At 41.7% G+C, this 144,179-nt stretch overlaps 1 protein-coding gene across 1 annotated transcript; it reads right to left on the bottom strand.

The window, feature by feature from the left end:
* Positions 1-37,420: 37,420 nt before the first annotated feature.
* On the bottom strand, positions 37,421-124,963 carry LOC124612810. The gene is made up of 6 exons (XM_047141231.1): positions 124,769-124,963; positions 93,163-93,234; positions 93,014-93,083; positions 84,842-84,930; positions 58,969-59,146; positions 37,421-38,077 (listed from the first exon to the last, which is right to left on the bottom strand). Exons 2-6 carry the CDS (start codon positions 93,229-93,231, stop codon positions 37,968-37,970), a joined length of 516 nt encoding a protein of 171 aa, XP_046997187.1. The 5' UTR covers positions 93,232-93,234; positions 124,769-124,963; the 3' UTR covers positions 37,421-37,967.
* Between the last annotated feature and the right edge of the window lie 19,216 nt (positions 124,964-144,179).

Genomic DNA, 144,179 nt, shown 5'->3' with positions numbered 1-144,179 from the left:
AATGAAGCATTAGCCCTGAAGGAAAGGGAACGTGAAGAGAAGTTAGTCTTTAAAGAAAGAACTTGAAGGAAAGTTATCCCTTAAAGAAAGGGACGTGAAGAAAAATTAGCCATTAAAGAAAGGGAACGGGAAGAGAGGTTAGCTCTTAAAGAAAAAGAACGCGATGAGAGGTTAGAGGCTAGATAGACGCTGCGAGATGAAGACATCAATGGTCAATTAAATGAGGTTTTAGTAAAGCTTGATGAAGCATTATTACAAAAACTAGATGAACAGCTAAGTACCGTACGAACTGAGGACATTGCAACTCTGGACAGAACTTCAGAAGATTCAGGTCGTAACTCTGCACATAGTCGGTGAAGCGCCATTATGGGCTACAGGGACAAGCATATAGCTATTAAACCTTAGAACAAATTGAGAAGGTGTTCTTATCTAAATACTGTATCACGTACAGCCAATACAGAAGATGTGCAATCCCCCAATGTAAACTCAAAACTTGCTAGGTTGTGTAAATAGGTTGAAAACTACATAAAAAATGGCTGCTCGTAGGTATACATTATCGGCGTTCACAAATTGTTAAATTCAGGTAAATACGAGAGTGCGAAATTAATAGTATCCGCTGAATAACGGTTATACTTACCAAGATATTTATACAAATTCAGCCGCAGTCAATAACAATGATAACATTCATAACTTATCTGAAGATGGAAGAACTATTTTTGTGGAATTTTGTTGTTTTGTGTATAATTAAGTACAGTTTATGGCAATAACGAAATAGTGTATAAGCCATCATACTCTCCGTTTCGCACTTTTGTATAAGCGGGAGTTTTCGTGCCTTTTTATTTTTTCGGATAATTGTATAAGATCCCTAATTCATGTATTAGTTAACGAATTAACTTCTGGGCTGAAACTCAGGCATTCTTACATTGCACTCACCAACTACTTAAACGCTTATTATACGTTTCTTTGTTATATGTTCGCTTGTAGTCACCCTTATTTGATTTCGTCCCTTTCTCTGACAACGGCTCTGGTCTGGGAGGACCTACCTCCTTTGCGGCTAATTTTTCCTGGTAATTTTCTTTCCTGTTAGCGCTCAATACGGGTTCAAGAGAGTTCATGTCACCACTGCAGAGGAAACGCGATTCCTGCACAGTAAACAAACAGGAATTGCCGTTTTCGGAAATAATAAAATTCTAGTAGTACTATCCACAGTCCGCAGCTCGTGGTCGTGCGGCAGCGTTCTCCCTTCCCGTGCCCGGGTTTCCGGATTCGATTCCCGGCGGGGTCAGGGATTTTCTCTGCCTCCTGATGACTGGGTGTTGTGTGGTGTCCTTAGGATAGTTAGGTTTAAGTGGTTCTAAGTTCTAGGGGACTGATGACCATAGATAAGTCCCATAGTGCTCAGAGCCATTTGAACCATTTAGTACTATCCACAAGGTCATTTGACTAGAATACAAAATGAGCTGCTGAGAGCCATAAGGGCCAAAAGCACACCGTCTTCGACCCCCCATATACAGGGTGTTACAAAAAGGTACGCCCAAACTTTCAGAAAACATTCCTCACACACAAAGAAAGAAAATATGTTATGTGGACATGTGTCCGGAAACGCTTACTTTCCATGTTAGAGCTCATTTTATTACTTCTCTTCAAATCACAATAATCAAGGAATGGAAACACACAGTAACGGAACGTACCAGCGTGACTTCAAACACTTTGTTACAGGAAATGTTCAAAATGTCCTCCGTTAGCGAGGATACATGCATCCACCCTCAGTCGCATGGAATCCCTGATGCGCTGATGCAGCCCTGGAGAATGGCGTATTGTATCACATCCGTCCACAATACGAGCACGAAGAGTCTCTACATTTGGTATCGGGGTTGCGTAGACATGAGCTTTCAAATGCCCCCATAAATGAAAGTCAAGAGGGTTGAGGTCAGGAGAGCGTGGAGGCCATGGAATTGGTCCGCCTCTACCAATCCATCGGTCACCAAATCTGTTGTTGAGAAGCGTACGAACACTTCGACTGAAATGTGCAGGAGCTCCATCGTGCATAAACCACATGTTGTGTCGTACTTGTAAAGGCACATGTTCTAGCAGCACAGGTAGAGTATCCCGCACGAAATCATGATAACGTGCTCCATTGAGCGTAGGTGGAAGAACATGGGGCCCAATCAAGACATCACCTACAACGCCTGCCCAAACGTTCACAGAAAATCTGTATTGATGACGTGATTGCACAACTGCGTGCGGATTCTCGTCAGCCAACACATGTTTATTGTGAAAAATTACAATTTGATCACGTTGGAATGAAGCCTCATCCGTAAAGAGAACATTTGCACTGAAATGAGGATTGACACATTGTTGGATGAACCATTCGCAGACGTGTACCCGTGGAGGCCAATCAGCTGCTGATAGTGCCTGCACACCCTGTACATGGTACGGAAACAACTGGTTCTCCCGTAGCACCCTCCATACAGTGACGTGGTCAACGTTACCTTGTACAGCAGCAACTTCTCTGATGCTGACATTAGGGTTATCTTCAACTGCACGAAGAACTGCCTCGTCCATTGCAGGTGTCCTCGTCGTTCTAGGTCTTCCCCGGTCGCGAGTCATAGGCTGGAATGTTCCATGCTCCCTAAGACGCCGATCAGTTGCTTCGAACGTCTTCCTGTCGGGACACCTTCGTTCTGGAAATCTGTCTCGATACAAACGTACCGCGCCACGGCTATTGCCCCGTGCTAATCCATACATCAAATGGGCATCTGCCAACTCCGCATTTGTAAACATTGCACTGACTGCAAAACCACGTTCGTGATGAACACTAACCTGTTGATGCTACGTACTGATGTGCTTGATGCTAGTACTGTAGAGCAATGAGTCGCATGTCAACACAAGCATCAAAGTCAACATTACCTTCCTTCAATTGGTCCAACTGGCGGTGAATCGAGGAAGTACAGTACATACTGACGAAACTAAAATGAGCTCTAACAAGGAAATTAAGCGTTTCCGGACACATGTCCATATAACATCTTTTCTTTATTTGTGTGTGAGGAATGTTTCCTGAAAGTTTGGCCGTACCTTTTTGTAACACCCTGTATAAGTGAATGTCAGAGAAACCAGTGAGACCGGTTTTCGTGAATGTTCAGATATACGTACAATAAGGACCAACAGTACAGAGAAATTTGACACATCAAAGATCAACAGATGTCAGATGCATGAATAAATGCTACAGACTCACAATCCACGATGATGTACTTTATGGTTCTCAGGGCCTCAAATGGATTGCTGTGTAATAAAATACAAAACTTAATGTAGTATATCTCGTTCAGAATCCCACAATTAGGTTTTTCTACAGCTATAACATATACTAATGTCCGATCTATTTTTACTATATAGTGAGTGAATTGGCATATCTGTGGAGTGTTAGCGCCTAGCTGTATTTATGGTAAGCGACCGTGCATAAAAGTCTGCTGCACTGTGCTACCACCAGGTGGCATTGACATAAACTTGCAGTTGAGAGGTAAGGGTTAGCAGTGCACGTTTTTCATAACATGTGCAGAACCTCCTTATAACCTGCACAAATGAAGGTGTTCTAGCCATAATTTTGCCTAGTTTCACCGAGTCTAGAGAAGCAATGTAGCACAGTGTGCTAAATTTAGCGACGCGTATTTCAGATTACCGCATCTACATTACGTTTAACAGCATTCAAAGAAAAATAGCCAATAAATCCGCAAGAGGTCAGAAGTTAGGCTGTTCACGTGCTCTTACACAAAAGCTGCCACTGTACATCAGTAAAACGCGTTATTGGCATGAAGCCATGACCACGAGAGAAGTATTACTAATCTTTAAACCGAAACTATCTACCCAGGTGAGGTAACAGTTCGATCTCATACAGGAAGATCGAATGAAGAATAACACAAATAACGATAGTTATTCTCCGCCATAGGGGGAGGAAGGAGGGGGAATAATAAAATTAATTGTAATGCTGGCAGGGATCAAAAGAGGAACGATTACCATAACAACAATATTAACAATGGCAATAGTGATCAGATACAACGACCATAAAATGTTGTGTATCGGAATTCAAATGTGAATGGATACGACGATGATCAACAAGGCGGTAACAGGAAGAAGGCCGGGGACGTCATAGGGAACAATAATCCCAACTTCCAGCAGTCAAAAACAAGTAGATACAATTGCGATAGCTGGCCAAAGCAACAGGAAGGACAACCTAATCCGAATTGGGGACCACTTGCTGGATTCGATTAATACTGGAACAGTACTGAGCAAGGACGTAGCCAGGATTTTGTTAAAAGAGGGGCGGGGGTGTTGATTTGTTAAAGTGGATCTTCAAAAGGCTTATACAAATAATATTTAGTCTATAAAATCAGGCAAGAAAAGCTTTTCTTAAAAAAATATAACATATTTTCTCAACATTATATGAATGTAAGAAATAGCCAAAAGTGCAATTAAATATTTCTTTGTTTGACAACACCATAATTTTTCTCTACTGCCAAACGAATTAAAATTCGATTCTAGTTTACTGCCTATTTACTAACAAAACAGCTCCGTCTTCTAATGCTTTGTAGTTCACTATCACAGTTCAGAAGAATCTTAACGCTGGGTTGAGTAACTTACGTATACAAGTAAACGGATCAGTTCTCTTCTGACAGTTACTACTTTTCTCCTACTACAATCTTGTGATTAAATTTACAACTAATCTAAAACCAATTGAAATTCTCTTCGGCATGTCAAAGTATCCCACGGTACTCAGTTCCAAAGCTGTTATTTCAGTAGTCAACTCGGCACTATAGCAAACAAATTTATTTATAAAACAACACGGAATACACATAAACTACGAGCTACAATTCTCGAATCTTAACAGTCATACATTAACTTAACTAGACTTCTAACGGATGGACCTCATAAACAAGTTTTTAATTATCCATGATAACATAGTTATACAGTCTCTGACGCCGATAAACTCCTCTACGATGTACAACACACGTTGTCGGTTACATGACCTTTATTGACAAATAAGTTAGAGCTGTGACTGTTAGACTCACTGCTCTTCGCATTAGAACATCATTCTTGTAGAAAGACTTGAAGACAGGATTTAATGCCATTTCACAAGTGAGCCACCTTTATGCTCAGATACAGAACACAAAATGACGATCGCTAGCTGCTTTCCAGTGTCTCTGCGGACATGTTCGGCTACATTTCGGTACAGCTCTTCTCATTTAAGCTGAGAGGCTGCATCTTTAAGGAAATCCGAATCCATCAGGAAAGAAAGGATTTTAGAAGGAATTCGCTGTGACCTACAGTAAAGTATCAAACCCAGCATTTGCTTAACCTGAAAATGAGATGCCACAGAAAAACATTTTCAAGGTTGCCTGCAGATGGATTCGTACCACATCGTTTGCCGAATCCAGTTGTTGCTAGCTCAGCATTTCAAGCCATACACCTACCACAGCCGTTGGAAATCTGGAAGGACTGGTTGTTGTGCATTGTATTCAATCAAAATGAAATGCATCACAATAAAAGATGCAACTCTGATGATGCATGTTTCTCCCTTATTTATGCTTATTTCGCCGTTTAATAGTGCAAGAATACATGCATATTTTAAGATTTAATTGTGCAGGGGATTCGTGCCTTCAGTCTTTTGTAGTATGACATGAGCGTAGTTAGATTTTGGACGAAAGGTGGGTGGGGAATGCAATGCGCAGTTGGCTCAGACGAACTGAGCTGCCTGCCGAAAAAATCTTTTGGGAACGAACGAACTGTAGACTGTGCTGTCATCACACCCCGCTCTCCACAAACCCTCCCCCATCGTTCCGTAGACAAACAGGTTTTCATACCTGAGTAACACATGGCTGACCTGACCGTGCGATATATTATCATTTAGACTAATAATGATAAAATTTTGAGCAAATTTTTAAGGAAATGCAGCTATCGCCCTCTTGGGCGATTTTTTGTTGATCAACGCAATAATTGGGCTATACAGGCAAATTCATGAGTATTTTTAGGATTCTGTGCCTCGATCTGTGCAAACAAAACCTTTTTAAGTTGGAACATCAGGTTCAAATGTACGTCACATACGAAGCTCTATGGTTCCTTGTTGGTGTAAAAATTTTAAGCTTCTAAGTCAATGCAATCAAAAGATATGACTATTTATGTCACATACTTTGAAACTCGCAAACCCAACCATCAAAATCTATAGGGTACTTCCCGTCGACCTACAATCATGAAATTGGGCAAGAAGTAAAAATTTTAAGATTGTTAACTTATAATTACATAGCACGAAAAAAATTTTTGGTCATTTTTCATCCGTGTGTCTGTTTGTTTGCGTGTCCATAAGGACCCCATTTTCTCTTGAACAGAAACATGTATCAAGTTCAAATTTATGTCAGATACTATGTCTATGGTCCCTTGATGGTGTAAAACATTTAACCTTCAACGTAAATTCAATCAAAAAAATCGGTTATTTATGTTACATGTTTTGAAACTCGCAAACCGACTTATCAAATCCTATAGGGCACTTCCCGTTGACCTGGAATCATCAAACTCGGCATGAAGCGAGCTTTTACAGTATAGGTAAAGGAAAACTCCCGAAAATCGTTAATTTTTAATTATCTATCATGAACAAATATTTTTTGTCATTTTTCCATCTGTTTTTCTATCCACCTGATAGGACCCCCTTCCCTTGTAAACTGGTTGGCGTATTACACTCAGATTTATGTCACTTACTAAGGTCTATGGTCCCTTGGCTGTGTAAAAAAGTTAAGATTCAAGTCAATGCAATAAAAGATGCAGCCATTTATGTTACATATTTTGATACTAGCAAACTTACTCATCAAAACCTATGGGATACTTCTCGATAATGGAGAATCGTGAAATTTGGTGAGAAGCAAGGTTGCACAGTACAAGAAAAGTAAAGTACTCTGAAACTTGTTCAGTTATAATTATATCACACAAAAATATCTTTTTACCACTGGAACATACATTGCATTCATCATCCGTCGAAAGTATAATAGACGAACATTACGGAATGCAAACATAAAACGTAAGTTTTAATCATGTTTTAGTAAATAAGGAAATAATAATTTATTATATCTTCTATATCTAGATATATAAAATTAAATCCCCTGCTCGCTTATTTTCGAACCCTCAGATCGTGAGAGCTACTAGCACTAGACCGAGTTTTTATGCATTGATTTTAATTTTAAGTCATTTGTAATTACGTTTACGACTCCGCAGCCTTGTGAAATACTGAAATATTCCAACCCCAGTGCTCTACCAGTCTCCAAATAATGACTCCAGTGCTAGAATTAGTCTGCTGCAGATAGGCAATTAGGCTGTTATAGCAGCCCATAGAGTACATATGGTTAATTTACCACGACACCAGTGGACGAATCAAATCGGTTTTCCTCTTCACTCTTGTTGCAAACTTATCCATAACTGGCAACTATCACAACAGCAACCAGCACAAAAACAATAAACGGAAGCACTTACGTTAAATTCAACTGCATGTAAGAGCTGAACTGATTAACAAAACAACAGCTGAACTCAAGTAAGGCAAACGATTTACAACGTTTGTGAGCTGGTGCATTTCTGGCGCCAGTTTCCATATATCGTCATTTTGATCTTTGAGTCGACTTCGATGCTTACTTGTCTTCTGCTCATCTTTGGCGGCGCGGATTTAACGGCAGCGCGCGCGGTCTGCTGAGGTTGTCTGTCGGCATTGGCGGTAAGCGAGAGTCACATGGAACTGTGTACTTACGGAGGACGGCAAGAGTACGAGTTGGACAAAGAAGGAGCAGGGCCAGCGGCTACGGCGTGTTGAGTCGTGAGGGCAGATCCACTGCCCATGGTGATTTGGTTGTCCTAGAGGTCGGACGGACAAGCTCCTTCGAGTCTGTTATAAGCTACGCCGGCCGATTGAATTGGAGTCGCCGAGTTGCTTCGGTGGGTTGCGTGCGGCTTAACTGAATATGCCAGTGTACTTAAAATCCTTTGGAATTGTTTTAGTTGTTGATCCCTTACCTCGGTGTTGTGACTAACTATCTTGATGGCAGTTGAGGAAGTGTGGCTACGGCCAACTACCCGACATGAAGCGTGGTTAAAGACGTAGCTAGAAGTTCAACGAGTAGTGAGTAAGTCCGGCTTTGCGTTTCAAGATACGCCGAGATACGTCCTCTATTCTACCTTGTAGTTCATTTGGTAGTTTGTCGTGTAAATGTGCGCCGAGATTTTTGGAGAATTTATTAACCAAAATTTAAGGGCTGGCACCAGCTAAGAAACTCACAGAGGCTAATTTGTTTCTATTCAGTTGTATTGATCTCCTGTTCTTTGGATAAGATTCTGTAGTTCATGCCTCAGAATATTGTCTGCCGTTGATGTGCGTTGAGTTACAGATAACTGGAAGCGGTCGACGCGAGCATACTGGGAGCAGAGCATCACAGGGGCAGAGAGATATTTAAGACCCTGTCCTCTCCTTTACGTCTTGGGTTATGTTGTCAGTCTTACGTGATTCCATCTTTCCAGTGGAGAATTATAGCATCTGAAGTTCAGTTGCAGTGTAAAGTTGAGTACATTTCTACGTCATTTCCTGTCTCCTGAATCTCTCGTATTGATCTGAATCCTTCGTCTGCTCGCGTCTATCACTAATTCATACGCAATGTTGAAGCAACCTCATTTGAGGGATATTGTCATATGAGCATGTTCTAGTTGTAATCATTCTAAGAATATTGTTAATTCATAAACTGATTAAGTAAACTTGAAGCCCCTCCTTAATTTTTTTTTGTCATTTGTGTATAGTTTTGATTAGGAAAGTTGGCTAGCCAAGCCTTAAAAGTGTAAGTAGGCTGTTTATGTTTTCTTATTGGCAATGTTACGTAGCGCTCTGTATGAAACCACTGGCTGTGCTGTGTGCGGTCTGTGGCTAGTTTGCATTGTTGTCTGCCATTGTAGTGTTGGGCAGCGGCAGCTGGATGTGAACAGCGCGTAGCGTTGCGCAGTTGGAGGTGAGCCGCCAGCAGTGGTGGATGTGGAGAGAGAAATAGCGGAGTTTTGATATTTGTAAGAATGGATGTTATGAACTCCTATGTATATTATGACTTTTTATGATATTAAGGTAAATACATTGTTTGTTCTCTATTAATATCTTTCATTTGCTAACTATCCCTATCAGTAGTTAGTGCCTTCCGTAGCTTGAATCTTTTATTTAGCTGGCAGTAGTGGTGCTTGCTGTATTGCAGTAGTTCGAGTAACCAAGATTTTTGTGAGGTAAGCGAGTTGTGAAACGCATAGGTTAATGTTAGTCAGGGCCATTCTTTCGTAAACTTCGACACAAAGACATAATTGATTTCGCTATTATAAATATAAAATCTGCAGCAGACAAAAGGAGAAAACTACACGGTAAAGAAAATGCAAAGAAATTATATATTGGTCAGAAAGTTCTCATTAAAGCTCATTCATTTTCACATAAGAAAAAACACTTGAGTCACAAATTCTTTCTAGTTTACAATTTACCTTACAGAATCCGACGTATACCACATGATAATTGCGTTGAAGTTGAAACTCTGCGTACTAGGAAGAGAAAAGGTTTACACCACATTTCTCATGTAAAACCGTTTATTGAAAGATAATCTGCTTTTTAACTTAGTCTTTGCCATAAAATTTTTCGCTTCACATTACTAAAATGCTTTGTCAGACTTAGAATCTGTTAACATACAACAATGTTTGAAGTTAAATATCCAATCAAGAACCAAGAGAACTTATTTAAACAGAAATGACGAATGCATTGTTATAGTGAACAGACGTCACAGTGTTATTGTGTGTGTACATTCCTGCTTGTTAGTTGCACGATTATGGAACGACTATAAGGCTTACATACTTAGAACATTTACCAGTACTGCTAATGAGATTTTAATGCAACATTTTGGTTTACTTGAAAATATATTCTGGATTTAAAGTACTTTCAGTGAGATACCAGATGACACAGTGGTTAGTTTATGTGACAGCTACACGATTTTATCACGACGCTTCTAATGAGTGACAATTTACAATGTTGCTTTTGCAGTGTTTCTGTTTTATATCTGCACAGTTTTCTGTTTTATTCTGGAAAGTAAAACATGTTTTAGTAGTAACTTTTGTGGTATAGCTACAATGAGACTGCCTTTTCCGTAGCACAACAATACGTTGCAGCACAGTACTTTCTTCATCATGGCAATAAGCGTAATAACTAAGATATCTATACGCAAAGCATTTCACTTTTGTTTATCATGAGGTAAGTACATTGGCTTCTGCAGAACTTAGCTTTCGGAGGACAATAACTACAACACTTCCACAGAGATTATCTTACAGCAAGACGCACATTTAACGCTACAGGACACGTATTTGAGTGATTAATTTTGCACTTAAATCATTTATTTTTAAAGATATTTGAAGTACAATGATACAAAGGTTTTCCGTGACACATTTCATTCCATTGCTGTAATCTGTAACACCTGAGGGTATTATTCATTAATCCTCAGGGGGGTACACGCTTACTTTGTGTATCATGTGTTTGGCAAGCACAAGGAGCCCTAGCTAATATGGTATTTGCTTACACAACTTTACACATCGGTACCATATTTCTCTAACACAGAATTACACAGCTATCTGATCATTTAACTGAGAGACAAACACTTTTTTTTACTACATCAGTGACACATGTTTACGCAATTACACAGTTGGATAATTTCACACTTATGAAATTGTATTTTGTCTGTACTTTGTCAACTGTTCATATTTTTTTTGGAACCATTGTGATACTATAAGAGCTTTGAATGATATATTTGGTATGGGATCATGATTTTTAAAGTACGTTTGAGGTAGATGACACTATTGAAATGAGCAGAGAATTTTCTTTAGGTTTTGACATTATTGCAGAAAGCTACGACGTTTTTGAGATTTGACTGAGGTGTTATCATGTTATTTTTAAGACGACGATGTGTATTATGCTGTTGAGGTATGTTTATGATCAATAAGATGATGCTACCGTAAATGAGGAATTTGATTATGCTACGTATTTATTTTGATGAAATATTGAAGAAGTGTCGACGAATATTTATATGTGTAACGAGGTAAGGAATAATGAGTAGTGTTTAGGGACTCTGGTTGTGAAAAAGGATGTTGGAAACCGAGAATCGTACTTTAAGAGCTATGAAATGTGTGTATACGCGTGACTGTATCACAATGCCGGCGAAAATTTTTTGGACGCTGTTATATTTACAGTATTTTGTTTCTACACATTTGTAACGCAAATTTTCGACCTGTGAAATTTTTATATGAGACTGTCACTGTAGCGGAAACTGCTGTCGTAAATATTTCGGTAAGAAAGTTAAGTGACCTTCACGTAATGCGTCGTGAGCACCTAGCTGTGCCACCTGCCTGAAGAAAAAGCCATTAGGTGGAGAAATAAAAAAAGAGACCATTAACCTCGCTATTGACATTCCTTTCTAGAAAGCATCGCAAAAACGACCCGCTCGAACTTGAAAACATATGATTACACTGTGGAGCTCTTAATTTATGATATTTACTAAAATGCCTAATGACACGATGAGAAACATTTTACATCTATTGTCTTTCTAGTTGAGAGATTTTTTTCTACCTTTGGAGACGACATTTGCCTAGTGAATGACGTTTCATATGTTGCTTTATATATATATTTGCTCATTTCGTTTGATATCTAGTTTCTAGCTGCACTGCAGCATTGGTTAAAATAAAATTTAATAGATGTACTAACATAAATATTTTATGCCTACAGATCCAGTAAATAATTTTATGATCTATTCAAAAAAACGAAGGAGCATAAAAAGACGTTTCCCTTCACAGGAATTGCATAAGGAATTTTCTTTTCATGTACTTGGTAATTTTTTGTAGAATTAGTGTTTGTAGTGCACCACTTTAATGACATAGATATTAAGATGTGAATAGACATTTCCCTTATCTGCATTGTTGTCTTTACTGTAATATTTTTCTGCTTGAGCTCTGTCATGTTTAGATATAATTTATTGCATTTGCTTCTGCTGCTTGCAAGGCATAGTGCTACTGAATTTTAATTTGTGTTACTCTGCTAAGCCAGATTTATTTTTCTTGTTTGCTGCACAGTGCCTTATATTAGTTGTAATTTATGCTGCTTGCTTTGCCTTTTGTATTTTTTATCATTGCTGTTTGTGTTAATTGTTTTGTGCTGCTGCATTGCCTCGTCCCTTAGTTTAGCATCTGAGCTCGGTAGATTTAAGTTAGCTTAAGTGGGGGTAGACAATATAAGAGAAAGAGTTGCGATGAATTGGAAGAAACGCATTGAGAAGATATAAGAAGCAGATTTGGCAAAAATGAGTATTGTGCACTGAGAAATAATTATTTTGAAAGAAATATGAATAGAATACAGAAAGCAGGTATAGATAGGACTTTTTGGGAATAATGATGAATGAAGGGAGATCTCCAAGAAGTAAAGAAAGTTTTGTTTGCAAAATACTGCAGTAAAACAAACCCTGTCCTTTCCTTTTGTATTATTATGCTATGTGTTTGTGTACCCTTGTGTATTTATGTTCTTCCTGTCTTTATATGTTTATCTGATAAGACTTATGTTGTAGAATTTTTCTAATATTCAGCTACATGAACTATGATGAGGAATACTGTTAGCATTTATAATATGTTATTTTCTTTGTAAACATGCTTAGACATTATTTATTCTGTTTTGTTTTAATGCTCATGTGTAAAGTTGATGTTTCAAAAGTTATTCTGATCTTTTATGTATTTTCTTATGTCATAATTCCTGTAACACTGATGTATATGTTAGTTCAATTCTTTTGTAAAGCCCGTATTACCACAAATGTTATCTGTATTGTTATGTTCTTTAATGATATATTTTGTACCTTAGTAATTGTATTCTTACATTATAAAATTGTAATTGATACCAGTTCATCATATTATTAACTTGTAAGTTACATTTCACTGCACACGTTTCTGTTGGTCATAGTATATGGACAATATGTGAGAAGTAGGGACTGATAGTGTTTGCACGTGTGTTAATGATTCAGCAAGGGACTGGATAACAGCATTGCTGATTCTAAGGACAATTCCAGAAACTTTGTGAGTGTACAAGTGGTGGTTTATGGACTTGCTATATTGTCCGCAAGACTCTTCGATGGTGATTGTGCACCTGCACATTTGCAACAGATGGCTGCTGGCCGTCTCTACAAGGGCTACAGTGGGTCTGCGTCTTTGCTGACTCACCAGTACCATTATTTCTACAAGGACTGCAGTGGGTCTGCACCTCTGGTGGCCCACCAATACCGTAATCGCTACCAGGACTACAGTGGGTCTGCTCTGTGATGACCTACCTACCAATATTCTTCAAAACTTCGACTGACTCTGCGGTGGGTTTGCTCTGTTGTGGCCCATTACCTGTCTGCATGTCGAGAGTCAGCACTGTCTTTCCGTTGGAAGGACAACACTACTTCTTCAAGACTGCATCGAAATCCACTACTTCCGTGTGCATTTTCTTTTACTGCTCATCCTTTGAGAAAAACAGTGCAATTTTACTGTGATAAATGATCAGGACTGTCTTTATGGACTGTGAGAAAATTTTAGCTTTTGACCAACATTGTATCAGTAAGTGTGTGCATTTGACATCTTTGTTATTGCAATTATGAAAAATTTTATCAAATCATTATTGGCCACTGCCCAAAACAATTTGTAAAATTTTTTGTGGGGAGCATGGGGGCTATGTAAGTAGGCTGTTTATGTTTTCTTATTGGCAATGTTACGTAGCACTCTGTATGAAAATCACTGGCTGTACTGTGTGCAGTCTGTGGCTAGTTTGCATTGTTGTCTGCCATTGTAGTGTTGGGCAGCGGCAGCTGGATGTGAACAGCGCGTAGCGTTGCGCAGTTGGAGGTGAGCCGCCAGCAGTGGTGGATGTGGAGAGAGAAATGGCGGAGTTTTGATATTTGTAAGAATGGATGTTATGAACTCCTATGTATATTATGACTTTTTATGATATTAAGGTAAATACATTGTTTGTTCTCTATTAATATCTTTCATTTGCTAACTATCCCTATCAGTAGTTAGTGCCTTCCGTAGTTTGAATCTTTTATTTAGCTGGCAGTAGTGGTGCTTGCTGTATTGCAGTCGTTCGAGTAACCAAGATTTTTGTGAGGTAAGCGATTTGTGAAACGCATAGGTTAATGTTAGTCAGGGCCATTCTTTCGTAGGGATTTTTTTGAAAGTCAGATTGCGTTGCGCTAAAAATATTGTGTGGCAGTTTAAGCACAGTCATGTATAATTGTTCTAAGGGGACGTTTCAAAAGATCTGTGTGCTTACCGTTAATCTGTTCCTCAGCTGATTGGAAGTAATGAGAGTTCTGATGGGAATTGTACGGACATTTCTACTATTTAAGTAAAGCTTTACCTGAGTATATTTACCTAGTCATATTCAAATTTCAAGTTTTATCGGTCTTGTTCTGGTTAAAGAAATTTATTTGTTGTTTGTCCAAGTGATCTGACCTTGTAAGGCGGTCTCGTGTATCATTGTGATTGTGATTTTATAATGATTTTGATTGTAATAAAATATGTAGCAACTACAATGGATTACTATTGTGATTTTGGTGCGTCACCACCATTACCACATTCAAATTTGTTCTTGGCTAAAGCAAGGATAGGTGACAGGTGATAGCACTATCGATATAGCGATAATTGAAACCTATCTGTCGCTTTGCTATCCATAGCGCGTATCCCTTTTCCGTCTGTAATGGTACTTGAATTACGTAACCACAACGGCACCTCACCTCAACCTCTCGATACCAGTAATATTCCACTGTTTTTCTGTAAAATAGTTAACATATTTCTGTGACAACATTCTGATTTGATTTCATTAATGTAGAGGAACTTCGATACATCGATATGTATATATTGCAATGATATTATTCTTGTGTGTATTCTTTCTTTTGTCACTATGACCTTTGATGTGCTTATAACTCTGATTTTGGGTGCGTAAGTGGTTATTAGAGAGTCAAGCTTTGGTCGTCATGTTAAGAAGACGCATATTGTAGTCAGTTTATGAAATGTGAACTTTAACAGTGAGGAAGATATTTTCAAGTATGTTTTATATTGTGAAGTGATGCTTCGGAACGAGTTACGTGATATTGCAACAAAAGTAATAAAAAAGAAGTGTAACTTAAATTCGGAGTGCTGATTACTTTTTTACACCACCCTTGTCCTAACTTGCAAAAGTTTAATCTTCAAGAATGGTTTATGAAACACACCTATAAAACTTTTGAATATCGCAGAATAACACCTAGGCCTCTTTGCAACCGAGCTTGGAATCATCACTACCTAGATTTTCGACGATTGAGCCATGAGTTCACAACGAGACCAACGTGGGAAACTCGAAAAGATGAGTGCCTAGTTTATCCATTATTTCAAGAAATGACTATTAACTGTGCTCTAATGACACCTTCCACATAATATGACTTTGTTGTTGCCCGAAATTGCAAAATTCAGCAGCGCGAGCAACACTGCAATTTTGATTAATTTTTGACCTTTGTTGTGGTAGGGTCGTTAGACATCATATGACTGAAAATCGAAATAAAAGGCTCTACTGTCAAGAATCAGTATGGCACTCCGGCAAAATCGCCGGGGGCACTCAGGCAATCAACCCATCGACTCATCATGTTGAAGATACCCATTCAGTAAAACACCGTGTTCTGCTACTTGAAGAAGTCCGTAACTGTCTGCTGCCTACCCTCGTCCGACAGGACTCATCAACCCTTGAAGACCATTATAAGGGACCCAAGATGTGACAATCACATGGGGAGAGATCAGGAATATTGGCGCTTTTCGATGGACATGCTGTCCTTTACACATTCTTCTTTCTCTGGTGGATGACTACCAGTGTTTCTCCTACAGCAGCCAAGAAAAGAATAACAGCACGTTGGTCCTCTTTAGACGCATTTGGTAACAACGTCGCCACAGTTCACGTTCCCTCATTTACTGCACGCTCGTCGGAAACACACGAATGCTACACTACTCCATTGCCCATATGTCGGTGCTTATATAAGCGCATCGGAGACGCACTACTTTGCATATATGCTGCAGCAACGCCCTCAAACTGAAACTTTTTAATCGCTGTACACATCTTTCAATATCACTACATGGCACCTAGGATGGGTGTAATTTCATTTAAGTGATGGGACGTCTGGAGTCTGGATCCCCTGCACCCCCCCCCCCCCCCACCCCACTTTGTCTACGTCCTTGTCCTAAGTAGAGTAATGTGTAGGGACAAGATGATCACATTATGCAACAGTATAAAGACCAAAGAGTAAGAATCGTGAAAGTGGTGGATGACCACCAACCGGGTCACAGGAGCAACGACAAGTATGACTGAGCTCCTCTGTACAAACAGTTATGTCAGGTATATAAGATACCGGATTTTCCAGTACTAGATTGTAGGGTAGTCAAAACACAGGTGTAGGTCGAAATCTTAGTGGGAAATGGAGCCTTTAAGTGCACGTTCATGGCGATAAAAAATTGATCACTGGCCTGTATACTGCGTTTAGATTTTATCGGAGAGAGGAGCGCAACAATCGACCTCTCGTCTGGTACCTACACCGTGGATAATTTAGGAAAAATAATACTACTGGAATTGATCGCTACAGAAGAGATACAAGGCAGGTATTGCCTGAGTTTCTACACGCGACCTCAATTGTTATATATAAACAGTGATGATGTAGGGATGACGTAGCTTACGTCTAAAGAAGTGATTCAACAAAAGGTTGCCAAGTGAGAGTGCTTAGATATGCAGCAGCAGACACATTCAATGGATTTTCTAAGCAGTTATACAGAAGTCTTTTCTGAGAAGGCAGTAACCATGTGAGGTTACGTTTATAACATGTAAGTGTATCCACATGAAACATATTGCTACACAACTTATACTGTCCCTTGGAAGAAAAAGGAAGCAGATGTTAGAATGGAATATTATAGAAGTCTACTATTGGCTATAGCAAAGGTGGATAGAAGTGTAAGGCTTGTGTTTGATGCAAGAGATGCTAACAGGATAATTGTACCAGCCCGGAAAATCTGGAGCATAGATATGAACACCTCGTATTGCCGGATAGCAGTGTCAGGTGCAGCAAGGAAGTAAACTGCTTTCCTGTTCGCTGGTGGGTGTTACCAGTTCAAGATATTACCCTTCAGCCTTAATATTAGTGCAGGAGTATTTATCAATGTATGGATACTGTGCTAGGCCCCGACACCTTAGACAATGTTACGCTATATGTAGATGAACTTGTAATCACTACGAGAACCTGGGACGAACATTTCAAAGTGGTGTGAGAAGTATTAATCAAATTTTCAGAGGCAGGTGTCACTGCAAATTTAACCAAATCCCAATTCAGCAGAACACATATTACATTCTTAACGCATATTGTGTCAATCGAAGGAATAGTTACTGTTACTAAAAAGTTAGATGTGATATGGAATTTCCAATGCCTACAACAAAGAAACAGTTGAAGGCGTTTGTTGGGCTGGCTTCATTTTTTCGCCATTTCATGCCTGAGCAGTTATTGACCAACAAAATCTTGCTGAATACGTCATGCATGTTAATGACTGAATGTCAGATGCATACTATAAGATTAAGAAGACTCTGATCCATTCAGAAGTACATATTAAATCACCCCGACATGAAAAGGACATTTGTTAAACAACAGGTGTATCATTTTGTGCGTTTGACTCTTGCCTATTCCAAGTAGAGGAAATATAGGGAAGAAAGATAGTAAAGGTGATAGGATTTGTCTGTCGCATACTCTCACAGTGCGAGAAGGCATATTCGGCAATGGAAATCGAAGCATTGGTTTTGATTTGGGCATTAGAAAAGTTTCACTACTATGTGCATAGAAAAATAATAAAGTTTTTGTTACCATTAATCGCTAAACCTTTTTCTCACATGTAAACTGTTGCATTTGTGTTTAGCTCATTATGCTCTATTCCTATGAGAATATGATTTTGAAATAAATCATACAAAAGGCTCTCACAGAGTGGTAGCTGACAAACTACAGTATCTGCCACAGGAGCTTGCAAACTCGTAGAAGAAGCTTCCGAGTACAAAGTGCTACTAACCAATACTCCGTCAAGTGTACGGCAGTATAGATGTGTATGTGGGAATATGGACCGTATACAAAATGAAGATGAGAAATGGAAATCCGTCATTCAGGAAATAAGAAATAAGCCGAACACTGAACTGACTACACAGTTTCGAATTGAAAATGACATCCTCTTTTATTATAAAGAGAACGATGAGGATAAGTGGCGTATCTGCATTCCTTCAAATTCAATAGAGGATTTAACCTGGTCGACTCATAGAGTATTGGGTCATTTCGGAATAGACAAATCACCAGATAATTGCCGATTATTATTACTTCCGAAATCTAAAACGGATAGTATACTGGCTCATATGGACTTGTACAGTTTGTCAAAAAGAAAAACAAGTGAGTATTTCTACTACGATTGAACTGGATCGCATAATACCCACAAAATCCTTCGAGCTCACGTCAACTAATGTAAGTGGTCCCCACCCGACATCTCGTGGTGCATTTAAGTATTTAGTGGCACTCTATGAATTTTTCTTGAAGCTTTTAAAGTTGTTGCCCACAAGAACCACTACAGCAGCTCTTATTACAGGAAAAGTACTAAATGATTGTTTGCCAAACGTAGGAAAACCCAAACCTATGTCGTCTCACAATGTGTCCTACTTCCTCGATGCTAAATGGGAAGGGTTTTTGGAAGAACAAGATATTAAACAGTTATAAATATCAAGATTTCATCCAGAAAGTTGCACAGTTGAATGCATGTTTGAAGTGTTTAAGAGATTTATATGAACCTACAGCCCTAGACAACATATGCTATGGTAGACTATGTGGTCCACTTTCACGAGATATACAATAATCTGACACATTCTTCCACTGGGTATACCTCAGCGAAGATCATGTTAGCTGCTAAGGAAGAGAATAAGTGGGCAACCCCAATACCTAAGCTAGTTAGATCAGAAGTAACTTGGGAAGCAAAATGAAATGAGAATAACCTATAATTGAATTAAATCAAGAAGCAGAATACGCAAAAGGAAGTATGATAAGATTGTAATAGAGTAAGAGACTATGATACTGGAGAATTCGTGTTCCTACAACAAGGCTTTGAGCCTTAAAAGACAGAACAAAATATGGCAACTTTTGTACACTGATCTCTGCAAGGTTGCAGACATTACCCGTGAGGGCAGTCACAGGTTGGCACAACCTGACAGTATGACTACCAAAGACATGTACCCACATAAAGACTTGAAAAAAATTATAGAATAACTTGCAAAAGGAGGTGTGAGATTTCTCTAGATAATATTTGTTTTTTTGTATACGTGTTGTAGTTTGTCATGTAAATATTTGTTATATATTTTTTTGTTATTTAACATTTTCAGTGTGATTTTTAACAAAGAGCCTAGGGGTAACAAAAGCAAGAATCAGTCTAGACAAATAACATTTACTGCATTTAAGAGTTGATTTGAAACCGTTTTTAAAACATTTTTAATTATATCTCTTGTATAATATTCTGAACAGGGATAGAACATTATTAAATGCTATTTACTTGAAATGAGAACTGTTGATGGTTGATCCATCTTTTTACTCAGATTCTTTTCCTTAAAAGTCTCGATAAGAATGTTAGGATAAGTTTCATTTCGCACACTGTGGCGTGTGTGTGTGTGTGTGTGTGTGTGTGTGTGTGTGTGTATGTGTGTGTGTGTGCTGGCTCGATGGGGATGGTTTTTCAAGTCTGGTTGACACAGGTCGGAATCCGTGGATCGTAACAACTCCGATCTGTAATTGATACAACAAACTCCTCGCTTTATTTGATTAGTTTCATGGTTCAAATGGCTCTGAGCACTATGGGACTCAACTGCTGTGGTTATCAGTCCCCTAGAACTTAGAACTACTTAAACCTAACTAACCTAAGGACATCACACACATCCATGCCCGAGGCAGGATTCGTACCTGCGACCGTAGCAGTCACACGGTTCCGGATTAGTTTCATGTACTATCTCCGTTTAACAGATATCCTCGTATCGATGGAGCAGCACGCCGAAATGTATAAGAGGCCCTCTCTTATAATTGAAGAAATGGTGTTCGCAGGACATCTGTCTTCTTTACTGCTACACACAGCGATTGCACCACTCGGTACCGCAACAACTCCCTTTATCTGAAACAATAAACCAAATATCCTTCGCGTGTTCGCGACGGTCTTATAAGCTTACGCGGAACATGATAACAGAAATTTTTATGCCCGGTTTGCAAATGAATGTTCAAACGTAGATAATGTGACATCTCGAATTAGAAGTTCCACCACTGAAGCCGATTCCACTTTATAGTATTGCGAGGATGTTCATTACGAAGTATTATAGCGTCGTTAATGCGTCGCTACGGCGCTAAGTCAACAACTATATCGTAAATGCAGAGATAATGTATTCTCTAAATAACGTACAGAAAGCGTAGTAATAAAATGTACAGTTTCTGTTCACTGTTAATAATGTCACTCAATGACCTTCAGTTTCGGCCTTCTATCATGAAAATGATTATTTCACAGTTAGATAATAAAGTGCCATTAAATGATGTAGACGAGACGAAGTATTAAAGATATAAATGAGTTTATTGAACTTCTGAATTGTCTAATCACTGCACTAGAAAGCTCACCGAACTGTCATTCAAGGAACTGAAGCTACGATTTACATCAGCAATTTTGACATTGACTACAGCTTCCGGCAACACGGTATACCTGTGGATTCTTCGTGATTGTGTGTATATGTTTCCTATTCAGGTCTATTTGCAGAGTTTATGTCGGCGTTTGGTATATTGCTGTGTCCATCAATGTTCGTGACAATCAAAGATCACGACGACTAAGTCCCAGAATTGATTAAGAATCACACGAATTACTTTTCCCTTGCGTATAGCACCTGTTCCGTTGTCTGGCTAAACGGTAAATGTTCTATCACTTTTCTTCAGAACTTTGACTACTACGTCAAGACGATAACTGAAAATTTTAAAATTCCAGATCGGTCTGAAACAATTTAGTATTGGCCAATAAGAGTGCTTCTATCGTGACGTCTACAAGAGAGCGAATTAACATCTCCATTGAAGTTTTTTAATTGTAGTCGCAGAAAACTTACAGCTCGATGCGGCGACAACTCTCTTCTTGGATTAATGTTATCCATGATCACTTTATCTCGTCTGGGTTTTAACCTTCGTAAAGCATATATTTTGAATTCTTTACTTAGATTTTCATGCTTCGTAGATTAAGTGATCATCTGATAGTCTTTCTTTTAGTTCTTTCGGTGTAATGGATGTTGTTAGTCCCCTATTATTCCAAACTTTCAATAGTGTTAGTACTTTGTTGCTAGTAGTTCCCGTCAAGGTCTGGATAACTAATTTTTGTATCTTTTGATGTCAAAAGGATCTCATTAGGGGCCCTATATTTGGGGTGTTATAACACACAATTAAACAGTGACTGATTAATTATTTACTTATATATCCTTGTGTGCCTTGACAAACATTACAAGATGCGCCATGGATTATCAGAGTTTGAATTGCTTTGTGATGAAGTTTTTCTTTCTGTATCTAATGGCAGTTTTGCCAATTAGTTTTCGCGTTTCTGACATTGTCCTGGCGACAACATTATTCGCAACATTATTCGCAACTAGGCAACAGCAGCTTGCTTCTCTGAGTTAACAGGAACATGCACAGCTGTCTGAGCCGTGCTCACTCCCAACTATGCGTTTTCGTGAACTCGCTGTCTATCTGTGTTTGGTTTCCCACCCTTGTCGCAATTGCGTAGTTGTTCTTCTTCCTTCTACGAGTGGCAGCAGTGATGGGTATCGATATTTGCGCCGTGTACCATGCTTGGTTCAGTGCATATAGTTTCCGGCAAGGGGGTCTGGAGTGAGTCGGTCGGTTGTTGCGGAAGAGGGAAATTATCTCCGCGCGGTGCAGTCGACTGGGGCCATTGGCAGCCCCTGCACAGTGTCGGAGTGTGTGTAGAGCTGTCCGATCGCTATGAGATTCGTGGTTCACCGACCCAGGACGTCAAAGCTGAGTAGTGGTTTCAGCTACCCAAGGCACATCTATTCATGTTGTGGTGGTTCGCTTCGGTGGTTTGCTGCTGGGGAGGTTTTCCGGTGAGCAACACCGAGTGGTTCTACTGCTGAGATTTAGCCGCCATGCGATGCAATTAACTATACGATTTGAATGCACCAGTGGAATATTCTGCCTTGTGACCGTTAGTATTCTGGTTACCTGCCTTGGGCACTGACGTAAATTCGGGCAGCGTCCTTTCCTCACCTGTAGGCGTTGTCCAACGTGGTGTGTAATTCTGACTGCTAATACATACTCCATTGTGGATTATCATGTCTGTAACATTGCCGGTTTGAGTTCCCATGTACTGGTTGATGGGAAGCAAGTCATTGTGTCGATCGGTCCGTGGCTGTCCGCTGGTTGGCTTCCTAAGGATCAAGTATAGTTGGGCATCCCACCTGTCTCACCTAAGTAAACGAGAGCAGACTGACCTCCCTGGAGGCCTTCTGAGTGCCACTGGTGTTTAATTATCTGTTGTCAGCAATTTTAAATTTTAGGCTTATGGCTATTTGTTTTGTTTCTTAAAATTCTGCAAAATTAATTTTTAAATTTATCTTTCAAGTTCAAACACTATGGCCTTCTGCCTTTAAAGATTATCGTAATATATTTTAAAATTTTGAAGTTTAATTGTGGCCCTAGGCCATTGGTATTGCACCTTGCATATGTTGCTTCTTTAAATTATTTTATTGCTATCTTCATTGGATTTTTATGTTGTTGATTTTTAAGATTTCTTGTTGTTAAACATGCTAGCCTTCCGCCTTTAAAGGTCTATGGTAATATATTCTGATGTTTTGAAATTTAATTGTGGTTCTCAGCCATTTGTATTGAACTTTACGTATGTTTTTTTAAATTATTTTATTGCTAACTTAATTGGATTAACATCGAGTATAGATTTAAGTGTCAGAAAGTCGTTTCTGAAAGTATTTGTATGGAGTGTAGCCATGTATGGAAGTGAAACTTGGACGATAAATAGTTTAGACAAGAAGAGAATAGAAGCTTTCGAAATGCGGTGCTACAGGAGAATGCTGTAGATTAGATGGGTAGATCACGTAACTAATGAGGAGGTATTGAATAGAATTGGAGAGAAGAGAAATTTGTGGTACAACTAGACTAGAAGAAGGGATCGGTTGGTAGGGCGTATTCTGAGGCATCAAGAGACCACCAATTTAGTATTGGAGGGCAGCGTGGAGGGTAAAAATCGTAGAGGGAGACCAAGAGATGAATACAGTAAACAGATTCAGAAGGTTGTAGGTTGCAGTAGGCACTGGGAGATGAAGAACCTTGCACAGTATAGAGTAGCATGGAGAGCTGCATCAAACCAGTCTCTGGACTGAAGATCACAACAACAACAACTACTACAATTGGATTCTTATCGTGTTAAGATTTCTTGTTGAAGGCCTTCAGCCGTGAAAGCGTTGCCTTGGGTAAAGATTCGGCTATGTGCCGCTTTGATTGTAAAGGTTATCAAATTACAATAAATGACAATTACAAGCAGCAACTGACCTCAACCGCTGACCCTTTCCACAATCCTGTTACCTGTAATGCCCAGCGAGCTTAGCGTGCTTCTCAGTGTCCTCTACATATGTAACTGTATTCTTGTACATGAAAAATTATACTCTGTCTATTACTTTGTAAAAATCAAGCCAGAGCCTTAAGTGGCACAATCCAGATAGTCAACTGATCATAAAACATGAATTGGAGAGATACATATGTAACCTTGCGTAAGCACATTGTATTTCTGAGAAAAGTTACATACATATCTTCTAATATTCTGCGTGGTTTCCGCTACTGTTTGTTATATATCGTGTCTCCCTACCACTTTCGCGCAACGACGCTCTCAGCGTGTTTTTTAGGGAATTGACTAGTTTGAACCTGGGACCTGTTGCTGGTAAGGAGACGCCAGACCACACATGACATGTAGAGTTCAGAAGAGTTCAGTGAGACTAGCGATGATATAACTAAATACTTAATGATTTCAGCGTCAGCTCCACTGCACTCCCTGTAAAAGAATCTTAATACTAACTAAATTTAGTGGAAGGGGTTCAAGGCTTTCCTATTTTTAGTTAGCTGGTAAAATAACATCGAAAAAGCAGTTAAGTTTACCATTGGAAATTTTATTCTACTCACAAAACATTGTTTATAAATTGCACTATTGATAAAAGGAAATGTTTTAATACAGGATGGTAAAAACCAACTGCGTTCAACAAAAATGTGAAAGAATATTCCCTGAATGGGTTTCCAAGTTCTACAATGGATCGAAGGATGACCTATGCCATATCACATCTATAATCTGGGTTTAAATTAAGTTTCACAAAAGAGAAAACTATCAAAATGGTCTACAGTGACTCTCAATTATCTTTAATTACTTATCAAACTTGTCGTAAATTACAGGGGCTGATGTGGCTTCTCAATAACTATATAACAGAAAAATCATCGCGTTTCAGATTTTTACTTCAAGTGGCAAATGTGAACACCATGATTTTAATTGACGATCGACACTAGTATTACGCAAAAGGGGGTGTAACAGATGAGACTTCTGCAGTTCTGAGTGAAGCTTTATGCGCTGTTATGCGGCATCGCGTGCGTTCATTACCTTGTCGGTGTTCGTCAGGGGGCAGCGGACAGCACAGCTCCGCTCACCTCGCCGTCTCGGAAGCAACTCTCTCCTAACTTCTCCTTACTACAATTTACCGAAGTTGGTTTAAAAAAACTATCTGGCTGTGTTTTCATCTGACCAATCAGGGTCTCAATGTTAACCTTAAGCTCCGCCTACAAAAATTCTGTCTATCCAATGAGAAACGTTATACTTTTCGTGGTGGGGCAATGTTTTTAAAGTTTGCAACGTAACAGAGACGCGAAAAAGTCTCACGCTAAAACTTGCAGCTGGTGTGGTCCTTTTAGTGTTATCGTAATATCTATACTGTTCTTCTGGAGGGCTCTAGCTTTTAACATGGGCTGGGGGGTGGTCCTAGCGGTTAGTTGGCGACGTGGGTGTCCGTCCCTTATCGTAGGGCTTTCCAGCTTAACACGGTTCTGCTCTCGGCTTCCGTTCTCGTTTATCCCCTCGGAACTGCGTCTGTCTCACGGTGGGAAGGTATGACATGCATTTAGGCATTCTTGTGTTAGTCTTGTGTATTCCTTTTGCTCACTCGTTACTCGTATTACTTTGGTTAATTTAATGTCGCGGTTTATTCGGAGCTCTGTGACATACTACTGGATTTGCTTATCATGTCAGGGTTTTCATGGAAGGTGTTGGATTTGCCTGACACCTTACAATCTGTATGATTATAATATGTGATAATAATGTACAGGTGAATAATATGCGGTCGTTGTGTAATCATAAAGTGTATGTAAAAGGATCTCATAAGTGATGTACGAAGACCTATATGTTCATTTATAAAGAAGCAATAATACTAATGTCAGTGATCTGCGAACAATCCCAGAAGTGACTGTGAAATTTCCCACGAGTGTGATGCGTTAAAAACTGTAGCACAGCCAATGTGTCGAGGCTTGAGGGCCAGACTGTTACAGTGACATTTCAAAGGCACTTTGTATACCTCTGGGTAACATCGTCTGACGTTGCTAAAAATAAATTATGAAAACTTTTGAGTGGAAAATAAACATATCTGTGGCCGGTATAACAATGCAGATATTTTCAGCCGACATCACTTAGTGATAATGTTAATAATTTTCATAGAGACAGCGAAAACTGTGAAATTCATGTTTAGTGCAGTCAGAGCAAAAGCTAATGTTAAATATGCGAGCGAATGCTATGAACCTGATTCAGTTGGTGCGATATTTCTACAAAGACCTTCACAGACAACATAAAAACTTCACAAACAGATGCGATCAACTTTTCTGTGTGACGCTAACAGTGTACTAATCTGTGTGAGATCTTCCCAGTGGACGTTGTGTCATAAAGAAATTTTGATCCAGCTTTGGAAATGTTCACGTTCGCGGTTCCAGATAAGCTTCTGCTAAGATCAACAGGCAGCAGTGATTAGCTTCTGCACGTGATTCAGATGCTGTGTTCCTGATTTCACAGTCCTCAACAGATGCCCACTGCGCGTTTGCTGTCCAGGCAAACTATGGACTCAAATCACCGGCGAGGGCAGACGACTACTTCCAAATCATCGACGCCGCATGCCGACGACACACGCCGCCGTCGAGATTTTAAAACTTGTTATTAATGTATAAATCTTGTACATCACGAACATAGAACAACGAGTTATATTGTGTAACGACCGGAACATTACTGCTACGTCAAAAACATAACAACGACAAAACTCTTAAAATGAACTACATTGTGCAAGCGAGCACTGAACAGTTTAACAAATTTACGACTCGTTAATCAAACCTTAATTGCACCTTACTATGCAAATGAGCTATATACATTACCATTGTCCAAAGAACTATTTAAAAATTTATGATTGATTAATCAAACTATAATTTTTCATTATTGTGCACGTGAATTACATACTCTGCCGGTGGGCATTGAACAAGATCATCATTTTAATGAATCCCTCATGAAAATACAATTGTACATTCCTGTATCTCTGGAAATTAATTTATTCTCATGTGTATGACTGATTTTGACTACAATGTTGCGGAAGTCAGATACAATTAGTCTGTAGGCTTCCACCCATGTTTCATACTAGAGTTTTCCTTGGGCCTCGTCAAATAGGGAAGTAAAATATTCTAATCCCTGGCAGTTGTTAACTTATTTCCGGACTAACTGCACTGGTCACTGTATAGTAAGTGACAAGATAACTGTATTGGCCACAGTACAGTAAATGACAAGAACAATAGGCCCGTAACTAACTATATGCCAATTAAATATTGAAGGCATCAGTAGAGCCAAGAGTGATAACCTCGCTAAGATCTTAGAGGAACACGAAGTGGACGTTATAGTACTGGAAGAAATACGCACTGAAAGCGACGAACAGCTGTTAGCTCAAGGTAGAATTCCTGGGTATCAAATATTGGCAACACGTCACGGAATTGCCACGTATATTAAAAACGACATACGTCAGTAGAACGTAATCCCGACCTCCGAATACCACTCTTTCTTTGCCTCATCTGTACAAATAGAGAATACGGTGATTACAAATGTCTACAAACTTCCTTCCTCACCCTGGTCTGATCCTATAGCTATTGTCTCCACGAGTGAAAATATTGTAATAGGGGTTTTTAACAATCATCATACATTCTGGGGCTACTACCAGAATGACAACAACGGCATTAAGTTGGTAGAATGGGCCGAAGTAAACAATGTGACTCAAGTCTACGACCCTAAAGACAGGGGTATTTTTCACTCAGCCCGCTGGAAGCAAGATTACACACCAGATCTATGTTTCGTCACCCCTGGCTTAATAACACCAGTCCCTCGAGTCCGGAGACAAGTGCTTCAAGATTTCCCCCACAGTCAACACAGGCCAGTAATACACAAAATCGCATTCCAATTACCAGCTATGCGTTCCGCGCCCAGATCTCGATGGAATTTCCGAAAGGCAGATTGTAAAATCTATACCAACTACACTGAATCTAACATCTGGTGGATTCAAGCAATACCTGAGAACTACACAAAGTTTGTAGGATTGATGAAAACAGTAGCCAAAAGAACTATCCCAAGAAGTTTCCGCAAGGAATACATACCAGGTTGGAATGAGAAGACCAACAGATTAAGAGAAGAGTCTGATGAAAACAGCAGGAAGGAGAAAGCATCTGAACTATTACAATCTCTGGACAAAGCTAGGAGAGATACGTGGATAAATACTGTTGAAAATTTAAACTTCTCATTCATACACGAAAACTAGATTCTGCTTCCACACAATGGAAGGAGACCACACCTGTCAATGTTAATGCAGTAGCTAACCATCTTGTTGGTACCTCTAACGACAAACGATAAGAATCTCAGCAGACTAGTAAAATCCAAACTCAGGCAACCAAGCAGACAACTCAACCTCACGACGTATATTCACGACCTTTCTCCATACAAGAAGTTGAACAAGGTTTACACTCCCTTAAAAATGGAAAAGCAGCAGGATTAGACGGAATTTATCCGGAACTACTAAAGAACTGCCGCCCGGCTACAAAACAATGGTTGGCATTGTTTTTTAGTAACGTATTGGAATCTGGGAAGTTACCAGCAATATTCAAGAAGACCAAAATCATTGCTATCTTGAAGCCAGGAAAAGATCCAAACTTACCTCAAAGTTATCGACCAATAGCCTTGCTTTCTGTCACGTACAAGCCTTTGGAAAGGTTGATATTCAATAGAATAGCACCAGTAATTGAAGAGCTAATTCCAGTTGAACAAGTGGGATTCCGCCCCGGTCGTGATTGCAGTGATCAAGTCCTTTCACTGACCACTTTTGTGGAAGCTGGTTGTGAGAAGAAGCTGAAGAGCGTCTCAGTCTTCCTTGATCTCAAGTCAGCTTACGACACCATTTGGGAGGAAGGTCTATTATTAAAACTGATCAAGGTGGTGCCCTGTGTGAAGATATCGACTTTAATCGAAAATATGCTGAGTAACAGAATAATTCAAGTTTACTCAGAAAACAGCAGAAGCCGATTCAGCAAATTAATAGTCTACCACAAGGTTCGGTCCTCTCTCCAGCACTTTTCACCGTATACACTCATGATCTGCCTAACACATTCTCCCGCAAATTCATATATGCGAATGATATCAACCTCATTGTTCAACGCATTAATTTTGCAGAAGCAGAGAATGTCCTCAACCAAGACCTTGTACTCCTGGATGAATACTTTAAGAAATGGCGTTTGAAACAGAACCCTCACGAAAGTGAGGTATCTACTTTTCACCTGGACAATATGCTCTCAAATTACCAACCAAGAGTCAATTTTAGAGGGAAAGCATTACGGTTCAATAGCACATATCTGGGTATGACTTTGGAAAGGACCCTAACGTACAAAGCCCAATTACGTAAATCTGCTGCAAAACTGAAGAGTCATAACAACCTTCTTCAGCGTCTACCTGGTACATCATGTGGAGCTCACACCAACACATTGAGAACATCTGCTCTTGCACTCGTCTATTCCTCAGCAGAGTACTTCTCTGCAGTATGGCTTAATAGCTGCCATACTCACCTTGTGGACACTCAACTTCGTCACACTATGCGTATCATATCTGGAACATTACTTACTACTCCAGTCCAATGACTGCCGGTGTTGCGTAACATACCACCTCCTCACATCATTAGACAAAAACATCTTGGTCATCTGTGGTCAAGAATACTGAATAACTCGTCACTTCCAATTCACGAAGATGTGAGACAGCTAGAATCATCCAGGTTGGAGTCCCGTAAACCGGCATATAAAACGACCATGGAATTGTTAAACAACCATTTCGATCCCAAAGACAGCTGGCTGAAAGAATGGACATCTATCCTTTCTTCCAGGAGTGCTAGTTCTGCAAGGTTCGCAGGAGAGCTTGGGGCGTGAGTCTTGCTTGGGTAGCTCATTTGGTAGGGCACTTGCCCGCGAAAGGCAAAGGTCCCGAGTTCGAGTCTCGGTCCGGCACACAGTTTTAATCTCCCAGGAAGTTTCAAATCAGCGCACACTCCGCTGTAGAGTGAAAATTTCATTCTAGAATGGACATATACTCCACAGGGCATCTTGAAAGTTGAAGATCCAACAGTAAGGCTCAATGGTTTCAGTTAGCAAGATACGCTTGGAGGGCTTAACGGCTTCAGAAGTGGTGTGGAAAGAATTACTTCGATTCATCATAAATGGGGTTGGGTGGACACCCCATACTGTGACTGTGCTGACGTTCCACAAACAATGAAGCATATAGCAGTGGACTGCCCCCTCCGTGTCTTCCCTGGAAATCTAGTGGATTCGAACCTGGTTACTTCCGAAGTGGTGGACTGGATCAATGGTTTAGATACAAAGATCTAAACTGTATTTTAATGTGTCTGTGGTACTGTATTTTATGTGTTATTGTGATTGTTATGTATCATATGCTAAATAAAATAACTGTATTGGTCACAGTATGGTAAGTGAGAAAACGCAACAAAATGATATTCACACAATAATTCTGGAGGGCCTTCTGCCAAAATGTGAATTATTAATAAATAATTGATCCTGCATAAACTTCATGAGGTGAATGTTGCGTGGAAACTTAAAAGCAGGACTTTTACGACGGGCAGAGAACGTTGTACCTTCTCCTGGAAAGCCTTCTAAAAGCCATAGTAAAATGTTACGATAACCAGAAGTGAACTGTGTCAATAACGACAAAACTATGCTGTTTATGGACGTTCATGCCACCTTTGAGACCTTCGTTGACCTTCAAAGACCTTACTGTTACACATCATTAGATTCGTCTCGATAGCCGCTATCGGAAAATAAGTGTCAAACTATAGCATCCCATTTAAAAAACAAAGCTGACCTTCATATCTCTGAAGGGACCCCACCTAGCAACAAAAAGCCAACGTCATATTATAGGCCCCGTTGTCGCGTGCCACTTTCGTCCCAAAAAGCTTTCAGCTCCTGTCATACTTTCGGAGTTAATCTTGGTGGCAACAGTTAATGTCTTACCCTGTATATTACAATTTAAGTCGTTCGATATTGTAGTTCCTGTACATTAATTGAACTGTCAGCCTCTAGATTTATCGTGTAACCGAAATTTAATCGATTACTTTCAGTACTCATGTAGATGACTTCACACTTTCCGTTATTTAGATGCAGTTGCCACTTTTGGCACCATGCAGATATCTTGTCTTAACCATTTTGCAATTGGTTTTGATCTTCTGATGAGTTTACGAGGTGGTAAGTGATACATCACCTGCTAACAAACTAAGATGGCTCCTCAGATTGTCTCATAAATCGTTTACATAGATTTGAGATACCAGAGAGCCTATAACATTTCCCTGGGAAACACCAGATATTAATTACATTTTACTCTATGCCTTTCCGTCAGTTCCTACGAAATGTGGCCTTTCTGACAGGAAGTCACGAATCCAGTCGCTCAACTGAGACGAAACTCCGTAGGCACGCAGTTTGATTAGAAGTCGGTGTCAAAGGCCTTTTCGAAGTCTCTTAATATGGGAATCAGTTTGAGATCCCTTGTCGATAGCACTCATTACTTCCTAAGAATAGAGATCTAGTTGTTACATAAGCAAGATACTATCCGAGTCTATGCTGACTGTGTCTCTGTAGATCGTTTTCCGCGAGATAGTTCACAATATTCGAACACATATGTTCCAAAATCGTACTGAAAATCACATTAGTGATATGGATATACTTCAGCGGATTGCCAGTACTTCCTTTTTTGGGTCTTCGTGCCGTTTGTGCAACTTTCCCGTGTTCGAGTACGGATCTTTCGACTAGTGAGCGGTTGCATTGATTGCTAATTATGGAGCTATCGCATCGGCATACTGTCAAAGGAATCTAATTGATGTACAACCTCGACCGGAGGACTTGCCTTTATTAAGCAACTTGAACCGCTTTGCAATACAGAGTATATGTATTTGTTGGGAGTTGTTCTTTATTCGAATTTTGCAATATTTACTTCGTCTACTTTGATGAAGGGATTTCGGCAACCCGTATTTAGTAACCCCGCTATAGATGCACGTCATCAGTAACATTACAACACGCTACAGCGAAAGCCTTTTTTGCGGTAATACTGATGTTTTCCCCTTCTGCGAGACGCCAGGTAAACATTTACAGATTTATATTTCAGAGTAACTACATTTATTTTCTTTCGATGTGCTCACGCAGATTTCTTTCCTTTGTGTTTCCTGTGGCGTTTAGGGAACTATGACAACGCGCATCGCACTTCTCTGGTGACGCAACGTTCCGCATTTCCAGCTGACCGCGAGAACATTGATGCTGAATTGTCAAGAGCCTCATTGCGCTTCATTGTAGTAGTTCAATAAATGACATAAAAGAAACAGCTGAGTTTTGTTATAATATGATGTAAATGAGCAATTAGCATTGATGTCTGAGTGATGGCGGACGTAGTCTGTTAATGGCGTATAAGGAAGATATTAACTGTATCGTACGCTCTGAAAACAATCAGTGGGTGTACTAGCCATTCAATAAATCGAGATATTAGACGATTTATTGCAAAGGAAATATTACAGATCTGTTTTCTTCTTTTTATTTCAGATGAATGTACCGATTTGCATACAAAGCTTTAAATTATCTGAAAAATCATCCATGTGAAAAAAGATGTATAGTTAATAGCAAATAACATTCAAGGATAGTAATTCAATGTCAACGTCACTCAATGAAATTTGTCTCAGATTCAGTAACTAAAAAAAAACCGCAAGGAGGAAATTAATTAATTTTGGAACAGTTCCCTGTGCTCTACATCGAATCTTACAAGAACCTGCAGTTAATGGCAAAAGTGCTTCATAAACGACAGGAAGTGATTTATTTTATAACCACTGCAATGAAAAGAAATATTTTCCGGTTTTTGGAGTTACATCGAACTCTAAAACAATCCGACGCTGTTAATGAATGTAATTGTATAACAGAAATGTGAAGAATGGAGGAACTAAAAACGAATAACAGTTAGATTTCGTGTACCAGGAAGTAAGTAACTTATATTTCGAAAAAAGAGGGGGAAACAATAAATGGATGATGAAAGATAGGAAAGATCATGAAAATGCAGAAAACAAATAGTAACGAATAGGTGGAAGAGGTACTTGAAATAATTACATGAGCCAGCCGCGGTGGCCGTACGGTTCTAGGCGCTTCAGTCCGGAACCGCGGAACTGCTGCAGTCGCAGGTTCGAATCCTGCCTCGGGCATGGATGTGTGTGATGTCCTTAGGTTAGTTAGGTTTAAGTAGTTCTAAGTTATAGGGGACTAATGACCTCCAAAGTTAAGTCCCATAGTGCCCAGAGCCATTTAATTACATGAGAGAGATGTTGTCCAGATGTTTTGGATATGAAGGACGAAAAACAATTACTCCAAGGGGACCAAGGATTTCCAGTCACTGTGGAAGAAACTGAGATGGCAGAAAGGAAAAGCAACTGATGGGAGATAGGATTCCGAAGGGGCGCAATGTCGTTGATCAAAAACCGAGCGAGGCGGTGCAGTTGTTAATACACTGGATTCGTATTTGGAAGGACAACGGTTGAATTCCCTGACCGAGCATCTAAAGTTGAGTGGCAACTGGATGAAGAACGGATCGGTTTCACATGTTGAAAAGGTACAGGAGATGTAACTGTAATCTCATTGTTACGAACAACTGGAGAAAGACAGCTAAGAAAAGGGAGGGAAGCGGTTTTTTTTTTTTTTTTTTTTACTTCGATTAAGCTTGTGATATGAATTGGAAAGAAATGTGGATAGTGAGCAATTTATATATATACTAAAAGTAAAAGTAAGAAGGGTAGACAAAGCTGTTGTTCTTCATCCACTCTGTTTAATATTTATAGCGTTGATTTATTTATGAATTGCTTCCCACCAAACTGTGGTGTGACAGTAGGAGGAAGAATTAATGATGCCATGGTATTACTAAGAGAAAATGCAATTAAAAATATATGTGAACACCAGCTAAGAAAAATGTGGGATGAAGATGAATTTGAAGAGGTATAAGACAACGCCCTTCACAAAATAATCAGGGAAAGTAAAGTGAAATTTTGTGATGAGTTAGTGGAAGAAGTTACTAATTTCAGGTGCCTAGGATGCAAGACAACCTGTAATGTAGCATGTAAAGAAATAAAAACAAGACTACTTACTGCAAAAGAAATATTTTACAAAAGGGGGAGTATTTTCTGTGTTCCGGTAAGTGAAAAATTAGGGAAAAGTCAATCGGTTTTGGATAGAGTATTGCCCTGTTAGACCGCCAAAACCTGTACACAGTGGCGAAGAGAGGAGAGATGCTTAGAGGCTTTTGCTATGTGGATTTGGAGAAGAATGGAAGGTGTGAAGTGGAAAGATTAAATACAGAACGTGGCTGTGTTCCTCAAGATGAATACCAAAAGAAAAGTACTCGAAAATACTGAGAGGAAGCAGAAAAATTTGCTAGGGCGGTGAATGAGTAGACGCAATGGAATGGTGACTGAGATGAAGACAAGGAGAAGTAGAACACGTCAACTAATCAACAACATCAAGATAAACACATCCTATGCAGCTAGGAAATGAACAGTGGGAAACTGAGAGGACTGTAGAATGGTGAACTTGCAGCGATAGGCCTGCGTAATAGACAGAACACGCTACCACCATCATTATGAGAAGTGAGGAATGAAATCGGAATATACATTTAATTGCAGATGAACAGACCAAGGTGCGAAATTCAGATCTTGGCTTCGTAGTACGCCAGCAAATTAAAACAAAAATTACAAATACTGAATGCGACCTAGATAGAATAGTGACACTTGTCTAAATATTACATAGAAATCATTCGCATCTATACGGCAACATGTTCACATTCTGACGAGTAGGCGGAAGAACTCTGCAAAGAGTTATGGTACTGAAGCTGATAAAAGGCATCAAATTGATCTAAAATTAGAATTGAGAAGTTTTATATGAAAGTTTGACGAAAATAAAAGAGCAACTGTTTCGTGGGAACTTTGGATATAATACGGAAACTGCTAGGAACAATAATAGTTTATGTCCTTCGCACATTACACCGGAAAAACTATACACGAAATGGATCAAATGAAACTAAAAGTAAATTGATTTCACTTTATCATAGAATAAATACTTTATACAAGATATGAATATCCAAAATTACTTAGAATATCATGTGACCATGCAGCCACCAGAAACGGAGAAAAATGTACACAAAGCTAGAAATAAACAGCCGTAACATCCAGGGAGCCCGATATGCACATTACGAGAATTTATTTATGAATGACGAGGATTCCTGTTCAGTCAATGGCAGCACGTGTGGCAGATTGTTTTAGTTCAATTTTTTTTTTTTGTTGTGGACCCCATTTCAACTACAAAAAAGCACTGACGAAAACCAGTGATCCGATTTGATTAGCGTTTATATCGTTACGTTTATCTTGTTCTCGTTCTTGGTGACTCTGTCGAAGAAATTTGTTCCATGTCTTCATTTACTTGTCAGAACAAAATTAGTGACCACATAGATGAGCTTCAACCTGATACTAAAGTAGTAGAGGAAGCAGGACTTGTTAATGCCTGAATGTTGCACGGAGAAACGCTATATTCAGGACTCCCCCAGAGCACTGGTTCGACTCTCATCGCAATCTTGTGTGTTACCGCTGCGTAACGTATCAACCAACATTCAGGCGCGGTTATGGTAGGCCTTATAACGCGTCTTGATGGCACCCGAGAATACTCGGTTTGCTGCAACAGCGTGGAGATAGCTACACAGCGCTAATCTTGAGTCTTAGTGTGTATTACATTATTACGATGAAATGGACAGTAGAGCTGACCGGACGAACTCATTTCTATACTTTTGAGCTACCAAAGGCACTTCAATTTTTTTAACAACGTATACTTTTAATTAATTAATATTTCAGCTGATTTACGCGGAATATATGCACAAATTAAACGTTCCACGAGACAAATGAGGGTGCCTTGTGAAACCTTGTGCCATTTCATTTTTTTTAGGTCTTTATGTACACAGTGGAACTTGGTAGCAGTATTCACTCGCTAACGCCCAACGTGTATTGAAATTCTTAAGTGAGTATTCGTTGTTACAAATAACTACAACATCAGGTAATAAAGGAGTTCCCATTTTTCTTCAATTGTTCGGTGGTCCTCTAGCCATTAACCACCGCAATGGTAAATTTCTCACGTTCTAGTTTATTTTAATCAGATTTATCATTGAATTTCGTTCAACATTTGTCCAACTCAACCTGCTTAACAATCTTATTTACATTTGCAGTACTGCTGACATAACCTGCAGACCCTTAAAACACATTTCTAAATTCACTTCCAAATAATTTTATGCACAACTGCACAACTACAACAATGATAGATATAGCTGCTGAAACAAATGTGTGTTCAATTCAGTGAAAAGGCAATTTTTTCATCAGTATTGGTTTCTTTTGTTACTGTTTATTTACATTTTTTTTACAAAATATAGGTACAAAAGTGTTCAGATGCATATTCAAAATGTTGCGGTTACTCAGTATATATAAAATCAAACAATATTCAAAATGTTGTGGTTACTCAATATATAAAATCAAACAGGCGACAAATCTGCAAACATCGCTTCCTGAAAACAGTAACTATGGTTCACAAACCAAGACTATTACATTTCTTCAGATTCTTGTAAGACAAACCCCCACATCTCAAAATATTGCCGCAAATAACATTTTATTTGATGATTTCTCTACGTCCATGAAGATTTTCAGTCATTGTGCACGATGCAATATAAAGACATATTTCCTCTTCAAATCATTTCCAGTTGAAGCTTATTTAAAACGGGCTTTCTTGTAACGTACGAAGAGATGAACTTTATTATTTTAATTACAGTTCTTTAATTTTTCTTTTATGTTATCATTTATTTTTATGTAGAAATCAACAAAACTAGCAACCGTTGCTCTTGCTATATTTGTTATCGTGTCATTCACGCCTCTCTATAAAACAAAATTGACAACATCTGAAAACCACTTTCAGTGCACCAAAATCATACGAAACTGTCCGTGTTATCTCCCTTTAGTAATAACACAACGAATGTACCCCTTTGCATAATTCCTTTCGCATAAATATACAAATCTTGAAAGGCAAAGGAAACAGCGAGGTTGATATTTCCAAAACTTGTTATATCATCGCCATACACCAAATTATTCACTGTTACTTGTTTCATTTGTAAACGTACTCATTCGTCTGTTGAAAACAAATGTTAATTCTAGGTAGTTTGATTAATTTTAATGGCATTAACATAAAGAAGAAACTTTTAAATGACAGTATTCACCCTTAACTGTGCTATTTATTACGACATCGACTACTGCAATTTCTATTTTAGGTCAATTTCAAGACGTTATAGGTGCTGAAAACACAGCAGTAGTCAATAATAAAAACAATGTAAATGATGTGAACCCCTATGGCTCATGTCAGCCTTGGTGACGTACCACATTGGTACAAGTTGGATGGGTTATCTATCACAGTCGATAGCGCACGATGACTATCATCTCCAACACAAGAACCGACCGTTTGATACCAAACTCTTCTCTCAGAAGAAAGCCTTTAGCCGCCGATCTTAAAGATGTTTACTCACATTCAGAGGCAATAATGCAGAGAAGTGTCATTGACAGTTTTCGGTGTATCGAGTAAAGTTGGATTTGCTAAATTTTTCGATAAAGTTTTGTATCAACAAGTATAATACAACCTTGGGGTCACTACTATTGTGGAAATTGCAGTCACAAGCACTTTCGTATAGCAATCACATCAAACTGGTATTTCTGAGGCAATTTTACGAAACACATATTGCGAGAAAATTATGAATATAGAAGAGATTCCGTCAATGCGAGTAAGTAACGTGTTAACCGACCGCCCAGTGCATTAAAAAATATCTGCAACCTTGATATTTAATTTATATTGATCTTCGCAGAAGAAAAAAAAATGTGGGACTATTGGTTAGTGAGATTCATGTTAGATGAATTTATATGTATATCTGTACACATTAGGTTGATAACTTGACGCTGTAACTGCAAGAACCACACACACACACACACACACACACACACACACACACACACATACACACACAAACGTTGGCAGAAGCTATTTTCATGTTCTGAAAGTAATGGTCCATTGTCCAGTTATGATGTCTTTGCTTGTAACTGATGACATGCTGGAGAAGACGCTCTAGTCTCGCTCCAGTCGTTTGTAAGCGACGTCCATACTCGGAGGCGGCGACTCCAGCAAGAACTTCCTTCGGAGGGACTCGACAACTATCAGAGCGTACACTTGTAGAGCTGCAAGAAGGAAAAATTTGGTAACAAGCTCGTTAGTAGCACTGAAAGAAGAAAGTAGATGGCATATATGGGATTTCCTGAAACAAATTTGTGAAGAGGATCATATATTACATAAGGTTATAGATTTGCTAGCAAATCCAGTCGATGGATAAGCAATGAATTGTAAATTTAATTTTATGTGTTCTTCATATATACTTTCGTGTCTAAAACAGCTGCCAGGAGAAAAGGTAATAAATTTAAGAGTCAAACGTCCTGTCGAAATTGAGCCCATCAGATACAATAAATTAATTTGTACAGGCACAATCCATGGTCTGATTGAAGAGTTGAACCTGGCATTTCTGTTATTTGGAAACAAAAACCGAAGAAACCGTAAATCAAGATAGTGGGAAGCACATTTCAATGATGGTACTCCAGTATGATAGTCCATTGTACCAGTGTTAATATAGAGAACTTTGCTGCCGGGAATACTGATACACATGAATCCACTGGCTGACTGGCATGTCTCATGTGTCGTTCGTAGCTGATTGTCATTACTATCTGATTTCTATTCTCATTAATTAATAAAATAGTTAACACTTGCTGTTAGTAACATCAGTGATTGCCAGCATTACGCCATCTACTTTGATACTGATTCCTCCTCATGTAATATAGTCTCCACATGTAATACAGTCTGCAGTACCTGTGTCATAGATGGGCCAGGTTGAGCACAGAGACGAATCAGGACAATGAGTTTGCATTTTGCGCGACCTCCTGGGACTGCGGCTAGCCTTTCAGAGGAGAGTGTGACGGGATCAGGCGAGTTGATCGCCTAGGGCAGGTACCACATGTAGAGTCCACGTACGATGCGGTGGCGGATGCGAGTTCATCCGTTTGTTCGGAAGGAGAGGTCGACACTGTCTCCTCCTTTCAGCCAGTCGGCGAGAACAGAATTGACGCAAACGCCCTGCAATTTTTCTCAAGTGATTTTACAGAAACTATTCGGTAAAAAATTCATTTTTGCTTTACTTGTAGCTTTATACGTCACGTTCAATATGATGTGCCCATCGTTTTGTTAATGGTCTTAGTTACCGTGACATGTATGTGGATGTAAGGCACTGCGCGAAATTCGAAAAAGTTTACAATGAAAAACAGGGACCGCTATGATTTTACGCTTATCGCATACTACATAATATGTTGCTGCGTATGAAATTTAGATAACGTACTGGGAGGAGGTTTCTATCTCTCAACAGTCTCGAAGAAGTTGACCTGACTAAGCACTCTCATTTGCGATCTCGCCGCGCCAGCGATAAAGTCAGAGTGAAATATTCACAACATTCCCCATATTTCATAAACGGTTTGATATATGGAGATGAGATTCTGGCAAATTACAGCATGCAAAGAGGAGAGTATTTTTCCGTTGGCTATTGTGCAAAATTTCATTATCTACCATGATATTCCACTAACTACAGACTTTTTTGATGAAAGAATGTAATTTTTAAGGGCCATCAATAGTTGGTGAAACGAGAAATGCCATGGATTTTAGAACAACATAAGTGAAGACATTACACCTTTATTTGCTACCGATGATGCGCTTTTTCAAAAGATACTGACCTTACTTCTCCTCACTTCCTCATTTATTAAATTTAATAAACCACTGTTTCAGAACTCTCTCGCAATTGCGTCCACACAAGATGTTGGTGAATTGAAACTGTGTAAATTCCACTGTGTTTTAGCAAAAGAAGCTAATTTTAATATGGCAACAAGAGAAATATGTAGCTTTTACTCAAAATTCCCCACTCATAACACTTCTCTGAAAGTTACAAATGGTTAACAAGCCAGGCGAAATAAATCTCTGCATTTTCAGCGGACTTCTTTTCATATACTAATCAAAGCAGAGGTGACACATAGTTTTGAATGGTCACCACGCAAGTGTGGGCGTGAAGAGGCCCCACTTAATATTTACAAAAAAAATGTGAGTTTAGGGTTCAGTTTAGAATGGCACTTCCCCTCCAGCACTCGGCATTTCCCCTACAGGGACCCCCACCACTACCGCTTTCCCAGCACGTCTGTGCTTCCACAGGCCACGTGTTCTGTGTGGGCTCTACCGGACAGAGTTCTGGGCATTGTTTAGTACAGACATCTGAGAGTCGCGTTCCTGCACTTCTTCTTACAGTGCATCCAGCATAACATGTGGCCCCAACCTACAGTCACAGAAGTCGTGGAACATAGCATGACAAACAATGGTGCTTGTGCAGAGTCTTACTTTGTACAAGCAGTGCTGTCCAGCCAAACACGTCTCCAAGCAACCTTGTTTTGTGCCAACAAGTCGCCTTCCAAGAACGCTGTACAAGAGGAAGTCAGTAATGGGCAAAGCTCTCAGTGTTCCTGAGACGTTGTAACACCAATATTGATTGTAAGTAAGTTATACTAGGTAACTATGTGTATGTGGCTATGAAGTGGTTAGTCTTTACTAATTAAGGTCATTGTTTTGTGAGATAAAATTTAAAGTTTGTTATGTACGTATTGCAAAAGCTAAAGGATGTTTAAAAATAATGAAATCTCATAATATGTCTGTTCACAAAAGATAATTTATACATGTAAGCTGGTTCGTGCTTAGGGAACATGTATTGTAAAGTACGAGGGTTGGAACTTTAATTGTGGAAACTATTCATTTTAAGCTCGTACAAAATAGATACGCTTTTCAAAGTTTTACTGACCTTCCAAGTAGTCACCAGCATTGTGTATAACCCGCTGCCAGCGATATGGAAGTCATAGGATACTCTTATCAATGACAGTTGTGTTGACAGTTCGAGCGGTGCGGTCTATTGCCCGACGAATTTATAGCAGTTCTGAATCGAATGCCGTGAAGTGTTTCCTTCAGTTTAGAAATCGAGTTGAACTCACGAGGGCTTAAGTCAGAGGAGTGCAGTAGGTGGTATAGCACTTAGCAGCCCCATCAGTCAAACAAATCAGTAACAGCTTGCACTGTACATGTTTGTGCATTGTCCTGCAAAATGATGGTCAGGTCCTGCAGAAAGTGTCATCACTTTTGTCTCCATGCTGTTCGTTTTTGGAACTCAACCTATGACCTGCTTAGAGACAGAAGTGATGACACTTTCTGCAGGACCTGACCATCATTTTGGACGACAATTCTCAAGCACGTACAGTGCAAGCTGTTACTGATTTGTTTGACTGATGGGGCTGCTAAGTGCTGTACCACCTACTGCGCACTTTCTAAACTAAAGGAAACACTTCACGGCATTTGCTTCAGAACTGCTACAAATTCGTCGGGCAATAGAACGCGCTACTCGAACTGTCAACACAACTGGCACTGCTAAGAGCATCCTGCGACTTCCACATCGCTGGTAACGGATTATGCACAATGCTCGTGACTACTCTGAAGGTCAGTAAAACTTTGAAACACGTATCTATTTTGTACGATCTGTAAATAAACAGCTGCCACTATTAAAGTTCCAACCCTCGTATAAAAGCTGTAGGGAACCCCCTCCGCTGCGGAAGTGGCTTGGCGCACGGTAAAATGTGGTTTGGCGGTCGATCTGGACGGCTACTTGGTGGGAACGCTAGGCAGTCAGTGGCTAGTCATTGTATGGTAAACATCGAGGGTGCCAAGGGAGGCGTTTGGAAGTCGATTTATATGGAAAATTGCCTCAGATGTGGATTGGGCTGTTGTCTGGTGCTCTTGGTATTATGGAATGGCTCTAAAACGAGAAAAATCCGTTGCCAAGAAGAAATTGTAAAGAGCATTGAAAATCAAGAGTGTGAGACCAGTTAGTCACCACGTTGCGTGCCACTACTATTTCGCCATTGCTCCGCCAACTTTAGGAACACAGATATGTATTATAGCATGGACCAGTGTATTTGTTTGAGTGTTTTTCAATAATAATTTTAAGTGCTATAAACCTATCTTTGAACCTTAAAATTATCCCAATCATGAACCAATGCAGGATCCTATACTAAATGTGCAGAAACCGAGTATCCTGTTTCTAACTAAATAGTGACTTGTTTCCGTATTAAATGTGCTAAAGTTCAGTGCCAGAGTCTGTAAATGTTGCTATCTAAAATATCTGCTTCACACGTGGTGAAAAAGGAACATAAATTGAACTTATAAGGAATGTAAATTTCTATTGATTGTTACCATGAACTATTTTCTGAGGTTAATAGAGCTTTGTGTTTGAGTAATCTGCTTTAAAGGATAAAAATATAAACTATTCCAAGTGGGTTTAGGAATCAATATTAGTGAATTGCACTTTGGTTCTGGAATAATCACAGCGTTTGCCTGAAGAGACAGTAACAGTTTATGGGTCCCCACTATATTCTTATCTTCTAAGGGAGATAATTGGGATTTTCGTTGCTACTAAAAGAAATCTGTGACATTTCTAAAAATGAGTATAAAACGTGTATGTGTAGTATTATTTAATTTCATTTGTGGTATGTATTTGTTAGTTTAGTCAGAACTCTTTTTATGCCCAACTTTAGTCCAGTGTGTCCTGTAGTAACATCTCAGTGCTGAATTGATTAATGATTGCAATAGTAGCTATTATTATTATGAATGAAGTACCATTTATCTTCCGATGATTACTTATTTGAAAGTCACTTTAGCCAGTCATTCAGTTTCTTTCAGTACAATGTTTCAATTTAATATGCCTAATTAGGCTGATGACCGTTTATTGTTTCATTCGTATGAACTTTACTAGTTTCATTATCTCAAAAGAAAGTCTGTTTCGTTTTTCTATTAATTGCCATAACTACGAAATTAGTGTTTGATACCCTCTGTCCATTAGGTGCAAACACACTGTCAAATACAAAAATCCTCCCAGAGGGTAACACTAGTCTGTGAGCATAGCGTTATACTTGGCGCAGACTTGCGGGGGAGTGTTATAAAGTGACGGAGCTGCATTGTGGACAGGAATTCTTTCTCTTTGTGAAGAGAAGGGCCGAATATTCTGGCGCCACTTCACAGGGTGTGAACAACCTCTGCTCTAAAAGGTTGTAAGTGAACTAATCATTGGTTAATGTTAAAAAATAGACGAGAACCTAAGTCAGGATGCCAGTTTCTGAGAAATGTGGAGCTGGAGGCGACTTATTGGCTGAAGGAGAAAACATAGCTTACACTTCGTCTGGAGATCCAATGCAGAGCTGATCTTTTGCAGTCTGTACCAGATCACAGTTGTCGCTACTTCCCACACAACTGACTACAGGATATGGTGAGAAGCTGCAGCTTGGGAGAGCAAGGTACGACAATTACCATACGTTTTTAAGAGTGCTGTTAGAATCAAGTGCATTCCATGAATTCAATGTTTTTCCTGAGTGACTGAAGGCTCATTCATGGCTTGATCAGTAATGCAGTTTTCGTGTGTAGTTTTCAACTCTCCTGGCAGATTGAGGCAGCCACTGTGTATCCACTACAGATTTGTCTATCCTTTACAAATTTGTGGATTATGGTTTTATTTTACTCATCTAAACAATCCAATCTTTGCCGAAACATTCAAATTTTAGATGAGTGGTTTTTCATGCCAATAATTATTAATTTTCTTATTCTGTGCATTTCTTGTGATAGAACAGATCATTTAGTAAGCTGTTATTTGTATATATTAGCAGAGAACTTTGTAGGAAACAGGGATTAATGAGCATTTCATAGTTAGACGATCACCCTGTCTGTTGTATTTTGTGAGTTACAACACCATGTCTCATGTCTGTTAGAGCTACTCCTGTCCTATTAGTTATCCGATGCACAACACCTTTTATTAAATGCCCACAAGCCCGTGTGGAGCGATCTGTCGGTCACTAATAGTGAAGCAGATTGTTCTTAAATCCATATGGGTATATCGAAAGCTGGTTTGTACTCTCACATAAATACAAAGTGCAAACTGGTGATCGCTTTTCATTGGAATCTAATGAAATGTAAATTCAAAACCGAATTTATACTCCTTACTTTGTATGATATGTAGCTGAGAAATGTAAGTCACTGTTTCTCTTACATGTGTTGCTACTTTGCCAGGGAACAGAATACGCAAGATATTACAGTTATAGTCTTCATACCAAAGATTGCTTTGTCGCACGTCTCCAAGTTACTCACCCTGTTTTCAGCTTCTTTATCTCCGCGTAATTATCAAAACCTACATCCACAAGAACCTGTTACTTTGTAAACAGCCCTTGGTCTCCCCTAACAATTCCCCCTCCCCTATTTCCACCCATTATCAAGTTGATGGTTCCTTGATGTCTCGGTTTGTGTCTCATCAACTGACTTTTTTTTTTCTTAGTCCAGTTCTACCACAAATTTCTTTCTTCCCTGATTTAGTTCAGTACCTCGTTAGTAATCCGATCTATATATGTACTTTTCAGCCTTCTTGTGGAGTTCCACATTTTAAAATCTGCTATCAACATGAATTATTTAGCTGTCCAAACAGCAAAAGTCATCAATTACCCTGGTGTGAAAAATTTCAGGGTGAATGTAAGTAACTTTCGGATGATGTGTCATTACGACTTAACATAGATTGATGAAACTTGGACCATACACAGAAACAACTACTACTGTATAGTAACTTAGATATACGCAATGAAACAAAAGAAATGACACTCTGAATGAGACTACAATTACACTAAGTCGCCGCGATTTATGATGATCCCTTGGACAGTACAAAGGACGGGATATGGTCCATAACAGGGTATGTGATATTACCACGCACTAATGAATGATACGCAAAGTGCTTCCATGTTGACCACATGGTTGGAAAGTGCTTATCTTAGGGCTTTCCGTTCCTCCATCAGCATGTATGACGACTGCTGGATGGTCTTTGATGCTTGAGGACGTACTACGTCTTATAATGCCATATGTGAGTTAATTTTATTACATTCATAAATACTCGAAATCAAACAGAATTTTAAAAAAAGTTTCAAGATTCTCTTACATAATTTGTTATTAAGAATTGTCGTAGTATGATACTGAGAAGTCTTAAAATTTTTTACATATTTTAGGAATTTTTTTTTATAAAAATTGGAATATAATGTAATTCTGTAAGAAAATTTGTATTAAGGATCTGTTGTAAAAATGTTTTTTAGATTACAATGGTCTGACACTGACCATACACTGTAGATGATAGTATGTTTGACATTAATCATCTAAGGGAATAACACGTGAACATATTTGTTCTACCATAGGCATATGTATCAGTGGGCGAGTAGTGCTAGACGATGGCCCCAGTATAAGAGCGACTGCAATCCCACACGATGTAAGAACTGTAGATTGTTTATATTAAACATTAGAAGACTGTTCACCTAGATGTATGGTGACCAGATTGCATAGGTGAGAGATTTCACCTCGACCTCGACTGACGTGTTGTCGTGGATAAGCTCTTGTAAACATCGAAATTGAGAACAAAATGACAAACATTAAATATCTCCATTGTCGGTGTATATCTTTGAATGTACTCTTATGAAATATCAATAAGTGCCTGTTGGTATCGAGCTATTCTCAGATGTATTAAAAATCAACCTACATATGATAACATTAGATGTACATAGAGAGCTTTTAAATGGTTGTTGTTTGTCATATTCTTTGTGACTCTGAATAGGAAAAATTTGGTAAAGAGTTTTAATAAAATGTTCATAAAAAATTTCTAAAATCATGTAAAAAGGTTTACGTATACCTTATGTTTTATAATGTTACTGCGTCATCTGATATACTTACGTTTAGTCTTGGGGCTGTCAGTTGTAAAGCAGAGCACTTGCAATCGGCGCAATAACGTAGCCGTTATTTTAAATCTGGCATCCTGCTAGCACAGCTCACCTTACTAACATGGATATACATTGCATAGCACTACTTACTGTAATGAAGGGGATCATTACATGATGTAAACATAGGTATGGCGTTATCCATGTGTGCTAACCTTGGATGTAATTTTTGGTGTTATGTTAGCTGCTTTATCCCAGCGTTTTTGGTCCTGTCTTTTGCAGATATGACTATGGCAACAGAGAATTCCTGAAACCGGTAATGTATATGAAGTAATGATTTTAGCGATCTTGGCAGTTGAAAGTTTATTCAGTGTTTATATATTCGTGGATACGCTATTTGATCTGCTCATTTTACTGCATAGTTGATTTTTGGACATTCAAAGGAACGACTCAAGATGAGCTATATACATGAGAGACCAATAACACGACGCAATATAAACAGCAAGATAAAGATATGAGATCGAAGCATTGAAACACGAATTATTTTATGCACATGAGCCTTGTTATACTGAGGTCATTATGCAACATAGGTCGTTTAGCCTTGTTTAACAGCATGCATTGTCGCTCTTTAAGCGGAAGGTGGGATCCGAAGTAAGTAGTCATAATACAGGGAATTTCAAACATTTTCACCCGGATTCACAATGTGACTTCTTCTTTGTGAATGAAGACAGGAGCTTGGGATTTATTTAAATTTACTCAGAAGTTTGGACTTATGAAAAGGATCCCATTTTACAAGAGTATATGTTTCATATGGCATATGGACGCGCATATAGTCTTCAGATTTTTTTGGTGGCGGTGAAAGTTCAAAACGACGCACGAAACTTGCAGAGCCTCTCTCGTGTCCAGCTATGGTATGTGGCTGGCTGTTGTATTCCACTTAAACAGAATTCTTCATCGTCATCGTCGAACACAAAAAGTGAAAGGAAATATTTTAACTTTCACTTAAGCGCCCTGAGGGAAATTCACAAAATCTGCTGGAAGCTCTCTGTATCTTTAAAGAGCACATGGAGGTAACCTGAGGATTTTCCTTTGCACAAAAACAATGTGTATACGTCTACATGACATCTCCACCTACATTAGCACTCTCAAATTCACACTTAAGTGCAGGGCAGAGGTTGCATCGAGCCACCTTCACACTACTTCTCTACCGTTCCACTCTGGAACATATTTTGTTGACGTCCACTACTTACGGGGAAATGATCAAAGAGAAACCAGAGCTCACATGAAGAGATTCATGTGTTAGTATTTTACGCGCGGAAAAACTAACACATAAATCTTTCCGTGTGAGCTCTGATTTCTCTTTGATCTTTTCTCCGTACGTAGGTGGACGTCAACAAAATATTTTCGCATTCGGAGGAGAGACTTGCAGATTTAAATTTCATAAAAAGATTCCGTGGCATCGAGAAAAGTCTATGATATTCCCTTTCTCATTTCGCGATATCCCAAAACGAGCTGCCCTTCCTTCACTTTTTGATGCCCTCTGTCAATTCTACTTGGCAAGATCCCCATATCTCGCAGTAATACTCCACAAGAGCACGGACAAGCGTAACGCTCATTAATGTATCCGTTGCATCGTCTAAGTTTCTGCCAATCTTTGGTTTGCTTTCCTCACAACATTACTTATGTGATCATTCCAATTTAAGTTATTCGTAATTGTAATTCCTAAGTATGTAGTTGAATTCTCAGGCTTTGGATTTGTGTGATTCAACTGGTAACCGAAATTTAACGGATTCCTTTTAGTACTCATGGGGATGACATCAAATTTTTCATTATTTAGAGTCGCACATCCTGTCTAAATTATTTTGCAATTCATTTTGATCCTTCGATGACTTTACGAGACGATAAACGACAGCTTCATCCGCAAACGATGTTAAGAGAGCTAATCAGTTCGTTTCCTAAATCGTTTGTGTAGATTAGAAACCACAGAGAGCCTATAACACTTCCTTTGGGAATGCCAGATATCACTTCCGTTTACTGTATGACTTCCTGTCAATTAGTACGAACTATGACACGAAATCACCAACCCAGTCACACAGCTGAGAAGACAGGCACGCAGTTTGATTAGAAGCCGCTTGTTTGGAATGGTACCAAAAGCCTTTTGGGTATCTGGTAATATGGAATCAGTTAGAGCTTCATTGTCGATAGCACTCGTCCATTATGGGAGTAAAGAGCTAGTTGCTTTTCACAAGAACGATATTTTCTAAACTTGTGCGGATGTGTGTCCACAGATCGTTTTCTTCCAGGTAATTGTCTCTTGAAACTGCTGTTGCCGTCTTCAAATGCTACGAGCTGTGGGAGAGCAGTGGCGAGCTCTACGCGAAAATCAGGCCTATAGTTTTCATTTAATTTCACCTGTTGGAACGGAAAACGCAAAACGCCTTTTGCTGCTGTGGCGTTCTCTACACGAAAATCACGCCGCACAGTTGTAACTGAACGACACCTGCCGAAGCGCAGAACGAAAAAGACCTTTTGCTGCTGTGCTATCGCCGTCTCGAATCGGTGTACAGTCGTCGATGCACGACCGAGCGAGCGAGTTAGCTGCTCCTGAGCGACCCCTACCGGAACCACACCAAACTGCAGTTTATATCTGACGAGAGGGTAAAGTTTACTAGTCATCTCAAGTTTCGATCAACATTCATATAAAAAATGGAGTCTTGTGAATTCCGATGAACCTCTATGAAACGACCTGCAGTTAGTGGTCGAACTCTGTTACCACGTGTATCTTATGTAAAACCAGCAAAGCAAGCAATGCTACGTAATTGCTAAATATTTTCAGGAAATGAATATACATCCTAATCCCCTTCTTCGCCCTCTCCATATACATCTTCTCTGTCCCCCTCTCTTTGTCCATTTCCTCCACTCCCCCGCCCCACCGTCTTCCTGTACTTCATCTCCTACCCCCTTTCTCTGTCCACCTCCTTCTTCCCCTCTCCCTCGCCGTCTCTCTCTCCCCATCTCTATGTCCATTCTCTCCTCGCCGTCTCCGTCCATCTCCTCTTCCCACTCTCTCCGCCCTTGAACCGTGTTTATCGTTATTGCAGATAAAACCTTAACTGGGATTTGCAAAAAATGGTTCAAATGGCTCTGAGCACTATGGGACTTAACATCTATGGTCATCAGTCCCCTAGAACTTAGAACTACGGTACTTAAACCTAACTAACCTAAGGACATCACACAACACCCAGTCATCACGAGGCAGAGAAAATCCCTGACCCCGTCGGGAATCGAACCCGGGCGTGGGAAGCGAGAACGCTACCGCACGACCACGAGCTGCGGACTGGGATTTGCAGCCACTTAAGATGAATGAGTAAGTCGGTTGGGGTCAGTGTGACAGGGAGTTTGAGAGAGACCTCTGTAGCGTCTCGATTTGTGACGATAGTAGCTTCGACGACAGTATTTCGCAGTCATAAGACGTTAGTTTCGAACGATTCAACTACCATAGTAGTATACCAATCACAGGGCGATAAGCCACAAATACAGCTACCTTTTTTTCCTGCTAAAACTGACTGTGGGGAAGAAACAAGAACAGAAATTGTTGTGTATACAATATTTGTTTGCAATTATATACAAAGTGTAATGTGTAAAAGTGCTGATATTTCTGTTGTTGACTGACGACGGCATACTGAGCAACATTACTTCAGTACTTACATCATTTGTGGACTAATATTTATAGCTGTTACAAGTCGTTTGTTTTTAGACTGGTTAGGACCTCCAAGTGTGTATGGCAAGAGCAAACCTGTAATGCCTATTTTCTCACGGGCAGCACGTCAGGTGTTGAAGTATGGACACGTAGACGCAAAACGGTAAGTCTATAAGGATAGTCATACTTGGTTGAGGTCACTGGTGCAGTTACGACCATGCAGAAAATATGAAGTCCTAAAGTTTGTGACGTTATTGTGGGAAAACTATTCGACACAGAGACGTATAAGATGGCGGCCACTGAGTGACGCGCGTTTCTTTGGCTCGCGAGTTTTTCCGCTCATTGAAGGTGTTACAGAGAAGTGCGGCAGTCCACAACGTGTACATCCGACTAAACAAGTGTTACTTGCCGTGGTGTGTTGTTCTCCGTTGATTACCACAAGTGATAAGTGATAAGTGAGTGAAAAATGGGAAGAGCACGAGTAAGCGGCAGCAGGCGAGGCTACAGGGGCGCAGGCAGCGCGGGCGCCCGGTCTCCGGCGGCAGGTGAGGCCTCGCTTCCCGACATCGGGGAGCTCGTCCGGTCCCAGGTGAGTGCGGCGCTGCACACTAAAGACACGCTAGACGTAATAGTGCAATCCATCACGGACTCTGTGACGGCCGCGGTCATGGACAAACTGCAAGAGTCTGTCGGGCGCAACAGCACCGAAATCCAGTCTCTTAAAAAGTCCCTGGCCGCACAAGAGAAAAAAGCCGCCGACCTAGAAGCTAAACTGTCTGCGGCCACCGATGAAATTGAGCAGTATCAGCGAAGGAACAGCTTGCGCTTGTTCGGGGTAGCTGAAAACGATCGTGAAAACACCGACGACCTGGCCATTAGCCTCGTGCGTGAAAAACTTGGTGTGCATATCGACGTGGCCGATATTGACAGAAGCCACCGTGTTGGGCGCAGGATACCAGGTGCGATGAAACCCAGGCCCATAATAATTAAATTTGTGTCATACCGGAAAAGAGCTGAAGTGTTTGCTCAGAAAAGAAAACTCGCCAAGAGTGGGTTTACCCTGAGGGAAGATCTGACGCGCGAAAGACTAAAAGTTTTGAACACTGCGATCACACAGTTCGGCCTTCAAAATGTATGGACCCAGGATGGCAGGATCGTAGTCAAGACGGAAGGAGGGAGGAAAACGGTGACGAACATGTCCGAACTGAAAGACTGAGCGAAATCTCGCGAGACACAAAGTCTCATATTTTACTCTGTCTAATATAAGTTAATTTTTATTCTTTCTTTTCATTTTTTTACGTAAATATTGCTTCGTTATTTCTATATGTACCATAAGTACTCTATTTAAAATCAGTCAATTGTTTCACATAAATATTGCTTCTTTAGTTACCTATCATAAGTGCTCATTTATATTCATATTGTCAGTCAAACGGGAATTAACATTCTCCATTAACAGGAATCTCCTTAAAACCGCCTTTCTATATCTGTTATTTTCATCCTCGTCACTACCACTACTACTACTACTATCTTTTTCGTAACCACTACTGCCACTTTCCATCTTTCTTTTCGCTCCCTTCTCCGATAGCTCCAGCTTGTTTTTCACCTCTAGCCCACAGACGTTTGAGTCAGTCACGACCTTGGACACACCTGTAAATATGTCTTCCCCCGCGAAATCCAGCTTTTGCCCCTCTTCCGGCCAGCAGGTAGACGGAGCGCGCTCGGTCCTACAGGCGGCCACAATGGGACGGACCGGTTCCGGCGGCGGGCTCTTTGTGGCCCACGCGAACGCTCAGTCGCTAACGGCTCACTTCGACGAGTTCTGTGACCTGTTCTGCCAATCGCTGTTCCATATTATCCTCGTCTCTGAAACTTGGTTGAAACCAAACATTTCTTCCGACGCTATCCGAATCACTGGTTACTCCCTCCTAAGGGCAGATCGTGAAACACGACGGGGGGGTGGTGTGGGTGCCTATATTCGCTCTGATCTGAGACCTACTATACTATGCACATCGGATGCAAAGGGCGAAGGAGAAGCAGAGTTCTTGTTTTTCGAAATAAATACATCAAATCAGAAACTGCTAATTGGAGTAATATATAAACCTCCAAATGTCGGTGCTATGTCCTCCTTTCAGTCTGCCCTGTCCTCGCTCGTGACACTGTATGAACACATAATCATTATGGGCGACACAAACATCGACTTACAGTTAAAATCTCCCTCTGCAGAAAAACTTAGGAGACTGTTCCACTCCAATGATATGAGTTTAACACCGCTGGACCCAACTCATCACACGCCACACAGCCATACACTCATAGATATAATAGCAACAAAGCGACCAGATAAAATAATTCGCGCCAATCAGACATCCGCTCCAGGACTCTCTGCTCATGACGTGATTTTCTTAAATTACTCAGTACATACTACCAAAGAAAAATCTCACATGGTAACCTACAGAAACCTAAAAAATGTTAACCATGACGCTCTTCAAAAGGATTGCTCAGACATCCCTTGGCATGATATAAGCAATGAACCGACTTTAGACGGAAAAATTCGGGAATTATGTCGCAAAATTATTGCACTGTATGATAAACATGCTCCTCAACGCACTGTCAAGGTAAAGAGAGCTCCCGCTCCGTGGCTCACCACTGCATTACGCCAGTTAATGAATGAGCGTGATGCTGCACATAGGGCCTTCAAGCGTAACCCAACTCCCGAGGCGTACGAAGCTTATAGGAAACTCCGAAATAGAACCAAGCAAAGCGTGAGGAATGCCAAAATCAGACATGCCCGCTCTGTCGTATGCGGCATATCAAAACCTGCTGCACTGTGGAAAAAGCTGCGCAGTTTCGGTATAGGGAAGCGAAGATCTGACGCTGTTTATCAAGCGTCTGCAGAAGAATTAAACGATTTCTTCTCAACAGTCGTAAACTGCCACGCAGCGACAAATTACCAGCCCCAAGATATCAATCTCTCGAGAGACAAGTTTTTCCTAAAACATGTCACTACCGGCACAGTACACAAGGCAATTATGAGAATCTCTTCCGAGGCAGTAGGAAATGATGGAGTGAGCATTGGCATGATTAAGAACGTCGTAAACACTATTACCCCAGTTATCACAGATATCTTCAACCTGTCTCTTGTCAGTAGTACATATCCTACTGAGTGGAAGCAAAGCTTAATTCAACCTATACCCAAGACTGACAACCCTAAGTCGCCAGGTGACTACAGGCCGATCAGCATACTTCCTGCAATATCTAAAGCCCTAGAACACATCGTCCATGAACAGCTGACGGATTACCTCAAAACTCATAACATTCACGACAAATATCAGTCAGGCTTTCGAAAGCACCATAGTACAGCAACTGCATTAATCAAAGTAACTGATGACATTAAACATGCTATGGACAGACGTGAAGCTACCATCCTAACACTGCTTGACTTTAGCAAGGCTTTTGATACAGTTGACTCTGATATATTACTAATTAAAATGAAGCAGCTGAATTTCTCAAACAGCGCAATACACTGGTTCGACAGCTACCTCAAAAACAGAAGGCAACAAGTCATTTGTGGGTCGGAAAAGTCATCATGGAAAAACGTGCGCTCTGGAGTTCCCCAAGGCTCCGTCCTTGGTCCATTACTCTTCTCACTGTACATTAATGATATTTCTTCAGTGATTCACTCCTGCAACTACCATCTATATGCCGACGACATCCAACTGTACATAAGTGCAAGCCCCAAGAACATTGCTGACGCAGTAGCGAGTATGAACGCAGATCTTTGCTCTGTTTCTCGATGGGCACAGAACCTAGGTCTGAAACTAAACCCCAAGAAATCCCAGGTCATACTTATATCTCATCCAAAGTTAATCAGTCGATACTTTCGCGAAACAGTCCCTCAAATACTCCTCAATGGTACCCAACTACCATACCAAAAAACAGTAAAAGACCTTGGAATAATCTTGGATGAACACCTAAACTGGGAAGAACAAACAGTCACAGCTTGCCGGAAATCGCTCTCCTCCCTACATGCAATTCAAAAATTTAGAAAAATATTTCCAACCCATGTTAAACAAAAATTAGTCCAAACACTAGTCTTGCCTAATCTTTACTACTGTGATGTAGTTCAACATGGCACAAATAATGAAAATTCGAGATGCCTCGTGCTAGTGATGAATGCTTGTGTTAGATACGTATGCAACATACGGTTGTATGATCATATCAGTCCTTCATACTCCCAGCTAGGTTGGATACGCCCACATAAGGCACGCGATCTCCACACGATGTGCTTACTTCATCGATTTCTTAGCCACTGGTGCCCCCAATACTTATCTTCTCACATTAAAAACCTATCATCATTCCACAACCGCAATACCAGATCGGATACGTCTAGCATCTTGGCTGTACCTTTACATAACACAAAATCTTTCTCCGTGTCATTCTCCATCTCAGCCATACGACTATGGAACGCGCTCCCCTGTGATCTGCGTCTTATCCAAAACCACTCAACATTCAAGAGGGAACTTAAGACTTACATATTAGGGACGGTATAGCCACCATTGTTGTGCCCCCCCTCATCTTTTTCTTTCTCCTCTCCATCATAGCTTCGAATTTTACCATTCTATTTCTCTTCCTCTAACCTATCTACCTCTTCTATATCTCTTTCACCCCATTCCATCGTCTTATGTCTCTGCTTGATGAGAATAACTCACAAGCTGCAAGAATATAACGAGTAAATTCCCAACTAGCAATAGGACTGACACTCATAAAAGAAAAATATGTTTACTTTCATATACATAGTCATTATTATTATTATTATTATTATCATTATTATTATTATTTTTATTATTCTTGATTGTTATAATTATTTTTTGATTGTTATAATTATCATTGTACTACTTTTATAATCTCTATTTTTTTCTTTAACATTAATACTGTATAACATGTTATATGTCCTAATTTTCTGTAGACACTGAAATCTGTTGAATCTGAGTATGCCTGGTTAGGTGTAAGAGAGGGCCTGAAGGCCCTAATCTTGCCAGGTAAAATAAATGCATAAATAAATAAATAAATAAATAAAACAGCCAACAGACCGATCCATGTACATGCACACTGAGGTGAGAAAAGTCGTGGGATAGAACGTATACAAGTGGCGGCAGTACCACGTACACAAGGTATAAAATCGCAGTGCATTGGCAGAGTAATCATCTGTACTCAGGTGATTCGTGGGAAAAGGTTTCCGACGTGATTATGGCCGCGCGACGGGAATTAACAGACTTTGAACGCGGAACGGTAGTTGGAGCTAGACGCTGGGGACATTCCATTTCGGAAATCATTACCGAATTCCGTATTCCGGGATCTACAGAATCAAAAGTGTGCCGAAAATATCAAATTTCAGACATTACCTCTCACCAACGACCATGCATTGGGTGAGGACCTTCACTTAACGACAAAGATCTTGGCGTAGAGCTGTCAGTGCGAACAGACAAGCAACACTGAGTGAAATAACCGCATAAAACAATGTGTGGAATACGAGTAACGTATTAACAGGCTATGGCAGCAGACGATCGATGATGATGATGATCATGTTTGGTTTGTAGGGCAAGGAACTGCGCGGTCTTCAGTGCCCGTACAAAGTTCCAATTTTTACACAGTCAAATTTTTGCTGAATCCAATCTAGCCACTGTTACGAATGATGTTGATGATGAAGAAGAAATGATGAGGACAACACAAACACCCGGTCCCCCAGATCACCGGTGCGAGTGCTTCGCTAATAGCATGACATCGCCTGCAACGCCTGTCCTGGCCTCGTCGCCATATCGGTTGTATCCTAGACAACTGGAATAGCGTGGCCTTGTCGTATGAATCCCGATATCAGTTGGTAAGCGCTGATGGGAGGGGGTTCGAGCGTGGCGCGGACCTCACGAAGCCATGGACCCAAGTCGTCAGCCGTCCGGAGTGACCGAGCGGTTCTAGGCACTTCAGTCCGGAATCGCGCTGCTGCTACGGTCGCAAGTTCGAATCCTGCCTCGGGCATGGATGTGTGTGATGTCCTTAGGTTAGTTAGGTTTAAGTAGTTTCTAAGTCTAGGGGACTGATGACCTCAGATGTGAAGTCCCATAGTGCTTAGAGCCATTTGAACCATTTTTGAACCAAGTTGGGTTGGGTTATTTGGGGAAGGAGACCAGACAGCGAGGTCATCGGTCTCATCGGATTAGGGAAGGATGGGGAAGGAAGTCGGCCGTGCCCTTTCAAAGGAACCATCCCGGCATTTGCCTGGAGCGATTTAGGGAAATCACGGAAAACCTAAATCAGGATGGCCGGACGCGCCACCTCGCTCGGTTTGAACCAAGTCGTCAACAAGGCACACTGCAAAGTGGTAGCGCCGGCCGAAGTGGCCGTGCGGTTAAAGGCGCTGCAGTCTGGAACCGCAAGACCGCTACGGTCGCAGGTCCGAATCCTGCCTCGGGCATGGATGTTTGTGATGTCCTTAGGTTAGTTAGGCTTAACTAGTTCTAAGTTCTAGGGGACTAATGACCTCAGCAGTTGAGTCCCATAGTGCTCAGAGCCAAACTGGTAGTGGCTCCATAACGGTTTCGGCTGTGTTTACATGGAATTCACTGGGTTCTATGTTCCAGCTGAACCGACCATTGACTAGAAACGGTTATTTTCGGCTACCTGGAGATCATTTGCAGCTATTCATGAACTTCATGTTACCAAATAACGATATCATGTCACCAGGGCACAAATGTTAGCGATTGGTCTGAAGCATATTTTGGACAATTCGAGGAAAGATTTAACCCAGATCGCCAAACATGAATCCATCGAACACTTGTGGAACATAATCGAGAGGTTAGGTCGTGCACGAACTGCTGCACTTCCGCAGTTATGGACGGCTATAGAGGCAGCATAGCTCAGCATTTCTCCAAGGACTTGGAACGACTTTTGAGTCCATGTCGTATCCAGTTCCTGCAGTACTCCGGGCAAAAGGAGATCTGATACGATATTAGGAGGTATCCCATGACTTTTACCACTTCATTGTAAGTATCACATACAAAAAGAACAGCATTTATACCTGTTACACACTGTATAAAGAGAGAGAATGTATAAGGGAGAAATAATTTGTCTAATGGTTAAATATCCTGCTATCGTGGTTAAAACTGGCTGCGTGGAAGAAAAAGAAACCGCACGTAATCACAGTGTAGGACAGCACTGCATTTTCTGTCTTTCATATCGTTTCAACAGAAAATCTGTGCACTGCTGTTTAGAAAAATATACAGGGTGATCCATTGATCGTGACCGGGCCAAATATCTCACGAAATAAGCGTCAATCGAAAAAACTACAAAGAACGATACTTGTCTAGCTTGAAGGAGGAAACCAGATGGCGCTATGGTTGGCCTGCTAGATGGCGCTGCCATAGGTAAAACGGATATTAACTGCGTTTTTTTAATATGAACCCCCATGCTTTATTAAATATTCGTGTAGTACGTAAAGAAATATGAATGTTTTAGTTGGACCACTTTTTTCTCTTTGTGACAGATCGCGCTGTAATAGTCACAAACATATGGCTCACAATTTTAGACGAACAGTTGGTAACAGGTAGGTTTCTTAAATTAAAATATAAAACGTAGGTACGTTTGAACATTCTATTTCGGTTGCCCCAATGTGACACATGTACCTTTGTGAGCTTATCATTTCTGAGAATGCATGCTGTTACAGCGTGATTACCTGTAAATACCACATTAATGCAATAAATACTCAAAATAATGTCCGTCAATCTCAAGCATTTGGCAATACGTGTAACGACGTTCCTCTCAACAGTGAGTAGTTCACCTTCCGTAATGATCGCACATGCATTGACAACGCGCTGACGCATGGTGTCAGGCGTTGTCGGTGGATCACGATAGCAAATATCCTTCAACTTTCCCTACAGAAAGAAATCCGGTGACGTCAGATCCGATGAAAATGCGGGCCACAGTATGGTGCTTCGACAACCAATCCACCTGTCATGAAATATGCTCTTCAATACCGCTTCAACCGCACGCGTGCTATGTGCCGGACATCTATCATGTTGGAAGTACATCGCCATCCTCTCATGCAGTGAAACATATTGTAGTGACATCGGTAGAACATTACGCAGGAAATCAGCATACATTGCACCATTTAAATTGCCATCGATAAAATGGGGGCCAATTATCCTTTCTCCCATAATGCTGCACCATACATTAACCCGCCAAGGTCGCTGATGTTCCACTTGTCGCAGACATCGAGGATTTTCCGTTACCCAACAGTGCATATTATGCCGGTTTACGTTACCGCTGTTGGTGAATGACGCTTCGTCGCTAAATGGAACGCGTGCAAAAAATTTGTCATCATACCGTAATTTCTCTTGTGCCCAGTGGCAGAACTGTACACGACGTTCAAAGTCGTCGCCATGCAATTCCTGGTGTATAGAAATATGGTACGGGTGCCATCAATGTTGATGTAGCATTCTCAACACCGACGTTTTTGAGATTCCCGATTCTCGCGCAATTTGTCTCCTACTGATGTGCGGATTAGCCACGACAGCAGCCGAAACACCTACTTGCTCATCATCATTTGTTGCAGATCGTGGTTGACGTTTCACATATGGCTGAACACTTCCTGTTTCCTTAAATAACGTAACTATTCGACGAACGGTCCGGACACTTGGTTGATGTCGTCGAGGGTACCGAGCAGGATACATAGCACACGCCAATTGGGCATTTTGATAACAATAGCTATACATCAACACGATATCGACCTTTTCCGCAATTGGCAAACGGTCCGTTTTAACACGGGTAATGTATCACGAAGCAAATACCTCCCGCACTGGCGGAATGTTACGTGATGCCACGTACTTATATGTTTGTGACTATTACAGCGGCATCTATCACAAAGCGAAAAAAAGTGGTCCAACTAAAACATTCATATTTCTTTACGTACTACACGAATATGTAATAAAAATGGGGGTTCATATTTTAAAAAAACGCAGTTGATATCCGTTTGACCTACGGCAGCGCCATCTAGCGGGCCAACCATAGCGCCATCTGGTTTCCTCCTTCAAGTTAGACGAGTTTCGTTCTTTGTACTTTTCTCGTTCGACGCATATTTCGTGAGATATTTGGCCTGGTCACTATCAATGGACCACCCTGCTTAGCCTATGTCTCTGATTGTCTATTAAAGTATCATGTAAAAATTTGAAGTAAAGCAATCGAGAAATTTTCGAGACTTTTGTTGACAACATAGCAACGTTACACAACAATACAGTAGTACTGATAACTTTGTGATTAACAGACTGTATCTTCGGGAAGCGGGGAGGGGCAGTGTTGCCGACCTGCATCCAGCGATGCTATATAAGGCTCTGCAGTTGCCTCCAGAGCAGGCAGCACTGTGAACATGTGAAGCTCGAGAAAGAGCGACTATCGGCTGTCGGCTGGCCCCTACCGCGGAAGCTTCAATGACAAAGTTATTTAATCGGAGTGCAGTAGCTGGACAGACACTCACCTCCGTGTACGGAGAGGAGGACGAGCATCGTGGCGACCACCTGCGGGCACAGCCTGCGCAAGACGGGAAACTGCGCCGTGTCGAGCAGGGTCGCCCACAGCGCGGCCGCGGCGGCTGCGTAGGCGGCCAGCAGCAGCGAGTGCGTCACCTCCCACACCGCCAGCCGGCATCGGCTGCGCTGCAAGTAGACAGGCGGTCTGTCTCTAGAACCAGCAGGAGTACCAACTTCGTGAGAAGTCGAGTTAGAGATTGTGGCTGCGCTGGCGGAAAATTGCTGTTTTCGTCGCAGCGAATCGAACAGTTTGACAAGTTATGTGAAGGGAGTGATATTCTAGCTTAGGATGGGAAAGACGCACATTATCAGCACTTCCAATCATGGCCATATCGTGGACACTGAACATGTGAGATATCCTGTGATGGGCCAAACAGTAAGTTTTTCATGTGCCACCGTGTGAAGAGCGCATCATGAATACTTCGATCCAGGGAAAATCGTCAGTCTTAAAGTCAACTGCCAGGGGTAATGTGTCAACGACAGGGGCCTCGTCCACACTGTCCTGGATGTCGACAGCTGATAGATGGATGAAGCATACATACATAAAAGAGTGTGTTTTCCACATCTCCTAAAGCACTGCATCGATTTCAGCAAAATGTGGTACACTTCTACTTGTTGTCTGGGAAGAAGTGTAGTGGGGTCTAGTAGGAGAGGTGCTGTGAGTGAAAATGTTAGACATAGTCTGCCCTGCATGACAGTTGGGCTCTGTGGCTTGTATTGGAATACGTTCCACAGGCTGTATGTGCAGATAGGCACAGCAAATAGAGGGAGAGGAGGAGGAGATAGGCAGTGAGAAGGGGAAGCATCAATCAGATAATCAAAGGGGTGAGGAGGAAATTGACAGAGAGAGAGAAGGGAATGGGCACAGTTAGGAGGTGGAAGGTATGAACAGAGAGAGGGGGCGGAAGAGATGGTCAGAGAATAAAGAACGAGGACATGGTCAGGGAGAGGGGGGCAGGCAGGTGGAAAAGGGGAGGACGAGAATTAGGAGAATGGGGTTATGAACATACAGATGAGGGAAGTATGAGATGGACAGAAAGAGGGCAGGAGGAGATGGAAAGAGAGAGGGGGAGGAGGAGACAGAGGTACATGGAGGAGGAGGAAATGGACAAAGACTGGAGGAGTAGGAGATGGATAGAGGGAAGATGAGATGGACAGTGAGAGGATGAGGATGAGATGGACAGAGAGATGGGTAGTAGGTACGAACAGAAAGAGGAGAAGGAGGAGATGTACAAAGAGAGGGGGAGGAGGAAATGGACAGCCAGACGACGGGTACACTAACACGGGGTAAGGCGAGGGTGAAAGGCTTGTAAGGATCTAAGAAGCAGAATAGCATACATAAAAGGATTTCTAGCTAAAAGAATATCTACAAGGGTCGAAAACAGGCATAAATTCGATTAATAAATTTCTGAGACTGTACAGGGTGGCGCACGAAATGTGTTACCAATTGTTTCTTTCACAATTTACGACGCACATTAGATATACCGCTGGGATCTCTACAGCAGTACCAGCAGAGCTTGGAAAAACAAATGAGTTACGAAATGACGTGTAATTCACGATACTGCCGCTAGGAGACTAGTAAACAGCAATGGTTGATAATAGAAGACTGACGACACAGCAACGATAGGCAATTGTGTTACTTTCTCACGAAACGAAAAGCCTTGTTGTGACTCAGAGGCGTTTTCGACAATAGTTTAACACACGATGGATCCCTTGCAAGAAGACCATCCACAAGTTGTACGATAAATTTGTACAGGAAGGAACAGTATTGGAAGCAAAGCGACCTCGCCCTAAGCCTGTTTGTTCGCCGGAGAATATTGACGCGGTACGAGTTGCTGTACAGAGAAGTCCGGGATATCGTGTAGAAAGGCAGCAGTGCAACTGGGAATATCCAGACTCTCCGTTCAACGCATTCTTAAAAGTGACCTCCATATGTACCCATACAAGATGACCTGTGCACAGAAGCTCACTGAATAACACAAGCAGCAGAGACTACTGTTTGCTCAGTGGGTGGAGGATAGGGAAGAAACTCTCAACAACGTTTGGTTTTCAGACAAGGCGCATTTTTATTTAGACGGTGTGGTTAACAAACAAAATGTATGCTTTTGGGCCACTGAAAACCCACAAGTGCTTCATGAACGACAACATTATGCTCCGAGGATTACAGCGTGGGAAGCAATTTCCAGTTACGGACTTATTGGACCCTTTTTCTTTGAAGAAAATGTGAACAGCGAGCGTTATTTCAGCATGCTTCGCAATAGCTTCATTCCACAGCTTCTTGCTACTGCCTTGCCCTTCAACACGCAGTGGTTCATGCAAGATGGAGTAAGGCCACATACTGCAAGCACTGTGTTGAAGTTTTTACACGAGCATTTCGACATGCGGATCATTTCACTCAGGTTTCCAGGTCACTTCAAAGACGGCCAAAATTGCCCCCCCCCCCCCTCCCAATAGTCCAGACCTCAATCCATGTGACTTTTTTCTTTGAGGGAACGTAAAGGAACAAATTTTCCCGAAACGTCGACGTCATTTAATGGAGCTCAAAAGACTTATTCTTCAAGCTTGCAGTGAAATTACGGAAGACATTTGCCGTAGGGTAATCACTAACTTCAGTGTTCGTTTGAAGGAAGTTAGGAAACGAAATGGTGGACATATTGAGCATGTGCTGGGTTAGAACAAATCTCCATGGACGGCTCTTCATTGTATTATATGTTCGTTTCAGATTGTATTGGCAATAACGTTTATTTTCAAAAACAAAATGGTAACACATTTCGTGCGCCACCCTGTATTTAGAAATGTACAGAAGTGAGTCATACAATACGATAAAACTGTAAAACAGGAGGATCAAAGTGTCTGGGCTGTGATGTTATAGAACACTTCCTTCTTGTCAGAAGCGTCTTTAGAAGGCACATACTGTTGAAAGGCATTTGTGATGAGTGAGACTGTATGATATTACACTGAAGCGCCAAAGAAACTGGTATAGACATGCGTATTCAAATACAGAGATATGTAAACAGGCAGAATACGGCGCTGCGGTCGACAACGCCCATATAAGACAACAAATGTGTGCACATTTGTTAGATCCGTTACTGCTGTCACAACGGTAGATGATCAAGATTTAAGTGAGTTTGATAGTGGTGTTATAGTCGGCGCGTGAGCGATGGGAAGCAGCATGTCCCAGGTAATGATGATATGGGGATTTTCCGTACGACCATTTCACGAGTGTACCGAGAATATCAGGAATCCGGTAAAACATCAAATCCCTGATATCGCTGCGGCGGGAAAAAGATTCGGCAAGAACGGGACCAACGACGATTGAATAGAATCGTTCAACGTGACAGAAGTGCAACCCTCCCCAAACTGCTGCAGATTTCAGTACTGGTCCAGCATCAAGTGTCAGCGTGTGAACCATTCAACGAAACAACATCGATATGGGCTTTCAGAGCCGAAGGCCCACTGGTGTACCCTTGATGACTGTACGGCACAAACCTTTACGCCTCGATTGGGCCCATCATCACCGACATTAGACTGTTGAAGACTGGAGACATGATCCCTGGTTGGACGAGTCACGTTTCAAATTGTATCGAGTGGATGGACGTCTACGGATATGGAGACAATTTCGTGAACCCATGGACACTGCAGGTCAGCAGGGGACTGTTCAAGCTGTTGGAGGCTCTGTAATGGTGTAGGGCGCGTGTAGTTGGAGAGATATGGGATCCCTGATAGGTCTCCATAGGACTCTGACGGGTGAAACGTACCTAAGCATCCTGTCTGATCACCTGAATCCATTCATGTCCATTGTGTATTCCTACGGACTTGGGCAATTCCAGCAGGACAATGCGACACCCCACACGTCCAGAACTGCTACGAAGAGGCTCCAGGAACAGTCTTCTGAGTTTAGACAGTTCCGCTGGCCACCGAACTTCTCAAATATGAATATTATCGAGCATATCCGGGCTGCCTTGCAACGTGCTGTTCAGAAGAGATCTCCACCCCCTCGTATTCTTACGGATTCTGGACAGGCCTGGAAGATTCATAGTGTCAGTTCCCTCCAGCACTACTGCAGACGTTAGTGGACTCCATGCCACGTCGTGTTGCGGCACTTCTGCGTGCTCGCGGGGATGCTACACGGTATTAGGCACGTGTACCAGTTTCTTTGGCTCTTCAGTGTATCATAGGGCAGTTGGGATTAACACATTCCACCAGTATGCTCAGGTATCAGTGCTCATGATTTCAGATGGGATTTTAAAGAAGAGAAAGGTTTTCACAGTCCTGCGAATCAAACGAATCCTGGTCACGAAGTCCCTTGCTGCACATTCTTGGTAAACGTTTCGCAAAAACCCACTGATATGGGGAAAAAAAGGCCCCATTCTGGATGTTCGGCCGCCTTGTGCAAATCTCTTTATTTGAGGTCACATCGATGACTTGCTTGTCGACGATGATGAAATGATGATTTCATACACAGCTAGTCCCAAGCGGAAGGAAGGTGAGTAATAAAAAGACTGTACTAACGATTAAGGAGTTAGGTTGCTGTAAGGGGCAATGTGCTCTCAACAGTTCAGAAATTATCCCGTGAGCATTGCAAATTTGAGGAAGTGTGCAGCAAAATGAAGCTAGTTACATAAAAATATGTCAGTTTTCACGTTTATGTTGGATGCTCCCAAAAGATAATGTTATTACAACTGAGCGAGGTGACACAGTGCTTAATGTATTGGACTCGCATAGGGGAAAGGAGGAGTTAACATCTTCGACCTGCCATCTCGATTCATGTATTCTGTTGTTTTTCTATTTTACTTAGGGTGAATTCCAGGATTGTTTCTTTCCTATCCTTGTCCAGTACGAAGCTGCGCTCAGTCTCGTCGTAAACAGCATACTGAACCTCAATATTCCTTAATTCCTTTGAATAACAGGCGAATGTAATTCTGATAATTTTTAGACCCGTCTCAAGACAAAAAGGACATTTCCACATATCTAGCTCGCGTTTACTATTTATACACATACTGTGCAGTAAATAGTAGACATTCACTGCATGTTTTCCCTCTATAACTGAGTTACCAACATCCAGAGAGTTAAAGGTTCGATCGAAGATCCCTTTTGCTGTTAGAGCAACACATTTGATGATGTTGGGTTGGAGATCGAATATTATCACTTCCAGTGACAATTATAATAAAAGCAATCGCAGCCTATAAATTCTGATGTGGAGCCACGACTTCCACAAGGTATACTGAGAATAAGTATTAATGGTAATGAATGCCTTTCGTTGTGCTTACCATGGCATTATTCGATATTAATTTATACTCATGTCGCCATAAACATTTGCATGTTAAGTACCTCGATCGGTGTGCGAGAGGACTTACTCGCCAACCAACAAAGAAAATAATTCCAGTTCTGTAGTGCGGCTGTGTTAGCAATTTGTGTGTGTGTGTACCCGTGCGGGGGGGTACGTACTGTAATTATTTCCTGGTGTTGCTCAGTTCCTGTGAGCATTGGCAGAATTCACTGAAACTATTACAGTTAATTTTTCCCCGTTCCCGCTTTGCCTGACACAGCTTTCCCCAGAGATTACAACGAAGGCGGACAAGAAACGGTCGAATGGATTTGCGTTAACACATTCTAGGGATACGGCTGCAAAAACCGCTGCAGCTAATTGAAAAACAATGGTTCAAATGGCTCTAAGCACTATGGGACTTAGCTGGACGATGTGGCCGAGCGGTTCTAGGCGCTTCAGCCCGGAACCGCGCTGAGGCTGCGGTCGCAGGTTCGAATCCTGCCTCGGGCATGGATGTGTGTGATGTCTTTAGGTTAGTTAGGCTTAAGTAGTTCTAAGTCTAGGGGACTGATGACCTCACATCTTAAGTCCCATAGTACTTAGAGCCATTTGAACTATTTGAACCACTGTGGGACTTAACATCTGAGGTCATCAGTCCCCTAGACTTAGAACTACTTAAACCTAACTAACCTAAGGACATCACACACATCCATGCCCGTGGAAGGATTCGAACCTGCGACCGTAGCAGCAGCGCAGTTCCGGAATGAAGCGCCTAGAACCGCTCGCCAACAGCGGCCGACTAGCTAACTGCAGGCCTTTTTCCTCTAGTTCACAGGAGAAATCACTATCCTGAAAGCAGTTCACCGCCCTAGAAACCACAGGCTAACAATCGCTCACCCAGCTAGTTTCTCCCCGAATGAAGCCACTGAGTCTGATACAGACAACGCTGTCTTCTACGAACATGAATTGCGGACTCCCTGTGCGTACTTTTTGAGGAGCTGATTTGTCATATGCAACAGGTAGCAATAATGGAGGGAAAGTGTGGGTTAATAAACATTAGTTAAAGAGGAAGATCTTTTAGCATGTCCAAACATGTACCGAAGAAAGACATCGAAAAGGGCACCTTATACGTCATTTAATACGTTTTATTTGGTTTACCGGTTTCGACCAATGATATAGATAACCTCAGATCAACATTGTTCTTCTTTGTAAACGTCAAGAGAAACATGATGCATAGATGCCCACGGAGTAGTGTATTATAATCCTGATAGCGTCCAAAGTTGTAGAACACACTATCCTGAAGCGTAGCTTGTCAGCACGGTGGACGTTCGCAGTAGTAGATACTCTGATGGCTATTAAAATTGCGACTTAATGAAGACGGCATATAACAAATATCAAACTGGCACGCACTACGCTACATGTTAATATATGTAAATGATTAGCATTTCAACGCAATAACACAAGCAGGTAGAGCCAAAGGCATCTTGTCCGATGGCAGTGCGGGATCGAACTGCCACATCACACACCCTGAATCAGAAAATGGACTTCTTTATCGCAATAAAAGTTTGCTCAAGGCCAATTATTTTTTCATTTATTACACATTTAGACGCCTGTTGCCTGAAAAGAATAGAGATGAGTTTTAGATTCAAGCCACCAAAGTCCAGTGCGCAGTGGAGGAAGTGGGGGAGGTGGGGAGGTGGGACAGACATCGAACGAAGCGCCCATCACTAACTAGGTGATATGGTCAAGGAAGTTGACGTCATCAACGTCTGTATTGTTGCTTGGGTCAGTCTCGCTGTCTTCCTCTAGCGTGTCTGTCATGCTGATTGTTTGTTGTGTCCTGGGTCGTATGCCAGGTCTATTTTGTCATCCTTTTATGTACTGAAGGTGAACGGCGTTTGAGATAGATTCTGCCGTACTATCGACTTTCGTCCATGGGGTTTCGTCATCAATTGCCGTGTAAAAATCCTTCAATGTGTGCTTTAATCGTCTAGCCTGTGAGGAAGGTATGCCGTGTATTACGATGTGCTCTGGGAAACCTCCCTCTCCACGGGTACTGAGTTGGTTCAAAAGTTCATAGCGTTTTTCCGTAAGTTTAATAACTTATGGAAAGTTCGACAAAGAGCGAAAAAGACGAGAATCTGAGGCCCTGTGTAGTGCTTTTTGTCAGTCTAGAGGAATGGGTTCGGCCGTTATCATGGAGTAGCATCAGTTCAAGCGGTCTTCCTGGTCGTCGTTTTTGGGTTGCATCTGCAAGATGTTCGACTTGTTGACAATAAATGCCAGCAGTTATGTTCCACCAGATGCACAACATTTTCTTTTGTGGATGTGCGCAGGTCTTTGTACGGGCAGTTGCTGCATTGTTTCGGCTCAACCAGTCCTTTCTTTTCCTTATGTTAACCCCCCCCCCCCCCCCCTCCATGAAACATAGACCTTGCCGATGGTGGGGAGGCTTGCGTGCCTCAGCGACACAGATAGCCATACAGTAGGTGCAACCACAACGGAGGGGTATCTGTTGAGTGGACAAACGTACGGTTCCTGAAGAGGGGCAGCAGCCTTTTCAGTAGTTGCAGGGGCAACAGTCTGGATCATTGACTGATCTGGCCTTGTAACATTAACCAAAACGGCGTTGCTGTGCTGGTACTGCGTACGGCTGAAAGCAAGGGGAAACTACGGCCGCAGTTTTTCCCGAGGGCATGCAGCTTTTTTTTATTTTTTTTTTTTTGTCATCAGTCTGCAGACTGGTTTGATGCGGCCCGCCACGAATTCCTTTCCTGTGCTAACCTCTTCATCTCAGAGTAGCACTTGCAACGTACGTCCTCAATTATTTGCTTGACGTATTCCAATCTCTGTCTTCCTCTACAGATTTTGCCCTCTACAGCTCCCTCTAGTACCATGGAAGTCATTCCCTCATGTCTTAGTAGATGTCCTATCATTCTGTCCCTTCTCCTTATCAGTGTTTTCCACATATTCCTTTCCTCTCCGATTCTGCGCTGAACCTCCTCATTCCAAACCTTATCAGTCCACTTAATTTTCAACATTCGTCTATAGCACCACATCTCAAATGCTTCGATTCTCTTCTGTTCCGGTTTTCCCACAGTCCATGTTTCACTACCATACAATGCTGTACTCCAAACGTACATCCTCAGAAATTTCTTCCTCAAATTAAGGCCGGTATTTGATATTAGTAGACTTCTCTTGGCCAGAAATGCCTTTTTTGCCATAGCGAGTCTGCTTTTGATGTCCTCCTTGCTCCGTCCGTCATTGGTTATTTTACTGCCTAGGTAGCAGAATTCCTTAACTTCATTGACTTCGTGACCATCAATCCTGATGTTAAGTTTCTCGCTGTTCTCATTCCTACTACTTCTCATTACCTTCGTCTTTCTCCGATTTACTCTCAAACCATACTGTGTACTCATTAGACTGTTCATTCCGTTCAGCAGATCATTTAATTCTTCTCCACTTTCACTCAGGATAGCAATGTCATCAGCGAATCGTATCATTGATATCCTTTCACCTTGTATTTTAATTCCACTCCTGAACCTTTCTTTTATTTCCATCATTGCTTCCTCGATGTACAGATTGAAGAGTAGGGGCGAAAGGCTACAGCCTTGTCTTACACCCTTCTTAATACTAGCACTTCGTTCTTGATCGTCCACTATTATTATTCCCTCTTGGTTGTTGTACATATTGTATATGACCCGTCTCTCCCTATAGCTTACCCCTACTTTTGTCGAACGCTTTTTCCAGGTCGACAAATCCTATGAAAGTGCCTTGATTTTCCTTTAGCCTTGCTTCCATTATTAGCCGTAACGTCAGAATTGCCTCTCTCGTCCCTTTACTTTTCCTAAAGCCAAACTGATCGTCACCTAGCGCATTCTCAATTTTCTTTTCCATTATTCTGTATATTATTCTTGTAAGCAGCTTCGATGCATGAGCTGATAAGCTGATTATGCGATAATTCTCGCACTTGTCAGCTCTTGCCGTCTTCGGAATTGTGTGGATGATGCTTTTCCGAAAGTCAGATGGTATATCGCCAGACTCATATATTCTACACACCAACGTAAACAGTCGTTTTGTTGCCACTTCCCCCAATGATTTCAGAAATTCTGATGGAATGTTATCTATCCCTTCTGCCTTATTTGACCGGAAGTCCTCCAAAGCTCTTTTAAATTCCGATTCTAATACTGGATCCCCTATCTCTTCTAAATCGACTCCTGTTTCTTCTTCTATCACATCAGACAAATCTTCACCCTCATAGAGGATTTCAATGTATTCTTTCTGTTGTGGATTGGCAAGAGAGCCAACCCACTATGAGAGGAAGCCGAAAGGCACGCGTTTTAGCTCACGCAGGCTGGCGTGAGGTCTGGAATAGGTCAAGGAAATGAGACTAACAAAAAACGTACGTAGCTGCTGGAATACTTAACTTTAATCCATAATTGGTGAACATCGCTCTTGACGGTACATGTTTTACAGCATCAATAGTAACTGGTAATGGCGCCTTGCTAGGTCGTAGCAAATGAGGTAGCTGAAGGCTATGCTAACTATCGTCTCCGCAAATGAGAGCGTATTTTGTCAGTGAACCATCGCTAGCAAAGTCGGCTGTACAACTGGGGCGAGTGCTAGGAAGTCTCTCTAGACCTGCCGCGTGGCGGCGCTCGGTCTGCAATCACTGATAGTGGCGATACGCGGGTCCGACGTATACTAACGGACCGCGACCGATTTAAAGGCTACCACCTAGCAAGTGTGGTGTCTGGCGGTGACACCACACTTTCCATCTATCTGCTCTCTCCTCTGCATTTAACAGTGGAATTCCCGTTGCACTCTTAATGTTACCACCGTTGCTTTTAATGTCACCAAAGGTTGTTTTGACTTTCCTGTATGCTGAGTCTGTCCTTCCGACAATCATATCTTTTTCGATGTCTTCACATTTTTCCTGCAGCCATTTCGTCTTAGCTTCCTGCACTTCCTATTTATTTCATTCCTCAGCGACTTGTATTTCTGTATTCCTGATTTTCCCGGAACATGTTTGTACTTCCTCCTTTCATCAATCAACTGAAGTATTACGTCTGTTACCCATGGTTTCTTCGCAGCTACCTTCTTTGTACCTATGTTTTCCTTCCCAACTTCTGTGATGGCCCTTTTTAGAGATGTCCATTCCACTTGAACTGTACTGCCTACTGCGCTATTCCTTATTGCTGTATCTATAGCGTTAGAGAACTTCAAACGTATCTCGTCATTCCTTAGTACTTCCGTATCCAATTTCTTTGCGTATTGATTCTTCCTGACTAATGTCTTGAACGTCAGCCTACTCTTCATCACTACTATATTGTGATCTGAGTCTATATCTGCTCCTGGGCACGCCTTACAATCCAGTATCTGATTTCGGAATCTCTGTCTGACCATGATGTAATCTAATTGAAATCTTCCCGTATCTCCCGGCCTTTTCCAAGTATACCTCCTCCTCTTGTGATTCTTGAACAGGGTACTCGCTATTACTAGCTGAAACTTATTACAGAACTCAATTAGTCTTTCTCCTCTTTCATGCCTTGTTCCAAGCCCATATTATCCTGTAACCTTTTCTTCTACTCCTTCCCCTACAACTACATTCCAGTCGTCCATGACTATTAGATTTTCGTCCCCCTTTACATACTGCATTACCCTTTCAATATCCTCATACACTTTCTCTATCTGTTCATCTTCAGCTTGCGACGTCGGCATGTATGCCTGAACTATCGTTGTCGGTGTTTGTCTGCTGTCGATTCATATTAGAACAACCCGGTCACTGAACTGTTCACAGTAACACACTCTCTGCCCTACCTTCCTATTCATAACGAATCCTACACCTGTTATACCATTTTCTGCTGCTGTTGATATTACCCGATACTCATCTGACCAGAAATCCTTGTCTTCCTTCCACTTCACTTCACTGACCCCTACTATATCTAGATTGAGCCTTTGCATTTCCCTTTTCAGACTTTTCTAGTTTCCCTACCACGTTCAAGCTTCTGACATTCCACGCCCCGACTCGTAGAACGTTATCCTTTCGTTGATTATTCAATCTTTTTCTCATGGTAACCTCCCTCTTGGCAGTACCCTCCCGGAGATCCGAATGGGGGACTATTCCGGAATCTTTTGCCAATGGAGAGATCATCATGACACTTCTTCAAATACAGGCCACATGTCCTGGGGATACACGTTACTTGTCTTTAATTCAGTGGTTTCCATTGCCTTCTGCATCCTCATGTCGTTGATCATTGCTGATTCTTCCGCCTTTAGGGGCAATTTCCCACCCCTAGGACAAGAGAGTGCCCTGAACCTCTATCCGCTCCTCCGCCCGCTTTGACAAGGCCCTTGGCAGAATGAGGCTGACTTCTTATGCTGGAAGTCTTCGGCAGCTTTACTGTATGGTTAAATGATGATGGCGCCTCTTGGGTAAAATATTCCGGAGGTAAAATAGTCCCCCATTCGGATCTCCGGGAGGGGACTACTCAGGAGGATGCCGTTATCAGGAGAAAGGACACTGGCGTTCTACGGATCGGAGCGTGGAATGTCAGATCCCTTAATCGGGCAGGTAGATTAGAAAATTTAAAAAGGAAAATGGATAGGTTAAAGTTGGATATAGTGGGAATTAGCGAAGTTCGATGGCAGGAGGAACAAGACTTTTGGTCAGGTCAATACAGGGTTATAAATACAAAATCAAATATGGGTAACGCAGGAGTAGGTTTAATAATGAATACAAAAATAGGCGTCCGGGTAAGCTACTACAAACAACATAGTGAACGCATTATTGTGGCCAAGATAGCCTCGAAGCCCACGCCTACAACAGTAGTACAAGTCTATATGCCAACTAGCTCTGCAGATGACGAAGAAATTGAAGAAATGTATGATGATATAAAAGAAATTATTTAGATAGTGAAGGGAGACGAAAATTTAATAGTCATGGGTGACTGGAATTCGATAGTAGGAAAAGGAAGAGAAGGAAATGTAATAGGTGAATATGGATTGGGGGTAAGAAATGAAAGAGGAAGCCGCCTGGTAGAATTTTGCACAGAGCACAACTTAATCATAGCTAACACTTGGTTCAAGAATCATAAAAGGAGGTTGTATACATGGAAGAAGCCTGGAGAGACTGACAGGTTTCAGATAGATTATATAATGGTAAGACAGAGATTTAGAAACCAGGTTTTAAATTGTAAGACATTTCCAGGGGCAGATGTGGACTCTGATCACAATCTATTGGTTATGAACTGAAGATTAAAACTGAAGAAACTGCAAAAAAGTGGGAATTTGAGGAGATGGGACCTGGATAAACTGAATTGACCAGAGGTTGTAGAGAGCTTCATGAAGAGCATAAAGGAATAATTGACAAGAATGGGGGAAAGAAATACAGTAGAAGAAGAATGGATAGGTTTGAGGGATGCAGTCGTGAAGGCAGCAGAGGATCAAGTAGGTAAAAAGACTAGGGCTAGTACAAATCCTTGGGTGACAAGAAGTACTGAACTTAATTGATGAAAGGAGAAAATATAAAAATGCAGTAAATGAAGCAGGCAAAAAGGAATACAAACGTCTCAAAAATAAGATCGACAGGAAGTGCAAAATGGCTAAGCAGGGTTGGCTAGAGGACAAATGTAAGGATGTAGAGGCTTACATCACTAGGGGTAAGATAGATACTGCCTACAGGAAAATTAAAGAGACCTTTGGAGAAAAGAGAACCACTAGTATGAATATCAAGGGCTCAGATGGAAACCCAGTTCTAAGGAAAGAAGGGAAAGCAGAAGGTGGAAGGAGTATATACAAGGGCGATGTACTTGAGGACAATATTATGGAAATGGAAGAGGATGTAGATGAAACAAGGCCCCGGGAGTAGACAACATTCCATTAGAACTACTGATAGCCTTGGGAGAGACAGTCCTGACAAAACTCTACCATCTGGCGAGCAAAATGTATGAGACAGGCGAAATACCTTCAGACTTCAAGACGAATATAATAATTCCAATCCCAAAGAGAGCAGGCGTTGACAGATGTGAAAATTACCGAACAATCAGTTTAATAAGTCACAGCTGCAAAATACTAACGCGAATTCTGTACAGACGTATGGAAAAACTGGTAGAAGCCGACCTCGGGGAAGATCAGTTTGGATTCCGTAGGAATATGGGAACACGTGAGGCAATACTGACCCTACGACTTATCTTAGAAGCTAGATTAAGGAAAGGCAAACCTACGTTTCTAGCATTTGTAGACTTGGAGAAAGCTTTTGACAATTTTGACTGGAATAATCTCTTTCAAATTCTGAAGGTGGCAGGGGTAAAATACAGGGAGCGAAAGGCTATTTACAATTTGTACAGAAACCAGATGGCAGTTATAAGAGTCGAGGAACATGAAAGGGAAGCAGTGGTTGGGAAGGGAGTGAGACAGGGTTGTAGCCTCTCCCTGATGTTATTCAATTTTTTATATTGAGCAAGCAGTAAAGGAAACAAAAGAAAAATTCGGAGTAGGTATTAAAATACATGGAGAAGAAATAAAAACTTTAAGGTTCGCCGATGACATTGTAATTCTGTCAGAGACAGCAAAGGACTTGGAAGAGCAGTTGAACGGAATGGACAGCGTCTTGAAAGGAGGATATAAGATGAACATCAACAAAAGCAAAACGAGGATAATGGGCGATGCTGAGGGAATTAGATTAGGAAATGAGACAGTTAAAGTAGTAAAGGAGTTTTGCTATTTGGGGAGCAAAGTAACTGATGATGGTCGAAGTAGAGAGGATATAAAATGTAGACTGGCAATGGCAAGGAAAGCGTTTCTGAAGAAGAGAAATTTATTAACATCGAGTATAGATTTAATTGTCAGGAAGTCGTTTCTCAAAGTATTTGTATGGAGTGTAGCCATGTATGGAAGTGAAGCATGGACGATAAATAGTTTGGACAAGAAGAGAATAGAAGCCTTTGAAATGTGGTGCTACAGAAGAATGCGGAAGATTAGATGGGTAGAACACGTAACTAATGAGGAAGTATTGAATAGGATTGGGGACAAGAGGAGTTTGTGGCAGAACTTGACAAGAAGATGGGATCGGTTGGTAGGACATGTTCTGAGGCATCAAGGGATCACCAATTTAGTATTGGAGGGTAACGTGGAGGGTAAAAATCGTAGAGGGAGACCAAGAGATGAATACACTAAGCAGATTCAGAAGGATGTAGGCTGCAGTACGTATTGGGAGATGAAGAAGCTTGCACAGGATAGAGTAGCATGGAGAGCTGCATCAAACCAGTCTCAGGTCTGAAGACCACAACAACAACAACAACAACAACAACATGTTAACATAAAGACACCATTTCTCGTCACCAGTAACGGTACAGGATGGGAATCGTTGGTGTTGTTCAAGAGTCGGTTGATGACGGGAAAGCGGAGAAGCACATATGGCCACGTCCTGATTTTTGTGATTTTGGCTTAGAGCATGCGGTACCCATACACCCTAATTACGAAACTTTCCAACTGCATGAAAAGTTTGCACTATGGGGGAATGATGGCAGTTCATCACATGTGTCGTTCGCCCCTGGTAGCTGAGGGTCAGCACGACGGAATGTCATACCTAACGGCCCGGGTTCGATTCTCGGCTGTGTCGGAGATTTTCTCCGCTCAGGGACTGGGTGTTGTGTTGTCCTTATCATCATCATTTCATCCCCATCGACACGCAAGTCACCGAAGTGGTGTCAACTCGAAAGACTTCCAACAGGCGAACGGTCTACCCGACGGGAGGCCCTAGCCACACGACATTTACATTTACGTTTTTATCACATTTGTCCATTTTCGAGTTCACTGACATGTATCTCTGATGCGTTTAAACGATCTGCATCAAACCCCGCAGGTGTTCCTGAACGTGTTTCTGACTGTCTCTGCTGCTGTCACCCCTCCGTTGAAATCCAACAGAAGTATGTGTCGGAAATGTTCCCATTTGTCCACTTGACACTCCTTTTTCAAGCGCCCACAGCTCCACTCATTATGTACAAATAACAAAATGACAGTTTGTGTCAAGTAGCAACAGTGACCTACAAATAAAAAGTGACGCTAGATAAATAAACCCAAAGCAACCGGAATACAAAAAAATGATTCAAATGGCTCTGAGCACTATGGGACTTAACATCTATGGTCATCAGTCCCATAGAACTTAGAACTACTTAAACCTAACTAACCTAAGGACATCACACAACACCCAGTCATCACGAGGCAGAGAAAATCCCTGACCCCGCCGGGAGTCGAACCCGGGAACCCGGGCGTGGGAAGCGAGAACGCTACCGCACGACCACGAGCTGCGGACTAACCGGAATACAAAAATGCAGAACAAGAAGAGCTACGAACTTATGCAACGACTTAATACATTCATCCCTTTCACTGAGAAGCGTGCGATGAAACTGCATTGCCGGCCGGTGTGACCGAGCGGTTCTAAGCCTTCAGTCTGGAACCGCGCGACCGCTATGGTCGCGGGTTCGAATCCTGCCTGTGGCATGGATGTGTGTGATGTCCTTAGGTTAGTTAGGTTTAAGCATTTCTAAGTTCTAGGGGACTGATGACCTTAGATGTTAAGTCCCATAGTGCTCAGAGCCATTTGAACCATTTGAAACTGTATTGGGTTAGAGCCATGCCCGGTCAGAAAGTGGACCATTCTTCTGTTTGGGTCAATATGTGTCATTCCTAATCGTTCCCTGATGTTCGGGAATAAGGTATAAACTGTCTGGCCGTTACCACTGCTATACCAGTCCCGTTGTCAGCTATGGGAAAGCCATCTCTTCAAGTGGCATTTGTCTCCCATTTCTTCCCTGTCATGGTAATTATAATGTCCTGTCTTCCAGTCTTAAGTCAATACGTTGCAGCCCGATATTTTATGGTCTATTCCGTCGGATAGATGACTAGGACTGCACACAGAGCTCCAACCGGTATGAACTGGAAAGCCCCCGATAACCCGAGCAGCACACTTCTTTGCCTTCGCTTAACAGCTGTTCTTTTAGTAACAAAACTCAGGCGATGTGCCCTTGTACAGGCCGCAAAGCATGCGATGGACTCAAAGATCTTGCAGTGATATGTACGTAGTGAGACAAGTGGACCCTAAAATATTCTTTGCTTACCCTGTCTAGTTTGTGTAATTGTTCTTTAGCCTCGTTGGGATCTATTTTTATGGTGTTATGAAAGTTTAGTTGTCGCAATGTACACTCCTGGAAATTGAAATAAGAACACCGTGAATTCATTGTCCCAGGAAGGGGAAACTTTATTGACACATTCCTGGGGTCAGATACATCACATGATCACACTGACAGAACCACAGGCACATAGACACAGGCAACAGAGCATGCACAATGTCGGCACTAGTACAGTGTATATCCACTTTTCGCAGCAATGCAGGCTGCTATTCTCCCATGGAGACGATCGTAGAGATGCTAGATGTAGTCCTGTGGAACGGCTTGCCATGCCATTTCCACCTGGCGCCTCAGTTGGACCAGCGTTCGTGCTGGACGTGCAGACCGCGTGAGACGACGCTTCATCCAGTCCCAAACATGCTCAATGGGGGACAGATCCGGAGATCTTGCTGGCCAGGGTAGTTGACTTACACCTTCTAGAGCACGTTGGGTGGCACGGGATACATGCGGACGTGGATTGTCCTGTTGGAACAGCAAGTTCCCTTGCCGGTCTAGGAATGGTAGAACGATGGGTTCGATGACGGTTTGGATGTACCGTGCACTATTCAGTGTCCCCTCGACGATCACCAGTGGTGTACGGCCAGTGTAGGAGATCGCTCCCCACACCATGATGCCGGGTGTCGGCCGTGTGTGCCTCGGTCGTATGCAGTCCTCATTGTGGCGCTCACCTGCACGGCGCCAAACACGCATACGACCATCATTGGCACCAAGGCAGAAGCGACTCTCATCGCTGAAGACGACACGTCTCCATTCGTCCCTCCATTCACGCCTGTCGCGACACCACTGGAGGCGGGCTGCACGATGTTGGGGCGTGAGCGGAAGACGGCCTAACGGTGTGCGGGACCGTAGCCCAGCTTCATGGAGACGGTTGCGAATGGTCCTCGCCGATACCCCAGGAGCAACAGTGTTCCTAATTTGCTGGGAAGTGGCGGTGCGGTCCCCTACGGCACTGCGTAGGATCCTACGGTCTTGGCGTGCATCCGTGCGTCGCTGCGGTCCGGTCCCAGGTCGACGGGCACGTGCACCTTCCGCCGACCACTGGCGACAACATCGATGTACTGTGGAGACCTCACGCCCCACGTGTTGAGCAATTCAGCGGTACGTCCACCCGGCCTCCCGCATGCCCACTATACGCCCTCGCTCAAAGTCCGTCAACTGCACATACGGTTCACGTCCACGCTGTCGCGGCATGCTACCAGTGTTAAAGACTGCGATGGAGCTCCGTATGCCACGGCAAACTGGCTGACACTGACGGCGGCGGTGCACAAATGCTGCGCAGCTAGCGCCATTCGACGGCCAACACCGCGGTTCCTGGTGTGTCCGCTGTGCCGTGCGTGTGATCATTGCTTGTACAGCCGTCTCGCAGTGTCCGGAGCAAGTATGGTGGGTCTGACATACCGGTGTCAATGTGTTCTTTTTTCCATTTCCAGGAGTGTATATTGCCAAAGCATCGAGTTGATCTTTAAGGTGTTAAGGAAGTGTTGTCTAGTTTGATCACGAGATTTCTTTGTAGTTTTCCCATTAGCATTCTGTAGACTGTTTCGTTGGATTTACTCTCTAGATATCATCTTGTGTCGACCGCTACTGTCACCAGTAAATCGTGTGAATAAACTAGGATTCCACTGGTGTGTTCATTTTCCTTTACCAGTTGTAATAGAGATTCAAAGGCAACATCCCAAACATCGCAGAAGGCTGCCCCATCGAGCCCTGTCGGCCTCACTTACTGCTTTCCTTCAAACCTCGCGGTGTTCCGCATGCCACTCTGCTTTTCTGTCTTTACAGTAGTCAAGGTGACTATTACAAAGTGCCAAAGGTACTTAAAATTTTCTAACACGTGTGAACATCGTAATAGATAGTCAAATGCACCTGCGCTGTCAATTAGGATTGTCACAACGTATATACGAACTGAATTTTGAACTGAGTGAACACCACTGTTAATTGCATCATCAATTTATTTTAGTTTTCTAAAGCCAAACTGATACTGATTAAGGCCCGTAAGTTCCCTGTGTGCTTTATGCGATTACACAGAAGCTTCCGGACTTTAGCTAGTGCGTTTAGTAGCCATATTGCTCTACTACACGATTGGACGGCCCTATCGCCGATTTCTTAATTATGATTGTGGCGTCAGTTTTCCACATTGCACTTATTTTCTCTAGCCATGGGGCTTCAATATATATCAGTAGGAAATGGGATAATCTGTGGGGCAATCTGCATGGATGCCATCAAGATCGGGGTCTCTCTTCCTTTTTGGCTTTGCTGTAGTCAGAGCGACCTTCTCTCGCACGAAAGGGCAAACGACGTTGTCTGACGTGTAATACTGTCCCATTTCTCTCCTCAGTTGTGCTTGTGTGTGGTTACCTTTTTGCAGTCGGCGTATGGGATGAGTTTATGCAGCTGGTATTAAGCTCTGCTTCTCCAATCTGACGCCCTCTGATTGAGTCACCGTGGACAAAAACTAGTGGGATCTTCATTCACTCTGTCAGCAGTCTATATGATCCTCCCCAAATGCTGTCTTAAAATTGTGTTCGTACGTAGTTGTCGCAGTATCGTTGTCTTGTCTCCGGTAGTAGTGTTTTGTACCTGAAGTTAGTGTTCCTACTTGTGTTATGTCTTGTATATCAGTCCCATGCTGTTTTTCCCTTTTGGTTCTGCTTTCGTGTCTCTCTTGTTACTTTTCGTAGCTTTGTTAGCTCACGTCTCTATGGATGTTCCACCTATGTGCTGTCTGAATTTGGTATCGCTTCAGTCTGTGCTTGTTGAATTAGCTCTGTTAATTGACGAATTTTAAAGCTGATGTTTCCTTATATTGTCTGAAACGGGTCGTCCTCTATTTTTCCTTAGTCGTCTCTAGTCTGCCTATTCGGAAACAGTCCTTTTGTGGAAGGTAATGTGTGTGTTATTTGAAATCTTTATAAGTCTCACATTATGGTGAAACTGTATAAGTCTTTCCAATACTGTCCAACCGGGTATCGATGTCAAGGTCCTGTAATTCACCACTGTGATATCTATAATGCTTGTGTGGCCAGCACTTCCGTGATGCGTGGGTGATGTCCGTCTTTGTTTAGTATACACCGGTTTGTTTCGTTTATCACGTCATTTATTACTTATTCCCTTTCGTCTGATGTTGCATTCCAGGGTGTAGAGCGTGCGTGTATAGCTGCGCAGATGATAAATGGTCTGTTACCTGCGTAACCTACTTTGTCTAGCATTGGTTGCGCTTAAGGGTGTATTTCATGGCTGTATTGGGCATAAAGGGTTGCTATCACCCGTGTCTCAGTTTTTAGTACTAATTTCTATTGTCATAACATGGCTAGTGGTCAATCGCGCAACTGTTGTCACATTTATTTCTGTATTAACCACGGCAATAGCTGCCATAGCTTGTTAGCCTCCAAAGAGCATTCAGACATGAGGGAAGGAATGTGACGAGAGGTGGACGTGTTAGTTCCCCTCCCTCGTGTAAGGTTCTTGGAGACGCACGACGTCCACATTAAGATCTTCAACCACTCTACCTAATTCGCTGGTTACAACCATGCTCCTTCTCCTTATTGCATTAAGTTGTAAAACCTTAATGATGGGCTTTTAGTGAAAACGTAGCACTGCGATATGGATACAGAACGGTCAAAGTGAATCCTGCTGTGTGCTCTTACTAAGCCATTATACACTCCTGGAAATGGAAAAAAGAACACATTGACACCGGTGTGTCAGACCCACCATACTTGCTCCGGACACTGCGAGAGGGCTGTACAAGCAATGATCACACGCACGGCACAGCGGACACACCAGGAACCGCGGTGTTGGCCGTCGAATGGCGCTAGCTGCGCAGCATTTGTGCACCGCCGCCGTCAGTGTCAGCCAGTTTGCCGTGGCATACGGAGCTCCATCGCAGACTTTAACACTGGTAGCATGCCGCGACAGCGTGGACGTGAACCGTATGTGCAGTTGACGGACTTTGAGCGAGGGCGTATAGTGGGCATGCGGGAGGCCGGGTGGACGTACCGCCGAATTGCTCAACACGTGGGGCGTGAGGTCTCCACAGTACATCGATGTTGTCGCCAGTGGTCGGCGGAAGGTGCACGTGCCCGTCGACCTGGGACCGGACCGCAGCGACGCACGGATGCACGCCAAGACCGTAGGATCCTACGCAGTGCCGTAGGGGACCGCACCGCCACTTCCCAGCAAATTAGGGACACTGTTGCTCCTGGGGTATCGGCGAGGACCATTCGCAACCGTCTCCATGAAGCTGGGCTACGGTCCCGCACACCGTTAGGCCGTCTTCCGCTCACGCCCCAACATCGTGCAGCCCGCCTCCAGTGGTGTCGCGACAGGCGTGAATGGAGGGACGAATGGAGACGTGTCGTCTTCAGCGATGAGAGTCGCTTCTGCCTTGGTGCCAATGATGGTCGTATGCGTGTTTGGCGCCGTGCAGGTGAGCGCCACAATCAGGACTGTATACGACCGAGGCACACAGGGCCAACACCCGGCATCATGGTGTGGGGAGCGATCTCCTACACTGGCCGTACACCACTGGTGATCGTCGAGGGGACACTGAATAGTGCACGGTACATCCAAACCGTCATCGAACCCATCGTTCTACCATTCCTAGACCGGCAAGGGAACTTGCTGTTCCAACAGGACAATCCACGTCCGCATGTATCCCGTGCCACCCAACGTGCTCTAGAAGGTGTAAGTCAACTACCCTGGCCAGCAAGATCTCCGGATCTGTCCCCCATTGAGCATGTTTGGGACTGGATGAAGCGTCGTCTCACGCGGTCTGCACGTCCAGCACGAACGCTGGTCCAACTGAGGCGCCAGGTGGAAATGGCATGGCAAGCCGTTCCACAGGACTACATCCAGCATCTCTACGATCGTCTCCATGGGAGAATAGCAGCCTGCATTGCTGCGAAAGGTGGATATACACTGTACTAGTGCCGACATTGTGCATGCTCTGTTGCCTGTGTCTATGTGCCTGTGGTTCTGTCAGTGTGATCATGTGATGCATCTGACCCCAGGAATGTGTCAATAAAGTTTCCCCTTCCTGGGACAATGAATTCACGGTGTTCTTATTTCAATTTCCAGGAGTGTACATTTCGCCAAAGTCCGTGTTTCGTAGCTCCATGCACATACTTTAGTTACAGTGTCACATAGTTGTCTGAAGTCAGTCGCTATGTTTTCTGAACTTAAATCATATGACTGTCAGTTGTGTCGTTAGTTAACGGATACTATCCCCAGGGACTGCAATAGACGTGTAGTTAGTCTCTATGCAGTTTGTAAGAGAACTTTGTTTTGAAGTCAGCCAATCTGCCGTCATCTTGTGTGACAGTGCGACGATGTCTGGAACACCATGGATTGTCAGCAAGTTGGTTATTGTTGTGGTTACCTTGACACAATGGCAGAGCTGTTGCAACGGATAACATTCGACATTGGAGTGGCATCAAGTCTTCTTTGCAGATGAGTCCCATTTCTGTGCACAGCACTATGATGAATGTGTCTGTGTGAAAAGGCTCTGAGGGCCACACAAATATTATCAAATGGTATTCGTCACAGTCATATGAAATGTGCCAGTTACAAACCCTCATCTCCAATCAAGCTTGAGTGAAGTCTGTGGCATGAAGTTGAGATGAACGTTTAGTCGAGGGACACGCATGATCCATGAACACTGAACTCCTGCCCACAGTTCACAGAGACTGGTCTGATCTGGGTACAAGAGTTGCACATCTGTCTGCATGTGATCCCTGATGTTTTAATAGGACTGTGTTAAGCTTACCTTGAGCACATTTTGGGTGCGGCCAGCAGGTGTTAGTGTAGCGCCATAGTGCCATCCAGGTGAAGGCTATCCCGCAATCGGCTAGGCATCGGTAAGTGGGAGTCTTTGTACAGTGACATTTTCAAAGAGCCCAACAAAGATGGCCTGGTGGCACAGATGGTGTTGCCGAAATAAGGGGTGTTAGAGGGAGCCTTTGTCGTTTTAATTCATCTGCACCTCAATGTAACATCGTCCCCCCTTGCACACTCCACTGGAGGGTGCCAAACAAGAGGGATGAAAAAGTATAAACTCCGAGGTCGTAGCCAGCAGCGGTGGAGATCCAGGGGTCCGGAACACACACCCCCCCCCCCTTCCCTCGCCATCCGTTCATCTAAATGAAATTACACACGACCTAGTCGCCGAGTAGTGAAACTGAAAGATATTTCGATTTGCAATCACAGACGGAAAAAGGGGTACGTTGGCTTTACTTGAGCTCAGTTGTTGTTTTGTTAATGAGTTTAGTTCTTGCTTACAGTCGATTTTAACGTATTGCTTTTGTTCTATGTGCTGTTGTGATAGTTTCTAACCCAGGCACGTTTGTAACAAGAAAGAAGAGGAAAACCAGTTTTGATTCGTCCACAAGCGGTATGGTGTTAAAAACATGAACGCGTTACTATAATAGCCTAATTACCTAGCTGTAGCAGTTTAATGTTAGCATTGGAGTCGTTATTTGGAGACGTGCAGAACTTTGAGTTAAAATGTTTCAGGATTTCACATGGCAGCGGTGGGGTAAACATAACTACAAATACAATTTAATTGTAATCAGTGCACAAAAATACGCTAGTTTTTGCTTGTGTCGCCCAAAAATCGCGTTGATCAACAAAAATATCGCCTAAACGATGATGGTTGCATTTCCTTAAGGAATTTGCTCATAATTCTATCATTAGTAGCGCAAATGGCAAAATATCGGCCAATCTGGCCACCCGGGCAGTGCTCAATTATGAAAACCAGTTCCGATACAGAACGACGGCGAGGAATATGTGGAGAGTAGAAGGGGTATGTGATGACAACAAATTCTACGATTACAGTTCGTTTGTTTCTAAAAGATTTTTTCAGCAGGCTGCTTGAATTGGTCCAACCGACTGCGCTCTGCATCCTCGCCCTCGCTCCCCCCTCCCCATCATCTCTTCCGCTGTTTACGATCTTGTAACCTTGTGATAACTGAAGCGTTTTCGTATGTTGTATGACGATCTTCCAATAGTAATGTTTTTAAGTTGTAGAAACAACTATATAAAAAAATTTTTTTCGTTACTTTTGTAACTGTTCTTATATTAATTTGAGGGCTAGTTATTTATTTCTCGAGGAAACAGTATTTAATTTTAATGTTGTTTATGTACGATTTCTACAATATGCGTAGCTCAGCGATATTTACATTGGAAGGCAGCTAGCGATCATAATTTTGTACTGCATATGTGTGCATAAAGATGGCTCTCTCGTGGAACGGCGATATATCATGTTTTCAAGTTTTACTACAAGAAAGACTTTTTACTGTGAAATGTCTTATTCTTAATAGTATCCTTGTAATAGCGATTCAACCGTCACAACTCTAACGTATTTGTAAATGAACGTCATATCAGCGATAACGTATGTAGTACATCACAGAGGAGTTTATTAGCATCAAAAACTGTATAATCATATTGTCATGTATAAATGCAAGCTCATTTGTGACGTCGTATATATTGCAATTCTTGTTGAGATCAATGTGTTAATCAGTGTTAAGATCCCAGAAATGTACCTCATAGTAGTTATGTATTCCGTTTTGTTTTAGAAATAAATTTTGAAATTTTGAAGTGCCGAAGGAATTCTGAATTGGTTTCAGACAAGTTGGAAATTTAAATGCAGATTCTAGTAGAAGAACGATAGATATTGCAACAAGAGGTTTGAACCTTCTTTTAACACTGTACGTCATTCAGCTAAACGTTGAGATTCTTCTGCTCTGCGATAGTGAATCTTGTATTAGAAGACTGGGCTGTGCTTCGTTAGTAAAGAGGTAACAGAGTTTTAATTCGTTTGGCAATGAACTGGAGTTATCATATTGCCAAATAAAGAAATCCTTACTTGTGCATCTGGGTGTAGAGAATATATATTTATAAATGTTTTTATTGCTTAATTTTGTAGACCTCCAGAAAGCAAATTACGCAACTCAAATAAAAAAATAAATAAATCTGTTGTAGAATAAATAAGGTCATGAGCCTTTTTAAGGTCCTCTTTAACAAATCGAACCTCCTCCTCCCCCCACACCCTCCTCTCCACCTTTGACTAAATCTTGGCTACCTCCTTGTAAACACCCATTTCCGCTTCGGATCACGTTAAATTTCGTCGAATGGTTTGATCAGTCCTTAATCGTTACCCTTCGTACATCAGAGGAGAAACTGTTGTCATGCTATACTCCAAAGGAGTAAGAGTACGTTTAATGGGGTTTCAGCTCTGTGATGTCCTCAGAGAAGGGCTGACTCGTCCGGAGATGACAGCAGTGTCAAAGGTTGTCACGAATGTCGTCCTGTTGCACATAGAGCTGCAAACTGTCTTTTCAGACTGCAAAATATTTGGAAGATGAAGGTCCCTTGGGATGGTGTAGTTTCGTTCACCCCTTAATGACACATAATGAGATCCCTCCATGTCGAGCAGCGGCATGTTTGGAATTTTTTCCTCGACTATTCATAAGGAAAGTGCGTAATTTTAAGTGCTAGGCATTGCGTTTCAGAGGCCTCAAGAGATGGTGTGAGATGTGACGACCTTCCCATGGTTTGATGTATCCACGGTGGCGTTGGGCGGAATTTTGGTGAAATCTGGTGCCAATGTGACCTTAGTAACCCCCTCACATCTGAGTTTCTCAGGTCTGGCCCGATTTTTTTTTTTTTTTTTTAACCTAAGGATGAAGTTCTTATGTACCATTACAGAGGAAGGCTATAGGCACCTTCGAGCGAAAATGTAGAACTACCCCATTGTAACGGGAGAAAATGACGGGGTTAAAAAACTATGACCCCTTCAATTTTGTTGTACAGGTTCTTATGCTGTGGGGCGCTTGATGGAAGCTGCCTGGTGGCGTGCAATGGAAACGACTGGATAGCACGAAATGTACATAAGGTAAGAATGGCAGTTAAAGTCTGATCGATGGCTGATAATCCAATACCAGTTGCTCCCGAACACATGGAGTGAAGTGTTGCCTTCTCTCACCTACACTGCCTCGTATCACCAACAGTTCATCCCATCACAGTTTTGGAGGCTGATAATATCAATATCATACCTTTCCCCAAGCCTCTGAACAGAAAATGTAATCTCTCCTCACACTGTGCCCCATCTGGAGCCAGACCAATAGCCTCAAGATAACTTACCAAAAAGGTAGGCGAATTTTCTTTGTTGGTTTAATTAAGCACTGTTAAACAGAATAAGTTTCAGATGATTAACTTGTTAAATACATAATAATACTGAGTTTATTAAGTTACAGGATTCTACAAGAAATCCTTCCGAATGTTTCATCAGATGGAAACTGATCCATGTCGTAAGATTGCCCAGGTGCCCAATACGTGTCAAATATAATGTTAATATTGATTACTTACCTTCATGACGCCCTCGACAAGGGCAACGTTGGCAAACATCTGAGCTGTTCCTACAGCAAGGCTACCTGCAGCCAGGCCCAAGGGAATTTCTGCAACATCCCAAAGACAATTAAGAAGAAATTATCCTGTGATACGAAGATCGACTAAAACCTACTGAAGGCACTGAAGAGAAAGCAAGAGGTAGCGGTCAATAAACACTTCACATAGCTGCCATTTTTTACATTGTAAGTCTTGACTTGAGAACCCCGCGAGTCCCCAGCTCGTGGTTGTGCGGTAGCGTTTTCGCTTCCCACGCCCGGGTTCCCGGGTTCGATTCCCGGCGGGTCAGGGATTTTCTCTGCCTCGTGATGACTGGGTGTTGTGTGCTGTCCTTAGGTTAGTTAGGTTTAAGTAGTTCTAAGTTCTAGGGAACTGATGACCACAGATGTTAAGTCCCATAGTGCCCAGAGCCAAGCCAAGAACCGTGCGAACGCTACAGTCGCAGGTTCGAATCCTGCCTCGGGCATGGATGTGTGTGATGTCCTTAGGTTAGTTAGGTTTAAGTAGTTCTAAGTTATAGGGGACTGACGACCACAGCAGTTAAGTGCCATAGTGCTCAGAGCCATTTGAACCATTTTTTTCTTGCCTTGAACCTTATAACCAATACTACAGACACAATCATATTTATTACTTATTTTATATACGGTTTTAGTGTTATCTACATTGTAAAACAGACCATTAAGTCGCACATGAAACTTAATATGTACAGTTTTACAGTTTACTGTATTTACACAAAATTTAAACGGTATCGGTTTATTTCAATATTGTGTGCTGTGTCTTTGGAGACTTGTGACATGCTTCAATAAAATCTTCTCAGTATACAAGCCGCGCCATTTCCAATAAAACACTCGAGCTTCTGATAGCTGTCTTCGACATCATCATCACAGTTGAAACCACTGACGACCGGGGCATTTCTGTTTTTTTTTTTTCTTTTGGCTGGGCCTGGCACGGTGTAATTCCAGAGAGATGTAATTCCAGAGAGGGCCGGATGGCGCATGCGCAGATGGTAAGTTGGGCAGCTCTTGAAGGCTCCGTCGTGCGGGACCGAATGACATCACACGGCGCGATCGGCCACGTTTGGAACTGCCGCTCCCGCTCCCCTACAAGCTTAATGTCCGAGGCCCGCCCCATACCCTGCTAAGTGTGTACCCCTGCTCTCTGATAAAATTGTTGTAGTTTATTCTAATTTCGGTCGCTTTTTTGATAACAGAATCCCAGTATGATGTTGCTTGAGGCAGAACTCTCGTTTTTGTTTTTGTTTTTTTTTCTAATTGTATGTTAACAGATATATAGGTTACACAGTAGGGCATGGGGAAGGGCTCCCTACATAGAGCGAAAGCAAAGACGTATGCTTGACGCTTGTAGGGACGCGGTACCGGCAATTTTAAATGTGGCGCCGGCCGCTCCCACCATTTGACGTCACTCGGTCCCGCAACGGGACGGAGCCGCTAGCAGCTGCCCAATTTGCTTTCCGCGCATGCGCCACTCCGGCCCTCTCTGGAAGGTTCCAGACTGTGGCTTAAAACGGCTTTAAGCATTATGGGACTTAACAAAAAAAATGGCTCTCAGAACTATGGGACTTAACATCTGAGGTCATCAGTCCTCTAGAACTTAGAACTACTTAAACCTAAGGATATCACACACATCCATGCCCGAGGCAGAATTCGAACCTGCGATCGTAGCGGTCTCATGCTTCCAGACTGAAGCGCTTAGAACCGCTCGGCCACTCACGCCGGCGGGACTTAACTTCTAAGGCCATCAGTCCCCTAGACTTAGAACTACTTAAACCTAACAAACCTAAGGACATCATACACAGCCATTTGCGAGGCAGAATTCGAACCTGCGACCGTAGCAGCAGCGCGGTTCCGGACTAAAGCGCCTAGAACCGCTCGGCCACAGCGGCCGGGTCCAGACTGTCCCGTTACATCTACATAAGCAGAACACCGAGCCAGTCCCGGCAGTCAGTGATTTCATCACCGGATGACGATGGCGGAGATAGCTAACGAAATGATGCAGCTTGTATACTGAGAAGGTTTTATCGTGTGCTGTCTTACGAACGGAGGTAAAATAGGGAGGAGAAAAAAGCAGTCTGGAGAGAAAGAGAGAGAGAGAGAAGAGTAATTTCAAATCATAAATATGTCTTTTTGTACCGTTCCCCCTCTGGCATGCACATAGGTGTCCATCCAGAATCCAGAAGGCAGTCTATGCCCTACTGTACCACTGTGCACAGCCTTACCGTTACATCTCAGATTTTGCGATACATAATTTCGAGCTAGACCACAGCATTGTGTGGAAGCGAAACTGGAGCAGTAGAGAACAGAAGCGTTTGAGATGGGGGTGTTACAGAAGAATACCTACTAGAAATTTAGTGGACTGGTAAGAAATGAGAAGGCTATATACAGAGCGTGCAAACAAATATATGGCGAACGCAGACTAGAATAATGGGCATGACGATAGGACATGTGTTAAGACGCGAGGGAATAACTTCCATGGTACTGGAGGAGCCATGGAGGACAATACCCGCACGCGAATACAGGCAGCAAATAACCGAGGGCGTAGAACGTAATAGTCAATCTGAGACGGAGACGTTCCCACAGGAGAGGAAATCGTGTCAGTCCGCGACAAAAAAATACGCTGTGCGCTACACTACACTACACTACATCTACTTCTACATCTACGTGATTGCTCTGCAATTCACGCCTAGGTGCCTGGCAGAGAGGTTCAATGAACCACTGGTCCACTCTTGAACAGCGCGCGGGAAAAACGAACACTTAAATCTTTCCGTGCGTGCTCTGACTTATCATGTTTTATTACGGTGATCATTTCTCCCTACATAAGTGGACGTCAACAAAATATTTTTTTATTCGGACGAAAAATTTGGTGCCTGAAATATCGTGAAAAGAAATCTTTTATTTTAATGATTGCCATCCCAAATCGCGTATCATATCCGTGATACTCTTTCGTCTATTTATAGGTAATACAAAACGAGCTTTCTTTGAACTTTTTCAATGCCTTCCGTCGATCCCATCTGATGAGGATCCCATATTGCGCAGTCATTTCCAGAAGAAGACAGACAAGCGTAGTGCCAATAAAACGCATTCTTTGGTTTTCCTTCTCCACATTATCTAAGGGATAGTTCCTATTTAAGTTGTTCTTAGTTGTAATCCCTAGGTATAACTGAATTGACATCGTTTATATTTGCATGATTTATAGTTTAACCGAAATTTGGCTGATTTGTTTTAATACTCATGTGGGCGACCTCATACTTCTCATTATTTAGAGCAATTTGTCACGTTTCGCGCTACACTACGCTACTCCACTATTCCACATACTTAGGCCCTGGCATACTCACTAATAATAGGGACTGTGCTGTCACTGCGGCGTTACTCTTATTTTTCCATAGGTAGTTGTCTAGATTGGAAGGGCGATTTATTTATTTATTTATTTACACGTCAAGTTCCGTAGGACCAAATTGAGGAGCAAATCTCCAAGGTCATGGAACGTTTCAGTACATAAAAGTAATAACAAATATAAATAAAATGTTTTTGTACCCGAAGAAAGCCAACCCATAAGTTTAAATAAACGCAATCAACAATACAACAAGAATCAGCTTAATTTTCAAGGAATTCCTCGACAGAACAGAAGGAGTGACCCATGAGGAAGCTCTTCAGTTTCGATTTGAAAGCGTGTGGATTACTGCTAAGATTTTTGAATTCTAATGGTAGCTTATTTGAAATGGATGCAGCAGTACACAGCACACCTTTCTGCACAAAAGTTAAGGAAATCCGATCCAAATACTAGTTTGATTTCTGCCGAGTATTAACTCAGTGAAAGCTGCTTATCCTTCGGAATAAGCTGATATTGTTAGCAATAAATGACAGTAGGGAATATATACATTGAGAGGCCAATGTCAAAAAATACGCAGACTCGTGCACAGGGGTCGACAAGAGGTTCGTGAACTTACACCAGTTATTGTCCGAACCGCCCGTTTCTCAGCCAAAAATATCCTTTTAGAATGGTAAGAGTTACCCCAAAATATATTACCATACAACATAAGCGAATGAAAATAAGCAGAGTAGACTAATTTTCGTGTCGAACAATTACTCACTTCAGATACTGTTCGAATAGCAAAAATGAAAGCATTAAGTCTTTGAACAAGATCCTCGACGTGGGCTTTCTACGACAGTGTTCTATCTATCGGAACACCTAGAAATTTTAACAGTTCAGTTTCACTAATCGTATGCCCACTTGTAAAATTAAAACATCAGGTTTTGTTGAATAGTGTGTTAGAAACCAAAAAACTGAGTCTTACTGTGATTTAGCGTTAGTTTATTTTCTACAAGCCAAGAACTTATGTCATGAACTGCACTATTTGAAGCCGAGACAGTTTTGCACACAACATCCTTTACTACCAAGCGTGTCATCAGTAAACAGAGATACTTTAGAGTTACCTGTAATACTAGAGAGCACATCATTTATGCAAGGTGTTACAAAAAGGTACGGCCAAAATTTCAGGAAACATTCCTCACACACAAATAAAGAAAAGATGTTATGTGGGCACGTGTCAGGAAAAGCTTAATTTCCATGTTAGAGCTCATTTTAGTTTCGTCAGTATGTACTGTACTTCCTCGATTCACCGCCAGTTGGCCCAATTGAAGGAAGGTAATGTTGACTTCGATGCTTGTGTTGACATGCGACTCATTGCTCTACAGTACCAGCATCAAGCACATCATTACGTAGCATCAACAGGTTAGTGTTCATCACGAACGTGGTTTTGCAGTCAGTGCAATGTTTACAAATGCGGAGTTGGCAGATGCCTATTTGATGTGTGGATTAGCACGGGGCAATAGCCGTAGCGCGGTACGTTTGCATCGAGACAGATTTCCAGAACGAAGGTGTCCCGACAGAAAGACGTTCGAAGCAATTGATCGGCGTCTTAGGGAGCACGGAACATTCCAGCCTATGACTCGCGACTGGGGAAGACCTAGAACGACGAGGACACCTAGAATGGACGAGGCAGTTCTTCGTGCAGTTGAAGATAACCCTAATGTCAGCGTCAGAGAAGTTGCTGCTCTACAAGGTAACGTTGACCACGTCACTGTATGGAGGGTGCTACGGGAGAACCAGTTGTTTCCGTACCATGTACAGGGTGTGCAGGCACTATCAGCAGCTGATTGGCCTCCACGGGTACACGTCTGCGAATGGTTCATCCAACAATGTGTCAATCCTCATTTCAGTGCAAATGTTCTCTTTACGGATGAGGCTTCATTCCAACGTGATCAAATTGTAAATTTTCACAATCAACATGTTTGGCTGACGAGAATCCGCAAGCAATTGTGCAATCACGTCATCAACACAGATTTTCTTTGAACGTTTGGGCAGGCATTGTTGGTGATGTCTTGATTGGGCCCCATGTTCTTCCACCTAAGCTCAATGATGCACGTTATCATGATTTCATACGGGATACTCTACCTGTGCTGCTAGAACATGTGCCTTTACAAGTACGACACAACATGTGGTTCATGCACGATGGAGGTCCTGCACATTTCAGTCGAAGTGTGCGTACGCTTCTCAACAACAGATTCGGTGACCGATGGATTGGTAGAGGCGGGCCAATTCCATGGCCTCCACGCTCTCCTGACCTCAACCCCCTTCACTTCCATTTATGGGGGCATTTGAAAGCTCTTGTCTGCGGAACCCCGGTACCAAATGTAGAGACTCTTCGTGCTCGTATTGGGGATGGCTGTGATACAATCCGCATTCTCCAGGGCTGCATCAGCGCATCAGGGATTCCATGCGACGGAGGGTGGATGCATGTACTCTCGCTAACGGAGGACTTTTGAACATTTCCTGTAACAAAGTGTTTGAAGTCACGCTGGTACGTTCTGTTGCTGTGTGTTTCCATTCCATGATTAATGTGATTTGAAAAGAAGTAATAAAATGAGCTCTAACATGTAAAGTAAGCGTTTCCGGACACATGGCCACATAACATATTTTCTTTCTTTGTGTGTGAGGAATGTTTCCTGAAAGTTTGGCCGTACCTTTTTGTAACACCCTGTATACATAAGGAACATGAGTAGCCCCAACACTGATCACTGGGGCACCCTCCATTTGACTGAACCCCTTTCAGACCCCACATCACAGCCACTCTCAACACTGTGAATAATGACCTTTTTCTGCCTGTTACAATGCAGGTTAGTTTCTAGGAATTCCTTCGTGGTCTCTCCTCTCTCCCGAGGCTCATTTGGACGCTAGTTCTGGAAAGTCTTTTTTGCATCAGCGTTCTGTCGTGGTGCGCCTCGTTGTATTGATGTGAGGCTTCTTCAAGTTTGTCCAACGATCAGATACACATGCAGGTCGTAGACTAATTTTCAGCATTTCAGCTTCAATCGTTATTTTTTTACTACCGAAAACGGTTTTTTCCCGGTCTGTAGCATCTCGCCCATTGCCTATTAGCACAGTCACACTAGCGAAAATTGTAGAATCACTAAATAATCATCATAAACTCTAAATTTCACACTAATGCTACAAAAAAATTACAAAGATTTTAGACCTGTTGATGTCAAAATTTTGTAAAGACTATAAGGAAAACTAAAGTAGGTGTTGATAAATCACATAAACTTTTTTTGCAATTTCAGGAAGATTTACTGAACTGTGTCACTGTTTAACAGTAAGTTCAAAAATGGCTCTGAGCACTATGCGGCTTAACTTCTGAGGCCATGAGTTACCTAGAACTCAGAACTACTTAAACCTAACTAACCTAAGGACATCACACACATCCATGGCCGAGGCAGGATTCGAACCTGCGACCGTAGCGGTCGCTCGGTTCCAGACTGTAGCGCCTAGAACCTCACGGCCACTCCGGCCGACAACAGTAAGTCGAAGGATAATGTTGTAAGAAAGAAGCATATGCTTCAGTGCAATCAATAGGTTTCTTGCAGTACGAGATTGTAAAAGGCATTCTGAAACATACACGTTTACGTCTAATCAGTCACGAGAGTTTAACGGTGTGCAACCTGCAGCCAGCCACAGTGGCCAAGCGGTTCTAGGCGCTTCAGTCAGGAACCACACGACCGCTACCGTCGCAGGTTCGAATCCTGCCTCGGGCATGAATGTGTGTGATGTCCTTAGGTTAGTTAGGTTTAAGTAGTTCTAAGTTCTAGGGGACTGATGACCTCAGATGTTAAGTCCCATAGTGCTCAGAGCCATTTTGCAACCTGCAAGCAGATTTTCTTGCGGAGGCTGATTAATCTTCTTCCTCAAGAACACTATTGGCACATTAGGGCAACAAAATACTGCATTTTGATCTGAACGGCAGGACTTCATACGGAAAGTAACTTTTATATTTCACCCTACATAAGATAAATTATGTAAGTCTGTAGGCTTTTGTGGTCGTTGTCATTAGAGTTAAAATCTTCTGGGTTGTTAGGCACGTCATATTTCCTTCTAAAATAATCGACGTTTCGACCCCTCTGCTGGGATCCTCTTCAGCTCGTTTCGATTCCCCGCGATTGTGTTGGAGAAGTGTGAGTATCGGTTAAAATTATTGTGACTACCTCTAAGTAATTACCGCCTTTTTTAAAATAATTCTTCTAGTACGGTGTACGTGGTATCATACATGATTGATCAGCACTAGGTGTACGGTTATATATATGTAATCACTTAGAATTTTATGATAAGTTCTTCACGTGCACTCTTCGACAGCACTGTGTAAAGTTAATCGATTTACTGGCACAGACGGAAATGACAGGTTGGTGTATGGTTTAGTGGCACGTAGCACGGTAAGTCGCTGTCACGTAGCCTACACAGCGCTGGCACAGTTCTCTCGGGAACAGTTCCACGCAGCACCTACAAAGGCACTCTTTACTGCCTCTTAATTAGTGATTACATTTTGCTAAGCCACACACTCAGCTGAGAATCATCTGCCATGTATACAATTTTGACTCCTAAGCTCTAGAAGGCAAGGTGCTTGTCGAGCATTAATGATGCTTATGATAACGTGTGATCTGTTCTGATTTGCACAAATTGGTACGTGAGAAACATTATATTGGTTTAAGAATGCTGATTAGTTACTTTTTGCTCTTTGATTGTGTTATTACAGTTCTGAATGAGAGTGACATAACATTAGCTCACCGTCTTTGTAGAATCGTGTTTTACTGATGAAAAAGAAGAAGCCCACGAAGAGATGGACCATCGAATTTACCTGCAAAGAATAGGCAGTTAGTATGAACACTAGCCTCACCAGCGAGCACCATGAATAAAATATACGTTTCCTTACTTACCGTAAAAAATATCCCAAACATAAAGGCGCCTGTCTTTAGCGAGTAACGTCCGCAGAACGTCTGCAACATGTCCTGCAAACAAGCAGAATAATTAGTATTCACAGACGATGCGATCAATATCCACGCACATCGCACAACAATGCTCGTAATATAGCGTCCCGCTAACATTGTAGTGCAGCCTGCATAATAATGGAAACTTTACATCAGTTACTCTACCATTTGTTTCGGAGCTAAACTGTTTTTAATCAGCTGCAAGACAAGCCACAATTTTGGTGCATTTATTATAAATAACCTTGCCAGACACGACTCCGATTGTTCGTGTGTGTGTGTGTGTGTGTGTGTGTGTGTGTGTGTGTGTGTGTGTGTGTGTGCGTGTGTGTAATTCAATGACCAACATCACAACTTCTGTGGGTGCGTATTTCCGTAAATCATGGTAAATAATATAGACGTTTTCGGAAATTAACAAATATTGACGATACGTATTTCGTGAAACATCAAGCTTTGGGTCAGAAAACTCGGCTGGCAATATTTCAAGTAATTAATAGCTCCGTTGTTTTACAGTTTACATTTAATGCGGTTCCGCTCAAAACAAGAGACATCGCACTCTGAGCACAAAATAACTGTGAGCTCCGAATTATTTGCATGAAAGTTACGTTTAATATACATCATACGCTCATCGTTGCGAATAACTCTTCGGAACACCTCAGTCACTTGACAGCCTGCATAACGAATTTTTTGAATTTAGCCAGCACGCAGGTATATTACATAAATTACTTATAAATTATACACATATGCATGTTGTGTGACGTAGAGTACTTTGGTTATGTTTAGTATGTGTTGGTATATATGAATCTTTATGTTGCGATTTCTAAATTTTTCTTCTGTAATACCTTTGGGTACGTAATGACAATCCCCGGAAGTTGCGTAATAGAAGTGATACGAGGAAGCGGTGGCGGGGGCGAGGGTGTTTTGTACCTATGTGTGATGTGTGGGACTTGGAGGCTCTGAAAGGAGAAGGAAGGGGGGGGGGGGGGAGAATATCAGCTGTTCATAGTCTCGAGAAATATTTAATGATATGATTATTGCCCTATGTGTCATCTAGTTCACTTCTGTAAAATCTTAAACGTGAAATAATTTTGTATATAAACAAGCATATCACTGAAACAATGATGAAATAAATCACGCCTCGCGGGATTGGCCGAGCGGTCTGAGGCGCTGCAGTCATGGACTGTGCGGTTGGTCCCGGCGGAGGTTAGAGTCCTCCCTCGGGCATCGGCGTGTGTGTTTGTTCTTAGGATAATTTAGGTTAAGTAGTGTGTAAGCTTGATGAGCTTAGCAGTTAAGTCCCATAAGATTTCAAACACATTTGAAAATTTGAAATAAATCACATGCATTTAAGCAGTCTTAGTTTGTGACCTTCAGAGTTTTCTAGAGAATTAAGAACCAATGAACATATTGCAGTTGCTACAGAAGATAACGCAAACACGTCATTTCGCTTATTAGATGCAGCAAGAGCAATTAAACCTGCACGGAAGTTTATTTGTTTCAGAGGAGTAGATTTCACTTTTATAGTATTACATATACCCAAACTATCCTTTTAGCTTCTTTATCCACCAGTGGTCTGTATCGGTACTGTCTTAGAAACCATTCTTCAGAAAATCATACGAAGCACTGGAATCAAATCGTGCACGGTGGTTTAACATCTGCAAATAAACAACGTTCTAATAAATCCATCGTGTAAATCTGGTTAGAGCGAGAAACGCATGACATACAAAGTAGTTACTGAATACGTTACTTCCTGGAAGGACATATAACACACTGTTTTTCGCGAAATGTATCCCAGTGAAACAAATTTTAAAGTATAACCACAGTATTATGGATAACTTAGCAATGTTGGTAAGTCAGGTTGATAGGTTAGATCTGAATACAATGATTATGGATAGGCAGAAAAATGTTGCATTCGCAGTAACGGAAGAGACAGCAAAGGAATAGACAGGCACTTAGTAAGCCAGGAACTGTGTGAATAATGATAATATGAAAACCAATCACTGTCGCACTATTTAAATATGTCAACAGAATTTTAAAAAAATAAGAGAGCAGTGACTTACTCAGGGACAGGTTGAATGCAGGGAATGATACAGACCTTTTGCTGCAGAACAGTGTAACGGAGCAGCTTAAGTGATTCGAGCAAGTCACTGTGGGAAGTAGTAGGTTTCAGGAACGGAAATGAGCGAACAAATAAGGTTGGTTGGTTTCGGGGAGGGAACCAAACAGTGAGGTCATCGGTCCCATCGGATTAGGGAAGGATGGGGAAGGAAATCGGCCGTCCATCCCGGCATTTACCGGAAGTGATTTAGGGAAATGAAGGGAAACCCGAACGCGGGTTTAAACGTCGTCCTCCCGAATGAGGGTCCAGTGTGTTAACCACTGCGCCACCTCGCTCGTTAATAAATAGATAAACACTACATTTTGCTAGATTGATCGATTAATGGCTTGTCTTGAAATTTCATATTATAGACTGAAATTTTTCTATTCTGAACGCAAAGCTACTCGTAGAGTAGTATTTTATAGTGTGTTAGTTTTATCAGCAACAAGATCACAGATATAAACTTACCTAAAGAATTTAATCTATCATATAGATACAAATCATATTTCCTTCATGTTTGATGCGAGAACAATTTTAGTTGATAAAGAAGTGAACAAAGAGCTATTATGTTATATAAAAAGAGACATTAATCGACAGGAGCCGACTGGTTAGCAAATCACCGACAATTTGACACAGATTTTTTTTTTAAATTAAACAGGTGATACATGCCGAGGACGAATCTCTCTATTAAAACGATTTAAAACTTTTACACTACCTGCCCTCTGTAAATGGCATAGTTGTGACGGTCATAAGAACGTCCCCTGTTGGTAACTATCTTGAACCTTTACGAAAGTTATGGGGAAGAAGTTCAAATGAACACACAGCAAAACTGCTATTCTTAATACCGAAAGGAATGGTTCATGTTAATAAACATAGTAATAAGAGAACAGCATTGACTTTCCATATTTAAATTTTTATGCGCTGTAACTCCAGTATCTTAATAGGATACTTTCATTATAATTTCATCCCTAAGCGATGTTATTTTCAGTATTTCCAGTAGAAAAAAGCCATTCCTACAGATGAATAATAGTATGGATGCATGGTGGCTATTAAGTGGAAATCGCAATACCGCATGTTCAGAAGACGCGCACGTGAAGCGCGTCGCCGTGTTTCGGACTTTGAGAAACGTCGAATCATTTGCATGAGGGACATCAGAGCGACGTATAAGCGACGTATAACTCATTTCTGTCTTCACGTAGTAGAGAACACAATGGCACTATGCGGGCATACGCAAAAACGTCACGTATAGCAGAGGGTTAGTAGCTACGGAACGCCAGGGCCTCGATAGCAGACGTGGCCGGAAATGGAATGCATGTCTCCCGCGAGTCGGAAAACGTAGGTTACAAAGGTTGTTCTAGAAGGTTCTTCACGTATGTAGACCTTCCAAGCCACGAAAAGCGCGCAGAACGACTCTGCGCAAGGGAAATTCCCGTTTGGAATCTGCTGTGGGATAAGTCATATCGCTGACGTCATAAAATAATTCCACTCATTTATCAACTCTTCAGGTTATATATCATTATTTTAATTATGAACTAAAGCAGAAAAGAGAGGAGAGCCTAATAATGCAACCTCCTCTGTAACAGTTAATATAAATTCATTCATTTGCAAAACTGAGACCCCTGACGTAACTTTCTAAACAGAAACATACCTAGAGTGGGGCGCTAGCTGCAGTATCGGTGTGTTCACTACTGGGAGTAATCTGACCTCTGCTGACGAAGATTACGTACTTGAAAGCACAACAAAAATGTTAATTTCAGAGTTGATAAACTACATGGCGAGTAATAACGCATTTCGGACACTGCTCTGAGCATTCGAAACAGCATCAGAATAGACGCAGGTTGTTATATCTCGCGATCAGGAGAAACTAACGGTCGTTTAGGAACTGATTTCTGACGGCGTGTAAACGTACTATTCCTGACTGTGAAAATATCGAGAATGACGGTTGGTCCACGTTCTTAACTCAAAATGCTACTACTTCAAGATGGATAACTGATTCAGGCGCGTGACCGAGCATATACATGACTATCTGGTTTTCGGGTTTTTCACTCACGCAGATGGCTGGCTGGTCGCACTTTAAAATATTAAGTCACGATTCTTGGTTTTATAATGATCAGGAGAATAACAGTTTCGTTTAAAATATTTGCTTGAAGACCCATATGGCAGTCCAATTTTCAGTTTATACTCTTTTTCAGTTTTAGGAGTTCGGAATTCAAAGTTCTGGTAGTAAGATACTTTCCCTAGACTAGAAATCTACTCTGTAGGAATCAGAATGGGTTTCGAAAAAGACGATCGTGTGAAACCCAGCTTGCGCTGTTCGTCCACGAGACTCAGGGGGCCATAGACACGGGTTCCCAGGTAGATGCCGTGTTCTTGACTTCCGCAAGGCGTTTCATACAGTTCCCCACAGTCGTTAATGAACAAAGTAAGAGAATATGGACTATCAGACCGTTTGTGTTATTCGATTGAAGAGTTCCTAGATAACAGAACACAGCATGTCATTCTCAATGGAAAAAAGTCTTCTGAAGTAAGAGTGATTTCAGGTGTGCCGCAGGGGAGTGTCGTTGGACCGTTGCTGTTCACAATGTGTATAAATGACCTTGTGGATAACATCGGAAGTTCATTGAGGCTTTTTGCGGATGATGCAGTAGTATATGGAGAGGTTGTAACAATGAAAAAATGTACTGAAATGCAGGAGGATCTGCAACGAATTGACGCATGGTGCAGGAAATGGCAATTGAATCTCAATATAGACAAGTGTAATGTGCTGCGAATACACAGAAAGAGAGATCCTTTATCATTTAGCTACAATATAACAGGTCAGCAACTGGAAGCAGTTAATTCGATAAATTACCTGGGAGTAGGCATTAGGAGGGATTTAAAATGGAATGACCATATAAAATTAATCGTCGGTAAAGCAGATGCCAGACTGAGATTCATTGGAAGAATCCTAAGGAAATGCAGTCCAAAAACAAAGGAAGTAGGTTACAGTACACTTGTTCGCCTACTGCTTGAATACTGCTCACCGGTGTGAGATCCGTACCAGATAGGGTTGATAGAAGAGATAGAGAAGATCCAAGGGATCTTCATTACAGGATCATTTAGTAATCGCGAAAGCGTTACGGAGATGGTAGATAGACTCCAGTGAAAGACTTTGCAGGAGAGACGCTCAGTAGCACGGTACGGGCTTTAGTTGAAGTTTCGAGAACATACCTTCACCGAGGAGTCAAGCAGTATATTGTTCCCTCCTAGGTATATCTCGCGAAGAGACCATAAGGATAAAATCAGAGAGATTAGAGCCCACACAGAGGCATACCGACAATCTTTCTTTCCACGAACAATAGGCGACTGGAATAGAAAGGAAAATCGATAGAGGTACTCAAGGTACCCTCCGCCACACACCGTCAGGTGGCTTGCGGAGTATAGATGTAGATGTAGATGAAAATCCAGCTAATGTGTGGATAGTTCGTTCTATACGAGATGTCTGGTTCATTATAAATTCTGTGATCAAATTTTCTAGGTTCCGAACTCGATTGTAATTATCAATCCCTTGCTTACATGTAATACAGATTCTGAGACAACAGTGTGCCTGTTTATTAAATTGTGTGTTCAGTATAGACATCCGGCTATATTATTTTGTAGCTAACTAGCTACTTCCCTGACCTTCCTTTTATTTAGCTTATAGACAGTACAGGAATTTTAGACATTATAAATCATTAAAATAAGCTGGCAAAATAGCGTTATAAATCTCTAAAGTAGGTAATAAAATGCTATATAGAAAAACCTTACATTATGCCTATTTATTTACTAGGCTGCACTATTCAATCACACATGTAGCAAATTCATGTCAACTTCATGTTGTATTATATTTTTAAAATAATTTTAAAGTTTTAAACAAAATTATCAGCGTACTTGACAGGAAAATGAAAATGTTTCTTGAAAGCCTATGTATTACAATGCCTGATTGGCTTATTGGTTGCACATTACATCCCAATGCTTTTCTAAATTTTCCGGACTGATGTTGAGTCTTCTGTCAGATAACACAGTTTTCATCTGAGAAATTAACTTTTCAACATCTGCAGAGGCGACTGGAGCAAACTAAAACATGGAACTACTGCAGGGTCTATTTCTCCTCCAACATAATTGTCACTTCATAGATTTTTTGAGAATTTTCTAAGCTTGTCAAGATCAGAATTTTTCCGAAACTCTCATTTCTCTGGCACACCCTCCAATATTTACACTGCATCATCCATAACCTTCATTGACTTAAAGCTTGTGGCAAGAAACTGAACTCAGGCGCAGTGAAACGTAAGTCTTTGGCACTTCCGAAGAATCGAGAAGTATCTTTTTTGCACAATTAAAGATGCTTCATCCTCCAGAGAGATGACCAACTTAGCTATACTGCTCTCAGAAAATATGAAGCGTAGAAAATTGCTTCTGAATTCATTTCCTCCATTTCGTTGTGACAGGCTGAGGAGGCACAGGTATATCTGGTGCAATGTCTTTAAATGTCTGAAACCTTGATGGGCTTTTACAGAGGTCTTCTTAATGATGGAAAACAATTTGTCGACATCCGAAAACAAGCTTCGTATCTGTTCTGGTACCCCATGCATTCCAGCTCCAACGTAGATCACGTAATGATGTTTGGAAATAGCACTTTCAAAGTGTCCCAAACTTTTTCATGTATGGTGCAATGTCTGTGATAAAAAGTAATATATTTTCATATTGAATTTCTTCGGGTTACAGTAATTGTGATGAATGGGTAGATAAATGTGCGATAGTTGAATCGTTAAATTTTTCAGACAGAAATGGTTTCATTGATTTGCCTTCTGAATGATGTGCTTGACCAACAACGACAGTGGCAAAAAAAAAAAAAAAAAAAAAACTGTACGATCAGTTGATTCGCCGATTTAAATCCGGATACTTTTTGCCTCACCTTTAATTATTTTCATTGCTTCATCGTCACATTCACTTAAGTAACATTTTCGCAAACTTGACTCACTGTGCTCATATTCGTCTGTATACTTCAACAAAAATTATTTTAATGTAAGATTCCGTAGTTCCCACAAAGGGATTCCGGCATCTTTACGTAAGTCAAATGCAAACTGCGATTATCGACTCAGTGTTGCATTTGCCTTTAGAAATAAAGAAATTTTCTTTCTTGGCCTTTAAAGTGTATTTTTATGCTTGCTTGTACTGATATTGTGAGAAATGAAATATTTCTTTTCGTAGTTCACTCACTGCTCATATATTCTAAAAAGACGTATTTTACTCTCAGCAGAACATACGTCGGATCCGAAACTATTAATATAACTGCAGTTTACTGAGCAAAGGAACTCCGCATTTCTGCATGTTCAGCCACATTGCACAACGCCGCAATGAAAACTGAAAACAACGAGAAATTCAGAATAATAATTAAACCACGTTCCAGCTCCGGCACTAATTGTTACTTTTTAGGAAGGAATGATCCGACATTAATAAACACAAGCGAAAATTAGCTGTAATACACACAAGCGAAAATTAAAACTCTTACGAACTATTACTGTGTCTATCGCGACATCCATTGTTGTTTTTAATAATAAAGGAATAAGTAACAACCAAATACTTAACAAAGGTAATTTATTTCAGCAAACAAGCGTTTATACAAAAAAAGACAGAAAAAGGCAGCCCAAAACTGCGACGTTTCAATACGGAGATGCAAAACGTACGGATTCTAGTCAAAGTAAAGACAGATGCAACACATTTAAAAAGGAACTCTCCCAAAGCTCCGGTCTCATCCTATAACAAAATAACGAGAGCGTGCAGTAGCGAGAGGAGCACAGCAGGCCAACGGCTTGTCAACGGGGGGGGGGGGGGGGAGGCGAAGGGAGGGGGGGAGGGGGGGGGGAGGGCGACTGCGCACATCAACACATCAAACTCTAAGAGGGGGGGAGGGGGAGATACGGTTTCTGCAATCAACAAATATGGGATCAGCATTTTCGTTGGTAGCAATTTTTGCTTTTGACTGAATCATCTTGTGTTACCTACTACATTCTGTCCTCTCCCTTCTTCCATTTTTCAGTCTGTGGCTCAGACTAATGTAATTGTATGGCCAGCACTTTCGAACAGTAGTTGAGACTGATCGGGTCCTCAGGGCCGGCTATGACGTATAATCAAACTATATAATGGCTAGTGCGCCAAATTCTGCGGAGGAGCGCCAGACTTAAGGCAGAAATCTTGACTGTAATTTTTTTTTTTACATTGTTAGCAGTTATCCTAATCACCTGCGTAATAATATACTGTTCAAAACAAGTATTGCCACCACCCTCATTACTTACTGTTTGGTTCCCTTTGAATCTAAGTCCAGGCGCGTTCGCAGATCTGCAGGTGGCGCCAAACGTTTTTTGATCACTTTAGTCTCGTGGTCACACAGAAATAATCCATGTGTGGTCCCAACGAAAATGACGAACCGCAGGTCAACAATGCCCAAACAGCAGTCGGTACGCCTAGCATGGCTCACCGTTACGACAGTGTCCACCGCACTCTACGAACAATTCAACATTTAATGAAATAAAACACGTGAAAACCTAAATGTGAGGTGAGGCAGTATTCTTACATTCCCCCTTTTCCCTCCGTTCAAGACCACCTCGCGTTCATGCCGTAGCTACATCGCTTTTCATTGTTGCTGTGGTAACGATCGTGAAACTTGCACAGTGTATCCAGTGATTTTTCTCCAGTTTCCTCTAAAGCGGTAAAGAGACACACAATTGTTTTCCAGTTTCGAGGTGATATGGGTGAACCTTTCTCGTGAAAGGTTGTTTTTGTTGTTGTTGTTGTGGTCTTCAGTCCAGAGACTGGTTTGATGCAGCTTTCCATGCTACTCTATCGTGTGCAAGCTTGTTCATCTCTAAGTAAGTACTTTAACCTACATCATTCTGAATCTGCTTAGCGTATTCATCTCTTCGTCTACCTCTACTATTTTTACACTCCACGATACCCTCCAGTACTAAATTGGTGATCTCTTGATGCCTCAGAACGTGTCCTAACAACGGCCCCTTCTTTTAGTTAGATTGTGCACCAGTTTTCTCTTCTCCCCAATTCTCTTCAGTACCTCCTCGTTAATTACGTGATCTACCCATCCAATCTTCAGCATTCTTCTGTAGCATCACGTTTCGGAAGTTCCTATTCTCTTCTTACCTAAACTATTCATCATCCATGTTTCACTTGCGTATATGACTAAACCCCATACAAATACTTTCAGAAAATACTTCCTGTCACTTAAATCTATACTCGGCGTTAACAAATTTCTGTTCTTCAGAAACGCTTTCCTTGCCATAGCCAGTCTACATTTTATATCCTCTCTACTTCGACTATCACCATTTATTTTACTACTCAAATAGCAAAACTCATCTTCATCATGTTACCTTCCATTCGGAAAGTGGGTGCACTCAGCGACTGTTATGTGACTTATAAATTATAGAGTGGAACTATCAGTAGTCCTTTTTTTAGATTTTATTACGCAAATCCAGATTTCGGCTAGTAGCTAGCCATTCTCAGTGCACTGTTTTTTATTCTCAATGCATATAAGTCTCTGCTATGACATGACTGATATGTATATACGATTACTACTATTTTGTTATTTTAGGTGTGATATTGCACAATGTCACAAAAATCTATCGAGGAATTTTTTGGAGGTGCTAAAGCCCGCATCACGTAGGACGGCGCTTCCGAGCATTGGGGCAGAGCGATAGGCAAGCGTAGAGGGGATGAGGTTTGCGCATGCGTTGCTACAGAGAGCGGTCAAACAAAGACCGCGTTGCCGAACTGCACTGCTCCGATCAACAGTCAGGTTCATTTGCCTATGGTACGATGTGTTATACGTTCAAATATATGAAGGGAAGAATACATTTTAAAACTTTTTTCGGTCAATCGACATATGAGAAAAATCTTACATCACGTCTTGATGTTGCGTCCGTTGCTCCACAGCGTTAGTCTGCGCGATGTCGGAAAGCAAGAACAGCTGACGCAGCTTTGGAAAGACGTCAAGTATTATTTTTCACAAAATGACGATTGTGTGACGGTAATATAATCAAAACTCGTTGGATAATTGTCATTTATTGCGATTTGGACTGTATTATAGATGAAAATATAGTACACAAGAAAATTAATTTCATACTCAAATCGAAATCGTTATATATACTTCGCAACTGTTTCTACTCCACAATTTTTTAAGATTTGTATTAAGCGTGTATGTGGGTCTGTCTCATTGTAGTTAAAGGTAAATGATTGTGGTTAAAAAAGAATTACTAGTCGCAAAGTCTAGCAAAGAGTTGTTGTTGTTGTTGTTATGGTCTTCAGTCCTGAGACTGGTTTCATGCTACTCTATCCTGTGCAGGCTTCTTCATCTCTGAGTAACTACTGCAACCTACATCCTTCTGAATCTGCTCAGTGTATTCATCTCTTGGTATCCCTCTACGATTTTTACCCTCCACGCTGCCCTCCAATGCTAACTTGGTGATCCCTTGATGCCTCAGAACGTGTCCTACAAACCGATCACTTCTTCTTGTCACGTTTTGCCACAAACTCCTCTTCTCCCTAATTCTATTCAATACCTCCTCATTAGTTATGTGATCTACCCATCTAATCTTCAGCATTATTCTGTAGCACCACATTTCGAAAGCTTCTATTCTCTTCTTGACCAAACTATTTAACGTCAATGTTTCACTTCCATACATGACTACACTCCATACAAATACTTTCTAAATGACTTCCTGACACTTAAATTTATACTCGATGTTAAGAAATTTCTCTTCTTCAGAAACGCTTTCCTTGCAATTGACAGTCTACATTTTATATCCTCTCTACTTCGACCATCATCAGTTATTTTGCTCCACAAATAGCAAAACTCCTTTACTACTTTAAGTGTCTCATTTCCTAATCTAATTCCCTCAGCATCACCCGAGTTCACTCGACTACATTCCATTATCCTCGTTTTGCTTTTGTTGATGTTCTTCTTATATCCTCCTTTCAAGACACTGTCCATTCCGTTCAACTGCTCTTCCAAGTCCTTTGCTGTCTCTGAAAGAACTACAATGTCATCGACGAACCTCGAAGTTTTTATTTCTTCTCCACGGATTTTTAATACCTACTCCGAATTTTTCTTTAGTTCCCTTTACTGCTTGCTCAATATACAGATTAAATAACGTCTGGGAGAAACTACAACTCTGTCTCACTCCCTTCCCAACCACTGCTATCCCTTCTTGCCCCTCGACTCTTATAAGTGCCATCTGGTTTCTGTACAAATTGTCTAGCAAAGAGAACAACGTAAAAATTGTCAGTGTGTTATTATATTTTTCGCTGTAACAGGCAGGAGTTTAAACTGACGTTAGAGTGAGAGATCGCATTCATGGTCCGCTGAACAAGGAAACAACTAACCGTCTTTTGTGAATAACTCGAGAGAATTCTGACCGATAACGTAGAGAACCTCCGACATCTCGACAGGAAACCCTCCGGGTCATTTTAAAGCATTCGTGTCTTGAAAATAAAGGGGTTTACTCGTCGCAATACAGAAGTTTTTGACTTACTTCTCCGGCCGCGTTTTCGCGAGTAATTAGAGCGTACATCATGCTGGGAAAAGTTAACTTCTCCTTGGGCAATATGCTGAAAATTATAGTCTACTTACTACATAGGATGTAAATGCCTAATCAACAAAGGCTGGAATGTTCTCAGGCACTATGTATGCCATTGATATGTCGAAAAACGGATTTTTTTTAATCATGAGTCTTTAAAACCACGAAATATAACTTTACTTTGCTCCAATGTCTACATCGTAATATCATCGTCACTGATATCTGAGTCCTTGTCCTAACCCCCCCCCCCCCCCCCCCCGCATAAAAATTTAGTATGATAGGTTCAAGGCTTGTATCCATCTTCATCTCCCTGTCAAAGTCTTCCTTCTGAAGCTTTTCACTGTGCTGCCCACAGTGTGCCCACGCAGAAGGGAGATATTGTCTATTGCTTGTTGCACAATCGACTGTAATCTTTCAAGAAGCTGTGATCCATTGGGTGATGTACTGGTAACTGTGAAAGCCGTCTCAAATATAATTCTAGAATTCGCAAAAAGGAAAAATGTGTATGCAGGCGTTGTGCTATCATCTAATGTCGTGAGACGTATACAAACCTAAAAGCTCAACGACTGATTCCAAAGTTTCCCACCGGAAGGGCTGTAAGAGTAAAATCTTGTCACGTTTCAGGGAAAACTATGAGCGAGTCCAGAAAACGGTGACTGAAATATTGAATGTACCAAGCTCAGTTAAGAGACGAATGAAGGTCAGTCCTACGGGGCTATGCGAAGCGGTTCTAAAAGTTTGAAACTATTTGTTATATAACAGTTGTAACTGAAGTGTTTGAACTGTGTGAGGAACTGGCCAGATCCCTACAGAATCCAAATTTGAATGTAGCAGGAGTGAAACATTCTGTAGAAGTTCTAAAAGTGGCTCTTGCACATCTTAGGACTACGGAAGCATTTGATACGCTGTTAGAGAAATCCAAAGATTATTCTGAAACCCTAAACATGAAAGACCCAAATATCTCACGGCCAAGAAAAACACCAGCGAAATTGCAACACACAGTACACCGTCTGTTCCCAAAGAATTGTCTCTAGAACGAAAGTTTATGAAAGATTTGTTTGAAATTCCTGATCTCCTTCTGAATGAGATTGATCGAAGGTTCAACTAAGAGGATCTAAAAAGTCTATCCTGTCTTGAAGAAATACTTATTACGTCCCCCCCCCCCAAAACACATCCTCCATCTACACAACGTTTGGAAGAATTGCTTGCAGTACATACAACAGACTTTAACCTGAACAGGCTTCGTGCACATCTCAAAATGCTGCATACCATTGCGACTGGTACACAAGCATGTAAGGTATTCTCTAGTGAAAGAAAACTTATTGCTGAACATGACAGGGCTAAAGCACTCTTTCAGGAGGTTATTCGCCTCATCATTCTGACAGTTCCAGTATCGTCAGCATCCTCTGAGACTCATTCTGCGCCTTGAAACGACTTAAAACTCAGATCAACAATGACTCAGTCGAGTCTCACCCGTCTACTCCTTCTCAATGTTCATCAAGGCAGAACTAGAAAAATTAAACTTACGGATGTCATGAAAGACAAACTGTCAAAAGGAAAACTACGTTTGGAAATCGTCCGTAAAATTTTTTAGTCCAAATAAAAACAATTTACGTCTTTCTTTTCTTTTTTTTTCATTAAGATGTGATGCACAGTGTTTTTAAAATAGTAATAATAACAAAAGGGTTCTCTCTGGCCGATTGATATTGCAGTAAATATTAACTCCTTTGCGTAAATTGTCTCAAAACACGTAGGACTTTCCAGGTAAATAACGTCTTTTTAAAAACTGAAGTAACGAAATTGTTTTAAAGACCACGACCTATAAATCTGAGTCCATATTAGTATTAATGAGTTGTTTCTCTCTGTAGAATAATAAGGCCTTCCCACATTGTCGGTATGGATGTATTCTTAACGGTTTTGTTAAAAGACGAAATCAGTAGAGTGGTTTGCTTGCCCCTCCCCTCCCCCTTCTAAAGAAATAGTTGAGATGGCACTGCTGCAGGACTACCCTTGAAGTGCTAAGACATCGAAAGACCCTACTATGCTGGGGATTAAGGCACTCGTAGAATCTACAGACTATAAATATTCCATTGGCATTCTGCCTGGGCATACCATTCATCAGGGGTTAGCCCGCATTGTCCTGGATTTTTAATGGTTGGTTGGCTGGTTAGTATCCGGGTCTGCAAAAATGTTCTGGTTTAAGAATTTTATGACTGGTGAGGGTTTAATTTTGATCTTAGACTTCTATGCTCGACATCGCGCTTCCAACACTCTTTTAACCCTTTATAGGGTACCAGTAAGTATACTTACCACCCGCCTCTTTGTACAGAAGCATCTGTTTACATAGACCTTTATTGTAACAAATCACTTCCTTTAACGATCTCTGGTAGAAATACGTACCAATTTTTGAATGCCCGCCTCACCGCCTTCTAAACATGTAAAAATAAGTGAAAGTGGCACGCATTCTTACCAAAGAGCGTCTCTGGTCGTAATGTTGTTGAGAGAAGTAAACAGTCGTCAATTACATGTTCTGCAAGACAGAAACACTGCAGATTTGTGGATTCCAAGGTAAGGCAACAATTTCATGCTTAATTCTGCGTATATTGTGGTATAAATTATTCACTTTCGTTATGTGCTGAAATATTTATTACGATATATAGCTTATGCTATGCGCGAGCTGGAAAGAATAGCCGAAAATGGGTCATTTTCAGACTTTCTCGTCCTTTTAATGAAATTGTCAATTACAATTTTGTTTTGTTAATTCATTGAACAGTATTTTCTTACATGGTGGGTACAATTTCGTTCTCAAAATAGCGGCTAAGATGTTACTACGTTATAATCATACATGTGTCAACAAAAGGTAGGTTACACACGTTTTCAGTGACGAATGTTAAAGTTTAATTTTATTTATTTACTAGTTGAAACACCATCAAAAATGTGTTAGTGTTTACTGAAGGGATTATTTCTTAGGTAACAGTTCCATTTTGTTGTAGGCCTCATCATGGCCCTAAATAGAAGAGGTCTGACAGAGGAGAAAATTTTACAGGAGCTAAATAGAATAATGGATGAGATGGCTGACGATTCAGAAGAAGGTGGGGATGAAGATGCAGATGATTGCCTACCAGTTCAATTATACATACCCACAACATCCACCAATGATGCCCAGTTGTCACATGACAATGATGAAACTTACTTTTCAGTTGTTGACGAAACAGAAACAGAAAGTGAAAATGAAACTGACCATGCTGTAAGTGTCACTTTCTCATGGTGCAGAGCAGGGCATGTACACCAATTATTCTGCAACAATGTTTAGTCTATGCCTTTTGGCATATCGAACATAGCTGAAGTGAATGTGAGCAGCCCAACGGCAATTTTGAACCTAATTCTGACTGGTGAGTTCTTGGAGCAGATCACTGCTCCGTCAAATTTGTATGCTATACAGAAAAATAACCGATTAAATTTAACTGTTGATGAACTGAGAGCTCAGTCCGGAACCGCGCGACTGCTACGGTCGCAGGTTCGAATCCTGCCTAGGGCATGGATGTGTGTGATGTCCTTAGGTTAGTTAGGTTTAAGTAGTTCTGAGTTCTAGGGGACTGATGACCAGAGATGTTAAGTCCCATAGTGCTCAGAGCCATTTGAATCATTTGAACTGAGAGCATTCTTAGGAATACTCGTTATTATGGGATTCAATCCATTACCTAGTGTTAGACTGTACTGGAGTAATGACAGAAACTTTTATAACAGTAGAGTTGCACAAGTGATGCCTATAAAACGTTTCTTGAAAATTATGAGATTTTTACACCTAAATGATAATTCCAAAATGCCAAAAAAGGCTGAAATGGGTTTTGACCGATTATACAAGATTAGACCTATGTTGGATCACCTCAACAGTTGTTTCAAGAAGTTCTTCCATCCTGCCAGATATTTGTCAGCTGATGAATCTATGGTGGGATTCAAAGGAAGAAGCTCCTTGAAACAGTATATGTCAAATAAACCAATTAAAAGAGACTTTAAAATCTGGGTGATTGCATGTGCTAGTATGGGTGCTGTCTAGGACTGTCAGTGTATGAGGGCAAAGAAGAGGGAGGCAACAGTAACAAGTCCTTAGGTGAATGTGTGATAGAAAAACTTGCAGCTCCTTATTAAGGTCTAGGATACTTCCTGTTCTTTTATAACTTTTTTTTTTCAAATGTTGTAATGATGAAAAATCTGCCAAGAAAAAATCTGTTTACTTGTGTCACAATCAGAAAAACATGAAAGTTCTTTCCTAAAGATACTTCAGCTGCTGATAAAACTCTAAAAATAGGAGAATCTGATATAGTTATGGTTGGAGACATAGAAGTATCAAAATGGAAAGACAGAGGAGAGAAGTGTGTTATTGTAATTAGCACGATGCATAATATTGAATCAAAACGTTTTATTCTGAGAACTAATAACAAGGGTGTTAGGGAAAGTGTTCCTTGTCTAGAATCAATCAGGGATTACAACTTACAAATGGGAGGGGTGGATCGTTTTGGTCGGCTACTCTGTACCTACAACATATCATGGAAATCCCAACGATCGTGGCTAAAATTATTTTATTATTGTATTGATGCATCCTCTATAAAGATACAGTCAGGAAATGCATGTCTGGCACAAAACCTTTGAGTCACTTGAAATACAGGTCACAGTTAGCAACTGAAATGACAGGTTCCTTCTCTGCACAAATCAAAAAAGGCCCAGTAATTCAGATTGGAAGAGGAAGGAAGGGAAATGCTCCTGATGGCCGAGCAACTGTAGCCAATACAATTCGTCTAACAAATGTAGGGCAGCATCTATCAGCAAAGGATCCTACCTTTCGACGATGTGCCTATTGCAGCACTACAAAGAAACAAAAACGCTCCACCACAGTTTACATAAGATGCAATGTAGCCCTGTGTTTGCCATGCTTCATACCTTTCCACACGCCCAATTCGAAATTATGAGTAAAACTCCATTCAGTTGGTTTCGACTGTGATTTTGTTCTTAACAACAACAATTATTGCCACATCATCCTTCAGCTATTTATAATAGCTGTTCATGATATAGATTTCTCAGTTACTTACATTCATTCTCATATAGCTGTATTTACAGTTTTGCACATGTGGATGATGTAGATTTCTCAGTTACTTACATTCATTCTGATATAATTGTATTTACAGTTTTGCACATACATATATATGTGACTCAAATATTGTAACATTATTGATGTGTTTAAGAAATAAAATATAAGCAATGTGGTATTAATTCTCATTTATTTCATAATATTTCTAAAACACAATAAGTGGTAAGAATACTTACCAGAGAACAATGTATGATATCTGGTATCACAAATGTTCTCTGTTAAGTATACTTACCACCCCATAGGATGCCATGCACTTAGATAACCGAGAAAATAAGTATGTTATATCACTAACCTCTTGTTTTGGATATGAAATAAAAGCATTTCAAGTTTATTTTTGGAAGTTCATAGTACCGCCCTATAAAGGGTTAAGAGCGTGGCCCTCTCAGTCGACCTTGATGCAAACGCTGAGGTCGATGGGGAAGCGTGGCTAACGGTTCAGCCACGAATTTTGACTTCGTCATTTGGCAACACAAAAAGGGCAAAGTGTTTATGTTGTTTTCGTGTATGAAATAACTCGTCTACACGTTTTTCATCATTTATTTCTTTTTGTTTTTTGTTTCATAGTTTGACAATGAGCAAAAAAAAGTATGTGTTTAACGTTAACCTCTACTAAGAATGTAAGTTTTTGAAACTGTGTAATGAGAGTAGCAATGAACGTGTTTACTGCATACTATATACTGGAGAATTTTTGTTGCACGTAAAGCAAAGAATGATGATAAGGACGACGTGAAAACGTGTAAACATACAAGAGCTGTCAATGTCAAACATAAAAACATTTTTTAAAGCCGAAAATAGGAATAACAGTAATCTGGAATGTGCTGCTAAAAAGGCTACAATGTCATAACAGATTGCCAGACACGAACAGCTTATCCGAAAAAGCTATGTCAAGTGAAAAATACACCCGAATAAATAAAGTTAATCTTTCAGTAAACCGATTACATCAATTTCAAAAATCTGTCTGGAATTAGACCCAAAAAAAAAAGGCTAATCTAATTCTACCTACTCTGGCTAACTGGTAGCGAGACACCCTTGCACTCAATAACAGGACGCTGACATCCAACTGATACAGAAATTAATATTTTCAAGTTTAATTTTACTGTGGTAAGGTCATTCTTACAGGTACGGTGATAGATGGAATTAATATTTTAACGCCCCACCAAGACTGCTAGCTTCGAAGATGGCTATAGTGCAATTACTGCGACAAGGATAGTGACAGAGACTTGAACGGTGAAGGGCTAGAGTCAACTCGATCATCGAGTGGTATTCTGTGATATACAGCGATGAGACTCGATTTTTAAACAGTCACACCAAAAAAACGTGAGAGATCACTAACGCCAATGTGTCTGTAGACGACCTGGTGAAAATCCGCAGGAAGGGGCAATTCTCGGGACCCACGCCTCTCTTACCCCTGGAATCATGGCGTGGAAAGCCTTCGGTTAGAAATGTCTTTCATATTACGTATCGATTCGAGTAACACACTTGGCTAAAGGACATATTTCATCCTATCGTCTACTAGAGAAGTCGTATCGTTGGTTTTATAGTTTGCACTATATCTCCAAACTGTACTTTTACTGAGGCGCCTTGTCAGCCAAGCAGTATGGCGTAGGGTTTCAAGTTCTGATAGAACCTGTGGTCATCACCTGGAGAGCTGTTAACATTGCTCCACCAGCTGATGATTTGTTACGTTTAGAGAGTGCTATTGAGAGGCACGTTTCTAATTTTCAGAGTTCAGGATGTGTGGTGAGTGAGTTGTTTGCTGACGTTGCATTTGCCTCATTCTATATCACATGAGTTTCCGGTTTTCAGACATGTATTCGTGTGAGCGAGGTGAGCTCTTTGTGTGGTTTGCATCTTTGACAGTTTTGGGAGGTCTAGCATCTACACCGATGTCCAAAATTATAGCAACAAAAGGAAATTTTGCAAGGTTGCGTTCATTTTGCTACAGAACAGTATATATAGGCGATAGTAAAGTAGAAACAATCTAAAGAACACAGAACATAAGCAACTGCAACATGCAGAACGGTAGACAAAAATGTTCTTCGTTTCTTCTTACTTAACGGATTTTCACACACATTACGAAAACTGATTAATGTGTTCAATATGGAGTGTACCACCTCTGGCAGCAATACAGGCCTCACAACGACAGGGAATGCCTTGTATGATGTCCTCAGTCTCGTGGTGAGGCAATAACGCCATTCTTCCTCCAGAGCTGCTCGCAGTCTTGGAGAGGGGTTGGTGGATGCTGACGCGTTGGAAATTGTCTCCACAGGGCGTCACAGACATGCTCTGCGGAATTCAAATCGGGAGAATGTGCAGGCCACGCCATGCGTGCAATGCCTTCCGTGTCAAAGAAAACATCAGCTACCCGTGCACTATGAGGTCGAGCATTGTTGTCTATCAGTACGAGGTCTGAGCCCACTGCACGTCGCAGCAACCGCAAATGAGGTCCTAAGGTCTCGTCTGGATACCCAACAGCAGCTAAACCTTGCCGATTCAGCCGTTCATGAAGAGGGGTTCAAGTGATAAACATAATCCATGTCCACACTATTAGGGATCCTCCTAGATATTGGTCTCTTTCCAGAAAGCTTGGGTCCTGAAATCGAGTTCCACGTTCCCTCCAGAGGCGAATTCATCGACAATCAGCTTGTAGACTACATCGGGACTCATCTGTGAAACCAACATTGGCTCACTCTTCGACCGTCCAGGCGGCATATTGATAAGTCCACTTCAGACGTTCCCTTCTGTGAAGACGCGTCAGAGGTGGACATACAGCAGGCCCCGACAGTAAAGGCCACTCTGTCAAAGCCTTCTGCACACCGTTTGCTTCGATGCAACAAGTCCAGTGGACGTTGTGAGCTCACAAGCCAGTTACCATGCAGTACTAAGGTGCTATCGTCGCGCCCTTACAGCCAAATAACAGTCTTCTCTTCTGAAGTCAGGGCAACGGCCTTGCCGCAGTGGATACCCCGGTTCCTGTCAGATCACCGAAGTTAATCGCTGTCGGGCGTGGCAGGCACTTGGATGGGTGACCATCCGGGCCGCCATACGCTGTTGCCATTTTTCGGGGTGCACGTAGCCTCGTGATGCCAATTGAGGAGCTACTCCACCGAATAGTAGCGGCTCAGGTCACAGAAAACCATCATAACGACCAGGAGAGCGGTGTGCTGATCACACGCCTCTCCTATCCGCATTCTCAGCTGAGGATGAAACGGCGGTCAGATGGTCTCAATTGACCACTTGTGGCCTGAAGACGGAGTGTGCTTCTGAAGTCACTCGTGGTCGGCCCTGTCCTGGACTTCTGGATACAGTTTCGGTCTCTCTAAGCTGTCACCACATCCGAGAAACAACAGAGCGATTCATATAAAGCCATAGGGCCAAATCAGTTTGCGATTGTCCTGTTTCCTTTCTTTGTACGACCCTCCGCCGCAGAGAATCTGGTAGGTATCTTCTCTGTGCCATACTGCACCGTCTGTGCCCGTGTACACAGCGATTGTGGATGTGTGGCTACCCGAAAAATACTACTTCGTTTCATAGGTGCCCTAACGTCATCGTTGGCATGGTTGTTCGCTGACCAGAATGGCATCTGCCGTATAGGACACGATGGTACGGACATCTGGTTGACAGTTGGCATGATTGTATTGTGAATTAGACACAGGATGGAGAAATAGCGGTTTGTTGCTTTAATTTTGGACACCAATGTGTTTACGCTTGAGCCATCAGCATATATTAGTCGCTTGTCATTTTACTTCCTCGTTTACTAAATTGTTATTATGGTGACTTGGAAACATGTGGGGTAAATTTTCTGTTTTGAGGATGTGTGTTATTGTAGATGCACGTGGTCCCTTGGAAGACATTTGTATCTACTGTGCGTGAACGTGATGCCTATTTATTAAAAAATATTTAAAATTAAAGTCAAATCTCTCATGATTTATTTTCCTCCTGAAGTCATCTCCCAATTGTACGACTTTTTATGTTCAGTCTAGATGTGCTCGCTTAACCTTTGTTTACGTTAATAGCCAGTGTGGGCACGGCTCATTGGAAATGGTTAACCTTCAGCAGAATTAAAAACACCATGAACTGCCTTCAGCAGATACACAATTTTCTTTTTTACATGAAATTGTAAAGTAAATAAGATACGGTTGAGATTCAAAGAACTCCAACACACATGTTGCATTCTTGAATACATCGAAAATTTGCATTTTTGTAACTGATGCTTCTTATCGTAAGATATTAGGTAGTACAACGTGCAGCTATAACTGTATCGCACGCGTCTCTTCTACAACAAGAAAAGCATCTACTCTTATGATTGTAATAGAACAGTCTAAAATATTCTTCAAGTTGCATTAAAGGCCCTTTTACGTATTAGGTTGCGCTATTAAGCTATTTTACTTCCTAATTTTTATTAATAGTAGGCAGATCGCATAGTTGTTCATTCATGCGTCAAATTTTACACAAAGGATAGTATTTTCTAGCCCTTAATAACGGTATTACAATTGCTACCCATTCAGGTAGTAGGTGGCTTTCAGAGGGCTACTGGGTATGACAACAGGACTGATTTGGTATCTGTTGAAGGGAGGCTAAACGCTCGTCAATACCCCGGGTATAGGCTACAGGGTGCACCCATCTGCAGGTGGTCGCTCATGTCGGCACCAATGACGTGTGTCGCTATGCATCGGAGGAAATCCGCTCTGGCTTCCGGCGACTATCTGATTTGGTGAAGACTGCCAGTCTCGCTAGCGGGATGAAAGCAGAGCTCACCATCTGCAGCATCGTCGACAGGATTGACTGTGGACCTTTGGTACAGAGCCGAGTGGAGGTTCTGAATCAGAGCCTGAGACGGTTCTGCGACCTTGTGGGCTGCAGATTCCTCGACTTGCGCCACAGGCTGGTGGGGTTTCGGGTTCCGCTGGATAGGTCAGGAGTCCACTACACACACCAGGCTGCTACACGGGTAGCAGGGGTTATGTGGCGTGGACTGGGCGGTTTTTTAGGTTAGATGGCCTCGGGCAAGTACAGAAAGGGCAACAGCCTCAAAGAGTGCGGGGCAAAGTCAGGACATGCGGGGACCAAGCAGCAATCAGTATTGTAATTGTAAACTGTCGAAGCTGCGTTGGTGAGGTACAGGAACTCCAAGCGCTGATAGAAAGCACCGAAGTTGAAATCGTTATAGGTACGGAAAGCTGGATGAAGCCAGAGATAAATTATGCCGAAAATTTACAAAGGCACAGACGGTGTTTAGAAAGGGTAGATTGCATGCAACCGGTGTTTGTCGCTGTTAGTAGTAGTTTATCCTGTAGTGAAGTAGAAGTGCATAGTTCCTGTGAATTATTATGGGTGGAGGTTACACTCAACAACCGAGCTAGGTTAATAATTGGCTCCTTTTATCGACCTCCCGACTCAGTAACATTAGTGGCAGAACAACTGAGAGAAAATCTGGAATACATTTCACATAAATTTTCTCAGCATGTTATAGTTTTAGGTGGAGATTTCAATTTACCAGTTATAGACTGGGACAATCAGATGTTTAGGACGGGTGGTAGGGACAGAGCATCGAGTGACATTATACTGAGTGCACATCCGAAAATTACCTCGAGCAATTAAACAGAGAACCGACTCGTGGAGATAACACCTTGAACCTACTGATAACAAACAAACCCGAACTTTTCGATTCTGTAAGGGCAGAACAGGGAATCAGTGATCATAAGGCCGTTGCAGCATCCCTGAATATGGAATAGGAATATAAAAAAAGAGAGGAAGGTTTATCTGTTTAGCGAGAGTAATAGAAGGCAGATTTCAGACTACCTAACAGATCAAAACGAAAATTTCTGTTCCGACACTGACAATGTTGAGTGTTTATGGAAAAAGTTCAAGGCAATCATAAAATGCGTTTTAGACAGCTACGTACCGAGTAAAACTGTGATGGACATGAAAAACCCACCGTGGTTCAAGAACAAAGTTAGGAAACTACTGCGAAAGCAAAGAGAGCTTCACTGCAAGTTTAAACGCAGCCAAAACCTCTCAGACAAACAGAAGCTAAACGATGTCAAAGTTAGCGTAAGGAGAGCTATTCATGAAGCGTTCAGTGAATTCGAAAGTAAAATTCTATATACCGACTTGACAGAAAATCCTAGGAAGTTCTGGTCTTACGTTAAATCAGTAAGTGGCTCGAAACAGCATATCCAGACACTCTGGGATGATGATGGCATTGAAACAGAGGATGACACGCGGAAAGCTGAAATACTAAACGCCTTCTTCCAAAGCTGTTTCACAGAGGAAGACCGCACTGCAGTTCCTTCTCTAAATCCTCGCACAAACGAAAAAATAGCTGACATCGAAATAAGTGTCCAAGGAATAGAAAAGCAACTGAAATCACTCAACAGAGGAAAGTCAACTGGACCTGACGGGATACCACTTCGATTCTACACAGAGTACGAGAAAGAACTTGCCCCCCTTCTAACAGCCGTGTACCGCAAGTCTCTAGAGGAACGGAAGCTTCCAACTGATTGGAAAAGAGCACAGGTAGTCCCAGTCTTCAAGAAGAGTCGTCGAGCAGATGCGCAAAGCTATAGACCTATATCTCTGACATCTATCTGTTGTATAATTTTAGAACATGTTTATTGCTCGCGTATCATGTCATTTCTGGAAACCCAGAATCTACTCTGTAGGAATCAACATGGATTCCGGAAACAGCGATCGTGTCAGACCCAACTCGCTTTATTTGTTCATGAGACCCAGAAGATATTAGATACAGGCTCCTAGGTAGATGCCATTTTCTTTGACTTCTGGAAGGCGTTCGATACAGTTCCGCACTGTCGCCTGATAAACAAAGTAAGAGCCTACGGAATATCAGACCAACAGCGTGGCTGGGTTGAAGAGTTTTTAGCAAACAGAACACAGCATGTTGTTCTCAATGGAGAGACGTCTACAGACGTTAAAGTAACCTCTGGCGTGCCACAGGGGAGTGTTATGGGACCATTGCTTTTCACAACACATATAAATGACCTAGTAGATAGTGTCGGAAGTTCCATGCGGCTTTTCGCAGTTGATGATGTAGTACACGGAGAAGTTGCAGCATTAGAAAATTGCAGCAAAATGCAGGAAGATCTGCAGCGGATAGGCACTTGGTGCAGGGAGTGGCAACTGACCCTTAACATAGACAAATGTAATGTATTGCGAATACATAGAAAGAAGGATCCTTTATTTTATGATTATATAACAGCGGAACAAACACCGGTAGCAGTTACTCGTACTTCTGTAAAGGCGGGTACCAGGTTGAGATTCATTGGGAGAGTCCTTAGAAAATGTATTCCACCAACAAAGGAGGTGGCTTGCAAACCACTCGTTCGACCTACATTTTACTACTGCTCATCAGTGTGGGATCCGTACCAGGTCGGGTTGACAAAGGAGATAGAGAAGATCCAAAGAAGAGCGGCACGTTTCCTCACAGGGTTATTTGGTAAGCGTGATAGCGTTACGGAGATGTTTAGCAAACTCAAGTGGCAGACTCTGCAAGAGAGGCGCTCTGCATCGCGGTGTAGCTTGCTGTCCAGGTTTTGAGAGGGTGGGTTTTTGGATGAGGTATCGAATATATTGCTTCATCCTACTTATACCTCCCGAGGAGATCACGAATGTAAAATTAGAGAGATTCGAGTGCGCACGGAGGTTTTCCGGCAGTCGTTCTTCCAGCGAACCATGCGCGACTGGAACAGGAAAGGGAGGCAATGACAGTGGCACGTAAAGTGCCCTCCACCACACACCGCTGGGTGGCTTGCGGAGTATAAATGTAGATGTAGATATGGCAAAAATGGCAAACTATGTTGTCACTCTCATGAACATGGTACCGGAAAGCGTATTCCAGCAGGATAATGCATGACCAACAAAGGTCTTGAGGGACGTATGGATCCTTTACCGGCTAAGCCCGCCCCCAGATTTATCACCCGACGTGTCTGGGATACAATGGCAGGATTCCTGCATTCATACTAGTATCCAGTCAGTAGTCTTCATAAACTGACACAGCATGTGTTTCAAGCATGGCAAGAAATTACTCGGGGTGACACTCGGAGGCCGTTTGCTTCCATATCACAATGAATACAAGAATCTATTCGTGCCCAATGGGGTCACATCTCATACCCATCGGTTCCGCATGGAATGGAAGTCTAACCACTTAATACTTGTTATGTGATAAAAAATCTCCACAATGTGTTATAAATATGAAACTGGTGCTTAATACTGTAACACTTTGCTCTGCAATCAATGCATACACATTTAGGGGTAATACTAAAAGATATGTTATGTGATGTTGACATAAAATTGGTTTTAAGGTAGGAGAATGGGAGATTTAGATATGTCGGAAGGATTTTCGGAAAGTGTACTTCGCCTGTAGAATAAACTGCATACTAGACGCTAGAGCAACCAACTAAAGAGCAATATGGCAGCGTCTGAAGTCATCATATACATGACAGTGTACAACAGTAATGATTTTGTAATTGTTGAACTGAATTCAGACATATGGTATTGATATCTTAGTAAGCCGGTTTAGTCCATTCGAAAGCGTAACAGAATTATTCGGAGAACTTTAATGGTAATTCTTGGAAGAAATAGGGCGTAGTTCTCCACAATCCCGTTGGGTACATTTAAAGAAACCGCTTTCGAGGGAGACTGTGCGCTTGCTCTGCTGCCAACGGAATAGAGATTAGGACGAACGGAGGCCTACAGTTGGTCGTATGTGTGTATGTAAATGTAGCTGTAGATGAACTGCAGGAAAAAATTGAAATATGCGTCCTTTGCTTGCAACAGCGTAGAAAATTTCTTGTAATTTATTACAGAAATTATACGTCACGCTAGGCCGTAACCACATACCAGGTGGGTCGTGCTTGTAGCAAAATCTTTATTTTATTGCTATACTAAAATGGGTTGCGGGAAAGTGGCTAAAGCAAATGGTACTAATTTCTGCAGAGCAGACATATAGATTAAGACAGGACATCGAGTAAACGTATTAAAGATGAATGCATTAAAGTATGATGAGCGATGGTTAAGTTAATATTTATAGTTCTTGGTGCTTCTATGCACAATGCGATTAATATTATGTATTCTAATGACGTGTCCTCGCGTCGACTGTCAAGATGGTCTTACTCAAATGCAAAAGATTTTGTGCTGTGCACAATTCTATACGTAACTTGTCCGAGCTGGTAAACCTCTAGTCGAACCTGGAATGATTTGACCATAATTCTTATCTCTCATATGATGTGCTTTGGAAAGTTATCATAAGTATCGCATATTTTGTGAGGAATGTTCAAAATATTGTAATACGTTTCCAAAATTGATCGTCGGTAAATATTTCATTGCTGAAGATCAGAAATTCCTCGTTGCGGGACACAGTTTCGTATCAGGTGATAGAGATTTTGTCCTTATACAGAAGAACAAAAGATCTTTTCACGTATATCACCCCGGCGACTGGATTCCAGTAACCGCTAGCGCCTAACACAGCGGATCCCTTGTCTGCAAGATGGAACCAGAAGACTTTAGAGATCTTGCTGCACTAACCCAAGGTTCGGGGTGACACTCCTTCAAAATAACAGAGTATCTCGGGCTACAAATTTCATCTCACAGCCATATTAAACTAAGGGGAAGTAAAAGTCATAAAGAATCCGAGAAGTACGGGGAAAGAACCTGCCCTAGGCAACATTTCAGTTTTATCTATTTTGTGCGGTAAACTTCTGCCAGTAAAAAGTGACAAGAAGGTGGAAGCTTACTTGACATGGGGCAGTATATCCCAGCTGAAACACGGAATTTTCTAAGAGCAAACTGTCTAGTGAATCGTGCAATTACTCGTCTGTCTGCCAAACCCACTGATTGAGGACAGAAAATGTAATGCTGAATGTAGATATTTCGTGTAATTGCAACACGAATAGTGTTAATTTTTTTCGTATCTTCCGTTGGTCCATGTGCAGATTTGTATTGCAATAAATATCACCTGTTTTGACCTTTGTTGTTACACTTTCTGAAAATAAGCTCTATATTCCTGCCATTAGTAACACAGAAAAACCAGTGTGTTTCAACTGCACAACGTCATAACTGTGGAGCTAAGGCGTTGTTCGTTCAGGAAAATAAAAAAATAGTGCTATTTAAAAAAAACATAAGCAAATGTGTAACAATTGTTACAAAAATATGCAGAATGGCATTTACCTCATAACACGACCTGTATCAAGAAAGCACTAGTACTTAAGCGTAAAACAGTTTTTTCTTTACCAGTAAAATTTGCATAGGTAAAAATTTGCTTTTAGTTAGTTACGATGTTGTTAGGGTAAACGATCAAATTATGCGTTACCATGCACAATATTATTAATAATGAGATTTATTGGCTTGTGGCGTCACAGCGACACTTAACGATTTTTCACCCATATCATGAGGAATAATTACTAAATGACAGCGCCTAGTACGCTAAAGGAAACGCTATTTAATTTTATTGGTTCCAATATCTACGCAGTGCAGTGATGCATTAACCCTGTAACTAGTAATGGGATGAAAATAACGCAAAGATAACAGTCTTAGAATATTATAAAAAGGTATGTACGATTGTGAGAAGCTCTCTTGCGCTGTTCTCTTGCGGTTAAATCTCGTAGACGATTAGGTTTTCTTGGGAATTAGATCTTTCTTGATCACTGTTGCTGAGCTGTACTACTAAACGTGAGTTGTGTTTGCGTGTGCAGACTGAATGTCCATTAAAAGCATTAAAATATTTTGTGGCATTAAGACTACGTCATTTGAAGAACCTCCTTCAGTCTGAATAAAAAGAAAAGATAAATCTCATTCGGTGCCAACGGGCGAGTGAGGTAACTAAATATCGAAGCTTTTCATATGGGTCGTGATTATTTCAAAAGTCTTTTGTGAGAAATTACTACTCACGTATTACGTTATTAGAACCTGCAGTCATTCATTTTTCTCCGAGTCCTAAATTTTTCTCAGTGCAATTATTACGAAATTAAATATCATTCCTTTTCACTGTCAACAAAATACAAAACGAACTGTTTCCAATATAACTGTGGGACGTAGCCATTTTCCAGTTCAGAGTTAGCTTAGGTTAACAGTATTATTATCATTACCGACTTTTACGAAAGTAACTGAGATTAAACAAAAGACTATCAGACACCCGTTTTCTTATAGCGTCACCGCCAAAGACAGTATTCCAATAAATAATTTTACGTAACATTTAATGCTCTCGATTATTAGATTGAGAATATAGCCAGTTTCTCGCAATTACGGGAGGTAACGCTATTAGCTGACCTGTTTCGTTTAGATCTCCAGCGATGTTCTGCCAGGCTCTGTCTTGCACACAGCGACTGTAAATAGTCTACTTGATTATGATCGTATAATTCAGGATATTTTTCTATTATTTCACGAAACTTTACGTTAATCTCTAAATAATTTAGCATTTTGACACTTCAAATTAATAAAAACAGCAGTGCGTCACTTGACGTCACCGCCAAGCGTCGCTTCGACGCGCCACTCGCGGTTAAAACGTACGTGGGGCTTGAAACGTTATCACATCTCCACCAGACGTCCCTGCCAAGGCAGTTCTGTGTGAATTGCGCCTAATGGAAGTACAGCACACCATGATTGATTCCATCCTAAATGTTTGTATAACTTGAGGGATAAGACACATATTTATATCAAATTGGATATGCACAATAATCAGTACGATGTTCAGTTGTAATCATTACCGAAGGAATATCATAAACAATCAGAAAAAATCAGCGTGAAAACTTACAAACGTTTGCGGAATAACAGTAACTTTTTTATTTGCATATGTGAATAAAAAACACATAAATTGTGTTCCTTACCTACAGTTCACAAGATATCATGTTCGACATGAATAAAGTCTAACTCCGAGATCATTCGCAGAAAAAGCAAGGAAATAATGACGCTGAGGCGATATATGCAGAATTTGACATTTTCATTAACTGATAACATCTACAATTCCCAGTATGTAGAAAATTTATTTGGTTATTGTAATTAATATCTAATCGGCAACAAAGTAGCTGAAAGTGAGGTGGGCAAGAATTTCCCGTGAGTAGAGGACTACATTAAGGAATTAAGTCCAGTGATTATCAACGTGAAAGAAAGAGAAAATAACTTACAACATGAACATATTTTGTACTAACTAACGGTAAAAACACATACAAAGTAACTGTGAAGGGCTTCTTACTTACAACTGGAATACCTTTTGTTGTCAGTAAAAACAGTCATTGTGTGCAAACTAACGTTCGTCAAACATTTGTGTTAAAAATGTTGTTGGTGTTACTACTGAGCAGTTCGTCCCAATACCATGGTACTACCCTACGGTTCGCAAGTGTTAGGCAAATTGAAAGCCTCATCAACTTGGTTTGTTAGATGGTATAGGCTTACGTTTTACACTCTATTTTAGGTGAGGTCATGACTACCATGAAAAATCAAGAATGGCAAAATCATGTCAAGAAGAGTATCGGCATTTTTGCAGCTGTTGATCACTGGTGCGTCACAGAAAAAAAAGACGTGAAAGAGCGTTTTAGAGGATGAATACGAATGTAAGGGAATAAAGTCCCATGGATAAAGCTCACACACCACATAGCCCTTCTGGCGAAAAGGAAGGAAAAATTACGAGAACTGTTGAAGGGGATGTAGTGCCTACTTAACATGGAATTAAAGTTAGCAATATACAAAACATGGATGACAATGATCAAGAATAGTAGAAGAAAGGACAACGACTTGTCATGTATCGGTGGTGTGGATAGAACACAACTGTCTGTAAACTGTTATTACTGGAGATGGAGCGATCACGGAAAACATCTGAATCCGATAGGTGCTGGAGGAAAGAGCTCTACTTGTGTAAAATTCTGACGTAAAATTGCAAAGTTTGTATCTGAAAGATGCGTCTGGAGCATAGAATTGCACGGAAGAGGTAGATACAAGTGAGAAGAATAAACTAGAGACATTTGAGGAGAGGTGCTACAGAAGAATATGAAAATTTTATTAAACACATAGAGTAGGAAATGATAGGGGCTGAAAGGGAAACTGGAAAGGATGAATTATACACACATGAAAAAAGGTTTTGCATCACCTAGGTTCCGAGTGTTTCGGAATAGAGATCAACATAACCATCATTTACGCCCTCTTTATTGCTCATGAAAAACACATACTGCATATTGTACCACCATACAGCGAGACTTTCAGAGGTGGTGGTCCAGATTGCTGTACACAACGGTACCTCTAATACCCAGAAGCACGTCCTCTGGGATTGATACATGCCTGTATTCGACGTGGCATACTATCCACAAGTTCATCAAGGCACTGTTGGTCCAGATTGTCCCACTCCTCAATGGCGATTCGGCGTAGATCCCTCAGAGTGGTTGGTGCGTCACATCGTCCATAAACGGACCTTTTCAATCTATCCCAGGCATGTCGATAGGGTTCGTGTCTGGAGAACATGCTGGCCACTCTAGTTGAGCGATGTCGTTATCCTGAAGGAAGTCATTCACAAGATGCGCACGACGGGGGCACGAATGGTCGTCCATGAAGATCAATGCCTCGACAGTATGCTGCCGACATGGTTGCACAATCGGTCGGAGGATGGCATTCACGTATTCTACAGCCGTTACGGCGCCTTCCGTGAGCACCAGCGGCGTACGTCGGCCCCACATAATGCCACCCCAACACATCACGGAACCTCCACCTTACTGCACTCGCTGGACAGTGTGCCGAAGGCGTTCAGCCTGACAGGGTTGTCTCCAAACACGTCTCCGACGATTTTGTAGTTGAAGGCATATCCGATTACTCATCGGTGAAGAGAACATGATGCCAATGCTGAGTGGTCCATTCGGCATATTGCTGGCCCTATCTGTACCACGCTGCATGGTGTCGTGGTTGCAAAGATGGACCTCGCTGTGGATATCGGGAGTGAAGTTGCGCATCATGCAACCCTTTGCGCACAGTCTGAGTCGTAACACGACGTCCTGTGGCTGCACGAAAAGCATTATTCAACATGGTAGCGTTACTGTCAGGGTTCCTCCGAGCCATAACCCATAGGTACCGATAGCAGCCCTTGGGCGGCGTGAGTGAGGCATGTCATCGACAGTTCCTGTCTCTCTCTATCTCCTCCATGTCCGAACAACATTGCTTTGGTTCATTCAGAGAAGCCTGGACACTTCCCTTGTTGAGAGCGATTCCTAGCACAAAGTAACAATGCGGACGAGATCGAACCGCGGTAGTGACCGTCTAGGCATGGTTGAATTACAGACAACACGAGCCGTGCACCTGCTTCCTGGTGTAATGACTGGAACTGATCGGCTGTCGGACCCCATCCGTCCAATAGGCGCTGATCGTGCATGGTTTTTTACATCTCTCGGCGGATTTAGAGACATCTCTTAACAGTCAAAGGGACTGTGTCTGTGATACAACATCCACAGTCAACGTCTGCCTTCAGGAGTACTTGGAACTGGGGTGATGCAAAACTTTTTTTGGTATGTATAGGAGCAATAGAAACAGCTACAAAATACAGCACCGAAAGTGCTCCATTTAGTAGATAGGTAAAGTTGGAAGGCTAGTACCGGACAAGAAGAAATGAAAGCCATAGTCAATTCGGCCGAAAATTCTGCATCTCAGGAAAAGAAATAAGCAAACTGTTAGAGCTGAGATGATGTCGCTACATTACAAGACAATATGTAGAGAACTTACTTGTGCGCCGACCAGATGTGAGGCACCGACAAATGGACTGCAACACCAGCGGGTGAGCGACTCTATCTAGAAAGGTGCGGATTGTGCAGGGCAAACATGGGGAGCCCGGCAAACAGCGACGCGGCTGATCTGCGAGTCCTGGGCAGATAACGTGTGCCGGTCGCAGGCCAGCCCACGCCTGCACTCACTGCTCTGCCTACTGCTATCTGCAGCCAGAAATGGAAGTTTCGCGCCGGGCCAGTCGATAACAGCAGGAAGAGGAAGCAGCAGCTGCCAGCCGCCGCTTCCGCCATGCGTTTCGCCGGTGTCTTTCTCCATTGCAACGAGAAGCCTCGCACGTCCCCAGGGTCAACAGTTCTGCTGTCAAATATAGCGTTATCAAAGGAGAAAGAACTTACGTTAATAGGTGAGGGTACACGCCTCTAAAGGCGTATGACGTTTCGTCAAATGTTTCCAAGATACAGCTGTTAAATCTGTCACAAAATGGTTATGATAAATGAAGAGGACATTACGTGCCAGGGCTCCTTCGTCCTTTTGAACTTCAGTACTTGAATTACTTTTTGGTCTCGTCCTATAAATTGTGATCAGTTGAAAGAAATATCTAAGAAAAACCTCCTTTTTCATGCGGAACAGCAATGCATGTCTTATTAAGAAGTATGATGTAGTGGTCCTCCGGTCGTGTAATGTATACACTTCCGAACTAACAGGCACTGCACAGACTACAGCCATCAAGCAATACAGGAAATGTATTCGCAACTGCTAATATAAACCACCTCCGGCTGTCAATTGGAATGACGATTGTGAAAATTTGTGCCGGACTGTGACTCGAACCCGAACATACCGCTGTACGCGATTGGTCGCCTTAACCGCTTTAGCGATCCGTGCCCGAATCCAGTCACAACCTGCACTCGTACCTTACGGACATTCCCTTCCAGGAAGGGCAACTTTATTGAGAGTCGAGGGCCACGTACGTTCGAAGGAACATTGCACCGTACTTCTTAACAACACAGGCGGTACTATTTCGATTGTATTCGCCAATAGCAGGCCCTCGTCTCTCGATAAATCTCATTCCTGGACGGCAATATTCGTAACGCACGAGTGCAGACTGTGACACATGGACGACGAAATATGGAATTTTGGATCTGGCTCTGATACGTGCACGGATAGCGGAAGCGATAAAGGCGACCACTCACGTAAAGCGGGAAATCTGGGCTCGAAACCCGGCCTGGCACAAATTTTCACTGTCGTCATTCCAATAAACAACCGATGATGGTTCATATTCGCAACTGCGAATACATTTCCAGTACGTCTTTTTTCACTCTGACTGACAACCAGCAGAACTGTTGGAACATCATCTCCAAGTACGATTTAATACGTCCGTTGGATCCGAATCTGCGGACATGCGCGAATTTCTGTACAAACCTCTCTCGAAACAGCAGCGGTCAACCTCAGACTATTATCTCAATATCATTAAAGTAACATTTTTAAATATACCCCGCCAGGACGCAGAAGTACCGCAACACGGGGTGGCATGGACTCGACTAATGCCTAAGGTAATGATGGAGGGAATTGAAACCATGAATCATGTAGGGCTGTCCATAAATCCGTAAGAGTACGAGGGAGTGGAGATCTCTTGTGAACAGCACGTCGCAAGGCATCCGAGATATCCTCAATAATGTTCATGTCTGGAGAGTCTGGTGCCCAGCGGAAGAGTTTAAACTCAGAAGAATGTTTCTGGAGCCACTCTGTAGCAATTCTTGACTTGTGTGGTGTCGCATTGTCTTGTTGGTATTGCCCAAGTCCGTAGGAATGTACAATTCACACGAATGGATGCAGGTGATCAGACAGGATGCTTATGTACGTGTCACTTGTCAGAGTCGTCTGTAGATGTATGGGGCTCCCATATCACTCCAACTGCCCACGCCATGCACCACTACAGAGCCTGCACCACCTTGAACAGTCCCCTGCTGACATGCAGGGTCCATGGATTCATGAGGTTGTCTTCATACACTCAGACGGCCATCCACTCGGTTGAAACGAAACTCGTCCGATCAGGCAACATGTTTCCAGTCATCAACAGTCTAATGTCGGTGTTGACGGGCCCACACGAGGCGTAAATCTTTTCGTCGTGCAGTCATAAAGGGTACACGAGTGGGAATTCGGCTCCGACACCCCACGTCTATGATGTTTCGTTGCGTGGTTCGCACGGTCACTTGTTGATGGCCCAGCACTGAAATCTACAGCAATTTGTGGAAGGGTTGCACTTCTGTCACACTGAACGATTCTCTTCAGTCGTCGTTGGTCCCATCCTTGCAGGACCTTTTTCCGGCCGCAGTGGTGTCAGAGATTTGATGTTTTACCGGATTCCTGATATTCACGGTACACTCACGAAATGGTCATACGGGAAAATACCCACTTCATCGCTACCTCGCTCGTGCGCCGACTATGACACCACGTTCAAACTCACTTAAATCTTGATAACAGGCCATTGCAGCAGCACTAACCAATCTAACAACTGCGCCAAGACACTTGTTGTCTTATATAGGCGTTACCGACCGCAGCGCCGTATTCTGCCTGTTACATATCTCTGTATTTTAATATGCATGTCAATACCAGTTTTTTGGCGCTGCAGTGTATGTCGGTATCGGAGAAGAAACAGCGTTCAGTAGTCGGGTTTCGAATTCGAAGAGTTCGTCCACACGTGGAGCGCCTTCTCCTTCTGCATGACAATGCAAGACCACACACGAGCGCCCCGACGTCTGCAGCAGTCCAGCGCCTCGGGTCATTTGTATGATCACACGAACGCCCAAAAAGGGCTTTAAATGTTGTATGACGTGTTTGGTGTCTGTGAGGGTATTTGTTTTGGTGTAACCGTACTATTTCTCGAGCTTTTCCATCTGCTTGGCCGTACACAAACACAATCTGGACTTGTTGCCAACATGAATACCGAATCAATCTGCTGCTTACAGAATGCTGCGTCAGACACACAACCTGTAACACACAAGGACCTCACAGCACACGATCACAGGAACTTTCATTTGTCCGCGTCATCTACTATGGCAACACAGCATTTCTGGTCACATGTTCATAGGTCCTTTCTCCCTCTATTTCCAGTCAGGAATCTGTCCCTGCAATTTGTCGGTTTTATGAATGTTCATCCTGTGTGGTGTCAAGGTTTTCACTTTTTTTTAACTTGTGAAGTACAACGACCTTTTTTCCCCAGTCCTTTCCAAATCAGTTGCCCTAGTCCAGTCGTCATTTTGTTTTGTTTTTCTTTTTGTCTTCCATGCTGCTCTATCCTGTGAAAGTCTCTTTATATCCGCGTCACTGTTGTAACCTACACTCACTTGAACTCGCTTACTATAGCCAAGCCTTGGTCTCCCACTACAGTTTCCACCCTCCCAATTCGCTCATTTATGGGTACAAAACTGCCTATTCTTCATGCCGATCAACTAGATTATAATAATCCACGGTTCAGCACATTAATAAATGCGTGGCCTTTAGAGCGCTGTTGTACGACTGCTCCTATAACTTTAAAGCGAGCGAAGCTAACACCCTACGTCGTATAGAGTCTATGCCAAGAGCAGATTGTGGTGGTCTCCCTTATTTTACTGAAGCTGACGCTTAACACTCTCTCCATTTTAGCTCAGTAGTTGTTCGTTAGTTATTCCATACATCCATCTTATCTTCAGCACTCTTCTATAGCACCACATTTCAAAAGCTTCTGTTGTATTGTTGTCCGTATTATTTATCGTTTGCATATCATTTCCACATAAGGCTACAGTTCTGGAAGTTACTTGCGGCGAAGAGTTCCTAACACTACATGTTACATTGTATGTAAACAAATTTATCTTTTTTCACAAATGTTTTCATTGCGTTTGTAAATCTGCAGTATACATCCTCTTTACTTCTGTCATTCAGTAGTTATTTTTCTGCCCAAATATCAGAGCTCAGCAACTTCTTTTAGTATGTCATTTCTTGATCTAATTTCCTCTGCACTAAATCAAAAATGGTTCAAATGGCTCTGAGCACTATGGGACTTAACATCTGAGGTCATCAGTCCCCTAGAACTTAGAACTACTTAAACCTAACTAACCTAAGGACATCACACACATCCATACCCGAGGCAGGGTTCGAACCTGCGACCGTAGCAGTCGCGCGGTTCCCGACTGAAGCGCCTAGAACCGCTCGGCCACAACGGCCGGCTCTGCACTTAATGATGTTATTTCAGTTAAGAGGGCGTGCAGAAAGGTAATTCCTCTGAATATTTTATGTAAAACGCTTAAAGCTTTTTAAGTAAACCAAGCGTTATTAAGATTCTACATCTTTATTCTTCAAGTCTACATATTTATTTCCCGATACAGACACCCTGGTGACGAACACATTTGTCCCAACGACAGAGCAGTTCGTTGATACCGTCACTGTAGAATGTTGACGGAGCCGCAGCTTCACTTCTGCTTGCATCACTTCATCACTACCAAAGTGAAGTCCTCGAAGGTGTTCTCTGTGGTTTGGAAGCACTCCGAGCTCTGTCACACAAGATGAGGTTAGCACCATCTTTTCCTTCATTACGAGCACGAACAACCCAACGACGCATAATTTACTGCCTGCTCAATGCACACACTGAATAACATGTCACACAGGTTACTACCCTCTCTTGCTCCTTTCACAACTAATGTTTTTCTTTTGTATATTTCGGCTCTGAAAACAGCAGCCTTCTTTACTGCACAAGTTACGTATAATCTTTTGCTTCCTGTATTTTAACCATGATGCCTTGAGATTTTCAAAGGGTGGTAGTCCAGTCAACATTGTGAAATGTTTTCTCACAATCTGCTGTGATGTGAAATTGGAATTTCGCTGCATGTTTCACCACCCGCCCGCCACGCAGGTTGTGATTGATCCTTTTCCAGCCAGATGGCGTGTGCGGCAGAAAAAGGGCAGATGCAGCGCCACCACGAGCTTTGCTGGGAGGATGCGAGACAACGGAAAAGACTCTAGTTTGGCGCGCCTGTGGAAACATCGACTTGGGACAGAACAGGAGGCCAGTTGTGGCTTGCCAGACGCACTTGTTTACTTTGATGTGGCTGGCCCAGTGTGTTGCCACAGCCAGAGTCTGATAGCGGAGCTAATCAGCGGGATAGCGCAAAGGCGACTATTTGTGGCAGCGTCGACGTCCACTGTAAGCAGTGGCGCGTGAGGAATGGTTTCAGCACTGGACCTGTACCGTGCAACGACCAAACCTGTCTCCATAATTGGCGGGCTGGCCAAGGTGCGACCGCAGTGACTAGCCCGTGACAAAAGGCGGTCTGTTGACAGGAAAGAAGCTGGAGAGGAGAGCACTATGGAAGCGAGCAGCAGCGGCAGTCTAACAGTCAATACTGGGCGTGGCCAGTTGTAGGTGGACTCATCGAGCTGGGTAGCGGACAGCACATTCTTGGAGGTGCGCAGGAAAAGATTCCAGTGACGAGGAAATGTTGCGAGGTTGATTATTACGATACAGTGAAAAGTGGCATGTGGTTTTGTGAGCCACGTCTGTTAGTGGCAGGTATTGAGGGTACGTAGCTGATTAATTCACAATGTGGCCGTGTGCGACTAGTTAAATGCGGTCAGCTTGCGACTGCTGTGGTTGTACAGATGCATTCTAAAGCAATGAAGAATACTGTCAAGTGAATTGCTGTACTGCACGGCAGGGTTGTGGTGTAAGAGACCGTAACTTTTCCGGTGTGAAATTATATACGAGCACAAACATCGAAACCTCCAGATGTTAGACAGATCGATACCAAACGTCGTATATCGATAGATAAAACAAAACAGCGATATAGTTTGTGCTATGCGCTGTTGTCCAGAAGAACGAGCCTAAACAGTAAGTAATAGGTATCAGGTGACCTACGGAGCACAGGGAAAGCATAACTTTGAGTGTTTGTCGTGCGGAGCTCCCATGGGGAACTTGGTAGAATGTTAGTTCGTCTTAGCAAGGGTCCCAGGTTCGAGCCCTATATATAAGAGCATTCTGTAAGACAACATTTTCCTAACATGTAAAAGAACTGTTCAGTGTTTATAGATGTATGGCGGTGCTGTCATCTAGCAGTCAATTATTATTATTAGTATTATTACTATTAATACTTCTGCAAGCGCCGGCCGCGGTGGTCTAGCGGTTCTAGGCGCGCAGTCCGGAACCGCGCGACCGCTACGGTCGCAGGTTCGAATCCTGCCTCGGGCATGGATGTGTGTGATGTCATTAGGTTAGTTAGGTTTAATTAGTTCTAAGTTCTAGGGGACTGATGACCACAGATGTTAAGTCCCATAGTGCTCAGAGCCATTTTTGAACTTCTGCAAGTGTAGTGCAATTGTTTCTTATTCTGATGTTCCAAATGTCTGTGTTTTTTCTTTGAAACTACAAGTTTCGGCTACCTCTAGGTTTGCTACGTTCAAATAAACGAAGGGAAAATGGACTGTCAATAGAATATTGCTATACACTCTCAACAGTTCTTTTATACGCCAGTGACCTGCTGTCCCATACTACAGTTTCATAACCAACGGTCTGCCAACTTCCCCACGAGAGCTCTACACGACAGACGCTCACAGTTACGCTTTTCCTGTGCACCGTTACCGATTACTTATAGCTTACGCGCGTTCTCATGGTTGACAGCACCTAACACAAACTACATCAGAGTTATGGTTGATACTCTGTGGATATACAGCGTTTGGTACCGATGTGACTTTATGACCTATGGAGGTCTCGATGTAAGTTATTGTACACTACTGGCCATTAAAATTGCCACACCACGTAGATGACGTGATACAGACGCGAAATTTAACCGACAGCAAGAAGATGCTGTGATATGCAAATGATTAGCTTTTCAGAGCATTCACACAAGGTTCGCGCCGGTGGCGACACCTAAAACGTGCTGACATAAGGAACGTTTCCAACTGATTTCTCATACACAAACAGCAGTTGACAAGCGTTGCCTGGTGAAACGTTGTTGTGATGTCTCGTGTAAGGAGGAGAAATGCGTACCATTACGTTTCCGACTTCGATAAAGGTCGGATTGTAGGCTATCGCGATTGCGGTTTATCGTATCGCGACATTGCTACTCGCGTTGGTCGAGATCCAATGACTGTTAGCAGAATATGGAATCGGTGGGTTCAGGAGGGTAATACGGAACACCGTGCTGGATCCCAACGGCCTTGTATCACTAGCAGTCGAGATGACAGGCATCTTATCCGCATGGCTGTAACGAATCGTGCAGCCACGTCTCGATCCCTGAGTCAAGAGATGGGGACGTTTGCAAGATAACAACCATCTGCACGAACAGTTCGACGATGTTTGCAGCAGCATGGACCATCAGCTCGGAGACCATAGCTGCGGTTGCCGTTGACGCTGCATCACAGACAGGAGCGCCTGTGATGGTGTACTCAACGACGAACCTGGGTGCACGAATGTCAAAACGTCATTTTTTCGGATGAATTCAGGTTCTGTTTACAGCATCATGATGGTCACATCCGTGTTTGGCGACATCGCGGTGAACGCACATTGGAAGCGTGTATTCGTCATCGCCATACTGGCGTGTCACCCTGCGTGATGGTATGGGGCGCCATTGGTTACACGTCTCGGTCACCTCTTGTTCATACTGACCGCACTTTGAACAGTGGACGTTACATTTCAGATGTGTTGCGACCCGTCACTCTACCGTTCATTCGATCCCTGCGAAACCCTACATTTCAGCAGGATAATGCACGACCGAATGTTGCAAGTCCTGTACGGGCCTTTCTGGATACAGAAAATGTTCGACTGCTGCCGTGGCCAGCACATGCTCCAGATCTCTCACCAATTGAAAACGTCTGGTCAATGGAGGCCGAGCAACTGGCTCGTCACAATACGCCAGTCACTACTCTTGATGAACTGTGGTATCGTGTTGAAGCTGCATGGGCAGCTGTACCTGTACACGCCACCCAAGCTCTGTTTGACTCAGTGCCCATGCGTGTCAAGGCCGTTATTACGGTCAGAGGTGGTTGTTCTGGGTACTGATTTCTCAGGATCTATGCACCCAAATTGCGTGAAAATGTAATCACATGTCAGTTCTAGTGTAATATGTTTGTCGAATGAATACCTGTTTATCATCTGCATCTCTTCTTGGTGTAGCAATTTTAATTGCCAGTAGTGTATATTGCACTGATTTCCTTACAGTGCATGTAATAGTTCGTTCTGTGGCTGGTTTGGCAGATGATGATAGTAAAATTACTAGTATGCAGATATCATACTGAGATGCAGATTTATCTTAGTTATTCAGAGCGCCGACTTGTAAAATTAATTACAGGCTGAAAAAAGTTGTCCGTTTTAGTTGGAGCCAACTTATATAGTTTATCTGAGACAAAAATGATTGACAAATTGGCTGTTGGCTTCTGTCTCGGGTTCTTCGGCAAACGTTTGTTTCCTGATTTTTCTGGCGTTTCCCTAGCATGAGTAGCTGGCTTTGTCAAAGCTTCACTCTTCATTGCTGGTGGTGAACTAGATTCGAGCTCGTGGCCACAGATTATATTATGTACCTGGCGTACCAACGCCCAATTGCTTTTCCGTGGTCATTTCCGTTGCATTTCTCCTCTTGCTACCTGCAAAGGTCGTTCGCTGCAGCACGGAAATTCAGGATCCGCTCACCTTGATGCTTTCTTTCTTGTTGAAGCTATTCTCATGTTTGTGTATTTCTGTAGCTTCTCTGAAAAAGCGGGTATGATAACTTTTCTCTACAACCAGAAATTCTGTCGGCGAATTTAACCGGCCTCCCATACAACATGCTCTGCCACGGACAATTTCTCCACGTGCTACAGTCTGCAATGTCGCTTATGTTTTTTGATCCTGGTGTTGACTGATCGTCCGTCATTCCAACATAAACTTTTCCACCTGTTCATAGTGTACGATGTATTTCCGAGATTGCAAGTGGGTCCCTTCTCTCCTTTGCCCATCTGAGACACTTTTTGATCTTCTTTGTCGGTTTATAAATAGTCTTTACGCCGTGTTTGCGCGATATGCGGCTGATTCTGTCCATCACTCTGGAAATGTACGGCAAAGAGGCCGTGCCTGATATTTATTTTCCCGCTGTGTCACATCGCCGGTTGTTTGACTCTATTACACTTCCTACATATCTGGTGGAGTATCGTTGCTCCTCAGAGAGCTTTCCAGGTGTTGCATCTCACGTCTGAGGTGCTGTGGCTCACATATTCGTATTCTTGCGTTACGAGCGTATTAATCATGCTTCTTTTCTGGCTCGGATAATGATTTGACAGTTTGTCCAGCTATTGGTCCATGGGCATCGGTTTTAGAACTACGCTGTTTCCCAAGTTTTGACCATCCCTTGTGACCAGCCATCTAGAAATGTTTGTCGTTTTCTACTTCCATAGTAAATTTTACAAGGTGTACAACTTTGCTTCCGCCGTTTGCCGATAGGTGGCGACAACGGTAAGTACTGGTCGAAAGAAACAGATCGCAAACGTCAGGCAGTTAGCTTGGACCTCGTTCAACATAACCTCATTCAAACATTAGTCGATTTGTGTCTGCATCATAAAGTTGTTCTTGATTGAAAAATGTCAGTTTACGAGCCTAATTCTCGTCATTTGAGGGAGGTGTTACTGTTATGTTTCAATACGAAGGAAACAACGGCTGAATCTCCTCGAATGCTCTCAAGTACGTATGGTAAGGACGCTATTAGTGAAAGAACGTGACGTGAGTGATTTCAACGCTTCAAGAACGTTGATTTTAACGTCATAGACCGTCATAGTGGTGGAAGAGAAAATGTTTTCAAAGATGCAGAATTGGAGACATTGCTGAGTGAAGACTCGCGTCAAACTCAAGAAGAATTCGCACGATTGATGCGAGTGACACAGCAAGCCATTTCAAAACGTCTCATGGCTATGGGCATGATTTAGAATGAAGGAACTTTGGTCCCGTGTGAGCTGAAACCAAGAGACGTAGAATAGCATTTGTGTGTTTGTGAACAGTTGCTTCAGAGGCAAAAACGGAAGGGATTTCTGCATCGAATTGTGACCGGGGACGAAAAATCAGTTCACTACGATAACACTAAACGCAAAAAATCATGGTTATTTCCCGTCCATGCTTCCACGTCGACGGCCAAACCGAATATTCAAGGCTCCCAGATGATGTTCTGCATTTGGTGGGACCAACCCGGCGTCGTGTACTATGAGGTGTTAAAACCAAATGAAACAATCACAGGTGCTCGTTGTCGAACGCAATAAATGCGTTTGAGCAGAGCATTAAAACGCAAAACGGCCGCAATACAGCGAGAGGCACGATAAAGTGAGTTTGCAGCACGACAACGCTCGACCCCACGTTGCAAAAGAGGTCAAAACGTACTTGGAAACGTTAAAATGGGACGTCCTACCTCACCCGCCGTATTCTCCAGACATTACTCCCTTTGACTATCACCTGTTTAGATCAATGGAACATGGCCTGGCTGACCAACACTTCCAATCTCATGAAGAAGTCACAAATTGGATCGATTCGTGGATAGCTTCAAAAGATGAACAATTTTTTCGACACGGGATTCGTACACTGCCCGAAAGATGGGAGAAAGTAGTGGCCAGCGATGGAAAATACTTTGAAAAATTCATGTGCAAGCAATTTGGCTCATTAAAACCTCAAATGTTGGGGAAAAACGGCGGAGGCAAAGTTGTACACCTTGTAATGTGGACGCGAGATGCAACACCTGAAAAACGCTTTGAGGAGCAATCTGTCCTCCAACAGTTACATAAGAAGCGTCACAGAGTCAAACACTCGGCGAAATGTTGGGCACGGCCTTTCTTCAATACTTTTCCAGAGTGATGGACAGAATTAGATTGATATTGTGTAAACACGGAGTAAAGACTATTTATAAACCTACAAAGAAGATCAAAGAGTGTCTCAGATCTGCAAAGGAGAAAAGCGACCAACTTGCAATGTCGGGAGTATATCGCATACCATGCACATGCGTAAAAATTTATGTTGGAATGACTGGACGATCAGTCAATACCAGGATGACAGAACATAAGCGGCACTGCAAGTTGGGGAAGGTAAAAAATCGGCTGTTGCAGAGCACGTGCTGTTTGAGTCCGACCACATAATAATATTCGCCAACAAAAAAGTTCTGGCTGCAGGGAAGAGCTATCACATCCGTTTGTTCAGAGGAGCTATAGAAATACACAAACATGAGAATAGCTTCAACAAGAAAGAAGATAGCCTCAAGGTGAACGCGTCCTGGATTTCCGTGTTGCAGCGAACGACCTTTGCAGGTAGCAAGAGGAGAACCGCACCGGAAACGACCACGGAAAAGCCCTTGGGCGTTGGCGCGCGTGGCGTATATAATATGTGGCCACGTGCTCGACTCCAGTCAACCACCAGCAATGGAGGGTGAAGTTTTGACAAAGACGGCCACTCACGTTGGCGAAACGTCAGAAAAATCATGCAAGAAAGCGAGACACAAACCAACACGTAGTTTGTCAACAAGAGGCCGCGAAAACCTTAACACTTTTGTAGAAGAATGATTGTTTTTTGTAAGTAATATACGGATGTGTTTTAGAATAAGTTCTGTTATATATCATCGCTGCCCGTTTGAGTTAAGAATTATTGTGTTTCGGTATGGACCAAATATTCTTTTATATCTGGTATCAGCTGGTTTCTGAATTTCTTATTTGTGTTAATGAGCGCCAAGATAATTAATTACTTATGCGCTCGCATGTTGCAATCTCAATTGTTTTGTATCCTGTATCAGCAGGTTTCTGAATTTCTTATTTGTGTTATTGAGCGCCAAGATAATATCTTTTTTTTCCAGAACTCGCACCGATATTCCGTGAAAAGCATGTTCTCCGAGCGTTGTCGTTTACACCACGACACTGGTCTCATCGTGTTTACCTTCATGACTGCATTAGGGGTAGCCCTCTGGAACAGCTGATTTGGTTGGTTGTTTCAGCTGAATGTGTCGCTAAGGTTCCTTGCGTCTTTTCTCGACTGTTCTGATATACTGCCCCACGTAAGACATGCCACATCCACATAGCAAGCGAAACACACCCTGCTTTCGCAAACCTAGATCGCCTTTAACATTACAAAGAATACCTTTTATCTTAGTTGAACGAAGTAAAACACACTGACTGCCATGTTTCCGTAGGAATCTATCAGTCTTTCCAGATATTGGGTCAGTGTAATGTAGATTAGCGATTTTTTGCTTGCCTTCCTCGGTGTCGGTTAAATTTGATGATCGGAGTAGCCATTGCTTCGGAACACTACACTATTCCTAGCTCTTGTAATTCTTCGTCGAGGCTATCCTTGTCTGAAGCTGTTAGTAGGAGCTTTATACACCAGAGATTTCGGCGTCGAATTTCTTTGTGATGGTTGGTGATGGATCGAAGCATGGAGATAAGGGTCAATGTGTGTGGATTTTCTATACTCGTAAACACTGTGACCTTAAGATCTATCCGTTCCAGTCTTAACCAACTTTTGGAGGAAAGGTAGTTGGCTCTATTTTCTTTTTTTAAGTTTCATCGTGAATTTTATATTACGATAGATAGAGCTTAAATGTTCCAGTCAACTCTTCTTGTAGCCTTTCCTCTTCATGTGGTCCTGCTTCTATAGCAGAATATGGGAGAGTCACGCACACCATTGCACTGGCACACCTTGTAGTGTTTTTTTGTTAGATTTCTAACAATTTGTCTCCATCTGGAGCCTATACTCCTCTTTGCTGGAATTACATTTTCTTCGGATTCCCTCACTCCAACGGCATTTCCTTCATTCATCCCCCGCAGACCATCTGTCTGCAGGCTTGGCTTGTGGGAACAGTGGGGATTCTCATTTTTACCACCATAACTCCTATGCCGGGAAGGGCACGGTCGGTGCATGGCCCTCTGCTTGCACAAAAGCCCTTCCTGTTGTTCTCTCCCTGCAGTTAGTTCACAGCCCGGCTCTGAAAAATCACCGCTGCGTGGGACGCAAGGGAGAAACCGTTACAGCAGCCCTTCACTGCCTCGTTATCGTCTGCCCTGGATGGCCCAGCATCCGTCTTTTCCACCCCAATAAAGAGAGTGTAGGCATAGATAGTTAGTGCTGCATAAAATGCATATTTGAACCATCAGTTGTTTTTATTTTATACTTAAATATCTACCGGTTTCTGTCTTGGACCATCTTCACAGACGAAGGTTAAAATGGTTTAAACTACCATATTGCATTAGTTATTGCTTAAAATGTGTAGTGCACACCATGAATGTAAATATATGATGTAGGACTTTAAAAGATAACGTACGAATAGCTGATCTTCTCTACTGTACTGCTCTGTATACATTAAGTATTTGTATTTTTGCTTTTAAAGTCCTGTGTCACATATTTACATTCATGGTATGCACTACACATTTTAAGCAATGACCGAAACCAGTAGATATTTGGGTTTAAAATACAAACAGCTGATGGTTCAAATATGCATTTTATACTTTACTTAACACCTGTTAACATTCACCTTCCAAAAAAGTTTAAAGAAAAGTTAGTACTGCCTCTGTAATCACTGCCATGTCTAATAATACGATTCTAACTGCAGTTTGTACATGGTGTCTTTCATTAGCATCTTCGTCAGTTCTAACTTTATACAAGGGTGATATGTTGATAGCTGGAAAGGTTATTCATCTTCCATAACTACCTCTTTGCAACGTAAAATTTAATGGGAGGTGACATACTGAAAAATAACTAGTTTTCCACTCCCTACAGCAAAATTTTGAAAGTAAATGAATTTTCACCGTACCATGCATTTCCACTGCCTATCATTTAATCATAAAGGATAGGAAGGAATGGGAACATATTTCGTCCTTGCCGACATAGACGCTAAATAAATATTATCAAAATATTACAATTATTTAGGCATACTAATGAGAACTACTGCGATTTTTCTATTCGTATTACTGGACCTGTTGCTGAAGGCAATTGCACTGCTATTGTGGTAGATATTACATTCTCACAAATACTACACAATACAGTTGTACAGCAAAAAAGAATCCAAGTAAACTATCACCTTGGCACAGTAGTTTGCTACCAAATGATCTCAAACAAAAAGGGGAAACAATTTATATTACAAAATTAATCTCATCCCCTTCCACACAATCAACAGTGGTCCAACATTCAGTAAATCAGCCACTTGGCAGAACATACATATGAAAGGTAGCGACATATAGTTCCAGCTCATTTCGAAACTTATATTATATATATCTTATAACAACTTTATAGTAATGTTTAGGTTAAATAAATGATTATCAATCAGATGAACATTAAAATTACAGAAATGCATATTGATATAATAATAATTGTAGCTGGTCGAGGACAACAATGCTAATATTAAATTTTGGGTTTTATTGTCATGTGTTGGCATTAATGAGAGTATGTAACTCATTTGCTATTGATTCATTGACAATACACTGACATGTACTTCATGCTCTGATAAAGAAATTTATCATCTGACAAAAAATGCCAAGTAATTAGATAAGGGTTGAGTTTCTTGTGTTTCTGAAGTTAAATTTTGGGGAATTCTTTATATGAGTTTAGGTATATATATATACCCAAAATTATATCAAGAATTCCCCAACATTTATTTATAATAACGCAAGAAACTCAACCCTTATCTAATTACTTGGCATTTTTTGTCAGATGATAAATTTCTTTATCAGAACATGAAGTACACATCAGTGTATTGTCATTGAATCAAAAGCAAATTACTTACATAATCTCTTTAATGCTGACACATGACAATAACCCCCAAAATTTAATACTAGAATAGTTGCCACGAACTGTGTGATGCCGTGTCATGTATTAGTAGTTTTGTTAGGGTTTAGTATGCCAGCCAGTCGTATCACACATTATTCATTTACTTGCAACGCTCTCCTCATGCATACCACATTAGGTGCTCAACCTCTCTTTGAGTATGTAAATTTTTCTATCAATTATAGTCATCTGATAACATAATACCATCAGCCAATATGACTACGCTTTATCACCAAGTTTCATCTCGAATCCTCTTCTCCTTGCCATGGTGTTTAGGGCTACCCTACTCTTGTAACAGAACAAACACATCCATATTTTTAACTTGCATGAAATCGTCCCAGTCAACATTTACTCCTTTTGGTCCAACGTGCATTCATGCACAATACTTCAGTCTTTCACTTCCTTCATCTCTTCTTCTGGTCTGTTTTTTTCCCTACCTTATACAATTACTGTGGTGCGACCGACGCACTATACATAAATTCTTACTTGTTCTTTCACCTCAGTAATTCGCCATACATACTCTAGACATGGCTGTCTTCAATTATCCTTATTTATCAAGTCCTTACACTCTCAAGGTGCGGACATACGTAATCACCTAATACACTGATGGTTCTCCTCCTTTTCGCTTCGTTAAGCGTCAGACCAATTCCATGTCTACAGAAAATAAAATTCCTATCGCATTCGATTATTAGTTCTCTAGTTGGCTCAGGTGCCCTTTTAATGGTTCCTCTTATATTGCCTGCAGCGAATATCCTTCTAATTCAAACTCGCCCTTTCTCTTAGTTACTACAAATTTTTCGTTAGAGTTCTGAGTGTATACACTATTAGTACAAGTATGCTTCCTCTAATTACCAAGGAATTCCCTCCAACCTACAGTCATGGGATAGCGGTATTCTCATTTATTGATGGCGGAAGTATAGAGTACAAAGGACATAAAAGAGCAGTGCATTGGCGGAGCTGTTATTTGTACTCATGTGATCCATGCGGAAAGGTTTCCGACGTAGTTATGGCCGCACAAACGGAATTAATTACCAATGAAGAACTCCTCTCTTCAGCTTCATCAATTCTTACTCTATGTTCTCAATTTTTATCAATATTCTTCCTCAGAAAATAACAACAATCATGCCTTAAAAGTAATGACATATACAGTCATCAGTCTATTACAGTTCATAATGCATACTAAATAAAACTGTCATTCTCATATCATTACCCAAGAATTCTATAACAAATGAATTGCATGTCACTTACGTTAAACCTAAGCTATTATTTTCCACAGTTATTTATAATTACAGTTTAAGTCTTTCAATGAATAATTATACATTTGAGACATGGTGGAGACAAAAACTGTTTTCTGGTTCTATTACAGTCTGAACAGCCCCCAGTTCCCCTTTGAGTACTATTCTCTTTAATAGTATAGGATAGCTTGACAGTAGAAGATAACTTCAAAGATTTATAGAGTGGTAAGTAACTAAATGTGGTTCTGAAAAACAGAATTTTTAAAGTAAGATCCACATAAAAAAACGTGCTCTGTGTTCGTCGGTCATGTTGCATACGTATAATTGGGGATTTTCTCGTCTGCTCTCTACTGTCCTATCTTTATTTGAACAAGCTTAGCAACACTTTTGTGTGCTAAGAAGCTTTTTACTCTGCTAATTTCATACACCAATATTTTTGTACTTCTGGACACAATAAACTGTCGTGATTCCTATACACCAAAGTCTGCTCTCGAACTTGTTACAAGCCAGTATCAATCACATTGTACATCACGCAATAACAAAAATTTAAGTTGTAGCGACCAGTAATTTTTATGTCAGTCAGTATACTTCTGAGAATGGTTAAACAGTTTCACAACGTTGATGATTAGCTTAAATCTTTCTGTAAGCTTACTCAACTGCTCTTTATTACTTACCGTGTGATTGTCAGATTAGCCCTCAAGAAATTGTGCTTGACGCCTTAATTCGTGGATCATTGAATGTAGCTGATCGTCCTGTTCAACTACTTTTAAAACACTGCCGGCCGGGGTGGCCGAGCGGTTCTAGGCCCTACAGTCTGGAACCGCGCGACCGCTACGGTCGCAGGTTCGAATCCTGCCTCGGGCATGGATGTGTGTGATGTCCTAAGGTTATTTAGGTTTAAGTAGTTCTAAGTTCTAGGGGACTGATGACCTCAGAAGTTGAGTCCCATAGTGCTCAGAGCCATTTGAACCATTTTAAAACACTACTGAATTTCACAAAGATCACTTCCTTAGCCGTTTCTTGTATAATAATTACATCGATGATAGTTTCTTCCATTACTTTATCTCAGTCTCTTTGTACTGTGCTTGGCCCAACTGGTACTACCTCCGTTTTTTAAGGTCTACTCTTCATACCACTGTGTCAGTCTCCAACTCTACACACATCTCTTGACAAATCTGTAAACCTGTAGTTTCTGTTTTGGTAAGATTTCACATTGTACAAGGTATCTTTCCTCATTATGTATTTCAATGTGCACCGCATTTTGATCTGCTGTTGTATTTACTCTTTCACTTACTGTTCTCATTGAGTACAACCTCGTGACTGTTACTGTGTCAGCCCTTTCACTTTCTACACGAGAAGTTTCTAATTTCTTTGTATTCAATAGCTGATAACTACACTCATTCTTCTCACTGTGCACTACAGCTTGGCGTATCAGTGTATCAACAGCATCAATCTCCACTGGAGCGGTTTCCAATTTATTTGTATTTACCACTTGATGTCTATAATCAGTGTTCCCAGAGCTTTGCTGATCGCTAGGCATTGTTGCACTGCTCTGAAGTCTTTTCATAATCTCTGGCTTAATAATAAAATCGTAATGTCCCCTATCATCTCTCCCTGTTCTTTAATCCTCTCATCTTCTCCGTTATAATCCTTGTCTACTATTTCTGTGATCTCCTCATTACAACCATTAATCTAATTAATAACAACCCTCTCTCCCCACATACTAATAATATTTTCTTCACAAGTAACTGCCCTTGTATTTGTTATACTGTTGACGGTATCTAAGATCTGTTTTGTTTCAGCATCAGTCTCACTATCTGATAGAAGAACTCCAGTGATTTATTTTCCCAACTCATTGGGCGCCTGCCTCCAGCTAACAATGTTCTCTTCTTGTGTTTTAATAAACTCTTCCCGTTTCTTAATAAACTCATCTTGCCTTTCAGAATACTCATCAAATAGTTTATTCTGACACTATGTCCTTTCCTGTGAAATACCTCCAAAAGGCGCTTGATCCAAGGGTCACTAACAATCAAGGTCTATATCAGTGGTGGCTGACATCCTGAGTGCGGTAGAGAGCAGTGAATGATAATCACGAATATCTTATGATCTCAACGAATAATTACTATACACAAATAATTACTGAAACCACAACTAACTCCACAACAGATCTGAGAATCAATAGAAACACAGAAAAATACTAGCAATACCTCTATCTCAAAACACAAACTTTCAATAAAAAATGCAAACGTGGTGTGCTGTATCTACAACCAAAAAGAGAACTACCTGCACTTCAGTATATTAGAACAGTTGTGAATATTCAATATACACATCCACTATAAATAACTGTCTGCCTGTTCAACACCACAAGTCAAGTATAGTAATCAGTGGGAACAAAATTCTTCTTTTAAATGTAAAGAAGCCGATAGGAAGTGAAAATACTAACCAAATCAGTGACTTACTCTATGTAAGCATATAATAAAAATATCTCATCACCAACAGAAAGGTTTTTTCCAAGGAGGTACCTATCTTACAAACCGCATATCACTTCATAAACTTACACATTAATCTTTTTGTCTCCATGCTTCGGCGCTATTCTCTGTAAATAGTGTCATATAGCCCAATTAACAACGGAAATCGGGATGCTTTTCATCAGGCATAGAAAACTGTTGCATTTACTTCCTGGTATTTCTCACTGAATATCTTACCCGGCATAAATAAATTGCCTCTACCATGCACAAAAACAATCGTATGTACAGTTAGCTGATAAAAAATACTGGAAACTTTTACACTATGTTGTCACATAAAATAGTGTTTTCTCGCTGACAGTGCTATGCAGCGTACAAACACGTATGCAGCGTACAAACAAGTATGTTTTTAATAGCAAGTGAAATATATATATTAAAATTTAAGGTGCATAAGTAGTCTTTCGTTGGAGACGCAAATTACAAGGCAAGCTTTCATGTGATTGCAGAATCAAAACAATACCAATAGAACTGTACCGTATTCTAGACAGAAAAACGTTGATAAGCGTACAATTTGTATTTATTATTGTGTTTGTTCTCAAGTAAACCTTTTCAGCTTCATAAGCGCAATTTTTCAAACGAGAGTTTTTATGTTTGCATCTCATGAAACCTTTAGACTTTAACCTGACTGTTTACGTGATGTAACTGTATGCTCAGTGGCGGCTGTACATAACCATTACTTGTACTGCATATAAATCTTCCGTGTTTATAGTATCTATGTGCATTATTGCGAACATTACAAGCACTTTTTATGAATACAACACATCTGAGCTATCACATGTGAAGAATCTCAATATTTTAACCTCTAGCGCAAACCACTTACACAGCCAATGCATTAAATAACATAAAAATGTTAATGTAACTTGAATGGGCAA

This window comes from Schistocerca americana, chromosome 4, assembly GCF_021461395.2.
Source record: "Schistocerca americana isolate TAMUIC-IGC-003095 chromosome 4, iqSchAmer2.1, whole genome shotgun sequence".
NCBI classification, from domain to species: Eukaryota; Metazoa; Arthropoda; class Insecta; order Orthoptera; family Acrididae; genus Schistocerca; species Schistocerca americana.
Note: the sequence above shows the minus strand (reverse complement) of the source record. Positions and strands in the feature narration are given on the sequence as shown.

Excerpts from the sequence above, each read along its gene's own strand:
- LOC124612810 (XM_047141231.1), bottom strand. The coding sequence starts at position 93,231 with ATGTTGCAGACGTTCTGCGGACGTTACTCGCTAAAGACAGGCGCCTTT. Across the intron at positions 59,147-84,841 it reads TTGTCGAGGGCGTCATGAAG|CGCAGCCGATGCCGGCTGGC; the intron begins GTAAGTAATCAA and ends GTCTACTTGCAG. Across the intron at positions 38,078-58,968 it reads CCTCCTCTCCGTACACGGAG|CTCTACAAGTGTACGCTCTG; the intron begins GTGAGTGTCTGT and ends TCCTTCTTGCAG.